This window comes from Mercenaria mercenaria, chromosome 15 (assembly GCF_021730395.1).
Source record: "Mercenaria mercenaria strain notata chromosome 15, MADL_Memer_1, whole genome shotgun sequence".
NCBI lineage: Eukaryota > Metazoa > Mollusca > Bivalvia > Venerida > Veneridae > Mercenaria > Mercenaria mercenaria.
In genome coordinates this window covers 72,533,738-72,640,932 of record NC_069375.1, presented here as the reverse complement: position 1 = coordinate 72,640,932, position 107,195 = coordinate 72,533,738, and the positions used below count along the sequence as shown (strand labels likewise).

At 36.0% G+C, this 107,195-nt stretch overlaps 4 protein-coding genes across 4 annotated transcripts; 1 reads left to right on the top strand and 3 right to left on the bottom strand.

Annotated features, from left to right (window-relative positions):
• Positions 1-2,199: 2,199 nt before the first annotated feature.
• On the bottom strand, positions 2,200-6,135 carry LOC123533111 (uncharacterized protein K02A2.6-like). Its single transcript, XM_053524327.1, has one exon. It carries the CDS (start codon positions 6,133-6,135, stop codon positions 2,200-2,202), a length of 3,936 nt encoding a protein of 1,311 aa, XP_053380302.1.
• A 7,698-nt stretch (positions 6,136-13,833) lies between these two features.
• Positions 13,834-87,702, bottom strand: LOC123558371 (uncharacterized). Its single transcript, XM_053525687.1, has 8 exons — positions 87,510-87,702; positions 86,005-87,192; positions 62,387-62,813; positions 62,035-62,106; positions 59,477-59,846; positions 58,397-58,447; positions 34,719-37,349; positions 13,834-19,244 (listed from the first exon to the last, which is right to left on the bottom strand). The coding sequence occupies exons 3-7, from the start codon at positions 62,777-62,779 to the stop codon at positions 34,945-34,947; spliced, it is 3,291 nt and encodes a 1,096-aa protein (XP_053381662.1). The 5' UTR covers positions 62,780-62,813; positions 86,005-87,192; positions 87,510-87,702; the 3' UTR covers positions 13,834-19,244; positions 34,719-34,944.
• Positions 23,762-24,709, bottom strand: LOC123531446 (uncharacterized). Its single transcript, XM_053524326.1, has 2 exons — positions 24,485-24,709; positions 23,762-24,419 (listed from the first exon to the last, which is right to left on the bottom strand). Exons 1-2 carry the CDS (start codon positions 24,707-24,709, stop codon positions 23,904-23,906), a joined length of 741 nt encoding a protein of 246 aa, XP_053380301.1. The 3' UTR covers positions 23,762-23,903.
• Positions 71,339-73,630, top strand: LOC123533217 (uncharacterized). Its single transcript, XM_053524325.1, has 3 exons — positions 71,339-72,155; positions 72,510-73,175; positions 73,394-73,630. The coding sequence occupies exons 1-3, from the start codon at positions 71,562-71,564 to the stop codon at positions 73,628-73,630; spliced, it is 1,497 nt and encodes a 498-aa protein (XP_053380300.1). The 5' UTR covers positions 71,339-71,561.
• Positions 87,703-107,195: the final 19,493 nt, after the last annotated feature.

Here is a 107,195-nt window from a genome sequence, read left to right as displayed (position 1 = left end):
AAGTAATATCCATGTAACATTCTTGTTTCATCTATATAACACTACTAAAGACGTTTTAAGGCCTAACTAAGAAATGGGCTGTAACATTTTGACTACTTAAAGGAACCTCTATTTAGACACGCGTAACGTAAGTAACATGCATGTAACATTTTTGGAACATCCTTGTTACATCTATGTAACACGACTAAAGTTTTTTTATTCGGCCAAATTTAAGAAATGAGGATAACATGCGTAACATTTAGACTACAAAAGACGCCTCTTTTCAGACGCAGGTGACATAGTAACATATATGTAACATCTTTGTAACATTATTGTTACATGTGTATAAAACTACTAGAGAATAGAAACGTTTTTTGGCCAAATTTAAGATGTGAGGTGTAACATACGTAACATTTTGACTACAAAAAGGAACCTCTTCTCAGACACGCGTAAAGTAAGTAACATCCGTGTAATATCATTGTAACATTCTTGTTACCTCTAAATTACACTACTAAAGACGTTTTTCGGTCTAATTTGGGAAATTTGGATGTAACATTTGTAACATTTTGGCTACAAAAAGACGCCTCTTCTCAGACTAACGTAACATGTGGCTACAAAAAGAAACGTCTTCTTAGACACGCGTAACGTAAGTAATATCCATGTAACATTCTTGTTACATCCTTGTTACATCTTTGTAACACTACTAATTAAAAGATGTTTTTCAACCTTATTTAAGAAATTTGGGTGTAACATGCGTAACAGTTTGACTGCAACTGGACATCTCAGATACAAGTATTATCTAGAAGTAGAGTTACTTAAAATAGTGATCTAAAAACATTAAACCAAGTGATTTTCTGCAACTGATAACTGTATAGCTAAATGTAGAGTGACTTTCATAGAGAGAAGGTGACGGTTGTGGAATACAGCGATTTTCATTGACATCTTTTCAAGACAAATGGAAGAGGTTTTCCCAGTAGGTTTTATATTTTAAATTGGTGAAATTTGAGGGTCGGTTAGGAATAATACTCATTTGCATGATTTTTCTTTACAATTGATCTCGACGCACACGAGTGATTTATTCCGATATAAGAAATAACTAAAGGGAGATAAATATATATAGCTTGCTGTAATCTCTTTTATTGAGTTTCGGATGCTCGAACCTTGTCCATACCTGATAATTTTGTCTACATGAAACGGAGACGAAAAGTGTTGTGCTCAGCTGTGGAAATTATCAGTTCAAAACTAAGTTAGTACAAGCGCATTAGTTTAATTCTCATCTTGAACAGCGTTCTCTTTAGACAAAGGTTCTTGTTCGCAGTTTTAAATGAAAATATTCAACATACATTTATCAATTATGAATTAATTTTATTATGTATATTACCATATTTTATAACAGGTTTGCGGAAGAAATTGTAAAGTGTCCGAGTTATAATTGTATGGGAAGATTAAATGAATAAAGACTGTCTATGATAATATACATTTTAATGATCAGCTATGATTGCATGTTTGTTAAACTCTGATAAAGATCTTACTCATACTACAATGAAATATAATATGTAGGCGGAGCTTAGAGAGTCTGGCTTTAGATTGACAGATAAACTCTACTACAGTACATCTCCTCTTCACTTGAATTAAAAATTGCATAGTAATGTGAAATTAAAATAAACAACATAATATTGGTGCTAGACAAATTCTGTCAAAGTGTCACTTTAAAATACCAGAACATAATAGTTTAATACTGAAAATATCACCAGTTAATATTGATAAGTTTACATCCTGTGTGTTCTGCACGTATCCTAATATTTGTTGATTATACACCAGTCTATGTGCCTACAATAAATCTGTAATGTAATTAAATGAAATGTCAAATAAACTAGAGTCAATTACATTCTCTATTGATATCTTTTATCAATGAAATTCCAGAGTTAATTGTTGTGAGAAGAATAAGAGCAGTACGTTAACAAAATATCATTGTTTCTTTCTCTCTTCTTTTTAAAAAAAAAAATGAAATAAATGCACTTGATTCGTAAAACTGATAACATTATAGATAAAATGAAATTTATATACACTATATACACCAAGTAATTTCAAGTCAGATGTTATCCTTTTAGATCGAATCTGATAATATAAACTTGCACTATTTTTTTATCTGCTGGATTATTATGCCAGCTTCACAGCACTTCATACATATCACTTTTAATTAATTAAATTCCAATTGTTTTAATGCGTTACATAATCTTTGAGGTATTCAGGTGGTTTTCTTTCACGCTGACTTCTTCGGACAGGTTGTGAGTTGGTTGAATCGCGTGTCAGTGACGAATCAGAATTATTTCTAGTCGGTATGTTGATAATGTTGTCGTTATCTATTGATGATGATGATGATGGTAACGGCGGTGGATTTTCTACGTTTTTGAATTCTGACGAATTTCTAGTAATTTGCTTGTCCTCGCGTTTTGCTGTAATCATTGTTCCTTTTTTAGAAATGATTTCATACGGACGCGGGTCAAATGGTGGTGTTAGTTTATTGTCCTCCTTTTGTTTGACAAGTACTGTGTCACCAATTTTCAGATTTGATGGTTTTGCATGACGTCTAGTATCAGCATAAGACTTCATTTTTTGCTTAGCCTTTTTGTCAGATTGTCTTGCTTTCTTATGTTTTTCTCCTTGTTTTGAAGGTATTTGAACACTCGGTATTTTGATGTTTATTGAACGTCCATAAAACAATTCAGCTGGTGAAATGTGTGTGGAAGCATGTGGTGTAGCACGGTAATTTCGTAAATATGAATACATGTCTTGTTTCCAAGATGTACCCTGAGCATGGGATGCGCGTATTGCTTTACCTATCGATCGCATGAAACGTTCACATTCACCATTCGCTTGCGGCCATAATGGAGTAATTTTTCTATGTTTGAATCCCATATAATTCGCAAATTGTGCAAATTCGTGTCCATTCATTGGCGGACCATTATCTGATTTTAGAACTTCGCAAATTCCAAATTCTGAGAATATCTTGTCTAATACAGGAATGACTGTCTTTGAAGAGGTTGAGTTAATAATTTCTACTATTGGAAACCTTGAATATTCGTCTATCAGAACAAGTAGGTATTTCCCATCCGGAAAAGGTCCTGCAAAATCCAAGCTAACATGTTGAAATGTATATTCTGGCATTTCACTCATATTCAATGGTTCTGACGAATTTGTTTTCGTTGCAGCAAGGCATGGTATGCAACTTTTGCATTTCTTTTCGACTAGCTTATCTATTCCCGGAAAATATACTTTTTCACGTAATAGCTGTTTCGTTTTCACAATACCCTGATGTCCTTCATGAGCTATATTAATTACCTTATCTTGTAATGATTTTGGTATCACGAGCTTTGATTCATGAAGTAATACTTCACCACCTTCAAGGTAAACTACTGTCAGAGCATTTTTGCATCTTGCAAATGTATCAATTACACTGTTTTGCGATTTTATCCACTTCGAGCTTTTGACATTTGATATGACTGTTTGTAAATCACTGTCATTGCGCGTTGCACTTATAACTTCCTTCATTGTTACTGCCTTCGGAACACAATGGTGAGCAATGAATGAGATGTGTTCTTCCGCATGTTTTGATTGTTTTGACTGTTTTGAACTGGCAGCATCTGGATGTCGACTCAAATAATCGGACATGTTTGATTCTCCAGATCTGTATTTCACACGAAAATCATAAGCTTGTAGTCTCATTCTCCAACGTTCAAGTCTTGCAGGTGGTTTCGACTTAGGATTCGCGTAGATATGTTCGAGTGCTTTGGCATCACTGATTAAAGTGAATGAATGTCCATACAAATAGATATGCCAATGTTCAATAGCCCAGACAATGGCTAGATTTTCTCGTTCTGTTTGCGAATAACGTTTTTCTACGTCAGTAAGTGACTTGCTAGCATAACAGACAACTTTGCCATTCTGAAGCATAATTGCTGCAATTCCAACTGGACTGGCATCGACTATTAATTCAGTTTCGGCTTTTGGATTGAAGTAGGTCATTACAGTATTACTGCTTAGATTGTTTTTGAGAGTTTCAAATGCATCCTGTTGTTCCTTGTCCCATTTCCAGTCTACTCCTTTTTTGATCAATTGACGTAGTGGTTCAGTTATTGTCGAATAATTTGGAATGAATCTCGAGACATAGTTTGTCATTGCCAGAAAACTACGTACTTCTGACACATTTGTGGGAGCTTGAGCATTTTTGATAGCTTCACATTTCTTTGGATCGGCAGAGATTCCATCTTCACTAAATACATATCCAAAGAATTCAATCTTGCGCTTGTTGAACTCACACTTCTTTTTGTTAAGCGTAAAGCCTTTATCTTGGAGTCGTTTCAAAACAGCCTCTAAACGTTTGTCATGTTGTGCCTGATTTTCAGCATACACGATGATGTCATCGCTGATGTTTCTTACGCCATCAAGTCCTTCTAGCGCAGTGCGTAGTGTATTTTGGAAAATTTCAGCAGCGCTATTTATTCCAAAACTTAGACGTTTGTATCGCCTGATTCCAACATGTGTTGTGAATGTCGTCACATTTCGAGATGATTCTGAGAGTTCCAGCTGATGATATCCTTGATTTAGATCTAGTTTTGAAAACACTTTTGCTCCATTTAAATCAACTATCATATCATCCAATGTAGGAATGATGTGTTTTGTTCGTTTGATTGCTGTATTGGGCAACCTCATATCAACACATAATCTAATTTCATTTGTTTTTGATTTTGGTTTTGATGTTACCACTATCGGTGAAACCCAGTCTGTAGCTCCTTCTACCTTTTCAATAATGTCCAAGTCTTCAAGACGCTTCAATTCCTTTTCGACTTGTTTCCGTTGATGGAAAGGTATTCGTCTATGCGGTTGTGACACGGGTTGTACATCCGAATCGATTATTAGGTCAATCTGCTTATCCTTGTATTTCCCAATACCAGTAAATACTGAATTGTAGTTTTTGCAAATTTCATCGACCTTACTATGTTGCAGTGTTTGAATTTCTGGAATCACTTGTAATTCTACTGATGTAAGATACGATAACAGATTACCGCTTTTGCCTTCTGTCACCAAAATTTCAGCTGTAGTGTACTTCTGTTTTGTTTCAACGGTAGTCACAAATTTCCCAAGAAGTTTGACATGAGAATCAGTGCCATATGCAAATACTTTCAAGTTTGGTTTTTGAAGCTTTGGTTTCGGATTCATTTTGTTGTACGTCTCTTGATCTAGTACATTAACTGAAGAACCAGTGTCAATTAGGAACTTGACATTGTGTCCATTAACTAAAGCACTTACGTATGGTCTCCTGGACATGGCATTTACAGTTAGTCCAAATGCATAATTGTCACTTTGGTCGCTATCATCACTCGATGAATAGTCATTTAGATTGTGAGTTTTCCTAGATTTCATTGTTTTTGAGCGGCACACACTTTCAAAATGGTTTTTCTTGTGACAATATAAACATTCTTTACCTTGCGCAGGACATTTTGTCTTGTGAGGGTATTCAAATCCACAGTTTCGACATTTTCTTTGTTTTTGCTTAACATTTGGTTTGTTTGCAGTAATTTTCTTCGGTGTGAATTTCCTTTTTGTAACCTTGTTTGCACTTTCACTCGTACCATGTTCGATTTCGGAAGCATGTTTGTCAGATAATTCCAGTGCACGAGCTTCTTGAATCAATTCATCCAAAGTTATATCTTGTTTCAGCGCTTTGCGACGTAACCTTGTTGACTGACATCCTTGGATAATCTGTGATTTTATTTCCTTGTCTTTTTCGGCAAATTCACAGTTTTCACAGAGCTGTCGTAGCCTTGTATGATATGTGTCAATTGTCTCACTTGACTCTTGTTTTGCTTGGCGAAATTTGTACACCTCGTACTCTGTGCATTTTTTCGGTGCAAAGTATTCCGTAAGTTTCAAAAGAGCAGTCTTATAATCATCACCTGTCTCGGATAGTGTATCGAAAATATCATTTACTTCTTCCCCGGCATAATGTAGAAGTAAGGCCCTCTTTCTCTTTTCATTAGTTATGTCCAAACCAATTAGTAGATTCTCTAGACGTTGACACCATTTTTTCCATCTAGTGTCCACAGCAGGCTCGTTAACAACAAAATTAGAGAACACTGGTAATCCCTGTGCCATTTTAATAGTAGTAAAACATCAGTGTTTCATGAATGAATTTCTACAATTATGTCACTGTTATTCCAATGCTGTTTATTAAACATTTAATCCAATATTTTGTTGCTATCCTCGTCGCCAATGTAAAGTGTCCGAGTTATAATTGTATGGGAAGATTAAATGAATAAAGACTGTCTATGATAATATACATTTTAATGATCAGCTATGATTGCATGTTTGTTAAACTCTGATAAAGATCTTACTCATACTACAATGAAATATAATATGTAGGCGGAGCTTAGAGAGTCTGGCTTTAGATTGACAGATAAACTCTACTACAGTACAGAAATGAGTTGCGAATACGAAAGAAGCATGTCATAATGTCACGTGCACTGATCACGTGACCCGATACACTTGTTTCTGCTCGCCTAGTTTCCAGGGACAAGATTGTAGACAAAACACACATGAGCCGCGCCATGAGAAAACTAACATAGTGGGTTTATGACCAGCATGGATCCAGACCAGTCTGCGCATCCCGCGCAGTCTGGTCAGGATCCATGCTATTAGCTAACAGTTTCTATAATTGCAATAAGCTTTGAAAGCGAACAGCATGGATCCTGACCAGACTGCGCGGATGCGCAGGCTGGTCTGGATCCATGCTGGTCGCAAACCCACTATGTTGTTTTTCTCATGGCACGGCTCATATTAATATATGTGTTTTGCATCACTTCAGTTTCAAATGGCAGGTGGATCAGACGAGGAAAACTTCTATTTCTTTGAGTGAATCAGACGAGAAAAACTTAATATAATTATTTGTTTGATTAAAGATTTATGGTAAGTCTGATCTATGCAACATACCATCAACAGTATGTTTCCTTAATGCATACCATACACAACATATGCTCTTAGCGTAATCGCATACAAATGGGGGGAAAGTTATACACCAATGGCTTTTGATGTACTTTGTTAAATTGTCTTTATAAAAGTCATCATGGCATGCATCAGAACGTAAAAACGTGTCACCATCTTTTCCCGTAAATCTTTTCAGAGTCTTTTTTCCATAAATCTTGTCGGAATCGAGTTCTGTAGATTTTGTCAGAATCGGGTTCTGTAGATCTTGTAGGAATCGATTTCTGTAGATCTTGTCGGAATCGATTTCTGTAGATCTTGTCGGAATCGAGTTCTGTAGATCTTACCAGAATCGGGTTCTGTAAATCTTGTCGGAATCGATTTCTGTACATCTTGTCAGAATCGGGTTTTATAATTCTTGTCAGAATCGGGTTTTGTAAATTTTGTCAGAATCGATTTATGTAGATTTTGAAAAAATCAGTTTCTCTGTAGATCTTGTCAGATTCAGGTTCTGTAGATCTTGTCAGAAACGGGTCAGAGTCGGGTTCTGTAGATCTTGTCAGAAACGGGTTCTGTAGATCTTGTCAGATTCGGGTTCTGTAGATCTTGTCAGAAACGGGTTCTGTAGATCTTGTCAGATTCAGGTTCTGTAGATCTTGTCAGAAACGGGTTCTGTAGATCTTGTCAGATTCGGGTTCTGTAGATCTTGTCGGAATAGGGTTCTGTAGATCTTGTCAGAATCGATGTACTGTCCTGGAGCACATCATATTTTAATGGAAAGGTGTACGGTCGTTTCCTAATTTTGGATAATTTTACTATCAGAGTCCTTTTTTCCTTAGAAGTTAAACTGCAGACGAACCTATATTGTAAGTTCATTGAATAGTACGTGTTTTATAAATGTAGCAATTTTCTCTTAGCCTTTTTCATCGTTTTTTTTTTGCACATTTATAATATAGTTACAAGTACTTATTCCGTGCCAAATTTTGATGACATCTGTATATACGTACTTTTTATGAACATGTTAGTGTTATGATAGCTCACCGATGACAAGTACTGTATACCAAAGATTAGGAGAAAGTGAAATCTATTTCTTACAACTGTAGGTATTATTCTGTCCCAGATTATTGTAGTTCCAAGATTATTGTAGTTCCCAGATTATTGTTGTCAGATTATTGTAGTTCCCATATTATTGTTGTCAGATTATTCTTGTCAGATTATTCTTGTAAACAGAGTCTGACGTTCATACCAATACTGTTTGTTCTGTTATCACTTAATTGTACTGATAATGTTTCTTTTCAGACAAATATTGACGAATGCATGTCTAATACCTGTCTCCGAAACGGTACGTACACTGAAGTACATTGATTTCGCGAAAGATTCCTCATCGTTCAAGGAAGATAATTGTCCATTACTTCCGTGTGACATAGTTTCATGTGAGAATGAGATAGTCGCACGTTGCTTAAGGTCGGAAGTTGGTAACATATATACAGTGCCCATCACAAACAGCCGACATGTTATATATAATATAAATCATTTGAAGTTCTTTTTGATAAACATTGGTGATAACATGAAAGTACAAGAAATAGAAAATGAAAACAGACGTTTTTTCTTATTATTATTCGAAAAAACAAATGACTTAAATGTAAATGCATGTCCTTCAAACGAATTTATGCCGCCGCCGAATGGTTTTCCCCGACTCAATTTGAATTTGTGCAAACATACAGTAGAGAAATATCCAAAACATATATTTTAGTTGATATACAGTACAGGTATTACTCCCTGTAAGGAATTTTCATCCAGCGGCGGCGAATTTTATCATTTTATGCTTTGTTTCCGGTAACATGCTAAAAAAAAATTAGGGTAGGTAGGTCGGATTTTTTTTTTTGGATTTTTTGTATTAAGGGAGACTTTTCGGAAATTATTTTTGTGTCAAAAAATGAATACAAATAAGCAGGTTATGCCTTTAGAGCATCAGAAGTGGATTTCTAACATCACTGACCATGTTTAAAGCATAAAAAGTGCAGTTTTGCAACTGTTTGTCAAAAATTTGAAAAAAAAATGTTCCCCAAGGCCATAAAACATTTAGGGTAGGGCCAAAACTTAGGGTAGGTCGGGATACCGGAAACAAACAATTTTTTTACGCTTTACTGCTTTCTGTTGATTTACACTAGTAGACGATTCGTGCAAAAATTGTTCTTTCTACATTCGGGTAAGTTGTGCACGTGTAAAATCGGATATTTATCACCTATGACACGTTGGGTAAATTCATCCCGTGATAATAGTAGCTGATTGCGTTTACCTTAAGTAGACACGAAAATTCCTAACTTAAGGTCGGCTTTAAACACAGTATTAGAATTACTCTTTAAAAAAACCGACAAATGAAATTAACATATATCAAAAGCACTAAAACAATTCAGTTATATCTTGATCTGCGTAAACATCTTTACTATAAATCTATATCTCGCAAAATCTCATGAGAATTATACCAGATACCTGCATAAAGATCTTTACTATAAATTTGGTATCTTGCAAAATCTCATGAGAATTTTACAAGATACCTGCACAAAGACCTTTACTATAAATTTGGTATCTCGCTAAATCTCATGAGAACTATATCAAATACCTGTGTAAAGATATTTTCTATAAATTATATATCTCGCAAAATCTCATGAGAACTATATCAGACACCTGTGTAAAGATCTTTACTTTAGATTTTATATCTCGCAAAATCTCATGAGAACTATATCAGACACCTGTGTAAAGATCTTTACTTTAGATTTTATATCTCGCAAAATCTCACGAGAACTATATCAGACACCTGTGTAAAGATCTTTACTTTAGATTTTATATCTCGCAAAATCTCACGAGAACTATATCAGACACCTGTGTAAAGATCTTTACTTTAGATTTTATATCTCGCAAAATCTCACGAGAACTATATCAGACACCTGTGTAAAGATCTTTACTTTAGATTTTATATCTCGCAAAATCTCACGAGAACTATATCAGACACCTGTGTAAAGATCTTTACTTTAGATTTTATATCTCGCAAAATCTCACGAGAACTATATCAGACACCTGTGTAAAGATCTTTACTTTAGATTTTATATCTCGCTAAACCTCTTGAGAACTATATCAGTCAGCTGCGTGAAGATATTTACTATAAATTTTATATCTTGCAAATCTCTTGAGAAATTGGACATAGAAATAAGTCGATGATACGATGGTGAAAACGCGATATTACATCGGCATTTTACCATCGTATTATCGCCCCTTCGCGATTTCATCATCGTGCCATCGCGTTTTCACCATCGTACCATCCAAAAAGTCACGATTGTCCAAACGGAACACCGTTCTTATCATTAAAGCGTGATGGTTGTATGGAAGGATAGTATATAGCATAATGTCAACGTTAAAAGGCACTGACATTTTAGTCTGAACCAATTCTAACCATGGTAATTGAAGCAAACTGTGCCGTTATAAATTCGTCAACGGTATCCGTAATGACCGTTTATAATGGTTTTATTTTACCTTTTATTGTAACGTTTACTAAATATCCTCTGTTTCAGAAAATTTCCGGTTGCTATAATACCGAGCCGGATATGAATTAATGTAGCAGACGTTACGTTGGATCTGCACGATACGTTTCCCTCCATTTCTTGGATGGTGCAGGCGGCGGCTTACGTTCGTCGGCCTGAAGCTATTTCTCTTTAAAATCCCCTCTACACGATTCAGTTTGTCTTTTTAGACTATAATATAGTTTCTCTGTTATTAAGAAGCTCATGTTGTTCGCCTTAGAGTCAAACTGCGAAGATTTTGCCCAGATAGAAGCTCAGAACACCGACGCCTATAGCGGATTTCATGACAATGATTAACTGGCTCCCAGCTGATATACTGATGTGTACACTCACTGCCACCTGCACCATATACTGACATGTACTCTAACAGCCACCCGCACCATATACTGACGTGTACACTCACTGCCGCCCGCCCCATATACTGACTAGAACACTAACTGCCGCCCGCACCATGTACTGACGTGTACACTCACCGCCGCCCGCACCATGTACTGACGTGTACACTCACCGCCGCCCGCACCATGTACTGACGTGTACACTCACTGCCGCCCGCACCATATACTGGCGTGTACACTAACTGCCGCCCGCACCATGTACTGGCGTGTACACTAACTGCCGCCCGCACCATGTACACTAACTACAGCCCGCACCATGTACTGACGTGTACACTCACTGCCGCCCGCACCATGTACTGACGTGTACACTCACTGCCGCCCGCACCATGTACTGACGTGTACACTCACTGCCGCCCGCAACATATAATGACGTGTACACTCACTGCCGCCCTCACCATATACTGACGTGATAACACTCACTGCCGCCCGCACCATATACTGACGTGTACACTCACTGCCGCCCGCACCTTATACTGACGTGTACACTCACTGCCGCCCGCATCATATACTGACGTGTACACTCACTGCCGCCCGCACCTTGTACTGACGTGTACACTCACTGCCGCCCGCACCATATACTGACGTGTACACTCACTGCCGCCCTCACCATATACTGACGTGTACACTCACTGCCGCCCGCACCATATACTGACGTGTACACTCACTGCCGCCCGCACCTTATACTGACGTGTACACTCACTGCCGCCCGCACCATATACTGACGTGTACACTCACTGCCGCCCGCACCATGTACTGACGTGTACACTCACTGCCGCCCGCACCATGTACTGACGTGTAAACTAACTGCCGTCCGCACCATGTACTGACGTGTACACTCACTGCCGCCCGCACCATGTAATGACGTGTACACTAACTGCCGCCCGCACCATGTACTGACGTGTACACTAACTGCCGTCCGCACCATATACTGATGTGTACACTAACTGCCGTCTGCACAATATAATGACGTGTACACTCACTGCCGCCCGCACCATATACTGAGGTGTACACTAACTGCCGCCCGCACCATATACTGACGTGTACACTAACTGCCGTCTGCACCATATAATGACATGTACACTCACTGCCGCCTGCACCATACTAAATCTGAGAAAACGTAACATGCATGCCTAACGCAACGTCTGTTACTATTGCTTAAACATGGCTGAGAATATAGTTTAGGTGGTCGGATTTTTTTTTCAGAATAATTAAAGAAATTATTTGATGTATCGCCTTTGGGCATAAACCAACATGACTAGATTTCGTATAATGACGTGTACACTCACTGCCGCCCGCACCATATACTGACATGTACACTCACTGCCGCCTGCACCATATACTGACGTGTACACTCACTGCCGCCCGCACCATATACTGACATGTACACTAACTGCCGCCTGCACCATATACTGACGTGTACACTAACTGCCGCCTGCACCATATACTGCCATGAACACTAACTGCCGCCTGCACCATATACTGACGTGTACACTAACTGCCGCCTGCACCATATACTGTCGTGTACACTAACTGCCGCCTGCACCATATACTGACGTGTACACTCACTGCCGCCTGCACCATATACTGACATGTACACTCACTGCCGCCTGCACCATATACTGACATGTACACTAACTGCCGCCCGCACCATATACTGACATGTACATTAACTGCCGCCCGCACCATATACTGTCGTGTACACTAACTGCCGTCTGCACCATATACTGACGTGTACACTAACTGCCGCTCGCACCATATACTGACATGTACACTAACTGCCGCCTGCACCATATAATGACATGTACACTAACTGCCGCCTGCACCATACTAAATCTGAGAAAACGTAACATGCATGCCTAACGCAACGTCTGTTACTATTGCTTAAATCTGGCTGAGAATATAGTTCAGGTGGTCGGATTCTTTTTTCAGAATAATTAAAGAAATTATTTGATGTATCTCCTTTGGGCATAAACCAACATGACTAGATTTCGTTGTAGTAAGTCTACTCTGTCAGTCTGCATCGAGAATTTATACAAACAAGATAGAATATTACGCAACGTACATCTTAATATGTACTACTAAAGCCATCCAGCTGGCTTACGGAAGGCCGGTGGTTTTACCTAAGTGCCCTCTCGTGATGAAATCATGCATGGAGGGGCACATGGGGTCTTCCTCCACCATCAAACCTGGAAAGTCGCCGTCATATGACCTGTAATTGTGTCGGTGCGACGTTCAACCCAACAAAATAAATACATCCTGTGTGCTCCAGACGAGACCCCATCTTTCGTAACAGAAATTGGTAACTCGTCCGGACTTTATATAGTGCCTAAAATGGAGCTTTCCTTGCCCAAATGTCATTCCTAAATGATGACTCCTTTGAAGAAGGGAAGTGATGTGACCGCTTTTAAATAGCTTGTAAAAATAAAAATCTCTGACAACTGCGCCAGGGAGTCGACACTTTTGCTCAGTGTTAATTGCATTTGACTTCGAACCCGTGCGACCCAGGCTCAAATCCCGAATCGGGCACTTGGGTTTTTATATCATATAATTCTATCCTCTTCGATTTCTGTTACGCTCTTAAGTTGTAAGAACTTATTGACTTTCAAATGAATCTATAGGTTTTACTTCGACGCTGCAGTCCCTACAACAAAATTTCATTAGGTCAATTGATGACCTATAACTATACTAACAGCTTACCCTAAAGAAAGTTCATGTCAACTTAATTAGAAATAAGATTTCGTGAAACCGTTTGCCTTTGAACACATGCATATTGCACAAGTACATATAAATATTGCCCTTGTACGTATAAATATTGTCCTTGTTCAGACAAATGTTACCCTTGATTGATACAATGAGTAACCAAAACCTTGGAAAATGTTTAGTAATAACACAAGTCAAAACTCAGTGACATTATTTTATTATTTTCATATATCTGCAATTGCAATAAATTACTCAAACAATTTTGATTTATTATTTATCAAAATATGTGTTACACTAAGAACCTGCACTAGGGTATGCATTAAAAAATTTACAAAAAAATGAAAAAAAAAATACTCAAGTATGGACATACACTTCATGAACAATGATTACAGGTTATTAGCTTTGTACCGAGACATATGCACGAGTTCTTCAGTACTAAAGCAGCGCAATATTCTTCCGCTGAAGAACGAATGCATATTTGCCGATGCAAAGTTAAAGACTTTTTTATTACATACGCATCCACACGTAGAAATATCAGGTCAATATCATAAGTCTGTTGAATAACCTGAATAGGATTGACAAAACTGAACTAAATAGAGAACAACACATACACTGAATTACGTCACGTACCCAATATGAAATTCAGGCGTCAGTGTATGGAAAAATATTGACGTTTCCGGTACCAGTGTAACTTAACGGGGAATAGAAACGTGTATATAATAATATTTATTATGAAACTGATTCTGCACAGTCATGAGATGAAACCAATTTGTACACTATCAAAAAGCCGAAATAATTCAATTTATCTTCTTCATTTACGATAATGGCCTCGTTCAATTACTGATACATTTTGACAATGCGTGGGGCGCGGTTTAAAAAAGTGAAAGACTATCAGGTTTCCAAGCTACTCAGTCCACCTAGTACTCCCTTATAGTTGGTGATAAAAAAAGGTACAAAACCTAACACCTTATAGCCCTTAGTGTAAAACATGTACATACATTAGCTGTTGTGCAGGAGAAATAGAGAAATATTAGTAGGGTTAAAAACAAGATAAACGCAAGTATAACTATAATAGTTATTATGGTTGAAACATCGATACATTCTGCATGCTCACGGACAGACTGTCGAGCCCGCCTGCACCTTTGGCCCCTAAGTGTTATCTAGACCTTAAATTTTGGGACTATTTCTTGCGCATGGCACTCCGACTCGTGGCGGTGAACATTTGTGCCAAGTTACATCAAAATCCCTCAATGCATTAAGAAGAAATGCTCCGGACAAAATTGTAATTATTGTTTACCTAGGGACCTGGTTTATGCGCATGTTACTCCCTGTCATAATTGTGCCGTCCCGTCATGCATGAAGACGAAATGTTCCGGACAATGTCTTTACTGAATTTGACCTGTGACCTCTAAGTGAGACCTTGACCATAGACCTAGGTATCTGGTTTTTATGCAGGACACTCTGTCTCATGTTTGTGTTCATTTGTACCAAGTTACATTAAAGTCCCTCAATGCATGAAGAAGATATACTCCAGACAAAGTTTGGTCGTTTCCATAAAAGGTCGCGTTTTTCAAACGAGCATATAAAAGATATTGCTTAAACATGCATGACAAAATTACAGCGTGGAAAAGCTCTACAATGACCTTTGACCCCCAAAATGTGACCTTGACCTTTGAGATAGGCCCGAGATTTCCGTCTCATACAGGTCAACATTTTACGCCAAAGAAAAACAAGAGTGCCAGACTCTCACAAAATACGCCTGTCTAAATATTCAGTTATGTAAATTCAAGGGCCATAATCCAAGAGTGTCAGGGGCGATTTGGACAGCTATCAAACTTGGCCGAAATGCCCACACACATTGTCAGCAATTTGGTGAAGATCGGATGGAAACTGACTTGAAGGCTATATTCACAGTTTTTCGAGTAAATCAAGGGACATAATTCAAGAGTGCCTGAGACGATTTGAGTGGTTATCGACCTTGGCCTATTTTGCCCACACACATTGTTAGCAATTTGGTACAGATCGGATGAAAACTGTTCGACTAATAGAGCTGGTATGCTTTTAGATGCCGCCCGCCCGCCAGCCAAGGGTGCTCAAATAATATCCCCCGCTCTTTTAGATACGGGTGTATAAAAATAAGTTATTTTACAGTAATAAGTAAATGCAATTCAAACATGTGCGTAAAAATATAATAAATCCGCTATTTTGTTTTTGTTGCAATGAAAAGAAAATGGCAGCCTTTTGACCAAATATTTAAATGATGATAAATTTCTGATGCACAATTTTTTATTAGATTTTGAGAATTCTTTCACTTCTTTACATGATTCAAAAAAGCCCAGCAGATAAAATTAACATCAAAACAACAATGCCTTTCATTCTAACTTAAGTTATGGCCATTGAGTCATATGGCGTGAGTGATGATGTGGAACAACTGTTTTCAGCATGCATCAAATCCTCTCGATTTAAATTTCTAAGTAAAAGGGGCATAATTCATGAAAACGTGCGGCTAGAGTTGTGGACATTGTGTCATATGATGAATCCGTTTAGTAATAAGTAAAAACGCCTGAAAGTGAATCTAAACTATAATCTGAAATCTAAAGTAAAAGGTTTGGAATAGTTCATGAAATAAATCCATCAAGTAATTACATTGATAAACAAAAAGTGCGATCCTGTTTAAGATTCCGTGTAACCCAGCACTGAAATCGATTTCCATTTCATATTGCGAACAATCTGGAAAACGTTTTATGAAATTCAGGTAGGAAATATAACCTGTACTGTCTTAATCTGGTGTATCAATGATTTGACTTATAGTGGCCTTGTTTTTGACCTGAAATAATTGAGTTTCAAATTCTATAGATGGAAACTATCCTAGAAATCCAGTCTGACAATTTCTAACTTTTTTTCTATCTGCAAATTGACAATTTGATAATATCAGGAACTCAATGAATGCCAATTAACACTAATTAGTGCAAATTAAATGATATCTTCGATGCATAAATATTAGGTATATTCTGACAAAGCGCAAATATTACCAACGACTTCCCAGGCTAGATGGAAACATGCTTGGAACATTATGAAATAAAATAAAAACGTGACATTTAGAGAATCAACAATGTTTCCTGCGGATTTGACCTAGTTTTATAATTTATATCTAATTTAAAGAGTAAAAATCTCGTCCGAGATCTTTTATGGGTATCATTCTGACCAAGTTTCATTGGAATTGTGCCAAAGTTGTTGACGACAGATGACGACGGGAGTTTGTGCTCTCAGGTGAGCAAATAGCGTGTCATTGTAACTAGGTTACGATCAAAACAGTATTAAACGTAACTGGTAAAACTCAAAACAGTTGATATATAATACAAATTACATAAGGAAATCATATCATACATCTACAACAATCTATCAATATATATACACATGTTAATTGCTGTAACACAGAAAGGAAAACTTATAGAAATTGATTAGAAGTTATGTAATATATGTAAGCTTAAGTTTATTATATAATCCGTAGTCCCATTTTCTCGCATTGTAATAACAACTTTTGTTGATGAAAAGATTATTTCTCTTGCAACATCTATTCGTTTATCATGTTTGTTTGTTTGTTTTGGGTTTAACGCCGTTTTTCAACAGTATTTCAGTCATGTAACGGCGGGCAGTTAACCTAACCAGTATTCCTGGATTCTGTACCAGTACAAACCTGTTCTCCGCAAGTAACTGCCAACTTCCCCACATGAATCAGAGGTGGAGGACTAATGATTTCAGACACAATGTCGTTTATCAAATAGTCACGGAGAACATACGCCCCGCCCGAGGATCGAACTCGCGACCCCAAGATCCGTAGACCAACGCTCTTACCTACTGAGCTAAGCGGGCGGGCCGTCGTTTATCATGTAGAAATAAGTGAAACGTTATGAAATTTTAAGTAGAGATAATAAAATAGTCATTTCATTTATTAAGCAATGAATTTACAATACAACTAGTCTCTACATAGAAAAGTTTCTATCTATTTAATCAAGGACTGTTTCACAATCATATAAATCAGCAAGAGTGGCAGACTGTCAAAATACGCCCGTCATCGAACCTGGCCTAAATCAAGGACCATAATCCACGAGTGTGATTTGGCTTGTCATCGAACTTGGCCGAGATATTATGCACAAAAACATTGTCAGCAAGTTTTGTGAAGATCAGATGAAAACTTAGAAAACGGACAAGGCTAAATTCGCAAATTTTGAGTAATTCAAGAGCCATAATCTAAGAGTGCCTAGGGCGATTTGACTGGTTATTGTCCTTGGCTGATATTTTATGTCCACAAACATTTTCTACAAGTTTATTGAAGATCGGACGAAATCTGTTCCACTTAAAAATCAACAAGGCTAGATTCGCAGTTTTTTTGCGTAATTCAAGGGTCATAACCGAAGAGTGTCTGAGGCGATTTGGTTACTTATCGAACTTGGTTGATATATTATGCCCTTAAACATTATCACCAAGTTCGGTGAAGATTTTATGAAAAAATGATTTAGAGAGCAGACAAGGCTAAATTTGCAGACTCCGAGTATTTCAATGACCATAACCCAAGAGTGTCTGGGGCCATTTTTTCCTGGTCATCGAACTTGGCCGAGATATTATGCCCACAAACATTGTCACCAGATATGGGTGAAAACTATTCAATTTAGGGAGCGGACATGCTTTTGGACGCCGAACGCCCGCCGCCCTTCCGCCACGGGTGTTAGCATAATACGCCCCGCCGTTTCAGAGCCGGGCGTATAAAAAGGATTCCCAGTTTTAACTTTTTTATGAAAATTATGAAAAGTCCGCTGAGAACATTACAAGGTTTTCGTAAAAATATGTTCTTCCTAGTATGATTATTATAATGTCGTCTGCTAGAAACAAATGATTTTCTATAGAAACTACAAACCATATCACCTAAATAGGGATTTTCCCTTTCATAAGACGACTTACGCATGAAAATATTAAGTATTTTAATATATGGCTACGAACTATGCAAACAAAAGGTGATATTGGTAACAATATAAAAACATGCCTCACAATATATTTGTTTCTTAGAGCAAAATGCATTTAATATTTAAACAATTCCATAAAAAGCGGCAACTTCGTTGCCGTGGTATGTCAAACACAGCTAAATTCATCTGTAACAGGGCCATTTCCAGGCATTTTAAAACTATATATCTTAAATTAACACTTAAAACATTTTTAACAATTAACATCAAAATGATGCCAATTAAACACTTTTTTATATAAAAAAGTTGTCTTTTGACAGCGCGCGTGACTGTTTGAAACCATTCCACTTACTTAATACATACAAAATTTATTATTTTTCTACTTAGAAAAATGAACTCAAATCGATATGTTTACACACTGCAGAAAGTTCGACATTTCTTTTAAACCAGCTAATTTAAGTAACAGTATGATTTGTCCCTGGTAAATTAGTATTTCCAAGTCGTTTTTCTACAGATTTCTGGGTATAGTAAGATTATAGCCCTGCAATTGTCCAATTGCCAGAAACAAGCGATCATGTCCTGTATGTTATGGTGCTTGTAGCCTAGCCTCCAGAAATGCATCTATGATCTTGAAGTATAAAGGGAGATTGAACCTGAAAAAGAAATAAAAAATTATATAATTTACGAATATTTACACACATCTGAATGCTTCAGTCTTCACTTACTGCATTTATGTAACACGTAGATAAAAACAATTACTCCACTAAGAGGGCAAAGGTCGAACAAGGAAACCAACTACAGGAAATGTATCCATGGAAGCGACCAACACCGAATGGTCGCCCCAGAGAATTACCATGACGTGCCAGACGAGCACTTTAACATTGATACAATAACTATGACTATGTACTAACAGGTACTGATAAATTGCAGTAGAAACGCCATCATGTATATTCATTGTCATTATTTAAAAAAAAATGAGCAGACGATAAACTGACTCAGAGACGTTTAGAAAATTATACAGATGAGCATTAGTGTGAGAGATAGATTATGCTGAATTAAATTAAGAATGCGAAAAACAAATTTGTTGGTAGTAACTCGATTTAACAGAAACAATAGTGATTAAGGTTTTAAATTGTTTTTGGATTTAAAGGATCGATCTTTAATGAAATATCTAGAACACCGTAACGCGAGATATAAGGTCAGGGACCACTAATTCAAAAAGGGGGTACTTACTAGAAATTAGATAGTTTTAGTGCGTTAAGATCATCTTAATGCAGGGATAACCCCATTTTTAATAACATCTTTCTTTTTAACAACAGACTTTCGAGGGATCGATTTAACGGTTGGTGCCAGATCAGTAGGGGTATGGGTATTCTAAAGATGTTATAACACGAGAAGAACATGCGCTAACGCTATTCTAGCAATAAAAACTAATAAATAAATCTTTTGTTCCTAAACATCATAAACTTCCAATGAATTGCGCGGGAATGTATGCTTTTTTTCACGTTCACGTCATTTCCTTATGAATGATCCGTTTTGAGGCCGTAATACGTTCACGCTTTTCCAAGGAACGCACATGTTTAAAAGATGTTTTAACACTTGTTTTTTTCTCTTGTTAAAACTTTCTCGAAAATTGAAAAGAACAACAGTTTAATGCCAGTATAAACATTTTGGCGATATTTGCTACATGTGATTGGTATTGAAAGCAGTTTAATGAAATGATTTTCTCTCTTTATGACAGGGAATGATACAAATGTACAGATGTAATTTGAAACCGAAAATGCTCAAATAAAATATCACTTCTCAAATGTTCTTTGATTGTTGTTTTTATTTTTAATAGTGGAAGAGTAGTACAACTGGAAATATATTGAAAACAACGTGATAAAATCTATACATATTTATATTCATAGAATCTATAATAATGTAATGTCGAATGGAAGTCTAGTCCTGTGGAAAACAAGTGAATGAAGTATTGCCATGCAATACAAAGTCCCCTACTGGAAGGCACCTAATTTTCTCTACTGCAGTATAACATAATGAACTGATATCTGTCAATGATGTATAAACAATATTGTACTACATATACAATATGTTATAACAACACACTTGGATTAAAATGTGCATATATAAAAACTCACAGTTGTTTTCATATTGAATTTTTTTGGCTGATTATAAAAATGTTATCATGTAAGTTATTTATAGTAACAACAAAGGGAAATTAATCTTAAAAAAAAAAAAAAAAAAAAAAAAAAAATCTATATAATATAAGTAAGTCCACAAGAAACTCTTTACCAGGTAGAGATAGGTCAAAATACACCTAAAAATTGGATGTAACATGCATGCTCTACGACAGAAAAGTGGTCTCGATTTTTTTCTACCACCAGTAATAAAAAAGTTACAATAAAATCTATTTATAGTAAAACAAAGGGACGTAATTCTAAAAACAAGGGTGCCTCATGTTGGTGAATATTTGGTCCAAGTTACATCAAAATCCCTTCATGCATGAAGAAGAAATGTTCCGTACAAAGTCATTCTTGAATTTGACCTTTGACCTCTAAATATGACCTTGACCTTAGACCTAGGGACCTGGTTCTTGCGCATGACATGTTGTCTCATCCAGGGGAATATTTGTGCCAACTGATATCTAAATCCTGTTTTGCATGACAAAGTTATAGACCGGACAGGAAAAAAATCCTCTTGACCTTTGATCTCAAAGTGTGACCTTGACCTTTAAGCTAGGGTACTGGGTGTTGCGCATGACACGTCGTCTCATCATGGGAAACATTTATGCCAAGTAATATTGTAATCCCTTGATGGATGACAGAGTTCTGGATCGGACAGGGAAAAAAACCTTATTGACCTTTGACCTCCAATTGTGACCTTGACCTTTGAGCTAAGGGTCTGGGCTTTGTGCATGACATGTTGTCTCATCATGGGGAACATTTGTGCCAAGTAATATTAAAATCCCTTCATGGATGGCAGAGTTATGGACGGGACAGGAAAAAAACTCTGTTGACCTTTGACCCCCAATTGTGACCTTGATCTTTGAGCTAAGGGTCCGGGATTTGCGCACGACACGTCGTCTCATCATGGGGAACACTTGTGCTAAGTGATATTAAAATCCCTTAATGAATGTCAGAGTTACGGACCGGACACGAAACAGACCCTGTTCATGCTATGTTAACATTTGACTGCTAAGTGTGACCTTGACCTTTGAGCCAGGGGTCTGAAAGTTGTGCATGACACATCGTCTTATTATGAGGTACATTTGTGCCAAGTAATATTAAAATCCCTTGATAGATGGGAGAGTTATGGACCGGACAGGAAAAAAGCCTTGTTGACCTTTGACCTCCAATTGTGACCTTGACCTTTAAGCTAGGGGTCCAGGTTTTGCGCATGACAAGTCGTCTCCTCATGGGGAACATTTGTGCCAAGTAATATTAAAATCTCTTCATGGATGGGAGAGTTATGGACCGGACAGGAAAAAAGCCTTGTTGACCTTTGACCTCCAATTGTGACCTTGACCTTTGAGCTAGGGGTCCGGGATTTGCGCATGACACATCATCTCATAATGGGGAACATTTGTGCCAAGTAATACTAAAATCCCTTCAAGGATGGGAGAGTTGTGGACCGGACAGGAAAAAAGCCCTGTTGACCTTTGACCTCCAATTGTGACCTTGACCTTTGAGCTAGGGGTCCGGGTTTTGCGCATGGCACGTCGACTCATCATGGGGAACATTTGCGCCAAGTAATATTAAAATCCCTTCATGGATGACAGAGTTATGGACCGGACACGAAATTGAGGACGGACGGACAGACGGACGGACGGAATGACGGAAAAGTGCATTCCTATAGTCCCCGAAACTGGTTTTCAACCAGTAGGGGACTAACAATGAACACTGCGTTGACGCAGTGGCATTTACGTCACATCCTGTACACTAAATATAGCTCACTGTAAGTCGTATACCTAAAGAGGCTGTATATCCCCCGTAGTTTATTATCAAGCACTTCTGCTACACCTTTTACTGTTGCTGCTCGTGTTTGTAGACTATTTTCTTTTTTAGAACACAGTAAAGACAGTGATCGTATGGGCATGCCGAACGTAGATTTTTTTTTTGTAAAACGTGACGCTTTTCTAACGGCCTAAACTTTCTTAAAACACAAATAACATCAATAACTTTTCATCAATGGAAAGCTTATAAAACAAGCAATTTATGAATTACTTTATTATCATTTCGAAATAAAAAGGATTAATTATAAATGCTTAACGTAGTGTATTTCTAAACGTTTTGAACATCGCCTATGCATCTATTAAAATATATATGTCATTTAAATGGTTATTCATTTAAAAAAAGATATTTTTAATACGAAAATATGAAAATTTTAAATATTTCAAAACTTTTTGCATTTTGTAAATCCGTAAATGAAAGAAAACGTTATTAAAAATTGAAAATTCCGATCCCATACACAATCTATGTAAAACAATTGTTTTGCCCACCACCAGATAAACAGATGTTTATGCATGACTCACGGCGATCTCTCCGAATGCTAATATTACTACCCTTCCACAGCTTCTGCTGCTACTACTACTATTCCTACTACTGCAACTGCTTCTGCTATTGCTTCGGTTGCTGCAGCTGTTACTTCTACTGTTGTTGCTGCTGTTGCTGCTACTGCAATTACGTCTTTTACTGCTAAAACTACTGCTACTATTAAAGCTGCTGCCACAACTACTACGTTTCTGCTTCTACTCTACTGCACCCGCTGCTGCTACTGCTACTGTTGCTGCTGCTACTACTACTACTCTTACTACTGCTACTACTTCTACTATTGCTTCTGTTGCCGCAGCGACTACTGCTTCGGTTGCTGCAGCTCCTACTGCTACTGATGTCACTGCCACTTCTACTGCTGCTGCTGATACTTTTGCTTCTGCTGCTTCTATTACTCCTACCGCTGCTACTACTTCTGGTATAACTTTTGCTGCTGCAGCGGCTACTGCTAACTCTACTACTGCTGCTTGTAATACTACTTCAACTAATGCTGCTGCTGTCTTTTGCTACTACTGCTGCTTCTCTTACTACCACTAGTGTAACTACTGCTGATAACACTTCTTTTGCTACTAATACTACTACTACTAATGATGCTGCAGCAACTACTACTACTGCTGCTACTATTTTTTTCTACTGCTACTGCTGCTGCTTCTGCTCTTACCACTACTACTACTGGTGTCACTACTGCTGCTACTACTACTTTTGCTACTACTGCTACTACTACTACTACTACTTCTACTACTTATGCTGTTGCAGCTACTGTTACTTAGGTACTGTTACTACCGCTGCTACTACTTCTTCTACTGCAACTGCTGCTACTACTGCTCCTACCGCTACTACTACTAGTGTTACTACTGCTGCTACTACTATTTCTGCTTCTACTGCTACTGCTGCTACTTCTACTGCTGCTGCATTTACTACTACTACGTATGATACTGCTGCTACTGTTTCTGACACTACTAGTAGGATCCTACAGCTATTAGTAGTAGTGTTACTACGGCTGCTACTTCTACTACTACTGCTGCTTCTGCTACTACTTCTGATACTACTTCTACTGCTACTACTAATCCTATTACTACTACTACTTCCAGTGCTATAACTGCTGCTGTTACTATTGCTGCTGCAGTTACTGCTACTACTATTGCCGCTACTGCTACTACTGCTACTCTTACTACTGCTGCTGGAGCTATTGCTACTAATGTTGCCACTACTGCTACTACTGTTGCTCTTACTTCTGCTGCTAAAGCTATCGCAACTACTGCTGCTGCTACTGCTACTCTTACTACTGCTGCTGGAGCTATAGCTACTAATGTTGCCGCTACTTCTACTACTTTTGCTCTTACTCCTTCTGCTACAGCTATTGCTTCTACTGTTGCCACTACTGCTGCTACTGCTGCTTTTACTACTGCTACTGCTGCAGCAGCTATTGCTACTACCGTTGCCGCTACTGCTACAACTGCTGCTCTTACTACTACTTTTGCAGCTATTGCTACTAATGTTGCCGCTACTGTTACTACTGCTACTCTAACTGCTGCTGCTGCAGCTATTGCTAATACTGTTGCCGCCATTGCTACTACGCTTGCCGCTACTTATACTTCTGCTGCTCTTACTACTACTGCTGCAACTATTGCTTCCACTGTGCCACTACTGCTTCTGCTGCCGCTCATACTACTACAGATGCTCTTACAACTGCTGATGCAGATACTTCTACTACTATTGCTCTTACTACTACTGCTGCAGCTATTGCTTCTACTATTGCTCTTAATACTGCTGCTGCAGCTATTGCTTCTACTATTGCTCTTAATACTGCTGCTGCAGCTATTGCTTCTACTATTGCTCTTAATACTGCTGCTGCAGCTATTGCTAATACTGTTGCAGCTACTGATACTACAGCTGATGCAGTTATTTCTACTACGTTTACCGCTACTTCTACTACTATTACTCTTACTGCCACTGCTACAGCTATTGCTTCTACTATTGCCGCTACTGCTACTCTTGTTGCTCTTAAAACTGCTGCTGCAGCTATTGATAATACTGTTGCCGCTACTGATACTACTGCTGATGCAGTTATTTCTACTACTGTTAGTTTAGTTTAATCATATTTTATTGCATATTTTCAATATATATACATGTTACACACATAATTATCTAATACAGAAGTATGAAAATAGCAAATGGGTTGGACTTTAAGTTATACCAACATTGTAAGCAGCCCTTCCCACTGCGTCAAATAATTGTAGATTAAACTAATGGCGGTTTTTATAATTTAAAGAAATGAGAAAAAAAGCACATAGAAAAAATGTTTCAATTACACAAACATAAAAAAGAATAGTGGAAACAAAAAGGGAAAAAATAATTATACAAAAAGTATGGTTGTACTTCTGTTACAATGCCACCAACGCGACCGACCCCCCCCCCCCCCCCCCCCCCCCCCCCGTTGAACTAGGTACTACATGTAATCTCTTATCAGGAAGCGCTATAGTTATACTTGTTGATGAAATCGTCCTGTATTTTTTATGTATACCTGTACGTCATTAAAGATCTTTTCATTTTGTGTATCAGTCAAAGTATCCGCACCAAACAGAATTTTACGTGGGCTTAATGGATGGAAAGAGCGAGTACTTTGAAAGAGTTATAGTCTTGCATTTCGAAACCGGGTACAATTGAAAAGAAAGTGTTCTGTATCTTCAATTCCATCTCCACATGCGCAAATAGGATCATCTCTGAGATGGTTTGTAAACAGGTCAAAATTTAAGTTGCTGCACCTATTTCTCATGCGTGCGTGATGAAATGAATGTAATCTTTCTCCGTATAAAAAGTATTTAGGTACGTTTGGTGGTTTGAACATATTTTTTAACTGAGATTTGAAAGAAGCAAGCGTCGGTGATTCACGGATACTATTATCGAGTTCGTTCCATAGATTCAGTGATGACGGGACGACAGATTTAGAGTACATTTCAGTACGTCTTGATAGCGTGACGAAGTCAGAATTGTTTCTTAAGTTATATGGAGTCGAATCTTCAACAGAGTTGGGAAAAAGTTCCTTAAGGTATTCTGGCAGTAGACCATTCTTTATTATATAAAGCAAATTCAGTTTTTGAATTTTTCCTACGATCTGACAAGGAGACCCAACCTATTTCTTGTGTAAGACGTTCTATTGATACGGAACGCGTGAGATCTGTCACTATTCTGGCAGCTTCATATTGAATTTTGTCCAGAGAGTTCTTTTCATATTCCGTGCAACTGTCCCAAACAATTGATGCGTATTCAATAAGAGGTCTTAAGTAAGCTATATAAATTTGGTTTAGTGTAACGCGTTTCAGTTTGTATTTTAATTTACGCATAGATCCGAGCACTTTCGATGCTGATGCCAAAATATTTTTGATATGGTCATGCCATTTGCCATCTTGGCAGAAAGTAATTCCTAAATGTTTATGATGGTCGACAAAACTAAGCTGTGTATTTTCAAAAATAATGGATGGTTTCATGGAATTAGATAGCCCGAAGAACATCACTTTTGTTTTAGCTGGGTTAAACTTAATTAGCCATTGCTTTGCCCAAGAAGAATTTTTTTCAAGATCAGAATTTAACATTTCTTCCATGAGAGGAATGTTGTTGGTAGAAACTGCAAGGGAGCTGTCGTCGGCAAAAAGACGAGTAGTACTTATTAGTGACTCAACAATATCGTTAACGTAAACTAAAAATAGTAAGGGACCAAGCACTGATCCTTGAGGAACCCCAGCATTCACATATTTTGTATCGGAAAATGATTGTCTGACGAATACTTTTTGAGAACGGTCTTTTAAGTAGTTATCTACCCAGCTGAGAATATTGCCCGAGATACCATACTGTCTAAGTTTGAATATTAACTCCTTATGCCAAACTACTACTGTTGCCGCTACTTCTACTTCTATTGCTCTTACTGCTAATGCTACAGCTATTGCTACTATTGATGCCGCTTTTGCTATTACTGTTGCTCTGACAACTACTGCTGCAGCTATTATTACTACTGTTGCCGCTACTGCTACTACTGATGCCGCTACTGCTACTTCTGCTGCTCTGACTACTACTGCTGCAGCTATTACTACTACTGTTGCCGCTACTGCTACTACTGATGCCGCTTTTGCTACTACTGCTACTCTGACTACTACTGCTGCAGCTATTACTACTACTATTGTCACTAATGCTACTACTGCTACTCTGACTACTACTGCTGCAGCTATTGCTACTACTATTGCCTACTACTGCTACTCTGACTACTACTGCTGCAGCTATTGCTACTACTATTGCCACTACTGCTACTACTGCTAATCTGACTACTACTGCTGCAGCTATTGCTACTACTATTGCCACTACTGCTACTCTGACTACTACTGCTGCAGCTATTGCTACTACTATTGCTCTAACTACTACTGCTGCAGCTATTACTACTAATGTTGCCACTACTGCTACTACTGTTGCTCTGATTTTTATGCTGCAGCTATTACAATTACTGCTACCACTGTTGCCGCTACTGCTATTACCGATGCCTCTTTTGATACTACTGCTGCTTTGACTACTACTGCTGCAGCTATTGCAATCACTATTGCCACTACTGCTACTACTGTTGCTCTAACTACTACTGTTGCCACTACTGCTACCACTGTTGCACTATCTACTACTGCAGCAGCTATTACTACTACTGTTGCCACTACCACTACTACAGTTGCTCTGACTACTACTGCTGCAGCAGCTATTACTACTACTGTTGCGATTACTGCTACTACTGTTGCCGCTACTGCTACTACTGTTGCTCTAACTACTACTGCTGCAGCTATTGCTACTACTGTTGCCACAACTACTACTACAGTTGCTCTGACTACTACTGCTGCAGCTATTACTACTACTGTTGCCATTACTGCTACTACTGATACCGCTTTTGCTACTACTGCTGCTCTGACTACTACTGCTGCAGCTGTTACTATTACTATTGCCACTACAGATACTACTGCTGCTCAACTACTACTGCTGCAGCTATTGCTACTACTGTTGCCGCTACTGCTACTACTGATGACACTTTTGCTACTACTGCTGCTCTGACAACTACTCTGCAGCTATTCCTACTACTTTTGCCGCTACTGCTACTACTGCTGCTCTAACTACTACTCTGCAGGTATTGCTACTACTGCTGCTCTTACAACTGATGCAGTAATTGCTAATTGCTAATACTTTTGCAAGTACTGTTAGTATCGCTGAACTTACTACTGCTGCTGCAGTTATTTCTACTACTAATGTCGCTACTGCTACTACTGCAGAAATTGCTACTTCTACTACTGTTGCCGCTACTGCTACTACTGATGCCGCTACTGCTACTTCTGCTGCTCTGACTACTACTGCTGCAGCTATTACTACTACTGTTGCCGCTACTGCTACTACTGATGCCGCTTTTGCTACTACTGCTACTCTGACTACTACTGCTGCAGGTATTACTACTACTATTGCCACTACTGCTACTCTGACTACTATTGCTACTACTATTGCCACTACTGCTACTACTGCTAATCTGACTACTACTGCTGCAGCTATTGCTACTACTATTGCCACTACTGCTACTCTGGCTACTACTGCTGCAGCTATTGCTAATACTATTGCCACTAATGCTACTCCTGCTAATCTGACTGATACTGCTGCAGCTATTGCTACTACTATTGCTCTAACTATACTGTGCCCGCTATTACACTATGTTGCCACTACTGTACTACTGTTGCTCTATTTTATGCTGCAGCTATTACAATACTGCTACCCTGTTGCCGCTACTGCTATTACCGAGTCCTTTTATATACTGCTGCTTGACTACTACTGCTGCAGCTATTGCAATCACTAAATTTCCACTACTGCTACTACTGTTGCTCTTACTACTACTGTTGCACTACTTACCACTGTTAGCACTATACTACTGCAGCACTTTACTACTGTTGCCACTACCACTACTACAGTTGCTTGACTACTACTGCAGCAGCTATTACTACTACTGTTGCGTTTGCTACTACTGTTGCCACTACCACTATACAGTTGCTCTGACTATACTGCTGCAGCACTATTACACTACTGTTGCCACTAAACCCTAACCACTTGCTCTGACTACTACTGCTGCAGCAGCTATTACTACTACTGTTGCGATTACTGCTACTACTGTTGCCGCTACTGCTACCAATGATGCCGCTTTTGCTACTACTGCTGCTCTGACTATTACTGCTGCAGCTATTACTATTACTATTGCCACTACTGCTGCTCTAACTAGTACTGCTGCAGCTATTGCTAGTACTGTTGCCGCTTCTGCTGCTCTAACTTCTACTGCTGCAACTATTGCTACTACTGTTGCCGCTACTGCTACTACTGCTGCTCTGACAACTACTCTGCAGCTATTCCTACTACTTTTGCCGCTACTGCTACTAAATGATACCGCTTTTGCTACTACTGTTGCTTAACTACTACTGCGCAGCTATGACTTACTGTCACAAATCTAAAAGTTGCTCTGACTACTTAGCTGCAGCTATTACTACTACTGTTGCCATTACTGCTACTACTGATACCGCTTTTGCTACTACTGCTGCTCTGACTACTACTGCTGCAGCTGTTACTATTTCTATTGCAACTACAGATACTACTGCTGCTCTAACTACTACTGCTGCAGCTATTGCTACTACTGTTGCCGCTACTGCTACTACGATACACTATTGCTTTACTAAGCTATGCTCTCTGACACTACTCTGCAGCTATTCCTACATTTTTTGCCGCTACTGCTACTACTGCTGCTCTAACTACTACTCTGCAGCTATTGCTACTACTGCTGCTCTTAAACTGATGCAGTAATTGCTAATTGCTAATACTTTGCAGTACTGTTATTCTACTATGCTGCTCAGTTATTTCTCTACTATGTCGCTACTGCTATACTGCAGAATGCTACTTTACTACTGTTGCCGCTACTGCTACTAGATGCCGCTACTGTACTTCTGCTGCTCTGACTACTACTGCTCAGCTATTACTATACTGTTGCCGCTACTGCACTACTGATTGCCAGCTTTTGCTACTACTGCACTCTACTGCTACTAGTATTACTTCTACATTGCCACTATGCTACTCTATGCCACTACTGCTACTCGACTATGCTGCACTACTGCTATACTGCTATCTAATGACACTACTGCTGCATATTGCTATTCATTGCACTATGCTATCTGCTCACTACTGCTGCAGCTATTGCTAATACTATTGCACTAATGCTACTCTGCTAATGCTGATTAATTACTGCTGCAGCTATCTACTATTGCTCTAACACTCTGCTGCAGCTATTACTATTATCCACGCCTACTTTGCTCTGATTTTTATGCTGCGTTTACAATTACTGCACCACTGTTGCCGCTACTGCTATTACCGATCCTCTTTGTACTACTGCTGCTTAATACTACTGCTCAGCTATTGCACCACTATTTCCACTTCTGCACTACTGTTGCTCTAACTACTACTGTTGCCACTACCACCACTGTTGCTACTACTACATCTGCAGCAGCTATTACTACTACTGTTGCATCCATACAATTGCTCTGCACTACTGCCAGCAGCTATTACTACTTGTTGCATTACTGCTACTACGTTGCCACTACCTAACTACAGTTGCACTGACTACTACTGCTCAGCAGTATTTCTACTACTGTTGCACTACTCACTCTACTGTTGCTCACTCTAGCTTTACTACTACTGTGCGATTTACTGCTACTACTGTGCCGCTACTACTACCATGATGCGCTTTTTGCTACTACGCTGCTCTGACTATACTGCTGCAGCTATTACTATTACTATTGCCACTACTGCTGCTCTAACTAGTACTGCTGCAGCTATTGCTAGTACTGTTGCCGTTCGTGCCTAACTTCTAGCTGCTGCATATGCTCTACTGTTGCGCTACTGCTACTTACTGCTGCTCTACTATACGCTTGCTACTACTTCCTCTACTTTGCCAGCTATTGCTACTATTTCCGCTTTTGCTACTACTGTTGCTCTAACTACCCTATACTGCCGCTATTGCTACTACTGTTGCCACCCACTTGCTACTACATTGCTCTGACTACTCTGCTGCAGCTATTACTACTACTGTTGCTTACTGCTACTACTGATACCGCTTTTGCTACTACTGCTTGACTACTATGCTGCAGCTGTTACTATTTATGCACTACAGATACTATGCTCACACTACTTGCTGCAGCTATTGCTCTACTGTTGACGCCTGCCTATACTGATGACACTTTTGCTACTACTGCTGCTCTGACAACTACTCTGCAGCTATTCCTACTACTTTTCGCTACTGTACTACTGCTGCTAATACTACTTGAAGGCTATTGCTACACTGCTGCTTTCAACGATATATATTGCTATTGCTATTTATTGCAAGTACTGTTAGTCGCTGAACTTACTCTAGCTGCAGTTATTTCTAACTAATGTCGCTTCTACTACTGCGAATTGCTACTTCTACTACTGCTGCGCTACATCTACTGCTGCTACTTCACTACTGCTGCAGCTTACTACTATCTTTCTGCTGCTCTACTAACTACGTTTGCTCTATGTCTACTTCGTGTTTTACTCTACTACTGCTGTCTAGACTACTGCTCACATATTCTACTACTGCATACTTCTGACACTCTGATCTTCCACTGCTATATTCTACTAACTATACTATCTATAGCTGCTACTCAGCTATTGCTACTGCTACTACTGCTGTCTGCATTGCTCTACTTTGCACTACTTGCTACTTACTTGCCTCTTACTACTCTGCTATGCTGCTACTTACTCTGCAGTCTTATTCTGCTGCTGAGCACTATTAACTTGCTCTACTTCTACGCTTTCGCTTTTCTCTAATACTACTGCTACAGCTACTGCTACTACTGTTGCCATTCTGCTGCTGCTATTGCTACATTCTCCACTCGCTACTGCTGCACTACTTACCGTGCTGCTTATTGCATCACTATTGCTGCTTTGCTACTTATGCTGCGCTATTGCAATCCGTTTGCAACTTCTGCTACTACTGCTGCTCTTACTACTGCTGCTGCTGCAGATATTGCATCTACTGTTGCTTCTTCTGCTACTTCTGCTGCTGCTATTGCTACCGTTGCCACTTCTGCTACTACTGCTGCTCTTACTACTGCTGCTGCAGATTTTGCTTCTATGTTCTGATCTGCTTCTGCCTACTACTATCGTCACTTACATATGCTCATGCCTGCTCATTATACTCTTGCTGCTGCTACTACACTCTTTACTAACTTGTGTCTTCTGCTGCGCCTCTACTGAGTCGTTCTGACTCTACTGTACCTTGCAGCACTACTGCTACTACTGTTAGTGCTTTGCTTACGTCTGCTGCTACTAATACTACTACTATCTATACTTTTGCCATACTGTTGCTGCATGACTATTACTGCTGCACTATTAGCCTATCCTACTATTGCCACTCTGCTGCTCCAATCAGTGTTACTTCTGCTGCTTTGCTACTTGCTTTTACTGCTGCTACTACTCTTCTGGCTTATTACTACTGTCTGCCCTTATGTACTCTATGCTGCTACCTTCTGCTCATCTACTACTTTCGCTACATACTGACGTTTGCTACTACTGTCTTAACTCGACTGCTGCTCTACTATTGCTTGTCACCTACTGCTCTATACTTCTCTACTTGATACTACTACTCCTATGTACTATCACTTTCTTGCTGCTCTAACTTACTCTGTTGCTTCTGCTCTACGACTATACTGCTGCAGCTGTACTACTACTGACTTTTGCAACTGTACTACTGCTCTTGCTACTACTCTGCTGGCTTTCTACTACTGTCTCTGCGCACTACTCTCTGTCACTGGTTTCACTGCTGCTACTGACTATGCTGCAGATGATGCTACATATTCACTACATTAATATTGAGCTATCTACTACGCGCTCTAACACTCAACGAGCATTATTTCACTTGTGGAATGATTTTTTTAAAAATGAAAGATTATTCTATATTTGAAACTTAGACGAATGAATAGTCGCTCATATTATCGTCATCATTCAATGGCTAAAGAAAATATAAGAAACTTTACATTAAATACACTTTGCTATGCTTATTCCATGTTCGGCTGTTAGCCAGTAATTCAAATCATTCTTTGTTTTATATATAAACGACAATTTCAGCATAATCATCTCATGACAGTTGACATAAAGTGTATGACGTTTCCATCAGTGGGTAATTAGATAACAGCTAACAAATTTAAACCAAAATGTTGAAAAAGGGGCATAATTTTGTAAAAATGTAAACTAGAGTTATTGCACCTGTTCATTGCATGTCAGATGACAATAACCTAGCGTGTGAGGTTTTAATGCATTCCTGCTAGTGGGTGTTGAGATTCCAGCTTTAACACATGCAAAACTTTAACCGAAGATTTTTAAGCCGGAAAAGGGTGTGAAAATGCTATAAAGTTATAGATTATGCAAATAGAGTTATGGAACCTGAGCACTGTATGTCAGATCATGACAGTAAACAATTATGTGAAGTTTCAAAGCATTCCCATCAGTGGGCACTGAGATTAATGTTTACATGAAAAAACTTTACTTAAAACTTTCTCATCCCAAAAAGGGATATAATTCTGCAAAAATGCAAATGGAGTTATTGAACCTTAGCACTGTATGTAAGTTCATGACAGTAAACAAGTATGTAGTGTTTCAAAGCATTCCCATTTGTGTACTCAGATTAAAGGTTACATGCAAAACATTACCTAAAAATTTAGAACTAAGCTGAAAAAGGACATAATTCTGCAAAAAAGATGCAAATAGAGTAGTGGAACCTAAAGAATGCATGTCAGATCATGAAAGTAAACAATTGTGTGAAGTTTCAAGAAATTCCAATTAGTGGGTATTGAGATTAAAGGTTACATGCAAAACTTGAGTCAAAGATTTCTAAGTCAAAAAAGGGGCATAATTCTGCAAAAATTCAAAAAGAGTTATGAACCCTGAGCACTGTATACATGTCAGATCATGACAGTAAATTAGTGTGTGAAGTTTCAAAGCATTCCCATTAGTGGGTACTGAGATTACATGCAAAACTTTGACTAAAAATTCTAAGTCGAGAAAGGGGCATAATTCTGCAAAAAATGCAAACAGAGTTATGGAATCTGAGTACTGCGTGTCAGATCATGACAGTAAACAAGCATGTGAAGTTTCAAAGCATTCCCATAAGTGGGTACTGAGATTCATCATTCAAGCTTACATACAAAACTTTGAAAAAAAAAATTCAACAAGAGATATGACGAACGGACGGACAGACGGACGGACGAACAAACAAGGTGGGGACCATATGCTCTCACCTCCACTCTCACCACTACCTTCGTTAACATACACAGGCATTCAGGGTAACTGGTCAATTTGGGAAAAGTGCCCAATTAAATAATTAATCATCTTTTGAATAAATATTTTTTTATATTAAAGATGGCCCTTTATAACATGACGGGGCTCAATTCTATAAAACTGTTAAAATATTAAATCAAGTTTAGAATATAATAAATAAAAGCAAAGAAAATAACTTACTTGTTTATAAATCCGTGTACAAGAACATCCATTTTTTATCCAAGAATTTCATCCAATGTTTATTACATTAGCACGCGCGACTGTCAATATTTCTAATTATAATGTACATGTGTATGTACATGTTACACATATGTCATATGTCAGTGTGTTGTGTAATGAGTTATAGTATTTTGAATGAATAATGTTTATATACATTGACACTATGAGTCTGAGTTTATTTAGTAACTTAACTTTCAACTTCTGTTTCAAACACAAACGACCCGCTAACATCCTCCGTAACTCGGAGATTCTGAGATGAGCGTATATATTGTTTAACGTGTTCAAACTCTGTTTTCGGTTCTATCTTACACACGTATATTGTTACTGTGACTTTGTGTGAAAGTTTCTCCACTACCTTAACGAGATCACGCAATGTTGAAGCAGACATGTTTACCTTCCACAACTCAACATGTTTGATATTTCCCATTCCAGGAGGCAGCGACATTTCACCTAGATTGATATCAAACAACACCACGTGTTCCACTTGACTATTAACTTTCAATTGTGACACTTCAGGTATCTTGCCTAATTCTAACTTCCTTAGATCTGAATGCTGGCAAAAATCCAGACTGAGACTACACGACCCCCAGTGCTCGGCACACGATAAGTCCCCCAATCTAATCTCCGTCATTGTTTTTCTGTTTATAATATAATTCAGAAAGTCATTCAGCACATCGTGGCTCATCTTGAAACCGTAGATATAAATTGCTTGTAACAGAGAATTATTCTGTAATGTTTTCAACATTTCACGGCTCCAAGAATCACGCGATATAACATAGAGACATTTCGTTGACTTGTTTAACAGTACAGGAAGTGGCGCGTTTTCATCGTAACCACAGTAGTATATTTTATTGATGTTGAACGGATCAACTAGATCCCAACGATCATTAATTTCACGTAAACTACGACCATCCCGTGTGACGATATTTATTGACGCCATGTTGTTTTTATTGTCCACTGAGAGCTGCGTTAAATGGTTAAAGTATTTTTCTTCTTTACAATCTCTGCTAAAGAAAAAATCTTGGCAGCAAATTTTGAGTTCCTTATCGCTCGTGTTTTCTTTCATACAAGAAATGTACATGTCTTGTATGTCTTCCAGAGGTTGACAGCCCGAATTATAAAGGTTACCAAACGTAGTTCTGTATTCGCTCGTTCTCTTATCTTCACTGATTACTGACATGAAATTGCGCGATATTGAAGAAATGATTTCTGCATTCATTCCACTGATGAAAACAAACACTGTCGACATGTCAAGAATACTTTGTAAACTTTTGCATTCCTTCAGAAAGATTTCCTTGACATCACTTTCATTTTGACAGCTAATGTATAATGCACAGAAAAATTCTTGTATTGTTTTGTGCGAGAATGAAAGTTTAGAAATTTGTTTTGTTAATGTCTTTTCAGTACTTTGTGTTAACAGTCCCGAGTAAAGACTTAATTTCAAATCATTTGGTGACAGATACTTATCAGCCACTGACTTATTGAAAACAAGTATGCTCTCCTTTGTTTCGCTGAATAAAGTTTCAAATGCTAATTTTCCTAAAGCCTTCAGATATGTGCAGTATTTAGTACAATGTTCATGTTCACTGAAACATTGTGGGATAACACTCTGGGAGGGTTTGCACGTTAGTTCCACTTCCGGATGTTTGCTTATCGTTCTTGACAGCAGGAGTTCAATAATGCTTGCATATAGTCCACACTTTGAATGTCCTAGTGGAATATCGTCACACCATAAACAAATGAGATACATCGTAAGAAGGGGTACGGATTCCAGATCCTCGAGTTTATTTTCTTTGATTTTTTCATTCAATTGTTTGGCCAGGATTTTTGCTTCATCAACATCAAGATTCTTCATTTTTGAAATCGCTCTTTCCTCTAATATCTGTGCTGACTCGGAGTTGAGTTTTACTAGTTCTACTTTCTTATCTATTTCACTAGTTTTAAGATTTAACACACCTAATTTCCAAGGTCTTGTCGTGGTAAGGATTGCACACTTTTTACGTACGTTACGATGAGGGATCGTTTTTGGCAGTTTTGAACATTTCTTTTCGGGATGGATCCATTCGTCAATACCATCCAGGATAATAAGATATCGTTCTTGATGCATAATTTCCTGTATAGATTCTATTGTCAATGCGAAAGGCCGAGAAAAATTTTGCACAATTTGTTTAACTATCAAATCATCAATGCTGCAATCATCAGAAGAATCACGCAATAACACAAGAAACAAAAACTCGAAACCACGCATGGCCTTTATTGCATCTTCTTTGAAGTACTTTGTGTATTCTTTTTCGGGACAATGAGCCTGGCACCACGTGACTGCAAGATATTTTGAAAAAGCAGTTTTCCCATATCCAGCATCAGCGGTTAAATATATTTCGGAACTTTTTTCAGACTTGAATACGTCCGACAACGATTTGACTGGAGTTTTAGTCTCTTCCTCAGCTAGCGTTTTGTTTTTCTTTTCAATTAAATTCATTTCAGGCAAAATGTAGAAATCTACAAGTGGGGTATCTTGTTCCTCGAATAGCGGTGACAGTGGTATTGTACTGTATCTTGTTCTGTAGAAGGCAACCAACTCGTCTTTCAGCTCTGAAATATAGAGAAAAAGACGTTAAACATTTGCAGTACTAAAATTCAAGCTAACACAGCTCATCAAAATATTATCATTATATGAAAACTGAATAAAAGCGACCTAACAAATTAAGCTATTAACTACTTTTTTCTTATTAAATGAAAATTAATCCCTGATTTATGAACAAATTATTGACTATTTATCCTGTCACTTGCAGTATTTTCGACCAGATATCAGGGTGTCGTATATCTTTCTTGATATACCGTCAGTTGATCATGTGACCAGTGATATACAGTCAGTTGATCATGTGACCTTTAATATGATCGATATTGTTGTCATAAGAAATGTTGCAACGAAACCATTATCATTGTGTTGGAATTGTCCGAACTAAGAAAATGAGTGGTCAAATAACGAGTTTTTATTCAAAACCAAAGAACTTATTGCGATTTTGCCGGTAATCACGTCATTATATAAGTGACAGTATAATTGAAAAGGTGTTCTTAAATGCTCCTAAAATAGACCAGAATACAAGAAATGAAGCGTTGAATTTCAGAATAATCATGTGGGGAGGTTTATGACCCCCTTTCCCCCCGCCCCCGGTCCAATAGCTGGTCGGTACGTTTCTATTCAGCCTATTCAACAAAAACCTCTACTTGTAAAAAGCTAACATCCACAATAATACACATCAAATCGTTTGGTGAATAAAGACAAATATTTGTCATAGTAAGGGTTCGGTTGGATCCTCATCAATGATAAAACTGGCTGGATCCGCGCATGGTATTCAATACATGTTATTCTGGGCTAGAAGTCACAAGTATAATCAAAGGCCTGAAGGGCCTGAGAGTCGGCTAATGATTGATGTACTGGTAGTATAGTCTACCAGTTTCAGTTTGGTTTTAGTTTTTTCCCCAACTGAACAGAGATTTTGTTACAATAGATGAAATGGACATTCAATCGATGCCTAGTAAAACTTTGATTGACATTATACAAGTATTTAAACCCAATATATTTCTCTAAAATTGAAGAGTGTTTCGCAAAAATAAAAATGTTGAAAGTACAAACTACAATTTGACAGGTGACACTAAGATACTGCCCATGACTATAAATATTTTTCCAGTAAACATTTGCCTCCGGCATTACCAAAACAGGCAATTATCGGCTGGTATATATTCACACATGATAAAATTTGAATATGAAAATTTATATATTGAAATTTTATAGCGCGGATTGCCACATACAATTTGTAACGGATGGACGAAAGAACTGTTTAGATATTTTACAGATAAGGGGCCTGGCAATAACCGTGTCACACGCTAGGTATTGTTCAATCATATTATAAGGGATGTGAATTTAAAGTATACTTACTTTTGCGTTTAAAGATATGTAAATGTTGCTGAGTGTCAATATATAGTGTCATGAATGTTTACACTGACAGGAAAATTGCGCATTCGAAACTAAGAGAAGTTACTCGGACTAGCTACCAATTTCGGAAAAGATAACCAATATTAATAAATGCAGTTCTTTTTTAGTTAAAACCATCATTTATTCTATTTCAGACCTGTTAACCCCTTCAAAACCATGTCAGTAGTCCCCAAGTCTATGTACTTTCAATTATCCGTTTTGATTCATGTAGACAGACAGGCCCAGACTGGGCTGCAAAAATGTTTGAGCCATTTTTACGTGGTCGGTAGCAGGGTGGGTTTGGGGAGGGGTGTTCCTTCCCGCTTTGAACTGCAGTCGGATTTTGAAATGGGCATTGTGGCAGGTGGTAAAAGGGCAAATGTATCAAACTGTAAAGTGGCAATATGGGGGGAGGGTGTGGGAGGATACCCCCTCCTGCAATTAGGGTTTTGGGTATCACCACAAGGAAATTTTGAAAATGTAGACCCTTGATACAGCCTTTGGTGCGATTTCTAACTGAAAATTTTATGTTTTAATTTCTAAATATTACCTCTAGATTCTTTTTAGTATTACAATATTCAAAGTATGAATGACTGTCACTTCATATTTTTACTTTCAGGTCATGCCTCAGCACTAGAATATAAGTCTGATATTGATTCTATGTATGTATTATAAAAATAAATTCTAGAATCATTTCTGTTACAATAATATCTATCATGTCTGTTACTTTAATGTTTAAATTTCATAACACAGCTCGATATTTACCCAAAATATTATATCCGGATATGATTACACTTTCTTTTATACCGCCAAAATCTCCAGTTTCAACAATATGTTTTACAAATTGTGATGATATGAAGACAGTTTAGCAGCAATTGGCAGTATCTGACATTGAAGTTTACGGTGAAATTATTTAAATCATTTCATAAACAAAATTGTTTCGTTTCGTCAAAGCACTTTAACATAGACGATCTACTTTCGATTTCAAAAACTACAAGAAAATACAATTTAATGTTTCGCCGATTTGTTTATTTCTCGAAAAATAAGAAATAAAATCATTTTTAAAATCAGTATTAATTAAACAAATCAGTAAGAGCTCTTTCTCGGGATAATTTATCCGCTTACTGACTGCAAAAATCAAGCCATGTGTCATCATGAAAAGCAGAATGGGTGACGGTTTCATTTTTTGGCGAACCAGAATCGTAAGCAAATTATCCAAACCAGTCAAAATTCCAGAAAGGTTACGATCTAGATTCTTTCTAGTATTACAATATCCAAAGTATGACTTCACTTCATCTTTTTACTTTCAGATCATGCCTCAGGACTAGAATACCAGTCTGACATAGATTATAGGTAGGTGTAATAAAAATAAATTCTAGAATCATTTCTGTTACAATAATATCTATCATGTATGTTACATGAATGTTAAAATTTCATAACACAGCTCGATATTTACCCAAAATATTATATCCGGATACGATTACACTTTTCTCCATTTTCAACAATATATTTTACAAACTGTGATGATACGAAGACATTTAGCAGCAATTGGCAGTATCTGACATTGAAGTTTACGGTTAAATTACCTCTTATTTAAATCTTTTCATAAAAAAGTTGTTTCGTTTCGCGAAAGCAGCCAAACATAGACGATCTACTTTCGATTTCAAAAACTACAAGAAAATACAATTTAATGTTTCGCCGATTTGTTTATTTCTCGAAAAATAAGAATTAAAATCATTTTTAATATCTGTAGTAACTAAACAAACCAGTAAGAGCTTCTTCTTCCGATAATTTATCCGTTTACTGACTGCAAAATTCATGTGTGTGTGTAGAAACCCACGCAAAGTTTATAGAAATCATACGATGCGTGTATACGTTCAATGTGGGAGAATTAAGGCTGATCGGGATCGGCTATGTTACCTAACGCATCCAGACGATTCAGATTTTGTTTTTAAAAAAGCATTGTGTGCATTTCTGTAACTTTATATACGTTTTTATACGCTTAGAAATTATTAGACATGCGTATTTGCATTATTTCTATACGTAATTTACGCTAATACGCATCTTATCTGGAGCCCTGTGGAACTATTTTTTGTCTTTCGCTGGATGTTACGCAAGCTTTGTAAGCCTGCGCAATTCATAAAATGCACATTTATGCTTAAGGTATTAGGCCCATAATAGAGTACCTCCTTTTTGAAGAGTATTCAATTCCTACCATAAACCTACTTTGACTGCAATTCTCAGGGGGCGTAGGTTCAAGCCCCACTGGGACCAAAATTTTTTTTCTTTGTTTTCCTTTTTTCTAGTAAGTTTTTACCTCTTTCAAGACTTGTTATTCATTTATTGTACAAAAGTGGAAAAAAATTCGTTTGATAAGCGATTTCTTGCCTTTCAAAGTAAATTTACCTCTGAAACAGAAGGGGTAGAGTTAGACATCTTTAAAAATACCGAGTTACATGCGGTAAAAGTTCTCTATTTTGCCTTCATTCTTTAGATAACATATTGTGGAGGAAATGTAGGTAGGTTTTACTTCTGCCCCACGGTTATTTTTGAATGAAGTGAGCAAAGTTCAAAACAGACCCGCATGATTTGACCTTAATTTTTCAATGTTGGAGTTAGAATTCTGTCTCATTAAATCCGTTTACTTGAGGCACCATAGAAAAAAAATATTGACAGTTTTATTTTAAGTTTTATAATTGTTTACCAATAGTTTGATGTTTCTTTCATAAAAAATAATGGTATAATGAATTCTCTGCAAACGTTTTAGATAAAGGCCATCACTTTGAAATTTGCCTCAACTTGAGCTCGAGGAAATAAAATAAATAACACAAAATTTATAAAAAACAGCACGGTAAAAGTTTTTAAGAATTTGCAACACAGTGTGAAGCACGGTCAACTGTAAGAATATACCAAGCAAATGCCATTTTTAAAACATTACTATTAGGGGCCTAATACCTTAATGAGTTACATTCGAGTATTGCACAATTACAAGTCATAAATATGACAGATTACATCGTATATTGGTCATAGCAAAGGGAATTCACACAACTTAACTTCATTCATGCAGTGAACTGTTTGAAGTTTGAGAAATCTAATGGAACTACATCCCTTCACTGTGTAATTTGGTCCATTTAGACTTAGAGAATCGCTGGATAGCAAGGACTCGTCAAAACGATTTCATCGTTTAGCCGACTCAAAAATAAAACTGAAAATTAACTTCTAACATCATGTAAGAAAACACTTACTGAATGTACCTCGGGGAATAGTTTTAACTATTGACTTACAAGCCATTCAGTAAATATGCTATACTGATATTGGAAAATTCTCCTCATACATCTGAAGTGAAGGGGTGTGAAATTTACATCAAATATTCACCCTGCACACGGATAAAAAAACAAAAATGCAATGGTTATAGATGATGCAACAAGTATATGTCATCTGTGTTTGACACATGCCCCTGTACAGTAATCGAACGATAATTTGATATTTGTAAACAAACTCAGTTGGCCTTATTATTTACCAGTTTAGGTAAATCACCCATAGACGATATGGATTAGTACCTCAAAACTGAGACTCGACGAACGAAGTACTGTATTAGCGCAATGGGTTAGGCCGTTAGGTCCGGAGTTCGATACTGGGCTGAAGTATACATTTTACCTTTTTTCAGCATAGATACAATACCGGTTTTCATCTGGCTTTAAAGATAATACGGTAATACAGCATACACGGGTTCATTGTGAACGTCCAATTTTTACCGATGGAATGTAAGTACATTACCCCAACATTATACACTAACATACCATTCCATAGCTAGAAATGGCGAACATTGAAAAAAGCTTCTGATGAGCGATTTCATTATTCTGAAAATGACACAAATGATGACTCTGCAACAGATACAGCGGACGAACCGGAAATGAAATCAGTTTTACTGATTAAAATTTCAAAGATATTAAAACAAGTTAAAACAAAATAGAAAAAAATAGATAAAAAAGAAATAAACGTAATAAGATAAAAAGAAAAAAGACAAACCGAGAATCAAAATGAAATAAAACAAACATAAAGCAGGGCTCCATTAAACTTTTCCTTAGAAAATAAACGTTCTGCGAGTTTCGAACTTGTGCTAATTTCGCACTGAATTTGAAAATCGACAGCTTAGCCACCTGAGCTATTTCGCCAATCAAGTAAATTTTGATTTCTATTTGACAAGTATCACATGAATTCCTATCTAATTTACCATGATATCTGACCAACATAAATTATCTGTCTTAGACTCGCCCAACATTTTCGCGCCATTTTTATTATCGTTCGCCGACTGTACATGCATTACAAAATAATAAACAAAGATTAAAAGTAGGCTTAACTTAAAAATAATCGGACAGTCTTGAAAGATTTAATATTCCAAAATACAAGATGAAATAAAATAAACACACATATCTATTTCACAAAATGTGATGTTATCCAAGTTTCATTTCAATTTGATAGAAACAGTAGGAGCTGAGTTCATAATGTTTCTGATGCAACTGTAATATTTCAAAGTTCATAAAACTTTAACTCCTGAAAAAATATCTACATTCAGTTGCATAGAGACTGCAGGAGGTGGGAGGTACCAAGTTACTTTCAGTTGCATAGAGATTGCAGGGGGGTGGGGGCGAGTACGGGGGTGGGGGGGGGGGGGGGGGGGGGTAGGCGAGTACAAATTGTTGTGATGCTAGTATAGCATGTTGTAATTCAAACGAGCCGTAATAAAAAAAACAACAAAAAAAACATAATCCGACATACTTCCCGATAATATGCGCTAATCCACTTGTTGTCAATTATGTATACCAAGTTTCATTTCAGAAGTACAAAGACTATAGGGAGTCTTGATTACCCAACGCTGATATGTAGCTGTAATATTTCCAAATCTTAAAAGTCCATTAGGCTAAACTCCAGAGAAAACAACTACATTTTGTTTCATTTTGACTGGATCATAACTGTATAGGTTAAGTACTAATAAAGATATGACGGACGGACAGACGGACGAACAGTTATTGAAAATAAGTCTCCCGTATCTTCGGCACATGTGGCATAAAACGCAGTACATTGTACCAGGGGTCGTGGACTCAAGTCCCGCTAGAGCCACAACCATTGGCTCTCATATGACACCAGTGCTGCGGATTCGCGAGTGGTTCAAATAAGCTTGAAGCTTTTCATCACAATCGAGCTAAATAATTCAGCGTAAACCAAAAGCATAACCAAGAAAATACAACATGTTAATAAAACAGTTCTTCCAGTTGTTATCTAAAAGCTGCCGACATTTTATCTACACGTTTTATCCAAAGCAAGAACTTGAATATTTCCTAATACTGACATAAAACGAAGAATTAGACGAATCTGAAAGGAATCTACATACCTTTGGATTCTTTTATGCCGTTTTAATTAATATTTTATCAATATTTTCTCTCATCTAGGACTATACCGACACACTGACTTACGCTGCAGTCAGTGTCTATTGAAATAAACAGTATTCTATAAATAGCGCTGTCTGCAAAGTGTCAAAATCTATGGAATCTTTCTATAGACATAGAAAAAAAAATGAATTAAATCTTTTTCGTATGGTTTTCAAGTGACTAAGTCATACATCGAATGTTACAAGTCATTTGAATATTTTGTAATCCCTTTTTTAATCATTTACATGTATGTGACTTATGTGACCACTCACACCTAAAGGTCTTAAACATTACCATGCTAAATTTCTATAATGAACTCGTCTATCTTCCAATTTGGATAGTACCATTAGTTGTTAAAAGGGGTCCTTACCAAAAAGAAAACGACTAAGTAGCGAACAGTGCAGATCATGATCAGACTGCATGGATGTGCAAGCTGATCATGATCTACACTGGTCGCAAAGGAAGAATCAATCGTGTCCAGCATGGATTGGGTTAACACATGCACTCTGAACATGTCTGCAGTCACTTAAATGCTTCCATAAAAATATCCTCCTAGATTTTTTCTAACCATTCAAATAGAGGTCAACGAGCTTAATCGGTACTTATGAGCGTGTGCCACACATTCGAACAACGTTTTGGCTGGCTGGATTTACTAAAAGACCTTAAGAAGTTGCTTTCAATCTTAAAGTTTAGATAAGGCACAGTAAATATTTGCCAATACTGTGCTTCTAGGAATATAGGAATATATTCTTATGAAACTTTTCTGTGTAGTAAGTAGTTACGCAAAGTTTTATCACAATCTGTGCAAAAATAGCATTCAGAGAACAAAACGCTAAGTTCGCATTTCAAAGTTAAGTCTAAATTGCAGACATAAAACCTTTAATCTTAGCGGAACGTCTGTAGGACCACATTCGTCACAGATCGCATTTGTAACAGGTGTTACAAATGAGATCGCATACGTAACAGAAATCAAGCACATATGTAAAAATTTATGTGACGAATGTGATCGATGCCGATTTTTGATGTGACATCTGATCACATTTGTCACATGTCATTTTCAATCGGAAAAATGAACAAAAAAGTGCATTTTTACATCTGAAACACATTTGTAACATGTTTTAGCTCACTTGTACGAAGTGACAAAGTAAGCTATTGCGATGATCCGTCAGTTCACATTTTTCTTGCGAATATGACAGAGACAACATTTATCATTTGATTTTGACGAAACTTGCACAGAACTTAATATAGATCTATATCTCGGTTCGTTTCGAAAACCAGCCATTTCACCTTAGTCGTCTAGGAGTTATGGCCCCTGGAATGGCAATAATTACTGATTTTAGCCTTGTGAACCCGATTAAGACCACATGTTTTGTTATTTTGACTCAATATACAGTTGAATATCGTTACCTCGATATCGGTTAGCTCGATACTCCGGTTAGCACGATGTATTTGAGTCGGTCCCGATATTTCCCTATTTATCTTAATGTAATTATTTATCATTACCTCGATATGATTAGCTCGATATTTTGTTTAGCTCGATGAGATTTTTCAGTCCCGTCAACTTACCTATGCTGTTTTCACACCTGGTTTTATCGATATCACAGATTGTCAAAAAATATCCATGTTATTTGTACGGTGTGAAAATCAACCTATTGTTGTCCAGCGATGTATTAATCATATTCAAGTTAGTTTGTGTTTGTTTTGTTTGTTATTTAATCTTTAATCCAATTTTAATGTCAGGAAGTTATTTAACTCCCAATAATTAGTCTTATAAAACAAAGAAGTATAAAATAAAATTTATTTTTATAACGCTTTGTATAAAAGCAGGAAAGCTGTTTTCCAATAGAACAACTAATTTGGATGAAATATTTTCTGTTTGACGGAGTAAAACTCTGCCATTTAGGATTGAGTAACGGTATGCATACTTAACAGGCAAATTTTCGTTATCGAAGCACTGTCAAAATGACTACTCAACTAGGAACATTATCGCTGCATTCGGACTTGTTTAGGGAAGGAATAAAAATGTTAATATTTAAATGTATATTTGAAAAATTAAAAAGTTGTATGTATGTATTTAAATAAATTAAGATGCTTTATTTGTCAATAAGATTAAAATCGTATTTACGTTTTATATTATTTCTTTCCCCCTTTAAACCCTCTGGAAAAAGCATTGGATATAATGACAATATAGACGTCCGACAAAAGTACAAAGTAGTCCCAGATATCGTCGATATCGTCGATATCGTTACGTCGAACTTCGGATACGTCGATGCAATTTTTACAGTCCCTTGAATATCGAGGTAACGGTATTCGACTGTACATACAACTTGTATATCTATAAGATCTCAGTTCCTTTCAAAGACAACCGTATTGCACCATTTATTTGACTTCGAGTAACGGCCCCTGATTTGGTAAAAAATGCTCTTGTGAACACAGTGGAGACTACATTTATTATTTGATTTTCATTAAACTTATATAGGATCTCACTTCCTTGAACACAATAGAGGCCATATTTATTATTTCATTTTGACCAAACTTGTAGAGAAGTTATATATCTATAACATCTCGGTTCATTACCAAAACCAGCTATATAGCAACATTTTTGCTGGAGTTATGGCCCCTTAAATGACAAAATTTGCTGATTTTAGCATTGTGAACATGACAGAGATCACATTTATGATTTGATTATGACCAAGCTTGCCTAGAAATTATATATCGTAGAAATTATATATCTTTTTTCCTCGAAGAGTAGCCATATCACGCTATTTGTCTTAAGAATTATGACCCCTAAAATGGCAAAATCGCAGATTTAATAACATGTATAGTGTAGTATTACTCATGTGAGCGATAGTGGGCCATGACGACCCTCTTGTTGATAGAGGGATTTTCCGGTTAGGTTAATATCTTGGTACTGGTTGGTTATCTGGCAATTAAACTTGGCAAGAATACCAAACGGTTATCATGACTGGCCAGTTCATAGTACCTCATGTACATGTCACTTATAAATTTCCCATATAGGTTTTGTTTTGTAAGATTTCATTTTTATTAAATGCATGAATACATGTATATGAATATGTATGATTAAAGGGGAATACACCACATGCAATTCCTGTTCAACTTTTATAATCGGCAATTCGCTGGTTGTATCGCTTCAACAACAAATAAAGTGCACTCGAAAATCAAGATCAAGGCAGTCTCAACTAGCATAGAAAGTCTTGTTAAAGCTGAACACTGGGTATATATACATCTACGTATACTTAAAAATAGTGACTAGCTTGACTATTCGAGGACTGCTAATGGCTTTTGTTCTGATCCTGATGTCGTCGGTGTCCGCGGGTTCGCTGCAAGATAGGTGTTTCGTTTTCGTTTTGTTTATCTTTGTCAATTCGCATTACTTTAAATATAAAAAAAACTTAAACTGACGACAAATGAAATATGTCCAACTTAAAACCGTGACGTGAACTTTATTGGATTATATTTACTATGAGAGTTTTCTTGCCAGGCCTGGTGTCTGCATTCGTATGGAAATACTCTTATTTTGAATCTCTATAGGAACGGCACGAGTAACTCCATCGGTGAAGCTGGTGCAGTGGACAGTTTTGCAGATTACGAAACCGGCGGAGCGGGTTGAATTCCTAGTCAGGGCCGGAATTTCCACCCAGTTAATACCTTACGTGTATAGGTGCGTTTTACCAAACCTGTAAACGAACATATGAGTGTAAACTCGTATATGAGCCAGGGTATAATTTCAGTTGAAATTAATGGGAAGCACTTACCATCGACTAGAGTGTCGAGGGACACACGATCGAGACCGGGTGAAAACTACTCGTATCTGTTGCTTTTTTCGCCACTCAGTGCTGTTTCAAGCTGGGACGTTGTCGGTTACTAATATAAAGATACTGTTATACTGATTTTAATATTACTGACATTTTTATTAGCATTATCAGCATCATCATAATAATCATCATCATCATCATCTTGGACTGGTCTGTTCTAGGATCAATGGTAAGATTAACTGCCCGAAACTGTATTACCTAAATACTGTTGAAAACAGGCGCTCTGAATCCAACAAACAAAGATAATATTCATCAAAACCATTCTACAGGGTCCCAAAATTTGAGACGTTTGCAGTAATAGGTGTAATATGATCACTACAGATTGTCAATAAATGGTGGTTATTTGTACCAAAGTATTTGGAAATCTGACTAAAGCGAGTTATGATCCGGGCACAAACATATATATTACAACAAAATAACAAAACAAATCTAAGTTCAAAGCTGTAAACTTGATCTTGGATATATACATGTAGCAACAAGGATCATGATCTCAACACACCTTCTGTCCATGCTGATCATTTGTACCAAATAATATGAAAATCTGACTTTGAATGGGCAAGTTATACCAAGGACATGAACTTATATATATAACTGCACGAACGCACAGCCTCCACTATTTCCCGGCGGGATTATAATAAAAGAAGACCTATTACATGTACCTCACAGACGGACTCAGTGGGGTGAGGGTAATTAGAAAATAAGGTGTATTTTCTTAAAATCCCATAGACATTAGTTCGCAGCACAAGGTCGGGCCCTCCTAGACTTAAGGCTAACGACTCCGTCCATGACAAATTGTATATAATTTGTCCCGTGACATAGCAGCTTCCTGTTTGTCAACCAACTTGAAACAGCTCTGGATGACGAAAGACAGCTACAAATGTATGTCGCCACCGGGTTCGAACCAGTGATCTGGGCATGTGGGTCTACATTTCAGCAAGTCGAGGTAACAGTAGAAGTAGCTGAAGTTGTAATCATATTAAAGTGGTAGTGGCTGTGGATGCAGAAATGATTATAAAAAATGAGCCACGTCACGGAAAAATTGGCATTCGGACATTTTCGTGAATTTCCGAAAAGTCTATATTTAGGCTGACCTGTGCATTTATGCATCTGAATCAGGGTCAGAAAATTTCATATTCAGGTAGAATAAGCCTTCTTTGAAATAACAGCGAACGGTGTGGGCCATGATCAGACTGCGCGGATGCGCAGGCTGATCTGGGCCCATACTGGTTGCAAAGCCTCGAAGACTCCCGAAGGCCCATTTTCTAATGATGCGGCTCAAATAATTTTATGATGTCATTGACCTCGACGACGACGACGCTAACTTGTGATATGCTTATGGCAGTCATTTAATGATGTTGCGATGACAACCAACTCATTGAACATTTGCAGTATAAAACTCAACATGATACATATGTGCTTCTCATGTCAACCCCCATGTTGGACAAACACATTCGTAACACATTTTACCTGTTACGAATGCGATCGCATACGAAGTTCGTATTTGTGCAAGGTATTTTGGAAAAAATATATTATGTTCTTTTTTAATATATGTTGTTGAGAACGATGAAAACGTAAAAAAAGGCCCAGCAAATCAAAAGACTGTTTGAATATACAATTACGAAACCAAGCCTAACGGGGCTCATCAGTCACCCCCAGAAACACACGACGTAGTAATAAATATTTACATTTCACAAGCTTAGATATCCGTTAATTTATATTGAAATATATACAATCCGTAAAATTAAATGTCATAAAGAACCTATCATTATTAAATCTCATTGTTTAAATGACAACGGAAACATTTACTTATACAAAAAATATGAGCCGCGACATGTGAAGACCAGCATAGTGCGTCTGTAGTCTGGTCAGGATCCATGCTGTTCGCTTTCAACGCCAATTGCAATTAGAGAAACTATTAGCGAACAGTAAGAATCATGAGCAGAGTGCACCGATGCGCAGGTTGATCTGGATTCATGCTGGTCGCAAACGCACTATTTTGGTTTTCTCATGGTGCGGCTCAATTATGTTTTAGTAATAGCCCTTTAAAAAATACGCGGACTGGCATACAACAACAATTAATGGCAGAGTTAATAATTCAGTTGTTTATAAATTTCAATTTCAGCGCTATATTTCTAAGTATTAATTAAATTCTACTAAGGCAGACTATTAGATTGGCTGATGGTCGGACGGGAGGACGTATTATAAAACAAATACACGAACGAACGGACGGATAAACATACAGTCGAGCAATAAGATGACAAGTTCCAACTACAAAAGTAATTAGCACTTTTGCATATCTTTGATGTTATTGTCATATAAACCGTTATAATCCTTTAAATCCATTGTGTACAATAAAACCATTACTCGAGCTGTCCTTCCGAAAGTTAAGATTGAGTGGGATTTATGAATATGACCATCGGACTCCACTCACACTCCCGCAAGGTCTACTCGAGGTCTATTTGAATGATATTACCCAAGTTTGTGTCAAGTATGTGCGTAACATTTTCACAATATGAAGACTTCGAAATTTATAGAAAACCAATAACTGGAATATATAAAACTTAACGCACGATAATCTTGTGCAAGATACTAAACGGAATACAACTGAATGATTTACTAAACTGGGGATAAATACATTAATTTTACCTCTCATTAATGTCCAGTACAAATTTCTCATTAGTTTTACTTGAGTGAAATATCATATTCTCCGGTGATTTCATATCTAATGCGCTAATCGTTTATTTCAATTTCTGCGCATGTGATATGATCCATAATTTCATATTACATGCGCAACAGCGCTATTTCGTTTTTTCTGCGTATGTGACATCCTTTTTTCCATATCTTCTGTTGACAGATTGGTACTTTCGCATTGATTAAAAGACTAAAACGATAAATTTGCGGGCGAGGCGCTTATACTTTAGGACTAAACTACATTTTTTAGTGTTCATGCATATATTAACCCGATCGAATCATATTTAATGATTTGTTCTACGTACCAAACATTTTGATTTTTTTATCAAATATTGAATCGAAACTATCACCATCAGATTGGAAATGATCTTAGTTAAACTAAGAAATCGCGTGCTAATTCATAAAACAAAGGATTGTCATCGATTGAAATTTCGTTGGAAAAGTCTTCCATATCAAAAATTATACATTTTTCATAGAAATCCGTCAAATTATTACTGCATACAGAAACCAAGTAGTATGTGATGTCATGAACATTTTAGTCAAACGGAAAAAATAGATGTAAAAATAAGCTGTTAGTCTAACTCGTCGCCCTAAGTCAATGCTGACTTCTGCTTTATTGCAATAATGTGCCCGTGTGATTTCTAAACTAGGAATTGTAGTATCCATCCATCATGTGACTATCCCTGTAGTCAAGTGGTTAGTCGCGAACTTGAAATCACTGTAACCTCTGATTTGGTCAATTGGGTGGGTGGGGAGGGCATGGGTTCGAGCCTTGCTACCGATCATATCTAGATATGATACCTCATAACTAGAGGTGTACTGGTCAGGAACCCAGGCAATCCTTGCGTATATCAGTGCTATACACTGGGCACGTTAAAGAACCAGGCTGTCTATTCGAAACGAGCTAGGCTAAGTTAGCCTGACAACCTGTATCTGATTTCTGATCTCTCTGTCGTGGGGGCTTTATCTCACTCTGTCCCTCTGGTCAGATCGCTCTGTGTCTGTACTAGTAGAAGATGAATTATGCGCCCTGTGTGGCTGCATTTGAACTATGTAAAGCGCCTTTGAACGTGAAATTGATCATGAAAAGGGCGCTATATAAATCTGGTATAATAATAATAATAATAATAATATCTCTTTATCTGAGATATTTGGACGTTTCTTGCAGAAGTTCTTCCCATGTACCACGGCTATATTTCAGTTAATTCAAGCCAATATTTGGTAGAATCTCAAACTCACAGAACCGTTTATTACCTTTATAGCTTGAGTAACGTATTTAAACAGGGAGTTTATGCTTAAATTAAATATTTTACTTTTTTGACATGAAAAGTGATGCCAATCGGGCTATGATTTACTATTGTAAACTTAAGATTTCTGACCAAGTGATAAAAACACATGTGTAATTTTACATGTATAAACTTTATGCGCTGACTTAATTTGCATTTTGTAGTGAGGCTATAATGGATTAATGATTGTTATCATCGGTGACAGAAAAATTAAGTACTTTTAGATAATGCGACACTATTCGGGACAGTTTTACATAATTGTAATCAGTCACAGATTGTAAAAATGTTTGATTTGAAACTGATTCTGAGATACGACGTAAACTGTAATATCATCAAGTTTTAAAACCATAAATACATTGTATGACTGACAATTTATGTGTTGTTAAGACAAATTAATGAGCAAAACCCACATAACTTGACTCGCGACTTGGGCGGAGTTTATGTAAATGACGGTTACATAATTAGCCACTCGATATCAGTCAGTGACTACAAGTGTATGATGCAAACACTGAAACGGCGAGCTATTCTGAAATTGGCAGTATTGACGCAGGAACAATGCGTGCGTAACAATGGCTATTTGTACTGTGATTTGCTTGCGTGTTTTACTGTTCGTTCTGCAAACCAAAACGATAATTAATATTCATTACATTTGTATCTTACTAGTTTAAACATATTTATTCCATATATATATGTACATACAGTTACAAAAGCATATATTACATCTGTATGGACAGGATTAGAACGAAAGACAATGTCTTATAGAGTTCTTCTCCTATGTCTAGTATATTTGTACTTTGTTATTTCTACTGCCCTGAGCTTTAAGATTAACGAAATATGGAATATCTGGTTGAAATAAAAAGAAATGGACCAAAACTCTAACGAAAGAAATTATTTGCAAAATGTATGAAAGTGACTGGAAAATGGAAAGAAAGGAAGAAAAGAGGAAGGGAAAAGCAATGTCTCATTTCCGGTGAGTTGGATATGTTTGAATCAGTTGAGAAATCTCTTGCTGCTTGATATATAAGATTATACTAATGTAAAAATGAGAGAATTATCTTGATCTAAAAGAGCTGGGTCCCCAAATAGTAGTGTATCCAGGTTAATATTAAAATTTTGAAGATTGCCAAGCAGAATTGTACGAATGTCATTATAAAACCTGCAGACGAAGAAAAAGTGAAAGTTTGTCTCCATTTCACCACAGTTGCACAAAGGTGTAGGGGATACGTTTTTCAGAAACAGATGATAGTTGAGAGAACTACATTTTGTACGAAGACGTGTGTGAAGGACCTGTAGTCTTCTAGTACCTACATAATAGTAGGATGGGACTTTGTTTTTGTCTTTGTTCGGGTATCTTTTAAATGAAGAAAGTGATGCAGATTGTCGAACATTTAGAGGCAGTAAATTCCAGTCCCGAATTACCGAAGGTAAAAATTATTAAAATAAAGTGTGGTAAGAGCTTGAACCCCGCGGATATCTTCCGAGTTTCTAAGGTTATATCGAGTCTCATTAGAGTGGGGAACAAGAGAAGAGAGGTAGTCTAGTGTCTGATTATTAACCATTTTATAGAAGAGAATTAGTTTATGCTTATACCTTCTTTCTGCAAGGGATTCCCATTTGTTTCGTTCTTTAAGTTTTCTAAAGAGAAGTTTTGTAGCTCCAGTCGAGATGCGGGCGCATTCGTTCTGAATTTTGTCAAGTTGGTCCATTTCATATAGAGTACAATTACTCCAGACAACATCAGCATATTCAAGAACTGGCCTTATAAAAGAGGTATATATGACCTCGAGTGATCTACGATCAAGAGAGAACTTTAGTTTACACATAATATTGACTCTCTTCCATGCCTTACTCGTGATGTAGTCGATAGTCTACGGTCATTCGTAATCCCGCTCGAAAGTAGTTGAGAAATATTGCCACATATACCAAATTATTCCTTGGTTCAAGACAAAAGTAATATGTATGTATCTCTTCTGGCGATCGCGACTGGATCCAGAAATGACGTGATCAATATGGCGACCGTTTACGAAAATTATACTGCTGAATAATGATTGAGAATATTAGTAACATTGCTTATAATATCGGATATGATGTTATTAAACAAGCCAATTGGACATATCAAATATATAGTATTTGCACTTTCTCAGTAGAAAGTATATTTAAGTTATTTTAATTGTTTATTATGTACCCCATCCACCTAATTTGCAATGCATTTTTTCATATCGCTTCTAGCTCTTGAAATTAAATATTTTCGACTAATATTATGGCGTTGAATCTGAAATAAAGTTACTTCCAAACGTTACAAGAAATATAACATACAATAAGGCAAAATACGTTATTAATATCTGGTTTTAATTAGTACCTAGAAGGAAAGCATTTTGTCGAAAATGCAATACAAATCAATTTCGGTACAAGTAATTGTCTATGCTGTTATTACTGGAACATGTGCATATTACATGCATTGTTTGCAATTTTTGGTTGCGGGTTTATCCCGCTACCAAAGTTAAGTGTATTTCTGACAATCATGTAGCATCTTTATTTGGTTCCAAATCACATCCAAAGGAATTTGTTCATGTGCTACACAAAGTAGTCCCATTCATGAACAATGCGGATGAATTATCAATGATCAAATAGTTCTTATTCATCCTCTATCCATTCACACTGGCCATTTAGATTATATAAGATCTGTCAATGATTAGGTATTCCAGCCCATGGTTACATCACTGACTTCCAGCTGTTCGTGTAAGGTCAGGCAGAGTTTATCTTAGATATGAGGCACATTAGTATTTGTTTCTTATACATGTATTTATAGATTGGCATTTAAAATGAAAATAATTCTAGCAAAACCCGCAACCACCAGACATCTCAAGGCTTTGATATTTAAACAAGATTTAAGTATGATCAAGACGACTATGTCGGTAACAGATATTTTCTTAAAGTTAGATTCATAATAGTCGACTTAATTACTCAGAATTACTGGTTAATCATATGCATTCAAACTTGACATCAACACCGAAAGCGGTTTACTTAATTCTTCTTCAGCTCCGCGATAACAAAAGTATCTATAAACAATATTATTTATCAAACCTGCATTTAAACGTTTATTATTGGCTTTCCGTAATTATGTTTAGCTAATTACAGGATGAGGGGCATCAGGGGCAGGGGATAATCATTTCATTTTCTTTCTTTCATCATTCTTTCTCTGAAACTGAATATATTTCTCAACAAATCCGATTTGTGATAAACTCTGATTCATGTTAATGCAACGCATCTTTGAACCGTAAAACTAGAACATGATAAATACATGAACTAAGTAAAGCCAATAGACAGAAAACTTAAAACGTAAAATAAAGGAACGTAGTGCGGCAAAGCCTTGGAACTGTCAGTTGGAAAACAATGCTGGTGTGCTTAAACAGTAGTTTGGCAATAATGCTCACACTCTATATCTCCACCATATTCCAATGTTATAGAAAATCCCCCGACTGCTGTGTGTCTTTTTCACGCAAGGGAAACTGAGAGCACGCTATTAATTGAAACACAAAAATGATCGAGTAAATATCTACATAAAATATGTAAATAACCTCTGGTCCTTTAGTATTATGAAGTTCGTTAAATATTATTATATTATAATTCTGCTTAAGCTGGTGCTAAAGGACATGAGATTTATTCACCTTTTTAAACCTCTCAGGAACACACTTAATCTAACCAAGTCTTCTATTATCTTGATTATTTGCGTTCTATACTTTCAATGGATCTTCTTAAAGCTTTTAACAAACAATTTGCGCATGTTCTCCATGGCGTTACAGAAAGCAGAATACCAGCAGAACATTATTAAGGATCCGACAAATAAGGAAAGCTGAAATATATCAAAGCAGCTCAGTCCTAATGGCCTTTACGAACCACCAGTCATGGCGTGGTCCAACCTCTTTCGTTGGTCACGATCAAAGAGGAAAGCGTAGCATCCAGCTGACAAAAAAATGAACACCGAATATGCAACATATCTCCAAATAAGAGGGTCAGAACCGCATATAATAAAACATTTAATAAAATTTTTATTGAAATTGATAAATAACTACTGTTTTGATACACTTAATAATAGAAATGTTTTTAAGTTCTATTAAATAAAATAAAAATAACCCACACAAGTCTGAATTATAATCGTGAAATTCAGTTGAATATTTTTGCACTTGATAATAGCTGTATATCTGCAAAAGGACATATTCATAACGTTCATTCAATTTTTGAAAGTCGCTCTTGCAAATATATGAAGATTATATAAAAGTTAAGGAAAGTGTATTTATTAAACGTCGCATACAACCGACAAACAACATGACCTACAGCTGATTGTGACAAACAACGTATCCGTATCAGATAGCTACCTATGCTGATATATTGCAGAAGATTGTATGGGGAACATCCCCATCTAAAAAATCCAGTAAACAGACTTGAAAGTGTAAATCAATTTAAGATATTGGAGATATATCAATCCCAAGCGATGCAGTATTGTAGCTTTTGAATTGTTTTATTGTTTATGTAATAACTACACCTCCCTGGCATAAAAATCGTCAACTATTCGAGCAACAACTGATTGTTTGTATTTGAAAACTTCATCAGGAATGCGTGAATTACTTTTCATACGGTAGCCACACATAACTGTATTTAACGTTTTCCAAATCATACGACAATCTAGACAGAAGTAGTACTCATGGATTACTTATTATCTCTCGAAAAACTGCATTCCCTTACCGGACATCGTTTAATGAAATGCTTTGACAAACTGTCTCACATGTTCACATGGAAAATATTTTTAGCAATGTTACAAGCAGAAAAAGGCTTAACTGAAATTAAATACACAAGAAAAGGCGTTTAATTAAAGCAGTTCCTTCGTAATTCATTGGATCATTTGGTAAGTAGGTATAAAGAGTAAAGGCATCATATGAAACGACGGAACAGCACACCCTGTAATTGCTGGATTCATTTTTTTTCGGGAATGTTTTTTTTTCAGAATCTGCATATACTTTGTCGCAATATTTTTTTCACATGAGGTAAATATCAGTTCGACATGAAGTTATACGATTTAATAAATTAGAAGTGGTACAAGTATTAGAGGTTTAATTATCTATGAAACGAGAATAATCTAATTGTATATGCAATTAAGGAATTGAAAATAATATTGCTGATCATATACGCGAGCTTTGCTTGAAAATACAAATGAAGGGATGTGATCAGTGACCAAATCCTGTTCATTGAAAGGACTCAAGGTGTAGTTTTTAGTATTATAATTTTTCTTCTGTAAAACGTAAATATACTATAGACGATGATATCATAGACCACTAGTATGCTGGACAAAAGCATTATTAGAGAAATCTTCTGATGATTCCTTTCGTATATGTCTTTAACTTAGTTTTGAGAAGTATGTATTAATTGATTGGATTTATCAATTTCAGTAGGAGAATCTGCACAACAAAATAGTTTACAAGAAGCTGTAAATGCATTAGAAAAAACATTCTTTAAATTGAAACAGATATTTTTTCTATTGATAGTGGTTCTGACCACAGTGTCGGGACATTAAGCTGATCTGACACACTCATACAGATAGCTAGGGTATATAGATACATATAATTATGCTAATCGACTATTATAGTAATATATTATCAGACTATTTCCATTTTAAATCCAACATACTGTGCCATTATATAGACATTTGCTCACTTAATATCGTTATTCAGTCGTTTTCTTAATTTGTTTTTAATTTACGGATATTTTCTTGTTGTCTTAAGCGTAATGAATTCCATCCTTTTCCATAAAAGTGCTTTTATCTGCTAGAATAAACATTATATTCACTAAATATATCAATTTTGCAATCATAACATAGTTTTCAAAGACGTTATCACCTGTATTATTCAGCAGAAGAGGACCCAAGATGGATCCTTTTTTTCCCACAGACATCCAAGAAAATAAAGTGCCAGAAAGAACAACACGTTGACGGATTACACATTCTGTCGTAGCAGATTGCAAAGTAAAGGTTGTATTTGGAACCTATTGCGGACAAGGTAATGCCTACTACCACAGTAGGGCTGTATCAGATAAATTGTTCAAGGGTCCTACTTCTGCGTTAGATACTTTTTCCAGTGTAAAAGCTTTATGCCAAGATAACCGATTCGGGTAGGGGAATTACATGCGTGTAGTGTTTATGGATGATTAGTCATATCCTTTAGACTGATTTCTCTTCAAAGTGTGTTCTAGCATAAATGTTGCAGAGTAAATTTAGTAAAGCGGTTTAATGATAGATTAAACACTGGTGAATATTGTCTAATCAAGCAATTCTGTATGTCCTCATATATATAAATCTACACATGCTATACAGTATAAACTTGTATTAGATATCATAAGAAAAATAAATACAGTCAACATTGTAACTTACGTTTTTTCCGTTCTTTATAATCTTGCTCTGCCTCTGACCTGTGGTCAACATCTGTAACGGAGTAAACAGCAAAATCTACAAATGGTGGTCACATTCCTGGACAGTTTAGGTTTTAGCTTTTTCAGTATTATTGTGAATCGTGAGAGTTATTCTAAGAGGTGTTAGCATTAACATGCGCAAAATATGTCTGTCTTTTGAGCAACATTAAAAAGGGAATGAAATAGAGGGTCATGATGACCCTGGATCGCTCACCTGAGTAATATGAGCTACATGTTTCAAATGTCAAACTGACATATAAACGGAACTGCTATATACTAAATATCAAAACTTTGGACCCCAGGATTGGGCAGCTTTTCATCCCAGTGGTATAATTTGATTATTTTGGTCGAAAACTATAAGGCAATGCAAAAACCATTTATCAGAGGCCTAGGTCTTGTGGTTTTAGACAAGAACATTTTTCAAGTATTTTCTCCTATATAAGTTTATGTAAAATTATGAACCTTCGGGTGGGGCCATATTTGACACCAGGGGAATAATTTGAACAATCTTTAAAGACGACCACTAGATGGTGCTACATACCAAATATCAAAGCCCCAGCTTTTGTACCAAAAGATTTCAATTTTTTGCATATATAAGTTTATATGAACCAAATGACCCTAGGGCGGGGCCATATTTGACCCTGGGGGACAATTTAAACAATCTTGCTAGAGAAAAGCTAGATGATGCTACATTCCATATATTAAAGCCCTAGGTCATGTGGTTTTGGACAAGAATATTATTAAAGAGTTTCATTTCGGTTGCCATGACAACCAGAGTTCTACATGGAATTCAGTTCTTTGACAATTATGAAAGGGAATCGCCCAACGATTAATCCTGTGAGGTTTGGTAAAATATTGCCCAGTTGTTTTCAAGAAGACATTTTTAGTTTACAGACACACGACACACGGCGGACGACGGAGGACGGACATTGAGACAAAAACTCAAGTTGAGCCTTTTGCTCAGGTGACCTAGAACTATCATAAGATAAAATTAACAATCACAAATATTTTGTTTTTCAGGAGATGTTATAACAATTTTTACCTGCATGTTTCTGTCTCGGGTCATCGTCCTTATATTTTGTTAAATGACTTTCAAGATGAGCGACCCTGCTTTGTGTGTCCTTTATATGCCGTGTGTTTTCCTTTATATGCATTGTGTTTTCCTTAATATGCCGTGTGTTTTCCTTTATATGCCGTGTGTTTTCAGAGGCGAGCTGTTTAACCTCTTTTAATCCTGCCTTCACCAATTGGACATCAGCTTCCAAACCTTTTTCCATTTCCTGCCACCTCTTTATTGTCTCCTCTATTCGTTCCTCTGCTTCTGGATCCAGAGAACTGCTTTTAAAATCATCAATTGTCTGCTGAAGGTTTCGATCCGGATTAGGAGCTGAAGAGTTCAATCTCAAAAGTACCTGCAAATAGAGATATTATTGTTTACATTGTATAACAAATGCTTTCATCTATTTAGCTAACTAATGCAGACCAGACTATTTCATTCATTTTTTTTTCATTTTTCAGAGTCACTTAATTTCATTACGATTCCCTACTTACATGTTTAAAGTAAAAATGTATTGACTGTACAAGTTACTTATATAAGACCTTGTTAGATATACTGACCTTACCAGGAACGAGTATAAATACGGAAAAAGACCCTTCGGAAGCATAATACGTACCAATGCAACAACAAAGCCGGCTCGGCTTAACTTAAGTTAATAGTAAGAGAGAAAAAAATATTAGACATTTCATCATAGTAAAAAGCAAGGGTATAAATCAGTACATCAATTAGAACTGTAACAGTAGTCAGAGAGCATTATTATTAATTAATGAATTGAAAAGAGCATTATCATCACATTGATAAGAGAAGTCAGAGAAATGGGCATCAATTAATACATTGATAATAACAGTCAGCGAGCATAGATATTAGGCATTACATTGATAGAAGTAGTCGGATAAATGGGCATCAATTAATACATTGATAATAACAGTCAGCCAGCATAGATATTAGGCATTACATTGATAGGAGTAGTCAGACAAATGGGCATCAATTAATACATTTATAATAACTCTCAGAGAGCATAAGAATTAGGCATTACATTGATAGGAGTAGTCAGAAAAAAATGGCCATCAATTAATATATTTATAATAACAGTCAGCGAGCATACATAGTAGGCATTACATTGATAGGAGTAGTCAGAAAGATGGACATCAATTAATACATTGATAATAACAGTGAGCGAGCATACATAGTAGGTATTACATTGATAGGAGTAGTCAGAAAGATGGACATCAATTAATACATTGATAATAACAGTCAGCGAGCATAGATATTAGGCATTACATGAATAGGAGTAGTCAGGAAAATGGCATCAATTAATACATTGATAATAACAGTAACCGAACATAGATATTAGGCATTTCATTGATAGGAGTAGTCAGAGAAATGACCATCAATTAATACATTTATAATAACAGTCAGCGAGCATAGATATTAGGCGTTACATTGATAGGAGTAGTTAGAAAAATGGCCATCAATTAATACATTTATAATAACAGTCAGCGAGCAAAGATATTAGGCGTTACATTGATAGGAGTAGTCAGAAATTGGCCATCAATTAATACATTGATAATAACAGTCAGCGAGCATAGATATTAGGCATAGCATTGATAGGAGTAATCAGAAAAATTGCCATCAATTAATACATTGATAATAACAGTCAGCGAGCGTACATATTAGGCATTACATTGTTAGGAGTAGTCAGACAAATGGCCATCAATTAATATATTAATAAATACAGTCAGCGAGCATAGATATTAGGCATTACATTAAGAGGAGTAGTCAAAAATGGCATCAATTAATACATTGATAATAACAGTCAGCGAGCGTAGATATTAGTCATTTCATTGATAGGAGTAGTCAGAGAAATGGGTATTATTTATTACACTGATAAGGGTAGTAAGAGAAAACAAATAATAGACATTCCATTCATAACTTTTGTCAACAAGCATAGGTATTAGTCACAACATTGATAAGGGGAGTCAAGGAGCATAGGTATTCAACATTCCTCTGAGACTCATGGATATTTGTCAAAACGTTGATAGGAGCGGACAGTGAGTATGAGTTTTAACATTATATTTATGATAGTCAGCAGACAAAGGTATCCGTCGTCACATTGATAAAAATTGTCAGGGATAACATGTACAAGTCATTACATTGATAAAAGTAGTCAGCAAGGATGGGTATAAATCTTTATTTTTCAACAGTAGTCAGGACGCATATGTGCCAGTCATCACTTTGACAGAGTGATAAGCGAGCATGGGGTTAATCATAACATGGTGTAAGCGAATATTGGATTTCCTAATGATATCATTTTTAAGGACAGTCAACGATTATGGGTTCAATCAAATACACTTAAACCATGGTTTGGATCATTAGCTTGATTAGAATAGACAGCCTGTATCTGGTATGAAGTATAAGCTTCAAAAAAAAAAATCACACCACCGTCCACCTATACATTCATTAACAAAATAAGCAAGCAGAGCGATTAACCATTACAATGTTAAAATAAATATCAGAATGTTTTACGCAATACAGTATCTCACCTGTTCAATTTCAGTCCATTTTGAAAAGAATGTATTCACATCGATTCCTGTTGTTTTCGATATATGAGCAATCTGAAAATTAAAATTGCACAAATTACACTAGTGGAGAGAATAATTATGTTTATCTTAACAAAGAAATGTTTATAGAAACTTGTTGAGCTTTATTGATGTGCAACTTTCGTGTGAAAAGTCAAATAGCATTTTATGAATAATTGTTCGTTATTTGCCATACTTTAATAAGATTATACTCACTGCGTTTAAGTTGATGATATTAAAGCTGGCCATGTCTAAATGATAATTACATCATTGATACTAGTATAGAAAAAGAAATATTATATCAATGTGTTTTCACCTCATTTCTAAAATGTTTCAGTCTTAACACATCTGCTTCAGTACTGGTGTCTGTTGCCTGTGGTGTGACATTCCATTTAAATTTTGTGTTCAGTCCACAAGTTTTCAGATTTCTCAGAAGGCATATTATAAGCGTGATGTCAAAGTCTGCTGTCGATGGAAGTTGTCCACCTGCCGGCGGATACAGTAGATCATATTGGACTTGTGTAATTGTTTTTTGTCCCTGCAGTCGTCTAATTGTCGGCCTTTCTGTATTTAAGCATGCAGTTAGAGAGATGTTCTGAATGTGGAGATTCTGATCTAGTATATTTCTTAATACTAGAAGTCCGCCATCTATAATAAGCGTTTGTAGACGGAAAAGGCGAATCCGTGTTTTTGCATCAGCAGTTGCCATTTTCTTTCCACTTAACTCAGTAGTTAGTCTATATCTATAAAAGATAATTTTTTATTTGACATTCTTTTGCTAATAAATTAAATACTTCATTTATGAAAAGATTTATAGCAAAACCGTGTTTTAACACTATTTCTTACATGGCGGCTACATTGTCTGTGTTGTATGCGAGGGTTGTTCGTGTGTGTCTTTGGGGAGGCTGCGTGTTTTGAACTTGGCTTTCCCTGTTGGATATTCTTCCTTGTTTTTTTATTCGATTTCCAAAGAAGGAAATCAAGACCTGTATGTTTTGCCTTAAAACACGGTTGTTTCGTTAGTTTTGTCCGTTATATAGGTTATTGTACCAATACCGCTCTATACACACAAATAGTTTACTAGACCTGTCCATTATTTACCTGTAACTGTCAATTCTTAAAATAATGGTTACTTTAAGAATGAACAGGTACAGGATAATTATGTACAAGCTTAGAAACATTCTTGTGAATTTGGCTATGAAATTCAAAAGTTTCATTATTCTGAAACATTTTACAGTATTTGAAACTGCAATAAAATATGAAGGGGAACATATGAATTTGAGTCAAATTGACTCCAAACTACCAGAAGAATCAAAATAAAAGAACATGTCAAAAGTAATTATAGAAAGTCAATTTAAATTTTCAACTGTTAGAAAGTAGTCCCCTTTGTATACTTCTAAACTGCGATAGATACGCCTGGTATTGCATTTTCAGGTGAAAAAGGGCAATGTAATCTAAAAAGACAAAAAAAAAAAAAATAAAAAAATAAAACAACATTTTTTTCAAATGTTGCAACCTCATAATTCTTATGTAGTGTCTGTTTTGAATCGTTATATTTTGCCATAAAGGACATGTATTGATGTTATACCAAGAAATATGTTAATGCACAATTCTAAAGAAAAAAATATGAAGTCAAATTTCCTACACGTTTCAGTGTTATTTGGAAATATTTTTTATCATGACAGTATAATTTATTGTTTTAACAATATAATTCATTGTACTAATGAAATATTTTCTCGTTTAAACGAGATATAAAATCGTTATGTAGAGATCTCGTAGTTACGTGACACGGGTATACGGATAATTTTCTTGTAATGATAGAATATCTCGTAATCACAATATAAGAAGTGCTTTTTGTAATAACAATTTAATATAGTAAATATTTTCGCGTGAAAATGAAAATGGAGCGGTCATTTAGATCTCGTAGTAATTTTATTATAATAATGATATTTTGCAATTACTGGATAAGACATTTTTCCGAGAAAAAAACATCTCCATTTCCTGCTTTTGTAAACAAAGAGGTAAACTAAAAATTACTGTACAGGATTGTTATTTCAGAAATGATGTATCCCAAACTGAATAATAATAATATCTGGAGTTTAGAATAAAAAACAACTATATCACGAGGGCTCAGTCCAAGTTACACAATAATTCGCTTATAAGCGTCAAACAATGAACTTATTCACGTGCAAATCACTCTTTGAGCTCTATTTTATTCGATCCTAACTTGTTATCAAGGAGCATTATGACTCTGTACATCCTTATCGATATCCATCACATATTTGCCTGTCTATTGTTGATTTTATTTTTGATCGCGCCGCTATTAGACATTTGCGAATTAAGACGAAGTGGAGTGTGAACACCTATGACGATTGATTTTCCTAGGGGGTCATCTCAACTTATCTTGATTATTTAATGCGAGGTAGGAAAAACATGTGGTAGGTGATATAAATTTGGATTTGCTTGTTTTTCTGTTTTTTTCTGACCATCAGAGAGTTGTGTTACACATATCGCGAAAGGTATTGAACGATTGTAAAGGTTATGACATTGTATAGAAATTCTATTTAACATAAGCAGTTGCGCATCCGACTTTTTATCTCATCTAAGTGCTTTAGTTGCACTGTGTCCGTCGCCATTCGCCGTACAAATTATTACTGTAAACACTGTAGAGGTTTTAGCTCAATCGCAGTAAAACTAAGTCAGAATGGTGTGGCTTCAACAAAGTTTGAAATCAGGTCATCTTGGCTTAAACACTATAAAACTAGGTTAGATAAAAAACAACTTTGCAAATGTTCTTGACTCCATTTTTTGTGCTATCCTAAGTTGGTGAGCATATAGTCGCCGCCTGGCTCTTCCGTCCGCCCTTCCGTCACACCTCTTGTCCAGAGCATATCTAAAAAGTATTGAACGTACCAAGTTGTTACGTAATACAATGGTAGAGCTCATTTATAAGAAACGGAGTGACAAGGAACCATAACTCTAGGTGGTCCCATTTTTTGAATTATCTCCCATTTTTGCAAACCTTGTCTGGGACATAACTCATATAATAAGCACTGATAGAAGTCAGTGAAAAGGAGTGTAGTGACTAGGAACTATAAATCTAGGTGGTAAAAGTTTTTTTCTAATCATCTCTCTGTTTTGAAAACTTTATACTTACATATCCAAAGAGGCCGATGAGAGGAGTACCACAACTCTTGATGACCACATTTCTGCTTACGTACCCACCATTGAAAAGCGCTTCAAGCTACAGTAAATTAGGAGAGATCCATCGGTTTTAACGACCGCCTTGTTTCAACTATTGTCTTTTCTTTACGATCTTTGATAGACCGGGGCAGAATATTTGCCTCTTTATAAAATCTACATCAAGTATAAAACTGGATTATCTAGGGTCAAACATTAATGTCTCAAGGTAAAATTAAAGACATTGTTAACGCACTACAGGTCATGATATAGTTTTCAATCTTAATGACACCTGATTAGAATGTTTGACGTTATAAAATTTAGCTTGAAACTGGATTATCTGGATTCAAAACCTGGGTCACGAGGTTATATATCATGGAGAAAAAAAGCACTGTTGACAGAGAAATTATTTTCTACTTCATCTTTTGAAACCAGGTCAAATGTAGGTTCACTTTGAAATTGGATAAAAAAAGGTCAGTAATTCAAACAATAGAAATGCTAGAGGCTGAATAGTTATATTGTTCATAAAATATCGATATAGTCTGAAACTTGTTCATATGCGATCAATAGCTACATCTGTAACCTTAAGCATAGAAAATTATCTTAACACTCTAGATGCCACATAAAAACCAGAGCACCGCAATACAAGCAATATACAAACAAAACAAAGTCATGTGACCCTAAGTGTGACCTTGACCTTGAAGAGAACCATCTGAAACATGCGCTATGCACATCGTATTGGTGTGGTGAACATTTATGCTAAGTCATCAAAAACATGCGCACTACACGTCGTCTTGATCCGGTGAACATTTGTGCAAAGTTTCTTCAAAATCCTCCAAACAGTTTAAGAGTTTCTGAGCGGACACGAAACAAAACCATATGACCTTGACCCCTAAACGTGATTTTGATCTTATAGCGAACAAATCCAAAACAGGCGCTCTGCACGTCGTCTTGATGTGTTGAACATTTTTGTCAAGTTTGTTCGAAATCCTTCAAGGATTAGAGTTACAGAACGGACACGAAATTGCCGAAGGACAGACAGACTAATACACAGACAGACAGACAGACAGACGGACGGACAGACGGCCATATGGACACCGGGGTTATTATTAGTTACACTGCTTGTTGGTGACAGGATACGGGATATACGTTGTCGAGGAAATCCATATCAGGCGAGAGCGAAGCTCGAGCCTGATATCGATTTTTGAGACAGCGTATATCCCGTATCCTGTCACCAACAAGCAGTGTAACGATTTTATCTTGCCGACTACCTTTTACATCCTCGCTGTATTGATTGACACAATTTTTAAATTAATAAAGCTACTTACAGTGCAGACTGGAATCCTGAAAATTTCCCTGGTTTTCATGCTTTGATTATAGTTGATTAATACCAGCCATAAAATGAAAAATGAACTGTATTTTGACGGAATCACAAAACACAGAAGCTCATTTATACAGGTTATGAACTGGTTTTTAAAAAAAAAACTGTTACGTTCCATCCTTTCGAAAAATCATCAGATCTGACGATGTCAGAAATGTCTTAAAACTTCCGCTTTAGAATGTTTAGTCCCGTTTCCTGTTAATTTCTTTATCTTGCAGGTAGATTAAATGATCCTACAACAAACTGCTGTCTTACAAGTGTGTTAATTCCTTTGCTTTTCGATGAGTTTACAAAACAACGTTTCAACCTGTCAACGGTCAAGGTCAATCGCGGCCGTACAGAGTTACTGTTCTTCTATATAATTTCCACGCACTTCACAAACCTAAATTAGATAGGAAAATTAAGAGCGGCAAGTAAACACTATATTTTTTAAATCTCGGAAATGATATCTATAGCTTGGGCTTATGATCTGACTTGTTTTAATTACCTTAGCGATGCGGCAGCCATTTTGTTTTTAATCAAAATGCATATCTGTAATGTACTAGCAGGATATGGAATATATACTGTCTCAACGTGACGTCTGTTGACCAATAGAAATGCAAGAATCTTGTAGGAGGCGAGATAAAACAAAATACATCTCTTCGGGCGTATAATAACAACAAAGGGATGGAGACGCAAAATATTAAGTTTTCTATGACAATTTTTACCTGCTGAGCTACATTTTGATACCAGCTAACCCAGTTTATATTTTGTCATGTCGGACTACGACGATGGACGACGGATACATCGCGATCAGACTATATGATCTTTTCAACTTTGTCTCAGATGCGCAACTTATAATATTAAAGATTATTTCACGACAGTGTTATGACGCTAGATAAAATCCATTTTGCGATATGTGTAACAAAACACTTCTCTGACAAACAGGCCGACGGACAGACAAATCCAAATTTTATCCTGTGCGGTGGCATAATAAGCCAGACCTTTCCATCATGATAGGAATGTTTTCCTACTGCACATAAATTATTTAAATCATGTTGAGACGGTCCTCTTTAAAATTCGATCTTCTTAGGTGTCCACAGTCCACGTAGATTTAATTCGCAAATGTCTATTAGCCGGAGAGCCAATGCATGAAAAAATGGATTTACCTGTCCGGTCATGTTATAGTCAGTTTCTATATTATTAAGTCTTGCGGATCAGAAAAAATGGGCCTGCTAAACAAAAGCTCTTGCCAAATTTGAGATTATCAAGGAAAGATAACTCTGTATATTTGCAGTTTTATAAGATTCAAATCATTTTTGTACTAAAAAAACTTCGAATCATGTTTCTAAAATCAGTTAAAATATATGTATTTCAACATTGCTTCTACGCAAAAGGCTTATAAGGGTAAAAAAACGCAAAATGTACTAATTTTATGTACACTTTATTATAAGATTTGGCACCTAAAATACCAGAGAATAAAATAAAGAAAACAACCTAAACTTTTCTGCCAGAAAAAGTCACCTTTAAAGTGGACTTAATTCTAAAAGGCATTTATTAATACCGCTGCGAAACAGTCTGTTAAAATAGAAAATCATCTAGATACTTTAGCTCAGGTTTTTCTGAGAAAAAAAAAACTAATATGGGGTATTTCATGTACCCCACCCACTTTATATAATGCAAAACATGTATAGTAAAAATATCCGGCAAATAACCAAGAAGATAGTTATTTATCACGTATACAATAAAATCTATGTTTTGACCATATAAATCTGGATGAGGGGTATTTAAAAGATTTTAAACAGAAAAGGGGATAGGAAAACCTCTGTATTTCACAACCGATAATTAGAATTAGAATTAACAATCCGTTATTAAATAAGAGCAACACTAATGAAAGGTGATGAAACTTTTACTTGCAAACTATTCGTTTAGAAAGTACTTTATTTAAAAAACACTTTTGGCAATCTAATTAAATTTGGCTAGGAAATACGCTAATTCGGGGTATTTGATGTACCCCATCCACGTTATATAATGCAAGAAAATGTATAATAAATATATTAGACCAACAACCAAGGACATATATACTTTTTATCACGTATACATTGTACAATAAAATTGAAACTATGTATAAAATGTGATTGATCGATCCATACAGTTTTCACAAATTAACAAAGTATAATTGCTTTCTTCGGTGTTGTACACATCTGTTTTTACCTTTCGCATACTAAACAGATGGATGGAATGTAGTTCTTCTATGTTGAATGTAATATACCATGTTTTTAAAATGAGACATTTTTAATAATCTTTACAATCATATACGATTATCATTACAAGAATAATTGATTGTAATTTAAAACTAATTAATGTAATAATTCATTTTATCACTATTCAAGAAATTTTACAAATTGTACAAAAACAGTAGTAATTATATTCCGGCAAACATGATAGATCAAATAGATAATTCTATCAGTGTCTTTAAGCCCACCTGTCACGTAGTGACACGAGAGAAGCTTTAGTGATCGCTTCGTCCGTCCCTACGTCCGTCCACAATTACTTGTGAATACGATAGAGACGACATTTTATTATTGACTTTGCACACAACTTGTATAAGAGCTAGGAGACGAGGGACGAAAAAAAGCCAATAAAACCTTTCAAGGATATGCATTGGCATGCAGAAGGACTCCTCAATAAGAAAATGGACTTAGAGAACATAATTATTGTTGGTTGAGGACATTAAGCTCTGCTGCAAACGAGATACTCACCTTAGCGAGGACAAATCCTTAAAATGTATTTAGGCTACCAATGCTTCTATTGTGACGGGTTTAGTAGGAGCAGGAGAAGAATTCAAACACTGATGAGATGCAACATGTATTGGCATAAAATCTCCCTTTGAAAACTAGCTAAATCCCATAATGGGTTACAGAGTAATGGCCCCTGAAAGAGAGCCAAACTTTTCTGGTTTGGCTTGTGAACAGGGTAGAGACCACATTTACATTTGCAATTGATTTTAACCGAGCTTTCACACAAATTCTATTGGCATTATATCTCGGTTGCTGTCGAAAACTGGCGATATCCCATGATGCGTTCTAGAGTGGTAGTCCCTTAATGGGCCAAATTTTGCCATGTTGGCTTTTGTCGCCACACAGACAATTCAAGCATAGTTTTGTTCGAAACAAATTTGCATAATATCTTTAACAGCAATAGATCTTGCTTTCCATGATGACTTCACCAGATCCAATCATAGGTTCAAGAATAACGGCCCGTATTAGGACTCAGAAAGTGCCAACAATTGTTAATTGTTACATTATGAACACGTTAGAAATGACATTTTACGATTGACTTTAACCACATTTACAACTTAAGTAACAATACGATCTCGGTTCAGTTCAAAACCCGGTTTGATTGATCTTTCAGACATAAAGAGGTTTAACTTATGCTTTGATCTGACACAAGCTTGCAAACTTGATAATCTTGTGGTCAAGTTTTAAAAAAATGGATTATGTTGGGTAAAAAACTAGGCTATCAGGTCAAGTGAAAGGAAAAGCTTGATAACATCGTAGAGGCCACATTACTGATGCTATCTTCATCAAATTTGGTCAGAATGTGTGTCTTGATAATTCCTATGCCAAGTTTGAAACTGGGTCATATGGGATTAAAAACTAAGTCACCCGTTGAAATCAAACCAAAAGCATGATAACACTCTTGAGATCATATTTGTTACCTTATCTTCATGAAATTTGGTCAAAATGTTTATCTTGATGATCCCTAGGCCAAGTTTAACAGGTGAACTATGTAGGGTCAGCATGACCCTCTTTTCTCAGAAAATGCTAGTAGTCTTAGATAATCTAAAGTATTAACTTATTGAATGGCTTGTTTGTCATTACTTATAAATTACCTAGTACATTGCTTTATGTCTTGATGACAAACTAAACATTATTTTGACTATTGATAGGCAAGCCCTTCAATTAGTGTTTTATTACATGACATTAGAATTAAACATGTGTTGTATTTTCACGAATTGAACAACAAAGTGTCATGGACCAAGTATTTATACAAAGACTTATATCATTTTAAATAACATTTACTTGTTTGGCACTAAAGACCAAAATAGTGATTTGAAATTGATATAATTATTTGCGGTCCATCAGGATCACAATTTAAGTTACACATTCGTGCAGTACTAACGACAAATAGTCACATCTGTACATGTAATTTAAGTAGACATTAACACAATACTTTATTATATCATGTGTAACTATCATTTCTGATCTGTATATAGATATACCTGTATTAATTCAAACTTTACGGCCACACCACAAAAATGATTTTATCTCGTACTGTATAAATATATCTTGCACTGCCAGTGTAAATAGTAATAGATCTACGTTATATTGTTTTAATCTTAAATATATGATTTTAGATTGCAACAGTTCAATATGTCTTTTTCGCAATTTATAAACTATCCCTTCGGCATCTCTTTCCGACGTACTTGTCTTTCTGACGGTTGGCATTTAGGGCTTTCTGTAATCTCGCGAGACGATATTTCACGCTTGATTTGACCGCACTGTAAACAAGGGGAGGAGTTTCGTTCATTTTGACAGCCGGATAAAAAAATGGAAATAAGACAGGTAATTCTACTCTAAAAAATATATAACTTACCTTCTTACATGTTCTTTTGTTAATTCCAAAAATTCCAATTAAAAAATCATAAAATTCATCATTATAAAGTATTTTTTCAATAACCAAAACATTCCTCGTCTGCATTGTGACATCATATGCATTGATGACGTCATCAACTTTTGTGTTTCATGTACAGGGTGTTTCCAAAAATTCGATCCATTTTTACCTACCTTCTTATGAGTGGTAGTATTTTTTCTTGTAGTTTCAAAGTACTGTTAAGAGGAAGTACAGAACTACTTACACCCCTCAGGATGTTACAGATGCATATAACATGGTAAAAGAACACCATCTACCTGTGGAACGTGTTGCCAAACAGTTTGGCATACCAATTACAACATTAAAAGATAGAATAAGAGGAAAAACATCAGTAGATGTCCTTAAGTCTGGTACTCCTCCTCTATTCTCACAAGAACAGGAAGCATTTCTGAGTCAGCACCTTATTACAATGGCTGAGATTGGTTTTGGATATACCCGGCAGGAAACAATTAACTTAGCCTCAGATTATGCTGTGCATCTTGGCCTAAGAGAACAAGACAAACCTCTTTCTAAACAGTGGTTTTATAACTTTCTGAACCGATGGCCTAGCATTAAAGTTGTGAAACCTAGATCTTTGGAGATGGCAAGAGCAAGAAGTGCAACCCGCCCGGCTATTGACCAGTACTTCAATGAACTAAACAAAATTCTCACCAAATACAACTTAAAAGATAAACCACATTGCATTTATAATATTGATGAGAAAGGTCTTTCACTTGAACATAAGCCACCAAAAATTGTCACAGGTACTCATTATAAACCACAGGCTGTTACATGTGGAAAGTCGAAAACAGTCACTGTGATTGGTGGAGGAAATGCTGTTGGAAACCAAGTAAATTTTCACATAACGTATTTTTATGTTGCACTATTAATTAAAATATTTCACTTAAGAATTTGCAAATTTTTAATGCATACTGTTATTTATAGTTAACATACATGAAATACACAATCATATATACATAGATTTTTTAAATTTTGTATTATGTATAATTTTTCCAAACAATTTGTTAGATGCAAAAAATGTAGTTGTTGCAATACTAAATTCTTAATATAACTGACTAATAATAGTTAGGTAATCTATAACTGACTGGTTATAATTAGGTAATCTGTCTATAAATATCATATAAAATGATAAAACAATGTTCATGTTGTTTTATTGATCACCTCCCTTTCATTTTTTATACAGGTGCCGCCCTTTTTCGTATTTCCTGGTGTTAGGATGCTTCCAGGTCTACTTGAAGGCTGTACTTCTGGCACGTCTGGAACAGTATCAGAATCTGGCTGGTCTAACACTGAAGTGTTCACAAAGTATATGACAGAGCATCTAGAGCCACATCTACCCTCTCGGGCTGACGGCAGTAAGGTGCTCGTATTGTATGATGGTCACAGAAGTCATGTTTCCTTGGGGCTGATTGAGTGGGCACAGAAGAATGGTATTGTTTTGTTTGTTCTTCCCCCTCACTGTAGCCATTTACTACAGCCTCTGGACGTAAGTTGTTACGGGCCTTTTGAAATTGCCTGGAATCATGCCTGTCATCAACACCTTCGACAGTCTGGAGGTTGTTTGATTACCAGATTTGATGTGTGCAAGATTGGCTGTAAGGCATACACTTCTTCTCTTTCTGCAAGTAACATCCAGTCCGCCTTCAAACATTGTGGGGTATATCCATTTAACCCAAATGTAGTGCCAGATTCTGCTCTTGCACCTGCTTCAGTTTTTAGACCAGCACCTGATACCACAGAGAACCATGAACAAGAACAGGCCCTGGCTGTTGATGACTGCAATACTGATGCAAGGCTCTTCCTGGAAAAGAGAGGTGGGGAAATTTTGAAACATGTTCCAGTTAAAAAGGTAAGAAATACCTTAAGTAAAGTTGTGAGTGGGAAACCTATTACTGAACAAATTGTCTATGAAAAAATCAAAGAACATGTAAAAAGTAATGCCAAACCAAGTCTGAAAAAAAAGCAAACTGCTCCAGGGAAAGAGTTGTAGCAGCAGATAAAAAGAAAACTAACTTAAAGAAAACACATACCGTCACTGAACCCATTCCGAGTACATCTGGTATTCAGGCAGCCCAGACAGAATACTCTTCCTCTTCTGAATCTGAAGATGACACTGATGTGTGCTGCATTTGTCAAAAATTCCATCCTGAGGAGCTCAAGAATTGCATCAGTCTAACCATAGTCTCTTGGGCATGCTGTGATAAATGCAATGGCTGGGTACACCTTGGATTCTGTTCCCCAGTCAGGGTTATTAGAAGAGGTGACTCCTTCCTGTGTCCAAAGTGCACAGGTACAGAGGAGTAAACTGTAACATTAACATTTGCCATTACATTGTACATAGTGTTCTGTTGTGTTCACATTTATAAAAAAAACTGCTAAAAACCTAAAGAAGTGATAAAACGTTACAAATTTAGTGTTTAGTTACTGTTGGACATGTGTCAAATTTAAACTTTGAAGAAAAAACATGTACTGCCGTATTTTTGGGCAGTGACTGTAGCTTACATCATATCGGCGGAAAGTGATGACGTCATACACATATTACACTAATGTGAGTGCCGCCATATTTGTTTTGATTTGATAAGGATGGAAACCTGTTTTCAGGAAGATATTCAAACAATATAGGTAGGACACTTTGTTGTTTACAGTTTTACAGGTTTTTTTTAATTTATAAGGTTTGTGCTATAAATACCTCCGTTTGTTTGCTTATACCGTCAGAAAGAGATGCCACCGGGATATTATTAATCAAATCCATCTAATTCTATGTCAAACAGACTTGTTTTATTCTGCAACACTTTTCAGGCATTGCATCGCACAAGCAGGATACAGTGTATTTTATATTAGCTTTAGCGCAGGTACAATCTCTTAAGCACTTTCCTTTCGTGTCTTTACAGAACAAAGTCTGGCTTTGAAAGTAATCATCATTGTTAATACAAACTGGTCACTGCATAGATGACGTCTAAGTTGTATTTAGTCGGGTATATTAAACTCGATACATAATTATGCAGACTTGTGAACGGATTTCTCATAGGCCACTCGTAAAACATGAAGTCTAAAGGAATCTTCTACTTGTGGAAGACATCTAAGGTCTCCTTTCGTTAAGGGCAAATACATGAGCTCTATGTTCATCTGTACTTCCACGATTTTTTTCGTCATCATATTTTATATAACTTCAGATATAGGTTGCATCGTTATAAGAGCCGCACCATGAGAAACAAACATAGTGTGTTGTGACCAGCATAGATCCAGAAAACAAACATAATACATTTGCGATCACTAGCATCCGCGCAGTCTGGTCAGGACCCATGCTGATCGCTTTCAAAGTATGTTGCAATTAGAGAAACCGTTAGCGAACAGCATGGATGCGCACTCTGGTCTGGATCGATTCTGGTCGCAAATGCACTATGTTGGTTTTCTTATGGGGCGGCTCATATTTAGTTCAAATCGCCTTAATAATAATTCTAAAATGTGTTTTAAAATTAGTGAGGATTAATTGCCCTTGACTTTTAATTCAGCAGTTGGATAAGTTTTGCAGTCATGAATTTTCCAAATAAATCAGCATTCAGCTATAATCATTGGAAGAGAACATCGGACTAGCAATATCGCTTTCCGTGCATTTTTCGTTCCCCGCCCCCCAATAGTATAATAATTTGCCTTATTACATACTCGTTTCTATTCCCCGTTAAGTTATACTGGTACCGGAAACGTCAATATTTTTCCATACACTGACGCCTGAATTTCATATCGGGTGCGTGACGTAATTCAGCGTGTGTTGTTGCACTATTTTTTCTATTTTGTGCAGAATTGTCAATCCTGTTCAGGCTATGTAACAAATTTATGATATTTACATTATATTTATACGTGTAGATGAGTATGTAATAAAAAGGTTATTATCTTTGCATCGGAAAATATGCACTCGTTCTTCAGCGGAAGAATATTGCGCAATATTTTCGCTGAAGAACTCGTGCATATTTCCCGATACAAAGCTAATAACCTATAATTATTCAAGGTGAGTTGGGCAAATCAATTACTTCTATTTTTGGGGTTTGACAAACTTGCATTTTTATGAAAGTTACTAATAATTCAAATGATATAGTAAAACATTTAATTTTAATTCAAAGGTTTCAGTACTTTTCGGTAGCGTTGCTCGCATTTTATCACGTCATAATGAACAGATTGTTAAATCTAATTATTGACTTGCGTTCTTAATCTAAAATCTCTTACATACTCCGAATCCATCTTTAAGGTGTAAAAATATAGATTATATTGTATACGTGAAATAAAGAATATGTCTCTCCTTGATTGATGCTCGCATATTTTTATTATGCATTTTTATATAAAGTGGGTGGGGTACACAAAATACCACGGATTTGCGCTTGTTGTCGCCATCCCTAAACTAGATTGCACAAAAGAGTATTCAAATGAATAGTGTGCAAGTAATTAATGGTTCCATCCCTTTCATTAGTGTTGCTCGTATTGATCAAATGGTAAATAACAGGTTGTAAATGCTATTTATCGGTTGTAAAAGACATCATTACCATACCCCTAATTTTTATCAAAATACCCTTCATCCATCTTTAAATTGTCAAGAATATTCATTTCATTGTATGCGTGATAAAAAGTATATATCTCCTTTATTTTGGTCGAATATGATGAATATTTTAATTATTAACTTTTCGCATTATATAAAGTGGGCGGGGTACATAAAATACCCCGCAGTTACGTATTTGCCAAACCTGAACTAGATTGCACTATAGAATATCTAAATAAATTATAGTCCAAATGAATAATTTGCAAGTTAAGGTTTCTTCGACTTCTGTTTGTGTTGCTCTTATTAAATAACGGTATGTTAATTCTAATTATCGGTTGTAAAATGCTTAGGTTTTCCTACCCTCTGTTTCTATTTAAAATATTTTAAATACCTTCATCCAGCTTTATATGGTCAAAAATATAGATTATATTGTAATCGTGATAAAAAGAATATATCTCATTGATTTTTGGTCAAATATTTTTATTATACATTTTTTTTTGCATTATAAAAAGTGGATGGGGTACATAAAATACCCAGGATTGGCGAATTTGTTAGCCAAACCTGACCTAGATTGCACTATAGAGTATCTAAATAAATTACTTTCCAAATAAATAGTTTGCAAGTAAAAGGTTCTTCGACATCCATTAGTGTTGCTTTTATTTAATAACGGGTTGTTTATTTTTATTATCGGTTTTAAAATACATAGGTTTTCCTACCCTTTTTTTCTGTCTAAATCTTTGAAAATACCCCTCATCCAGCTTTATATGGTTAAAAATGTAGATTATATTGTATAATTATGTGATAAAAAGAATATATCTTCTTGGTTGTTGTCGATATTTCCATTATACATTCTTTTGCATTATATAAAGTGGTTGCGGTACACAAAATACCCCAAATTCGCGTATTTCTTGGCCAAACTTGAACTACAGTACCTTGATTATATATTTTTATTTTATTCACTGGTATTTAATGTGTCATATTTTATAATACAATGTAATAAAATTAGTACTTTTTGCATATTTTTCAACCACAAGCCTTTTAGCGTATTCGCTTAGAGCCAAAATTTGGGTCCCATGCGATTGGATTAAAGATTAATGGCGACATATACCAATATGTGCCGTAATGTCAGAAGTTCATTATAAGCCATGTCGCCAGTGTGAATTCTGCAAGTGGACCGCGTTATGACGTCATCAAAACGGCGGCCATTTTTTAAAATTAAATATATCATCATATTCAAATGACTGACAGAGTTGTTTGTTTTTCTTGCTGAAAGTGAAGTTTTTTTTGAAGTTTACATCGTACACATACATAATTATTAGCATTATGTTATTTCAAATAAAAGGAAAGTCATTTATACAATATTAAAGATCTATTATGCCCAAATTTCGTATTTGAATATATGAACAATTATCGCATATCATTTATGGAATTATAAAATAAACATTTTTGTGAGTATGAAAGGTAGTATGTTAGGTTTAAATACTACATACTAATTAATGTGTACGTAAACAAATATAGTATGAATATATCACGCTAGTAAAACTTTGGAAGTTTGTTTGAAACAAATGTTGTTACTTTACAGACATTTACTTCTGATTGCAGTATAGTTAGTTTATATATTTAGCCAAGGTAAAGATGTTTAATGAGGATTTACTAGATTTAGATCAATATGCAATGATGAAATATTTATGTAAAACGTGAGCATAGCACATCTTTAAAGGGACGTGAAATAAAGAAAAAGCTTTGTTGAAGTAAATTCTATGCTGCACCGTAATTCAATGTAAATCAAAAATAGAAACCTGTTGATAATTATCTAATAGTAATAATCTTACATAACTGAAAACAGTAATGACAGATTATACAAACTTATAATCGAAAGAGTTTATTGTTGAAGAAACAAGACGCAGATATCAAATATCAGTCCGCGCAGAAATACATAGATACGTCCCTGGTAAAGCAATTATGTATTAACAGCACGTGAATTGCCTTGTTCGCACACGTTTTTTTCTCCCGTTAATACATGGGCGGATCAAGTGAAAAAAGTTTTTATGCAAGAATAGTAGTTAGTTGTGACTTATTGATTATTTCACTCATTAACATGTTTTAACAATCTTTGTTTTTCTAACGCCTTGACATTTTGCAAAAACACCATTGATTTGTTTTTCAATTTAGGTATTAATTGGCCCAGTCGAAATGATGATCATGCTTGACCATGGTCACCACGGCCGACCATGTTTAACGTGGTCAACAAATACCATTGTCAAAACATAGTCAGGAGCATGGTCGGCCATGTTCGACCATGGTTAGCTAAGATTGGCCATGGTCAACCATGGTCAGAAAAGACGATCAACAGTTTGACCTTGTTTTACCGTGGTAAACTTTTTCAACCATGGTTGACCATGAACTACCATGGTCATGATAGTAATTTTCACACGAATCAAGTCCACAGGCCCTCTTGGCCTTAACCTTGATCCAGGCCTGTATTTTGATGTTTTGCAAAATGAAAATAAAGTCAATAATTTATTAATGGAAATGCTGGTCAATTTATTTATATTTTAATGGTTTCACGACTTATACAAATATCATACAGTTATTTCATTGTTATCTTTTCACTTTTACAATATACAATTATTGCCTTTTGTTGAGATATATATGTGGAATTATCAGGTCGATAAATCGATATGTGGATTTATAGACCTGATTAAAGCGATATCAACCGAACTTACAAGGCAGACATACATTTCTATGACAAACGATGGAAATAATAAACATGCTGATAATTGTCACCAAAACTGTGGTCGTGTAGCTTTAAATAGCGTCATTTTTTTTTTCCAAATACAACCCAACTCTTACTGTCTCCGCTTTGTTTGTAAACATTCGCCATAACTATAACAATGATTATACCGCATTACAAAAAAGACAAATCATTCGTTTCCTGAAACATCAAACAATTACAGTTGCAAATATTCATAAACGGATGTTATTTTCTCAACTGAGGCTGCACAGCATTATTTGAACCGTGCCATGAGAAACCCAACATAGTAGCTTTGCGACCAGCATGGATCCAGACCAGTCTGCGAGGATCCATGCTGTTTGGTTTCAAAGTCTATTGCAATTAGAGAAACTGTTAACTAACAGAATTGATCCTGACCAGCAGGCTGGTCTGGACCAATGCTGGTCGCAAAGCCACTATGTTGGTTTTCTCATGGCACGGCTCATTTCTAAAATGTGAAGAGCAAAAGAGAATGTACTTATAAGCAATTTTAACGAGTTATATTATATATGTAGCTACAATCTAATCGCCTTTGTTTACCGTGAGTCTAAGAAATGTCAATGCACTTACTAAGGTAATCCACAAAGTAACAGTTAGCCTATTTATATTCAATAATCATGATATTATCATGTATCATGTGACGACGCGAGAGATTGACATTTAATAATGCTGAAGCTTATTCTGTTGAAAGAATAACATAAATTTCAAGTATCTGTCTCAATGTCGGTAAAACTAAAGATGGGCTGTAACTAGAACTTACTTAGGAAATACATTCGCCCATTGTAAGAAGTCTGCAAAATTAAGCTTGATACAATACATTGCTATCATTTAGTACATACATAGCCTAATTAAATCACTTCACTGTACAGTAAATAAACTGATATGATAGATCACTCAAAGAAATGTTGAAAAAAAACATGAAAAACAACTAAAAGATAAGGACGGCCATCAGTAAATTCGGTGTTTAAACAAATGGTACAAAGCAAATGAAATAGAAGCGTCTGAAAATTTGATACCTATTTGTTTGGAGGTAGGAAGTAACTGATGTACCTGGCGATTATCTGGTCTAGATAAAAATAGGGGAAAAACGATCAAATAGTAAAATAAAATTAAAAATATCGTTTCTCCTAATACGTTTCTGGAACAGTCTTTTTACTTTAAACATAGAAATACTGTTCCAAAAAGGTCCCCCGAGGCATGATATTGTTACTTTAAACATTGAAATACTGTCATTCTAGCATAAAACTGCTGTTATTGTCACTTTCGGGCGATGTTTTAACAGGACAGAAAACATGTGTTAACAGAAAGATTCCCGCGTTCACGTGCTGTTATAACACTTTTATATATGCGCGTTCCATGGAAAAGCGTAAGCGTATTACAGCCCTAAAACGGATAGTTAAAAAATAAATCACATCAACGTAAAAAAACAACGTAGACTTTACCACGCATTTCATGACAATTTAATTACGTTAAGGGACAATAGAATAGAGTTATTAAACAGTAGCTTGATCTGGGATGCAGTATTCGGCTCGAGTGGATTTTGCTATATCGGATCTCACGAGGCGCGCAAGCGCCGAGTGTGATTCGACCTTGCAAAATCCACGAGAGCTGAATACAAAGTCCCAGATCTAGCTACTGTTATTAAGATCCTTTTATTATATTACCTTTACAATTTTGATTCTTGTTTTGTTCTTGAACCAAATCTTCAATGTTTATCGGTATTAAATGAAACTTAGTGAATTTTTTATGTGCGCTATTTATAATAATGTGTCGGGTCATGCATATTAATGAAAATAGTCGGGCAGCATACAATACGGAAGGTACAAAACGGAATTTAAAAGGTACAATATGGAATTTTTGTCTGTTTGTTCATATTGAATTGGGTTTTTTTTGGTTTTTTACATAATTTATATAGGTATATAATAAATTCATTTACCGGTTTTTACGCATTTTATGCTAGAATAGCGTTAGCGCGTTTTCGTTTCGTGTTATAACATCTTCAAAATCTCTCATCTACCAACCAATCCCTCGGGATTTTGCAAATGTTATAACACGAAAAAAAAACAAAAAAAAAAAACAACAACAACAACAACAAAAAATCATGCGTTATCCCTACAATATGATGTCTCCCGATACATTTCTTGAACAGTGTTATATGATTTCTGCAACAGTATTATGTGTTTAAAACAACAATATCATGTCTCCTGAGACCTGTCTAAAACGGTATTAAAAGTAACAATATCATGTCTACGGATACGTTTCTGGAACGGTATTTCTATGTTTAAAGTAACAATATCACGCCCCTTTAAATGTTCCTGTAACACAATTTCAATATTCAAAGTAAAGCTAGCATGTCTCCGGACACTGTCTGGAACGGTATTTCTATGTTTAAAGTAACAATATCACGCCCCTTTAAATGTTCCTGTAACACAATTTCAATATTCAAAGTAAAGCTAGCATGTCTCCGGACACTGTCTGGAACGGTATTTCTATGTTTAAAGTAACAATATCACGCCCCTTTAAATGTTCCTGTAACACAATTTCAATATTCAAAGTAAAGCTAGCATGTCTCCGGACACTGTCTGGAACGGTATTTCTATGTTTAAAGTAACAATATCACGCCCCTTTAAATGTTCCTGTAACACAATTTCAATATTCAAAGTAAAGCTAGCATGTCTCCGGACACTGTCTGGAACGGTATTTCTATGTTTAAAGTAACAATATCACGCCCCTTTAAATGTTCCTGTAACACAATTTCAATATTCAAAGTAAAGCTAGCATGTCTCCGGACACTGTCTGGAACGGTATTTCTATGTTTAAAGTAACAATATCACGCCCCTTTAAATGTTCCTGTAACACAATTTCAATATTCAAAGTAAAGCTAGCATGTCTCCGGACACTGTCTGGAACGGTATTTCTATGTTTAAAGTAACAATATCACGCCCCTTTAAATGTTCCTGTAACACAATTTCAATATTCAAAGTAAAGCTAGCATGTCTCCGGACACTGTCTGGAACGGTATTTCTATGTTTAAAGTAACAATATCACGCCCCTTTAAATGTTCCTGTAACACAATTTCAATATTCAAAGTAAAGCTAGCATGTCTCCGGACACTGTCTGGAACGGTATTTCTATGTTTAAAGTAACAATATCACGCCCCTTTAAATGTTCCTGTAACACAATTTCAATATTCAAAGTAAAGCTAGCATGTCTCCGGACACTGTCTGGAACGGTATTTCTATGTTTAAAGTAACAATATCACGCCCCTTTAAATGTTCCTGTAACACAATTTCAATATTCAAAGTAAAGCTAGCATGTCTCCGGACACTGTCTGGAACGGTATTTCTATGTTTAAAGTAACAGTATCACGCCCCTTTAAATGTTCCTGTAAAACAATTTCAATATTCAAAGTAAAGCTAGCATGTCTCCGGACACTGTCTGGAACGGTATTTCTATGTTTAAAGTAACAATATCACGCCCCTTTAAATGTTCCTGTAACACAATTTCAATATTCAAAGTAAAGCTAGCATGTCTCCGGACACTGTCTGGAACGGTATTTCTATGTTTAAAGTAACAATATCACGCCCCTTTAAATGTTCCTGTAACACAATTTCAATATTCAAAGTAAAGCTAGCATGTCTCCGGACACTGTCTGGAACGGTATTTCTATTTTTAAAGTAACAATATCACGCCCCTTTAAATGTTCCTGTAACACAATTTCAATATTCAAAGTAAAGCTAGCATGTCTCCGGACACTGTCTGGAACGGTATTTCTATGTTTAAAGTAACAATATCACGCCCCTTTAAATGTTCCTGTAACACAATTTCAATATTCAAAGTAAAGCTAGCATGTCTCCGGACACTGTCTGGAATGGTATTTCTATGTTTAAAGTAACAATATCACGCCCCTTTAAATGTTCCTGTAACACAATTTCAATATTCAAAGTAAAGCTAGCATGTCTCCGGACACTGTCTGGAACGGTATTTCTATGTTTAAAGTAACAATATCACGCCCCTTTAAATGTTCCTGTAACACAATTTCAATATTCAAAGTAAAGCTAGCATGTCTCCGGACACTGTCTGGAACGGTATTTCTATGTTTAAAGTAACAATATCACGCCCCTTTAAATGTTCCTGTAACACAATTTCAATATTCAAAGTAAAGCTAGCATGTCTCCGGACACTGTCTGGAACGGTATTTCTATGTTTAAAGTAACAATATCACGCCCCTTTAAATGTTCCTGTAACACAATTTCAATATTCAAAGTAAAGCTAGCATGTCTCCGGACACTGTCTGGAACGGTATTTCTATGTTTAAAGTAACAATATCACGCCCCTTTAAATGTTCCTGTAACACAATTTCAGTATTCAAAGTAAAGCTAGCATGTCTCCGGACACTGTCTGGAACGGTATTTCTATGTTTAAAGTAACAATATCACGCCCCTTTAAATGTTCCTGTAACACAATTTCAATATTCAAAGTAAAGCTAGCATGTCTCCGGACACTGTCTGGAACGGTATTTCTATGTTTAAAGAAATAACATTAAAATGATAATTTCATGTCTCCATAGACTTTCCTGTGTTTAAGGTAGCAATATCATGTCTCCAGAAACGTTGTAACAACATTGAAAGTAACAATATCTTGTCTCGGGATAACTTTTAAGCACAGTTAAAACGTTACGTCTTTTTCCCCGCACTTTTCAACAAAGTTCACATTGTGTGGTGGTAGGATTTATTAGCAGCCTATACTTTACAGCTTGTTGCATTATCAAATATATATTAATTTCATTATTTTGTTTAATTTATATTTTCTTTAAGACCATTTAAACTTTATCATAAATAATTAAGTACAATTTTCCCCGGAATCCGGAGATGATAGTTCGAGCCATATTACCTGCAGGGCTCCACTAAGTAGGAAAGTTGTAAATTTCTTGCTGATTAGAATCTATAAAGACAGGGTGTGTGAGCAGACCGCCGTGACATAATTGGAAGTTGGTGAGAAATGGCATAAACCCAACACAATAGTTATCAAAGGCATAAGTGCAATAACTTACTCATTTTATGTCCGTACATTTTTATTGTGTCAGGTTAACTTCCTGTCGTTTTGACTGTTCATATTTAGACCAACTTAAAAGTCAGAATTAGCCAGGAATAATGATTGTTTTGGGGTTTTACACCAGTTTTTGTCGACAGTATATTTTTTCAAACACAGTAACTCACAACTGTCCCATTGGAAAGTTTTACCCACGGATAGAGACTGCACCGGACACCAAACCTATGACCACTCGATTGAGGGGCTAACGCTCAAAGCGATGTGACATTCGGTCCGACATCAGGGGTGAGGGTAATTTTTGACCGGGTAAATTAGACAAGAGTTTCAAAACTGGAATTACATTGAAATCTGAATTGCACACATTGTTAATTATGGTTTAAAATGTTTATTTAAAAAAAGAAAGTTAACACTGTAGGAATGGCTGAATATGCTATGTTGAAATAATAGGTAAAGTAGCATTAAGTTTCAAAAATTTCTTACCGGGACAAGTATTTTGCATTAAGATATTTTTACAATAACCTATCTAAAATTCGCTTGAACCAAAATGAGCAAAAATATTGATATTCACTATGTTTAGTATGAATATAAACCGACTAAATTATTTTAACATCATAAATACATCAATGGAATTAGGTTATGTACCAAAAGAGTTTAAAAGTGCTAGGATAAGACCCCTGCATAAGAAACCAGGTCTTGAACCAAACATTCTCAAAAACTACAGACCTGTGTCTAACCTCCCTTTCATTTCAAAACTCTTAGAAAAGGTAGTAGATGCGCGTCTTGAGCGGCACTTGAGTGAAAATAAGCTACATGCGGGACTGCAGTCTGCTTACAAAAAGTTTCATTTAACTGAGTTGGCTTTAATAAAGGTACAGAATGACATCCTCACATCCCTCGACCAAAATTCTGTAACAGTCCTCGTGCTACTCGATCTGTCTGCAGCTTTCGACACGACTGACCACCAAACGCTGTTACACCGACTCGAACATCATTTTGGAGTCACAGACAAAGCAATTGCATGGATGGCATCATATCTTAGTGACCGCTATCAAACTATGTGCGTTGATGGTGAGTTGTCGACGCCTATCTTGATGAAATACAGTGTGCCCCAGGGATCAGCGCTTGGTCCAAAGAACTATATCATGTACACTAAACCCGTGGGTGCCATTGCAGACGTCATGGACATCTACACCATTTCTATGCCGATGACTCTCAATTATACCTATCCTTTAAGCCGATAGAGGCTGTTGTTAGAAGTGATGCTTTGCGCCGCATTGAGAGCTGTCCGGCTGAAATTGTCTCATGGATGCATTGCAACATGCTGAAACTCAATGCTGATAAAACGGAGGTAATGCTATTCACATCAAAGCGTAACTCCAAGTACATTGATGACGTTTCTATTAAGGTCGGTGACTCTGTGATAAAATCCACAAAATGTGTTAGGAATCTTGGTGCAGAACTTGACAACAATATGGATATGGAACAACAAGTCAACTCTGTGTGCCGGGCTGGATATGCACAACTTCGCAGAATAGGTCACACCAGACGGTATCTTACCAGTGATGCCACATAGACCCTTATTAACAGCCTGGTTACTTCACGGTTAGACACTGTAATGCCTTGTAAAGTGGTATTCCAAACAGCACACTTAACAAGTTGTAACATGTCCAGAACACGGCAGCTCGCGTCATCACCAAGACGCCCCGTCGCAATCATATAACACCGGTTCAAAAGGAACTCCATTGGTTGCCAGTAAAATACAGGGTGCAGTACAAGGTTCTGACCCACACTTATAAGGCTTTACACAATCAGTCCACTACCTATATTAGGGATATGATAGAAGTGTATAAACCGGTCAGAAACCTAAGATTACAAGACACGCTTTAAAAAGCTTGCTAAAAACCCACTTCTTTGTACAATATTTTGTTAACTGACCGATACATTGATGCTTTTTTTCTTCTTCTTCATAAAACTGCGTAGAACATTATTTTATCCTAAGGTAACCTAAATACTTTTAAATATGTATGTATGTTTATCTTGTTTAATCTATACGTTTTACATTTATGAATTGTGTTAATGTGGAATGCATTATTTTTGTATGCGTATTTGTTAGTATTTTTGCAATTTTTCTGTGAAGCACTTTTGAACGTGTACACGTGCATGAAAAGAGTGCTATATAAATGTGGTATAATAATAATAATTATAATAATGATAATGTTTTATAGTATACGCTCACAATAAAACATTTTATGAATCAAATATCAGTCAAACATGAAATGGACATGTACATGTAAATCCGATTGATATTAGAGCAACAGAAGTTACCTTAGTTATGTTTGTTAATTCCAGTTTAATTACACATCTGGCCACCATTCCAATTATTCCAAACCATTTTTTTTAAATGTTTGTTTGAATAATGTCTTCCGAGTTCATTCATTTGAACGACTTCCCTAGTGATAACACATTTTTTTATAACCTAAATGATCATGTTTGAATTCATTATATTTCTGCAAAAGTAACAAATAAAATTCAATGAATTTAATATTTAAATATCCAGAATATTTGAGAAGTGATAAAACACTTGCTAGTTAACGACACTCCTTCGCAATTAATGCGTAACTGGGTGCAAATTCTATTTATATATACTTGATGACGTAGATATTCAATGAAGAAGCACAGGGGATTGTTTAAAGATATACATATCTCCTTTAAAGAAATGGAAATGTTCGAAACAAAAGTTACTATGCAGGACATTAATAAATATATGTATGACAGCAAACACTATACGTATTGTTTTAAGCTATGTCCGTTCATTCCTTTAAGTCTTCAGGTTCACGTGTCGTCTGAGTTCCACGGTTTACATAAAGTACACTTGGTACCCCGTCCACTTTGATCTACAAATATCTTTGTTTATGTTCTTCAAATTAGGCTGGGTGTATCAGTATTAACATTAACACATTTCGAAACAAACTCCAGGAAGCCTTATTTTTGCTCATAGCGGCTATATAACTCATTCTAAGCAGAATTGTATAACTATTGACATTTCATGCACACCGTGCATTCTGCGCACGTGTTCTTGTAATAATCACAACACTTAACAAATATCTTAGTTGAAATTTTTGCTATTAATAGGTATTTGAATTTACAGTACAGTCAAACCTGTGTTAAAGACCACCTCTGAACAGAGACCACCTGGCTCTAAAGACCACATGTTTTGTTTCCCATTTTTACATTAACAGTGTATTTTAACCTATGAATAAAGACCAGTAAAGACCACATTTTGGCCCTCCCAAGGTGGTCTTTGTAGACAGGTTTGACTGTATATGTATTTTTGGTTTCCTAACTAGGTGAAGGGCATATAAAATAATTGGAGTCAATGGGGCCGGCCAACAGCGTTTTCTTAATTGCAATTATATATCTTGTAAAAGTAAAACAAATCATAAGCCCCCGTCCCCACAAGCACCGGGTTAAGCGGAACTCTGTTACACATCTTTCGAACGGAATCCACGATACCTAAGAAGGAAAAGAAAATATAACAACATTGAAAATGCCTTAAGAACTGTCCTTTTTAAAATACTGAATGCTTATAAAAGAATTTACATATGTTTAATTTTGTCTTATTTAGTTTAGGAAATTTTGCGAAACTTTGCTTTATAAGAATCTTAAGAAAGTTGCCCTTAAACAAAACCTAATTATTAGTGACGTCTTACCTGGACTTTTTTCCTATATTGAATAAGTATCTAAAGATTATAAAACTTCGATAACACTTTAATTTGAAATAAAGTGTTTAGAGATTTGCAAATTAAGGAGAAGAGTAGGGTGCACTGTACCTCGTAATCTTGAGGATGATCATGTCAACATAATCAACTAATGTTATGTTACGTTTGGAATGCAGAGTTGGAATTGTCTGTCAATTCGTCTGCCCTCAAACAGTGTCTGATGTAAGCTACAATGTCTACAGATGGCTACATAATTTTCCGACTGAGTTGCCAAAGTGACCAAGTTTTCAATCAAGGATAACACAATACTGAAATAGATTTAGACATGAAGACAATTATTCTGATAGAGTGTCACATAAATCGAACAGACAATAGTGCCTCTGTAGTGCTAAAAATAATTTTCAATATTCTAAGCTAGCTTGATTTCGCATTTTATGATAGCTTAGAAACAAAAGCTTATGTTCAAATGTTCATGATATAACAAAACTTCAAGAAAGGAAGACCATTTTAGTCAAACTTTGGACTCTAGTCCCTTTGATGGTTCGTTTCTGACATTTTGTCTTTGGTATGAAGAGATTGAACGTTTTAGGTCAAAAACCTGCAGAGTTTGTTGTTTATCCTTTGACTCGTGTGTCTGGGCGAGAACATGATAGCATTATTGCATACAATTATTATTGCATACTTGCTAAATAACAATACAGAGATAATCCGCCAGGTACAATATATCTAAAATCGTAGATTTTGCACTATCAGGTAAATTTAATATACATATACAACCAAAAGATGTCACAAAAAGTTACTTATCGTCCGTTCGTAATATTTTTGAACGTTTCATTGGATTGGCTGCTGAGAGCTAATAGAAAACCGGGAAAAAGCGTGCTAAATAAGGTTGTGCCGCAAAAGCAGGAATGTAACATCAAGTAAATAAGAGTCTTCTATAATTTACAACCTTACGAGCTTATGCTTACGAAATGCTTATAGATTTACTTATATGTCAGTTGACGTCAAATTTGAAACGGCTGAATTAGAGCAAATCATAGTTTCCAGCAGAATTCCATTTGAGATGGAAATATTTCGAAATAAAACAACATTTGAAACCATAAGAGATGTAACAAATTGATGGAACATAACAGCGCTCAGTGTTACTATATGCACCTGTCTGTGTGGGCTTATGAGTCGAGTTCAGATGCTGTTATGATTTTGAGCTTTATTTCCCATTCAGAAACTCCCAAAGAAAGATTTTTAAAAGTATAAAGATATTTAAATTCATACATCCAAACATAGTTAGTATCTGTAAACTTTCGGCTTACTTTACATTTATTTTAATGTATATATCAAAAATAATGAGAAACGCTTAAAAGAATCAAAAACCGCTGTGAACCTTGGTTGTCATTTGATAACTTTAATTCTTTAAAGCATAAAACTTTTAGTGAAATATATATTTTCGTTGAAATTATGCGTTTTATACCCATATAAGGAAATATTTAAACTGACTATTTTGTCTCAAAATAGAATGTTTACGCAGATAATCGTGATACCATCGTTCAAGGACTACCTTCTATATTTCAGCAAGTGTAGATCGTATGAGCATGTCAAACTTCTAGTCCACAGGATGAGACTTTGTCTACAAAGCTTTTGATAGAAAATTTTTGATAAATATTTCAATAAATGTACTACTGATTATCTGTGTCGATTAAAGTATTTGTAATTACCTGTATATAAAACTTGAATTAGCTTTCCAACTAAAACAAAAACATACATATAAGCAGGTATCGGACATTGATTTGAATAGGGAATATTCATACCGTATATCCATTTTTTGTACAAAGGACGGTTTAGTACTACACTGTCTAGACATCCTCATGCATGCAAGGCTTGTAAACTTTCATGTTAGATTGGGTGTTGTTAGAGACAAGGGGGCTGTATTGATACTGCTATAGATATCACCATGAAGCAAGGAAAAGATAAAATATGTACAGTTTTAGGGTATTTAAGAAAATGATATCATTCATACAGTCCTAACCAATACCAAGTTTACCATTTTACAAGCTGAAGAAACATTCATTTCACGAATCTGGGTCATAAATGTTTGAAATACGCGAGACACAAATATAAACATTTTATTTTTGACTAAGTCAAAGACAATGAATCTGGATTTGCGGTGTTTATTCCTCTAAAATATCCCAAGGTACACAACGTCATGTGCTGAATAATACTCCTTAATTTTTCATGACTTTACATCAACATTTTGACTACGCCAGGGAGGGGCCATAACTCTAATGTGGCTTGGTTAAAACCGAAACTAATTGCAGGTGCACAATTTCACGTATATATAGTACCCCTTTACTGTTTCATGACTCTAGGTAAAATATTCTCGACTGTCAATGGTCATTAATCTGGTCCTACCATTCCAAAACGAACCTAAGAACTGAATAACATTCAGGTGATGAATGATGACTCTCAATTATTCGCATTTTGACATATGACTGACATAAGTTCAGAAGGACGGGTATCGAAACTGACGGGCGGACAGAAATACGGACAATGAAAAACCGAAGTGGCCCTCCACCAAAAGCTCCCCAAAATGCTCCAAACGTTTGTATTTTTTTTAATAAATTTTATCAAATGTTTGGCATTTTGGACTAAGGATTTGTTTCCAGACACATCATATCGATGTCTTTAAAAACGAAATAAAGAAATGAGGAGTCGTTTCTTTAATTATGTATTTCAAATAAATGCATCCAAATCATTTTCTCTTTTCCATGAAAAGACGTGCTGAAATATGTTTGTACAATCATCGGTCTATATAGAAAGAGGACGTATTTTTCAAATATCCTAAAAAAATCTTATACATTCAAAATTACACCTAGCGCATACTCGTGATACAAACTGAACCCGGATAATTCATCTTGCAGATTTGCTAGTAGGTTAAATTGTTACCCGATATTTATCATAACAATATATTTTGGCAAACAAGGAAAAACGGGCGCAGCATGTGGAAAGAATGCAAACGTTGCAAGCTTGAGAACCAGTTTAACTTTTGTATTAAAATTAAACTAAATGCGCAATTTATGTCAGAAAGATTACATTATATGAATAACCTAAATTCATTGTTATAATGTCGTTAAATTTATATTGATACATTTTACAATGGAAAATATGCTATCATAATTTGTTTCCAGCATGTTATGATTTTTTTTCAATTAAAAGGTTCATGTTATAGACCTTAAGGTTATGAAATTATTGTAGTATGTTATGAAAGGTATTGTCTTATATTCAAAGAGAAATCATGCTAAAGTTTTCTTACGGAAAAGGTTGGTCAAGCTGCAAAAAACAACAAAGTACAAATTAAATTAAGTTACAGTGGGCACAAAATAATCTTAACATTTATCGTGCACCTACGGTCTATGTTTTGCAATTTTGAGAGCAAAATATCATTTCTCTGTACATCTGCATTACCCAAAGAACTGTTTAACTTGCTGAAATAAAACAGAAGACAATTTCAAAAGATATCGTTGTGTAAAGTTATGTTAAGTTTTGAAATCCATCATATGATCATCACAGATAAACGTTAGTGACAGGCAAACAAAACAGTAAACTAAACTGGATGACATTAAATGTAGAAAGGAATGCGTTGCTTTGTTTTAAATTGAAGTTAAAATTCCTGAAGTGTGTTGAAGGTAAAAAAGTATTTATCTATGTTTTGTTTGAAAATCAGATAACAAGAAAAGGATTATATCATTATTTTTCATCAGAAAAAGTCGCCTCTTAAACACATTTTTTTCACGCAATTTCGCATCTCTCAAACTATTACATTTGTAGATGTTCGTTTGTCGTCAGTTTGCAAATCTTAACAAATAGGAAAATTATAAAACGGTTGTGTTCTTTCATAACGAACGTCACGACATTCGCAATTCATCGAAAAGAATCCATTTTATGTCTTTCCCCGTAAAATGGTTTGGTGTCACTCTTAATTAGAGTTTTGGGGCGCACATTTTATACTAGAATGTAAGTATGTATTTACAAATTCCCGATTCAACTCCTTTCCGTGTGTATGTTGTATGGATAATAAACTTCCGCTTAAAGGGAACTCGTGTTTGAAACCAATTTGCATACAAGTAGGCTTCTTTTAAAAAAGAAACCTAGGAGAGGTCTAGTGGTGCTCCATTTAAAGTTATATCAGAGACATAGATAACAATTGTTAACTATATCTCTGGTTATATGATAGGTTGCGCTATAGACGAAAGACAGTTTCCTTGTTGCAGGTCACTGTGACCTATTAGGGGTCATAGTCACTGTGAATATGACCTAATGATCATCTTCAGGTTATGATAAATCTCCGCCAATCCGAGGACTGTAGATCAAAAAAGTTCCTAGTTACTGAATTTTATATAAAATGTTCAAAAGCTACCACTGTACACTGAACTTTGCCCTGGCTTATCATTTTTGCGAGAACCTCACCTGATAGGCTTGTTTGTCAACTGTCCAGTTCGTTTGGGCCCAAGAGAATAGCTTCCGAGAAGCTTTAGAAAAGCTTAGAAGAAAATCCCAATCTAACGGACGTCTGCCGGAATTAAAAAAAAATCATTCTGTTTTTAATTTTTTTTTTTTTTTTTTTTTCCAGAGATTTTTATTGTAAATGTGCTATTTGAAAAAGAAATTCTAAATATTTAATTTGTTCTAATTTATTACTCAGTTTGCAAGGTTTATATGTTGAATTGCCGCCGTGTTTAGATTACGTGATTTACATCGCCGACTATCGGGTAGAAAAAGACCTCTTCTTATTCCGGCAGGTCTTCCAAACGGGGCAAACGAACCCGCCAGTTAAACAATAAATTCATTTAATTGAACTAAACACATTTTAACGTGAATTTTTTCTTTTGCATTTCTTTGAATACTGCGAACAAAGAATAGTAAATATATATCTATATATTTTTTGTTAATAACTAAATCGTTTCCAGTATTTGTAACAGTAGTATTACACTATATTTCTTTATTTTAAACGAACTGCTATTTTCGTCTTAGAGGATTTCAAAACTTACTTGTGCGCAAACGCATTGGGCCATTTTAGACTGGCTCACCGTAATTTGCGCCAGAAAGTGAAATCTAACGACGTAAAATTAGTAGATTAGTCTAAAGCTACAGTCACACATACGGATATGCCCGTGCGTTGAGGTACGGTGCGGATAGGATTAGTCTGTGGGTGTATAACTACGGAGCAGTACGTCTTAGTACGGGAAAAATGGTGAGAAACAGGAAACAAACAAAACAATACAGGACGCGAATAAGTACGGATGGGTACGAGGTACTACGTTGAATTACGTTTTACTGCGCCTTGCAACTTGCCCAGCGCACGGACGGATCTGCGGTAAACTACGCTGAACTATGCTTAAGTACGAGCAGCCTCGGATAACTACGTTCGGCTACGGCGAGGTACGTAACAGCACGAATAACAACGTTTAAGTACGTTTAACTACGGATGAATAAGTTTAAGCCATGGCTGTATATGCCGATGTTGAAATAATTTATAGCCCGACCAAATTGTTTCTTGTGGGAGTGGGGGGGGGGGGGGGGGGTTGTTGTTGTTGTTTTTTGTTTGTTATTTTTGCGTTTTTTTTCGTGTTTTTTTTTTTTGTTCTTTGTTCTTTGCAATCCAACATATTCAGAAGAAAAAAAACTGAAGTTAGCAGTTAATTTTTGAAACGTGGAAGTTAATTGTTATTACTTCTCTCTCGTTTATTCATCTTCATATAAAAAATATTTTTTTGATAGTGCTGTTTTAAAACAGACCCTGAGCGATCATGCTTCGGGGTACCCGGGTTCTAAATATTTACGTAAAAGTCTAGAGACGGCAGCGATCTTTCATATTTTATACTTCGGTTCATTCATATCATCCGGTTGTTGTTTCAAGCTAAAGTTGAAAATGGCATCGATTTATTGGCTATATCTAGCCATAATATCCACGTTTTTCAAATTTGAAAAACATATACATGCTGATAAAAACTGTGGAAGTTTTTATCTGAGCGATAAATATGAATACGGTCAAATGCTGACAAAATCTTAGCCATATATTTACTCTAAACATATATATTGTTTTTTCTTCTTCAATGCGTTCATTCTAGCTTTGATGGAAAAGAATAGGCCTATATCAGAAAAGATATTTAAAGTGGGCAGTAGTTATATCTACCCCTTTTATGAACTACAAGTAAATACTTAGTTGTTTAAAAATGATTAAAAAAATCGATGCGAAATGAAATCTTTAGCAAACGAGATGTTTGCCATCAACGCTTAGAACGCAAAGACGTGGCGTCGTCAAGCGTAATGTTTTCACGTTCCATTAGATGGCGCTCTATTACGCCTTCTTGACCTTGATATGAAACTAATAAAACCTCATAAATTCCTTATTCAGGAGATGTAATATCATACAGAAAACAGATGAAACTGCATTGAGTGAAATAAATGACGAGGCAGTAACATCTACAGGAAACACAAATTGATTTTAGTGACACAATTTCTGCTGGCAGTATTACATGTAAGACACTGATATACCAAAAACCTTATGCCAGTAACATCAAACTGGTATAACAGCACTTTCAATTGCTGTAATTGCTTGCTGTAGTTAGCAGTTAACTTTTAGTAGTACATGCAATTAACTGCTGTAACTGTTGCCGGTTAACTGCTATACGTACTGGCAGTAGTAGCATTTAACTGCTGTAACTGCTGGCAGTAGCAGCATTTAACTGCTGTAACTAGTAGCAGTAGCAGCAGTTAACTGCCTCTACTGCTGCTACTGCTGTACTGCCAACTTCACGCCGATTAATAATTATAGGTTATTAGATTTTTATCGGGAAATATGCACGAGTTCTGCAGCGGAAATATTGCGCGACTGTAGGAGCGAAGTATCCTTCTGCGAAAGAACGATTGCATATTTCTTGATTAAAATCTAATATTCTTTTTATTACATGCGCATTTATACTTCGACATATTATATAAATGATATTAATTTGTTCTTATGCATGTGTAAAGCTGAAAATATCGTCGGAAAAAACTTTTAAACGCAACGACAAACATGAAACGGACGTCACAAATGACGTGACACACCCGATATGAAATTTGAAAGTCAATATGGAAAACTATTGACGTTTTAGGTTAGACTGAAACTTAACGGAGTTTATAAAAGATTATGTAATAATAACCATTTTCTAAAATTACGGTGTTCCGTTTGGACAATCGTGACATTTTATTTAATACTAAACCGCGATGCACGATGGTACGATGATGAAAACGCGATGGCGCGATGGCACGATGATGAAACAACGATGGTACGATGGTGAAAACGCGATGGCATGATGATGAAATCGCGATGGTGCGATGGTACGATGGTGAAATGTTGATGAAATATCACGTTTTTATCATCGTACCATCACGTTTTCACCATCGCACCATCGTGCCATTGCGTTTTCACCATCGTACTATCGTGCCATTGCGTTTTCACCATCGTACTATCGCGTTTTCACCATCGTACCATCGCGTTATCATCATCGTACCATCGAGGTTTCACCATCGTACCATCGCGTTTTCACCATCGTACCATCGCGTTTTCACCATCGTGCCATCGCGTTATCGTCATCATGCCATCGTGGTTTCACCATCGTGCCATCGCGTTTTCACCATCGTACCATCGCGTTTTCACTATCGCACCATCGCCTTCCGGTTAGAAATGTGTAGTCCCGTACATTTGTATTTTTGTCAACAATAGATGAATGTATCTCAGTGTATACTGTGGGAAGAAATTTACCAATTAGATTATGCTGTTTTGCAAAATGTTTTACAAAATGTTCAGTGCTCAGTTCATTAAAACTGTAAAATCTTCAAGGCCACGTCCTTAGTATTTTATGTACGCATGAAAGAAAATAAAAATCTGGGTGTAATAGTCACATGGTATTACTCAAACTCAGCTTATTCTTGTTAGAATTAAGAAGGTACATAGTGCAATGTGAAAGTTAGATTATATCAAGCCTGTATTTTACTGACACATATACTGTACCACACTGCGCATGACCACCGGAAGGCGATGGTACGATGGTGAAAATGCGATGGTACGATGGTGATAACGCGATGGAAGGATGTTGAAAACGCGATGGTACGATGATACGATGGTGAAAACGCGATGGTACGATGATGAAAACGCGATATTACATCGACATTTCACCCTCGTACCATCGCACCATCGCGATTTCATCATCGTGCCATCGCGTTTTCACCATGACACCATCGTTGTTTCATCATCGTGCCATCGCGCCACCGCGTTTTCGTCATCGCACCATCGTGCATCGCGGTTTAGTATTAAAAAAAATGTCACGATTGTCCAAACGGAACACCGTAATTTTCGCATACCAGAGGTTTACTATGGTTCCCCAGTTGAACCGCTGGTATATTTCGCCGATATTATTAGACATCTAGTTTTGTTACATTACAGGTAGATTTTTCTAAAAGGTTATTTATTTTTTCATATTTAGCAATACTTTACTTAGATACTGTTTGATCATAAATTCGGCGTGACTGGCTGAAACCACTCCCGGTAGTAATTGCTCATCCTCACCAAGTAAATGAAAGAAAGAAATCTGAGGTTCGATTTGGGACTGTGACGAACATCTGATTTATTTCAATGAAAAATAGCAGACTTGGTTAAGTTGAATCTGTTCATGAGAGATAATGACGTGTGAAATATATCACGCAAAAACAACCACCACCACCCCACACTAGAACTGGCTAGTTGAACCTTTGGCATATTTCGCAGATATTCTAAGTTTTGTTACACTACAGGTAAAAGGTTTCAGCCATTCAGCAACGTTTCGCGATAAATCATCGTGAACCACTCAAAATCGACCATGTAAGGTGTCACCCCGGTATTGAAGTACTTCCGGGTCGTTGTATGGTAGGAAGTAGTTCTTTGAAATTTTAAAGTTCCCAATTTAAAGCCTTTCCTACATTGACATGTTAATTCTAAATGTATTTACCTACACTGTGTACATTTTGTGTCATTTCTGATGTCATTAACAGTTGTTTTGTCTGTGTTTTTCAGGACTACATTTCTGTGCGGAAGGACTAAAAATTTACACCGGAGAGGTGGCCATGACAGATGTCAGTGGGATATTTAAACATGGACTGGATACTTTGATGTGTAGCAAAACGTTCATTGTTGATGATGGTGTTTTTCTGTAAAATATTGGCTGGGATAGTATTACTCTTCAGAAATATAGAGTGTCAATGCGGCAATTTTGTTGTGAAATTCACAATCCATATCCAAAAGTGCTTGTTTTACTATACAGCAAAGAAGGAGAAATTGAACTGGGTCGACACCGTAAAGCTTGACCGCGTCCATTTTGATACCCGCGCCGAATAATAAGGAATATAATAATTTCCTGATACATCCGATTACAGGAATAAATCTATATTAATCACAGTCATGCAATATCGTCTTTATTCATTTTAGCCAGTACTTTACTTAGATACTGTTTGAGCATAAGGTCGGCGTGATTGGTTGAAACTACTCCAGGTAGTAACTGCGGATGCTCAGCAAATAAATGAAAGAAAGAAATCTGAGGTTCGATTTGAAACTGTGACATATTTCCAAACTCTCCAGTGCGCCATGGAAAATATAGATATAATTTTAAAGTGTTTGTAAAATCTGTATTTTGTAGCTGATAATTGTACTTTCAAAATCATTAAAGGATCCCTCTTCATCTCTTTTGTTTTACATTTTGACGTGTTGTTACCAAAAAAAAATTTATTTATATATTTATATTAGGTTACAAGATAAATATACTTTACTTTTGGAATTATTGTATGATCGCAACTAACAGATTGACAGACGGATTAAGTGACAGACAGACAGACAGACAAAGGGCAAACCAGAAGTCATCTCAGATGAAACACTGACAGAGAACACTACATGTAGAGGTAACTAAAGAATTAAATGATGAAAAGGGCAAAGAAATTAAGCTCAGTCTCTTCATTTAGGAAAAGTTATATTCATGGACATTCCGTTACCATGGTAACAAGTCGTTTAATTTAATATATTAATAGTTAGATTATTCAAGTGGTAATTGAAAAAAGAAAAAAGAAAAAATATAAAACGGTTCAAACCACTCTACATGTCTTCATTTCGAAAACAAAATCAAAGAAACCAATTTTTCCATTACAGATGGCTGATTTGAGTAAGGAAGAGTTATCTCTCTTAATTTCTTCACTATTTCAAATATTATACGGCAGTTTTCTAATTTTATAAAGAATTGTACACTATGGTAATAATTATTCATCGTGAATTTTTTTTTTTTAATTTAGGTAAATAAAATCTCCACTGTTTGTGAAATTAATATAATTATTTCATTGATATATTTAGGCAAAAATGATTCGCAAATAATAGTTTAAATGCAACAATGGTCCTAACTCCATGCACTTAGAACATTTGTTCCAAAGTCCGACAGTCACATTCAAAGTCTGAAGTCGCCCATACAACGTTACACATGGTAATATATGTACCGGTATGTGCAACACTTTACTGAGCACATGTACCACTAACACAAACGAACGCATTGATAACTAAGTAACAAACAGCCACAAGAAACATATATGAAGAGGAAACACAGAAGGACACCGCCTTGGAACGGTCAGTAACAAAAAACACCACTTGGGAGTTTGAACTAGTCTGCTGGTGCCAAACCTCTCTCTCTAAGCCCTACCATGTTCATATACGATACGACAGTGCAATGAAATTGCTCCCCGGCAGGTAAAACTCTAACGCATTAAGTAGTAACCACATGAACACTTCGTAAAACACAAAATATGCTCATGTAAAGATATAAATCAAAATTAATTGAACCATAAACATAATTATTTATGTACTCAATGACTTTGCAGAAGCAAGAGCACGAAGGTAACACCTTTAAAGGCACGACGATGCAGGGCAGGGGCCAGATATCAAACCAGTCCGTCCAGTATGGCGTACCATTTGGGTCGGAACTTTCCTGCGGGTATAATTTTATACCTGCGGGAACAATTTCTATATCCGAGAGTATAATTTTATACCTGCAGGTATAAAATAATTAATTAATAAAATTATACCCTCGGGTATAATGATTGTACCTGCGGATATCACAGACACTTGGGGTTCGGACCTCCAAACATCCCATTCTCCTCCACCCCTGGTTAAGTTTAGCCAATATATTTTAGCATTTTACTATGTATTGAGCATAGGTGACGATCATAAAACGTTTTGTAACTTTTCAACGTGTTTTTAAAAAAATGTATTTCTACCATCAATGCTCTCAATATTACAAGATATGAAACATCGTACGAACAATGGAAACACTTGCTTGCGCTGGACCCTCGCTTTGGGTAGCGCATGCCATAAACCGGGTACCAAAATTGATACTCTTACGGCTATGTTAAACCAGATCATCACTTCTTTATGCAAACAAACCTCGTGTAACACGTGCTGAAGCGATAATCCGGTATAATGTAGTCGAAACGGTATTAATTTTGGTACCCGGCAACGAGATGCGCAGTTCAAAGCAGGGATCAATTCGCAAGGAAGTGTTCCATAGAATTTCGATTGATTGATTTATAATATTTATTGATTTCTAGTCGGAAAAACAAATGAAAGTTGTCAGGACCGGTGTCATTTCACAAAATGGTAACAGACCCGTCGATTGATACCAGTGATTCATTGGTATGGGTTCATTTAAAAGTTTTATTTGCCTTTGTTTCCCTAGTGTTCGTGCGATGTTTCAAATCTTGTAATATTGAGAGCATTGATGGAAAAAAATTCAATTTTTTAAAAACACGCTGAAATGTTACAAAATGCGTTTTATGATCGTCACCTATGCTCAGTACATGGTAAAATGCTAAAAATATTGGCTAAACTTAACCAGGGGCGGAGGAGAATGGGGTGTGTGGGGGTCCTAACTCCAAGTGTCTGTGGCGGGTATAATCTTATAACTGCGGGTACAATTTTTATACCCGCGGGTATAAGATTATAACTGCGGGTATAAATTATACCTTCAGGTATAAAATTATACCCGAAGGTACAATTTTTATACCCACGAGCTTAATTTTTATACCTGCAGATATAAAATTATACCCGCAGGTTCAATTTTTATATGGATCCGCAGATAAAAAATTATACCTCCTGGTATAAAATTATACCCGCAGGTACAATTTTATACCCGTGGATATATTTTCAATATATACCCGCAGTTATGAAATTATACGGTTTACCTGCAGGTATAATGTTATTACTACCTGTGGTATCTTGAAACTTTCGACCCAAATGGTACGCCATACCATGAAGTCCCCATCTGTTTCGTCATCAACCACGTGTTTACATTTGGCTACATTATGAAAATGACCTGACATGATTTTCCTACAACTCGCTTTCAATAAAACTATCATTATGACAAAAAAAGCTAATGAGATTTTCATACTTTATGTTTGGCCTTCAATCTCATACATGTCATAAAACCTTGCACGGGTCCTCACTTATGCTCATTTGATAAAACAGCTGCAACTTATTTCACACACTACGTTATGAATGTAAAAGATAGAATTTGTAAGTGTTTGTTTGGCATTTTTATGGAAAAAAAATATACTCTTTGTACCAAATCTAATTTCTTTATTACATTTACTTCTCACCCACCTATATATTGTTTTGTAAATACGTCACTTGACGACATAAAGTTAAGCACGATTTCTGTTTTAAATTAAACAAACGATAACAAAACAGTAATGAAAAATACGTCTTGGTGTTCGCCATATTAACATTATTTTCACATTATTTATTACAATATGTTAGATTTTACAAGAAATAAAATTATTTCTATAAATGAATGCACATGTTAAATCCCTTAAACCCTAGAAGTAACACATGTACAAAATGTGGCCTTGAAACTTTGTATAGGTTAGTGTTTATTAATGTGTATTTACAAAGTTTAATCAGCTACGAGCGGCGCAGCCGCGATGCTGATTAAGTTTTGTAAATGCACATTAATAAACACTAACCTATTTAGTGTTTGAAATTATTTTTTGTTTCTGGATGACATCAGAGCGAATAAAATCAATAACTCACCCCTTGTCCCTACACATGACTAAACTGATTAATAAACGACTGCAAGTAAATACTGATTTACTAAAATAAATTTCCCGAAAATTTGAAAAGTACTGCAATGCCATTGGACAAAAAATAATTTCAAACACTAAAAAGATATAGAACAGGTAAACAGCTTTTCCTTTAAAACATGATGTGTCATTGTCACCTGTGTGTCTATAAATACAACGAGGATAAACGGCTTAATCACCGTTTTCAACGAAACAGTGTCTCACTAGTATTTAAAGATATTATCATGGTGGCTTTATTTAGAAATAAGTTTGCAAACCCTTTAAAGATATATTGTTGTTTTTTTTTTTGCGTAATAACCGCATAATGATTTCAGCATCCGCATTTTGACATGTATAGATAAGAACTATCGATCTTCCAAAAGATACAAACTGAATTATTTCCGTTATATCAGGTTTGGTCTCTGCGGCAAGGTGCTTTTTCAATAGATTGTATAAACAAAGCAAACAACAGCTTCTTGAGGCCTTAGAACTACCGGTCTTTCAAAAGCTTGCTGGATGGCTTCCTCATTCATGAAGAATTCTACAACAAAAAAAAAACGAGATTTTCGACTCCCATCGGAAATTAGCGAGTGATTCAAAGTAAGATTTCCCCTGCACCCCAATTTGCATTAAATGTCTACAGTTGACAATATCATAAAGTACGATAATATATATACAGCTTTATTCGTAGAATAAACTTTTCAGTTAAATGCACAAGTATAGTCAATTCACGGAATTTGCTGATATATATACCTGTGACGTACGTACATAAATACTTCCATTCCTATAGGCATTGGTTAACTTTGATTGCCAGTTTTGATTTCATGTCCAATAATGGAACGTGTAAACAAACCCTTTGTTGATTTATTTTTTATGTCCTATCTTAAAATATATTTCGATCCCATAATTGCAAAACAAGTATAAGCCGTCATAGACTGTGATTATTGAAATAACATACAGTCAAACCTGTATAAGCCGTTATAGACTGATCAAATGATTACTGAATTAACATACAGTCAAACCTGTATAAGCCGTTATAGACTGATCAAATGATTACTGAATTAACATACAGTCAAACCTGTATAAGCCGTTATAGACTGATCAAATGATTACTGAATTAACATACAGTCACACCTGTATAAGCCGTTATAGACTGATCAAATGATTACTGAATTAACATACAGTCAAACCTGTATAAGCCGTTATAGACTGATCAAATGATTACTGAATTAACATACAGTCACACCTGTATAAGCCGTTATAGACTGATCAAATGATTACTGAATTAACATACAGTCACACCTGTATAAGCCGTTATAGACTGATCAAATGATTACTGAATTAACATACAGTCAAACCTGTATAAGCCGTTATAGACTGATCAAATGATTACTGAATTAACATACAGTCAAACCTGTATAAGCCGTTATAGACTGATCAAATGATTACTGAATTAACATACAGTCAAACCTGTATAAGCCGTTATAGACTGATCAAATGATTACTGAATTAACATACAGTCAAACCTGTATAAGCCGTTATAGACTGATCAAATGATTACTGAATTAACATACAGTCAAACCTGTATAAGCCGTTATAGACTGATCAAATGATTACTGAATTAACATACAGTCAAACCTGTATAAGCCGTTATAGACTGATCAAATGATTACTGAATTAACATACAGTCACACCTGTATAAGCCGTTATAGACTGATCAAATGATTACTGAATTAACATACAGTCAAACCTGTATAAGCCGTTATAGACTGATCAAATGATTACTGAATTAACATACAGTCAAACCTGTATAAGCCGTTATAGACTGATCAAATGATTACTGAATTAACATACAGTCAAACCTGTATAAGCCGTTATAGACTGATCAAATGATTACTGAATTAACATACAGTCAAACCTGTATAAGCCGTTATAGACTGATCAAATGATTACTGAATTAACATACAGTCAAACCTGTATAAGCCGTTATAGACTGATCAAATGATTACTGAATTAACATACAGTCAAACCTGTATAAGCCGTTATAGACTGATCAAATGATTACTGAATTAACATACAGTCAAACCTGTATAAGCCGTTATAGACTGATCAAATGATTACTGAATTAACATACAGTCAAACCTGTATAAGCCGTTATAGACTGATCAAATGATTACTGAATTAACATACAGTCAAACCTGTATAAGCCGTTATAGACTGATCAAATGATAACTGAATTAACATACAGTCAAACCTGTATAAGCCGTTATAGACTGATCAAATGATAACTGAATTAACATACAGTCAAACCTGTATAAGCCGTCATAGACTGATCAAATGATTACTGAATTAACATACAGTCAAACCTGTATAAGCCGTTATAGACTGATCAAATGATAACTGAATTAACATACAGTCAAACCTGTATAAGCCGTCATAGACTGATCAAATGATTACTGAAATATCATACAGTCAAACCTGTATAAGCCGTTATAGACTGATCAAATGATTACTGAATTAACATACAGTCAAACCTGTATAAGCCGTTATAGACTGATCAAATGATTACTGAATTAACATACAGTCAAACCTGTATAAGCCGTTATAGACTGATCAAATGATTACTGAATTAACATACAGTCAAACCTGTATAAGCCGTGATAGACTGATCAAATGATTACTGAATTAACATACAGTCACACCTGTATAATCTGTCACAGACTGATCATCTGATTACTGAAATAGCATACAGTCAAACCTGTATAAGCCGTCATAAACTAATCATATGTTTACAGAAATAACATACAGTCAAACCTGTATATTCCGTCACAGACTGATAATCTGATCACTGAAATAGCATACAGTCAAACCTGTATAAGCCGTCATAGACTGATCATATGATTACTTAAATAACATACAGTCAAACTTGTATAAGCCGTCACAGTCTGATCATACAGTCAAACCTGTATTAGGCAGCCAGACAATGAAGAGACACAGTGTGGTTGCTTCAGGCAGGTAGCTACTTTACATTAAATTTTACAATGTAAGATCAGCGCACAGAATACGCAATCATGACCGTAAATCGTAAAGTAACCCCACCTCAAAAATGAATTTTAGTCGTTGATTGATTCGCCAATTAACTCTTACACTGTTAATAATCTTTATAAACTTGTCCATCTTTCAATTTGGGTAGTACAATTAACAGTTTAAAGAGGTGTATACCAAAAAGATACTGACTTATAGTGAAAAGTGTAGGTCCGTGCAGTCTGATCATGATCAACACTGGTCTCAAAGGCAGAATCGGTCGTGTCCAGCTTGATGTGGACATAAACATCACGTACAATTTAATGTTATGCAAGATACAAACAAATTGGGATGTGGTTGAGAAAGTGGTTGTTGATGTAGTGGATTTAAATGATAACATATCAGAAGATGTCTTTTCTTCAAATATAATGAACTTTGAAATAAGATAATTCAATCTGAGAAAGGTAGCTAAGTGGCTGTTTGAGGCAAGTTGCTAGTTGAATCGGGTGGTGGACCCGGCTTCTTAGCTCATTAGGAAGAACGTATATCTACTGATCTCGTGGTCGCGAGTTCGATCCACGTGCGCTGTGATAGAAGACATTGTGTCTGACATCATTCTTACTTCAACTCTTATTCATGTGGGGAAGTTGGCAGTTACTTGCGGAGAACAGGTTTGCACTAGTACAGAATCCAGGAACACCGGTTAGGTTAACTGCCCGCTGTAACATAACTGATAATTTTTTTTGAAAAAAAAAATCGGCTTTAAACCCCTAACAAACAGAAAAACAAATAATATCGGTGTTCATTTGTAACATATAAACGTTTCTATTTTGGAGTTCATATATCTCTCAACTGTAGTTTATAATCATTTAGAAATCACGCCTGTACTTTTCTAGCTCGGATGACTGCATATTTTTAGGAATAATTCAACGATGAACTGCCAGCTCGTTGATATGGTAAAATATATATCGTAGACAGTTTATTCATCCATGCAACGTTTGCAAAACTTATACTTGCTGCATCAAATGAAATGCTATAATTGGATGTATCGAGTTACTTGCTTCTCAAAATTTATCCGGGTTCAGTATGAATCACGATTTATCATTCGTCGGCATAAAAAATAATTTAAACTTTAGGCTACACCAAATTAATTTCTTGGTCATCAGATTATTTTTCAAAAACATAGTAGCGGGCGAGCATAATAAAAATATTTTTCTTTTAATTTCACCTATTTTAGGAAGAACAAAAAATGAAAACCTTGTCACAAGAATCAACAACCACTTCCAAAACATATTAAAAAGGCTTAAAAATACACAAAGAAAAAAGATCCTTAAAAATTGAAGGTTTAATGATAAACTGTCCATAAATACATGACAGCCACTCAACACTCCAGTATGTCTTTATGCTTACCGGGACGCGCTACATTGTACTATTTACAAGGAGAGAAGGGACACCAGGCGGATACATGAACAGCTGGATATTTAACCATATTTCTAGTGTAAAGAACTATTTTGTTAGCTAAGTCTATATCCTAGGCAACCCAGTGCCCTTACTGAATAAACGAAGGGTTTATTCTTGGATTATATGTCACTACATAAGAGTAAGAAAGCTATTACTCTCATGTAGTGTATTAACAGAAATCATTATATATATGGAAAACACTTCAGTCACCTCACCCGAACATTAGGTACCCATGATCTATATATTATAATGTCTGTCAACAATCAATGCAATTTTGCCAGATGCTAAATATGGCCTTTCCCAGATTTATTTACACAATCTAACTGTCATATCGACTGTCAATTTTGCAAATTGATGCAATACAGAGTCTGAAACATATTCCCGTGGTGTTTTAATGGACAATTATGATTAGAAATATTAAATTTCATGAGTGTTTATGTTGCTTCACAGCGAAAAGGGGCGTCTAAACAGTGAAAAGAAACCGCTTTGGAATTTTATTCTGGAAAACAAATGGAGTGGGAAAGCCGTTGACGAAGTAATCAGTTTGGTGCGGCCTTATCAACTTTTACTGACTGGCATCTTTTTTGTTAACTTGTTCGCCTGTATTTTTTCCTTTTGGTTTTGTACGCAGAAATCTAATTTTTACCATTTTACAGAGGACTGATAACAAATGTAATAGTAACTCAGCTGTGTGAAGTTGGCTAAACAAACGACATACGACATTCGAAAATTTTGAATGTCGTTCATTGCGCGACACACGACATTCGAAAATTTTGAATGTCGTCAATTGCGCAACATACGACATTCGAAAATTTTGAATGTCGTCCAGTGCGCGACATACGACATACGACATTCAAAAAATTTGAATGTCGTTCATTGCGCAACATACGACATTCGAAAATTTTGAATGTCGTCCATTGCGCGACATACGACATACGACATTCGAACTTTGACCAAAAAAAATTGAATGTCGTTCAGTGCGCGACATACGACATACGACATTCGAAAATTTTGAATGTCGTTCATTGCGCGACATACGACATACGACATTCGAAAGTTTTGAATGTCGTCCATTGCGCAACATACGACATACGACATTCGAACTTTGACCAAAAAAAATTGAATGTCGTTCAGTGCGCGACATACGACATACGACGTTCGAAAATTTTGAATGTCGTTCATTGCGCGACATACGACATTCGAAAATTTTGAATGTCGTCCATTGCGCGACATACGACATACGACATTCGAACTTTGACCCAAAAAAAATTGAATGTCGTTCAGTGCGCGACATAAGACATTCGAAAATTTTGAATGTCGTTCATTGCGCGACATACGACATTCGAAAATTATGAATGTCGTCCATTGCGCGACATACGACATACGACATTCGAACTTTGACCAAAAAATTTGAATGTCGTTCATTGCGCGACATACGACATACGACATTCGAACTTTGACCATAAAAATTTGAATGTCGTTCATTGCGCGACATACGACATACGACATTCGAAAATTATCGAATTACAGACTACCTGCAATAAACAGGTAGGTTTAGAGTTATAGAGTGTATACCACCTGCCGGGAGCAAACTTCAACAATTTATACAGAGCCTCAATCTGTTGACAATATATCATTGCATGTCATTTAAATAATCATAGTAATTCTTATAAATATTTCAATTTATTTTATTTGATACTGCCTCTTAACGAATATAGTTACCTTAAAGGGGCAAGATAAAGTTAGATTATTTAAATACTGTATGTATGAAATTCATTTATCCTTTATAATACCTTTTTCAAGTAAAAATCATTTAGATGACCAAACAGTAACCTGGGTACTGAATATTCCATTCTGATATTTGACAGTCAAATTTAAAATTCATATTTTAACGTACAATTGAAAACCTTTATCAATATTTGTGTTGAATTCTGTTGTATTAAGTGCTGAATGCTTTAAATTAAAAGATAACCTCTGGCCGTCTTTTACTTCCTGATATGTACTTCAAATGTTTTTTATTTCGTTATCATATGTTTTTAACTTCACTGAATATATCAATTAAGTTTGCCTACACAGCTACAGTCCTAATTGAACGGCATGTAGTAACATTTCAGTGGTGTACTTTGTTTATGTATACATGTATACCGAGCTGCG

What these genes read in the sequence shown, in the direction of transcription:
- LOC123533111 (XM_053524327.1), bottom strand. Translation starts at nt 6,135, where the DNA reads ATGGCACAGGGATTACCAGTGTTCTCTAATTTTGTTGTTAACGAGCCT.
- LOC123531446 (XM_053524326.1), bottom strand. Translation starts at nt 24,709, where the DNA reads ATGGCGGCAACAGTATTAGCAATAGCTGCAGCAGCAGCAGTTAGAGTA. An exon ending in CAATAGCTGTAGCAGAAGGA is followed by an intron (nt 24,420 to 24,484) that starts GTAAGAGCAAAA and finishes AGCAGTAGTAAG; the next exon opens with AGTAGCAGTAGCAGCAGCAG.
- LOC123558371 (XM_053525687.1), bottom strand. Translation starts at nt 62,779, where the DNA reads ATGGCAACTGCTGATGCAAAAACACGGATTCGCCTTTTCCGTCTACAA. An exon ending in CCCGAGACAGAAACATGCAG is followed by an intron (nt 58,448 to 59,476) that starts GTAAAAATTGTT and finishes ACTCCGTTACAG; the next exon opens with ATGTTGACCACAGGTCAGAG. An exon ending in TTATAAAGAACGGAAAAAAC is followed by an intron (nt 37,350 to 58,396) that starts GTAAGTTACAAT and finishes TCTATATTTCAG; the next exon opens with AGCTGAAAGACGAGTTGGTT.
- LOC123533217 (XM_053524325.1), top strand. Translation starts at nt 71,562, where the DNA reads ATGGTAAAAGAACACCATCTACCTGTGGAACGTGTTGCCAAACAGTTT. An exon ending in GAAATGCTGTTGGAAACCAA is followed by an intron (nt 72,156 to 72,509) that starts GTAAATTTTCAC and finishes TTTTTTATACAG; the next exon opens with GTGCCGCCCTTTTTCGTATT. An exon ending in AACATGTTCCAGTTAAAAAG is followed by an intron (nt 73,176 to 73,393) that starts GTAAGAAATACC and finishes TCTGGTATTCAG; the next exon opens with GCAGCCCAGACAGAATACTC.